Source organism: Zootoca vivipara, chromosome 1, assembly GCF_965207765.1.
Source record: "Zootoca vivipara chromosome 1, rZooViv2.hap1.1, whole genome shotgun sequence".
Taxonomy (NCBI): domain Eukaryota; kingdom Metazoa; phylum Chordata; class Lepidosauria; order Squamata; family Lacertidae; genus Zootoca; species Zootoca vivipara.
Window position 1 is genome coordinate 122,682,524 of NC_142582.1, and position 144,179 is coordinate 122,826,702.

Sequence of the window (144,179 nt, forward strand, 5' to 3'; positions counted from 1 at the left end):
ATTTTGAGAATGAGTTATAACAAAAAATTGTGTACAGTGGAACCTCATTTTACAAACACCCCGGTTTATGAATTTTCGGTTTACGAACGCCACGGACCCACCTGGAACGGATTAATTCACTTTCCATTACTTTCAATGGGAAAGTTCACTTCAGTTTATGAATGCTTCAGTTTATGAACAGACTTCCGGAACCAATTGTGTTCATAAACCGAGGTACCACTGTATTGATGGGAAAGTGATTATACTATTTAAAGAAATTCCTACTAGATTTTTGAGAAAAAGAGATGTTTATAAACAATTGGTTGGACTTCTGAAGAAAAATGGGATCTAACATAAATGGGAATTTTATCTTGGAATGTGAACGGACTTAATAATAGAATTTAAAGGAATAAAATTGAACACATTTTGACCAAATGGAATTTGGATATAATTTGTTTACAAGAAACACATGTTGCAAGGAAACACAAATGGGTATTGATTAATAAAAGATTGGGGGGAGACTTTATAACCTCAGATGTAAATAAAAACATGGTGTTGTTTTGTACATAAAGGAGAAATACAATCCCAAATTGATTTTCAAAGACGAAGAAGAGTGTTGATAGTCCAAATGGTGCTGCAGGGTGAAAAATTGATTATTGTTGGAATTTATGCACCTAACGATAAAAAGGCAGGATTTTATAAGAAACGTGATGAGAGACTACTTGATTTTATGGACCAGAAGATAAATCTAATGGGGGATCTCAATGGAGTTGTCATGCCGGAAATTGATAGATCAATAAAGAGAAAAGAAAAGACATAAAAGAAGGTAAGTTACTGAAATCATTTTTTGATTTAGTGGACAATCTTGAATTAAATGGTGTTTGGAGACTTAGAAACGCTACAACAAAACAGTTCACATTTTCTCTGAATCAAATCAAAGTTTGGGAAGAATAGATTATAATAGATTAACTCCAGGGAGTTAATTCCAAGAGTATCCAAAGCTGAGATTCTCCCAAGGACATTAGCAGATCATAATTCGTTATATATTCATTATATATGGAGTTAAAAGGAAAAGAACAATCATCCTTTAAATGGAGAATGAATGAAAGTCTGATGATAAAAAAGTGGAAAAAGCAAAAGAGAGAATAACAAATTATTACAAGAGGAACATAAATAATACTCACATGGAAAGAGCAACGGGGCCCCATTTCGCTATGGGAGAGATACCTCGTTTCTCTTCAGTGAGCTGCGTTCTTCCCCATAGGGACAAACAACTCACTTCTCTCAAGGAAATAACAGCACACCCTTCTCTCATGGGGAGAGCTGCCCCCTTTTCTTATTAGGGAAGTAGCCTCATCCTCTCACAGAGAGCAGCCTCATCCTTAATGGAGGGAGGAGCCTCCTCCTCTCATTCATTCATTACTTGGGATGAGAGTATGGATGGGAATATCCATATTCTCATGGGAAGACCAGACGCGATGGGATTGGGAAGGGAGCTGCATCCTGCACTCATGGGAATTGCAGCTCCCGTCTCTCAAGTCATTTCTCTCATGGGAATAAGAGCTCACGCATCTTTCATGGGGAGAACTGCCTCCGTAGCATCCTCTTATGGGATGAGTAGCCTTTAACCTCTCATGGGGAGAGGTTCCCCCTTCGTTAATAGGGGGGGCATCCTCCTCTCGTGGGAGGGGCTATTCATTCTTTACTGGAGAGAGAAATCCCATATTGTCATGGGAAGAGAAGCCCCAAAGGATGGGGGAGGGAGGTGCTTCCTTCACTCATGAGAAGAGAAGGTCCCATCTCTCATGGGAAGAGCAACCCCTTCTGTAATGGCGCCCTATTTCTCTGTGGGATACTTACCTCTTTTTTCTTGGGTGAGTTTCTGACTTCCCCTCAGGGAAAGGAAAGTCACCTCTCTCATGGAAATAACAGCTCAACCTTCTCTCATGGGGAGAGCTACCTCCTTCTCTTATGAGGGGAGTAGTCTCATCCTCTCAAGGGAAGACCAGCAACCATGGGATTGGGAGGGAGCTGCTTCCTTCAATATTTAGAAGAGCAGCTCCCATCTCTCATGGGAAGAGCAACCCCTTCTGTAATGGGTCACTATTTCTCTGTGGGATACTTACCTCTTTTTTCTTGGGTGAGTTTCTGACTTCCCCTCAGGGAAAGGAAAGTCACCTCTCTCATGGAAATAACAGCTCAACCTTCTCTCATGGGGAGAGCTACCTCCTTCTCTTATGAGGGGAGTAGTCTCATCCTCACATGGGAAGACCAGCAACCATGGGATTGGGAGGGAGCTGGTTCCTTCACTATTTAGAAGAGCAGCTCCCATCTCTCATGGGAAGAGTACCCCCTTCTGTAATTTGTCCCTATTTCTCTGTGGGATACTTACCTCTTTTTTCATGGATTAGTTTCTAACTTCCCTCAAGGGAAAAAAAAGTCACTTCTCTCATGCAAAAAACAGCTCAACCCTCTATCATTGGGAGAACTACCTCCTTCTCTTATGAGTGGAGTAGTCTCATCCTCTCAAGGGAAGGCCAGCAACTATGGGATTGGGGAGGGAGCTGCTTCCTTCAATATTTAGAAGAGCAGCTCCCACCTCTAATGGGAAGAGCAACCCCTTCTGTAATGGGGCCCTATTTCTCTGAGGGATACTTACCTCTTTTTTCATGGGTTAGTTTCTAACTTCCCCCAAGGGAAAGAAAAGTCACCTCTCTCAAGGAAATAACAGCTCAACCTTCTCTCTTGGGGAGAGCTACTTCCTTCTCTTATGAGGGGAGTAGTCTCATCTTCTCATGGGAAGACCAGCAACCAGGGGATTGGGAAGGGAGCTGCTTCCATCACTCATTAGAAGAGCAGCTCCCATCTCTCATGGGAAGAGGAACCCATTCTGTAATGGGGCCCTATTTCTCTGTGGGATACTTACCTCTTTTTTCTTGGGTGAGTTTCTGAGTTCCCCTAAGGGAAAGGAAATTCACCTCTCTCATGGAAATAACAGCTCAGCCTTCTCTCATGGGGAGAGCTACCTCCTTCTCTAATGAGGGGAGTAGTCTAATCCTCTCAAGGGAAGACCAGCAACAATGGGATTGGGGAGGGAGCTGCTTCCTTCACTATTTAGAAGAGCAGCTCCCATCTTTCATGGGAAGAGTACCCCCTTCTGTAATTTGTCCCTATTTCTCTGTGGGATACTTACCTCTTTTTCATGGATTAGTTTCTAACTTCCCCCAAGGGAAAGAAAAGTCACCTCTCTCAAGGAAATAACAGCTCAACCTTCTCTCTTGGGGAGAGCTACCTCCTTCTTTTATGAGGGGAGTAGTCTCATCTTCTCATGGGAAGACCAGCAACCAGGGGATTGGGGAGGGAGCTGCTTCCATCACTCATTAGAAGAGCAGCTCCCATCTCTCATGGGAAGAGGAACCCCTTCTGTAATGGGGCCCTATTTCTCTGTGGAATACTTACCTCGTTTACTTGGGTGAGTTTCTGACTTCCCCTCAGGGGAAGGAAAGTCACTTCTCTCGTGCAAAAAACAGCTCAACCCTCTCTCATTGGGAGAGCTACCTCCCTCTCTTATGAGGGAACTAGTCTCATCCTCTCATGGGAAGTCCAGCAACCATGGGATTGGGGAGGGAGCTGCTTCCTTCACTCATTACAAGAGCAGCTCCCATCTCTGATGAGAAGAGCAACCCCTTCTGTAATGGGGCCCTATTTCTCTGTGGGATACTTACCTCTTTTTTCTTGGGTGAGTTTCTGATTTCCCCTCAGGGGAAGGAAAGTCACTTCTCTCGTGCAAAAAACAGCTCAACCCTCTCTCATTGGGAGAGCTACCTCCCTCTCTTATGAGGGGAGTAGTCTCATCCTCTCAAGGCAAGACCAGGAACCATGGGATTGGGGAGGGAGCTGCTTCCTTCACTATTTAGAAGAGCAGCTCCCATCTCTCATGGGAAGAGTAACCCCTTCTGTAATGGGGCCCTATTTCTCTGTGGGATACTTACCTCTTTTTTCTTGGGTGAGTTTCTTAGTTCCCCTAAGGGAAAGAAAAGTCACCTCTCTCATTGAAATAACAGCTCAACCTTCTCTCATGGGGAGAGCTACCACCTTCTCTTATGAGGGGAGAAGTATCATCCTCTCCTGGGAATACCAGCAACCATGGGATTCAGAGGGAGCTGCTTCCTTCACTATTTAGAAGAGCAGCTCCCATCTCTCATGGGAAGGGCAACCCCTTCTGTAATGGGGCCCTATTTCTCTGTGGGATGCTTACCTCTTTTTTCTAGGGTGAGTTTCTGACTTCCCCTAAGGGAAAGGAAAGTCACCTCTCTCATGGAAATAACAGCTCAACGTTCTCTCATGGGGAGAGCTACCTCTTTCTCTCATGTTGGGAGTAGTCTCATCCTCTCCTGGGAAAACCAGCAACCATGGGATTGGGGAGGGAGCTGCTTCGTTCACTATTTAGAAGAGCAGCTCCCATCTCTCATGGGAAGAGCAACCCCTTTTGTAATGGGGCCCTATTTCTCTGTGGGATACTTACCTCTTTTTTCTTGGGTGAGTTTCTGACTTCCCCTCAGGGGAAGGAAAGTCACCTCTCTCATGGAAATAACAGCTCAACCTTCTCTCATGGGGAGAGCTACCTCCTTCTCTTATGAGGGGAGAAGTATCATCCTCTCAAGGGAAGACCAGCAACAATGGGATTGGGGAGGGAGCTGCTTCCATCACTATTTAGAAGAGTAGCTCCCATCTCTCATGGGAAGAGTACCCCCTTCTGTAATGGGGCCCTATTTCTCTGTGGGATACTTTCCTCTTTTTTCATGGATTAGTTTCTAACTTCCCTCAAGGGAAAGAAAAGTCACTTTTCTCATGCAAAAAACAGCTCAACCCTCTATCATTGGGAGAACTACCTCCTTCTCTTATGAGTGGATTAGTCTCATCCTCTCAAGGGAAGGCCAGCAACTATGGGATTGGGGAGGGAGCTGCTTCCTTCAATATTTAGAAGAGCAGCTCCCATCTCTAATGGGAAGAGCAACCCCTTCTGTAATGGGGCCCTATTTCTCTTTGGGATACTTACCTCTTTTTTCATGGGTTAGTTTCTAACTTCCCCCAAGGGAAAGAAAAGTCACCTCTCTCAAGGAAATAACAGCTCAACCTTCTCTCTTGGGGAGAGCTACCTCCTTCTCTTATGAGGGGAGTAGTCTCATCTTCTCATGGGAAGACCAGCAACCAGGGGATTGGGGAGGGAGCTGCTTCAATCACTCATTAGAAGAGCAGCTCCCATCTCTCATGGGAAGAGGAACCCCTTCTGTAATGGGGCCCTATTTCTCTGTGGGATACTTACCTCGTTTTTCTTGGGTGAGTTTCTGACTTCCCCTCAGGGAAAGTCACCTCTCTCATGGAAATAACAGCTCAACCTTCTCTCATGGGGAGAGCTACCTCCTTCTCTTATGGGGGGAGTAGTCTCATCCTCTCAAGGCAAGACCAGCAACCATGGAATTGAGAGGGAGCTGCTTCCTTCACTATTTAGAAGAGCAGCTCCCATCTCTCATGGGAAGAGTAACCCCTTCTGTAATGGGGCCCTATTTCTCTGTGGGATACTTACCTCTTTTTTCTTGGGTGAGTTTCTTAGTTCCCCTAAGGGAAAGGAAATTCACCTCTCTCATGGAAATAACAGCTCAGCCTTCTCTCATGGGGAGAGCTACCTCCTTCTCTTATGAGGGGAGTAGTCTCATCCTCTCAAGGGAAGACCAGCAACCATGGAATTGGGAGGGAGCTGCTTCCTTCACTATTTAGAAGAGCAGCTCCCATCTCTCACGGGAAGAGCAACCCCTTCTGTAATGGGGCACTATTTCTCTGTAGGATACTTACCTCTTTTTTCTAGGGTGAGTTTCTGACTTCCCCTCAGGGGAAGGAAAGTCACCTCTCTCATTGAAATAACAGCTCAACCTTCTCTCATGGGGAGAGCTACCACCTTCTCTTATGAGGGGAGAAGTATCATCCTCTCCTGGGAATACCAGCAACCATGGGATTCAGAGGGAGCTGCTTCCTTCACTATTTAGAAGAGCAGCTCCCATCTCTCATGGGAAGGGCAACCCCTTCTGTAATGGGGCCCTATTTCTCTGTGGGATGCTTACCTCTTTTTCATGGGTTAGTTTCTGACTTCCCCTAAGGGAAAGGAAAGTCACCTCTCTCATGGAAATAACAGCTCAACGTTCTCTCATGGGGAGAGCTACCTCTTTCTCTCATGTTGGGAGTAGTCTCATCCTCTCCTGGGAAAACCAGCAACCATGGGATTGGGGAGGGAGCTGCTTCGTTCACTATTTAGAAGAGCAGCTCCCATCTCTCATGGGAAGAGCAACCCCTTTTGTAATGGGGCCCTATTTCTCTGTGGGATACTTACCTCTTTTTTCTTGGGTGAGTTTCTGACTTCCCCTCAGGGGAAGGAAAGTCACCTCTCTCATGGAAATAACAGCTCAACCTTCTCTCATGGGGAGAGCTACCTCCTTCTCTTATGAGGGGAGAAGTATCATCCTCTCAAGGGAAGACCAGCAACAATGGGATTGGGGAGGGAGCTGCTTCCATCACTATTTAGAAGAGTAGCTCCCATCTCTCATGGGAAGAGTACCCCCTTCTGTAATGGGGCCCTATTTCTCTGTGGGATACTTTCCTCTTTTTTCATGGATTAGTTTCTAACTTCCCTCAAGGGAAAGAAAAGTCACTTTTCTCATGCAAAAAACAGCTCAACCCTCTATCATTGGGAGAACTACCTCCTTCTCTTATGAGTGGATTAGTCTCATCCTCTCAAGGGAAGGCCAGCAACTATGGGATTGGGGAGGGAGCTGCTTCCTTCAATATTTAGAAGAGCAGCTCCCATCTCTAATGGGAAGAGCAACCCCTTCTGTAATGGGGCCCTATTTCTCTTTGGGATACTTACCTCTTTTTTCATGGGTTAGTTTCTAACTTCCCCCAAGGGAAAGAAAAGTCACCTCTCTCAAGGAAATAACAGCTCAACCTTCTCTCTTGGGGAGAGCTACCTCCTTCTCTTATGAGGGGAGTAGTCTCATCTTCTCATGGGAAGACCAGCAACCAGGGGATTGGGGAGGGAGCTGCTTCAATCACTCATTAGAAGAGCAGCTCCCATCTCTCATGGGAAGAGGAACCCCTTCTGTAATGGGGCCCTATTTCTCTGTGGGATACTTACCTCGTTTTTCTTGGGTGAGTTTCTGACTTCCCCTCAGGGAAAGTCACCTCTCTCATGGAAATAACAGCTCAACCTTCTCTCATGGGGAGAGCTACCTCCTTCTCTTATGGGGGGAGTAGTCTCATCTTCTCATGGGAAGACCAGCAACCAGGGGATTGGGGAGGGAGCTGCTTCAATCACTCATTAGAAGAGCAGCTCCCATCTCTCATGGGAAGAGGAACCCCTTCTGTAATGGGGCCCTATTTCTCTGTGGGATACTTACCTCGTTTTTCTTGGGTGAGTTTCTGACTTCCCCTCAGGGAAAGTCACCTCTCTCATGGAAATAACAGCTCAACCTTCTCTCATGGGGAGAGCTACCTCCTTCTCTTATGGGGGGAGTAGTCTCATCCTCTCAAGGGAAGACCAGCAACCATGGGATTGGGAGGGAGCTGCTTCCTTCACGATTTAGAAGAGCAGCTCCCATCTCTCATGGGAAGAGCAACCCCTTCTGTAATCGGGCCCTATTCCTCTGTGGGATACTTACCTCTTTTTTCATGGGTTAGTTTCTAACTTCCCCCAAGGGAAAGAAAAGTCACCTCTCTCATGGAAATGACAGCTCAACCTTCTCTCATGGGGAGAGCTACCACCTTCTCTTATGAGGGAACTAGTCTCATCCTCTCATGGGAAGACCAGCAACCATGGGATTGGGGAGGGAGCTGCTTCCTTCACTCATTACAAGAGCAGCTCCCATCTCTGATGAGAAGAGCAACCCCTTCTGTAATGGGGCCCTATTTCTCTGTGGGAGACTTACCTCTTTTTTCTTGGGTGAGTTTCTGACTTCCCCTCAGGGGAAGGAAAGTCACCTCTCTCATGGAAATAACATCTCAACCTTCTCTCATGGGGAGACCTACCTCCTTCTCTTATGAGGGGAGTAGTCTCATCCTCTCAAGGGAAGACCAGCAACCATGGGATTGGGAGGGAGCTGCTTCCTTCAATATTTAGAACAGCAGCTCCCATCTCTCATGGGAAGAGCAACCCGTTCTGTAATGGGGCCCTATTTCTCTGTGGGATACTTACCTCTATTTTCTTGGGTGAGTTTCTGACTTCCCCTCAGGGGAAGGAAAGTCACCTCTCTCATGGAAATAACAGCTCAACCTTCTCTCATGGGGAGAGCTACCTCCTTCTCTTATGAGGTGAGTAGTCTCATCCTCTCAAGGGAAGACCAGCAACCATGGGATTGCGGAGGGAGCTGCTTCCTTCACTATTTTGAAGAGCAGCTCCCATCTCTCATGGAAAGAGCAACCCCTTCTGTAATGGGGCCCTATTTCTCTGTGGGATGCTTACCTCTTTTGTCATGGATTAGTTTCTAACTTCCCTCAAGGGAAAGAAAAGTCACTTCTCTCATGCAAAAAATAGCTCAACCCTCTCTCATTGGGAGAGCTACCTCCTTCTCTTATGAGTGGGGTAGTCTCATCCTCACAAGCGGAGACCAGCAACTATGGGATTGCGGAGGGAGCTGCTTCCTTCACTATTTTGAAGAGCAGCTCCCATCTCTCATGGGAAGATTACCCCCTTCTGTAATTTGTCCCTATTTCTCTGTGGGATACTTACCTCTTTTTTCATGGATTAGTTTCTAACTTCCCTCAAGGGAAAGAAAAGTCACTTCTCTGATGCAAAAAACAGCTCAACCCTCTATCATTGGGAGAACTACCTCCTTCTCTTATGAGTGGAGTAGTCTCATCCTCTCAAGGGAAGGCCAGCAACTATGGGATTGGGGAGGGAGCTGCTTCCTTCAATATTTAGAAGAGCAGCTCCCATCTCTCATGGGAAGAGCAACCCCTTCTGTAATGGGGCCCTATTTCTCTGTGGGATACTTACCTCTTTTTTCATGGATTAGTTTCTAACTTCCCTCAAGGGAAAGAAAAGTCACTCCTCTCATGCAAAAAACAGCTCAGCCCTCTGTCATGGGGAGAGCTACCTCCTTCTCTTATGAGGGGAGTAGTCTCATTTCCTCATGGGAAGACCAGCAACCATGGAATTGGGGAGGGAGCTGCTTCCTTCACTCAATAGAAGAGCAGCTCCCATCTCTCATGGGAAGAGCAACCCCTTTTGTAATGGGGCCCTATTTCTCTGTGGGATACTTACCTCTTTTTTCATGGGTTAGTTTCTAACTTCCCCCAAGGGGAAGAAAAGTCACTTCTCTCGTGCTAAAAACAGCTCAACCCTCTCTCATTGGGAGAGCTACCTCCCTATCTTATGAGGAATGTAGTCTCATCCTCTCATGGGAAGACCAGCAACCATCGGATTGGGGAGGGAGCTGCTTCCTTCACTCATTAGAATAGCAGCTCCCATCTCTCAAGGGAAGAGCAAAACCTTCTGTAATGGGGCCCTATTTCTCAGTGGGATACTTACCTCTTTTTTCTTGGGTGAGTTTCTGAGTTCCCCTAAGGGAAAGGAAATTCACCTCTCTCATGGAAATAACAGCTCAGCCTTCTCTCATGGGGAGAGCTACCTCCTTCTCTTATGAGGGGAGTAGTCTCATCCTCTCAAGGGAAGACCAGCAACCATGGAATTGGGAGGGAGCTGCTTCCTTCACTATTTAGAAGAGCAGCTCCCATCTCTCATGGGAAGAGCAACCCCTTCTGTAATGGGTCACTATTTCTCTGTAGGATACTTACCTCTTTTTTCATGGGTTAGTTTCTAACTTCCCTCAAGGGAAAGAAAAGTCACTTCTCTCATGCAAAAAACAGCTCAACCCTCTATCATTGGGAGAACTACCTCCTTCTCTTATGAGTGGAGTAGTCTCATCCCCTCAAGGGAAGGCCAGCAACTATGGGTTTGGGGAGGGAGCTGCTTCCTTCAATATTTAGAAGAGCAGCTCCCATCTCTAATGGGAAGAGCAACCCCTTCTGTAATGGGGCCCTATTTCTCTGTGGGATACTTACCTCTTTTTTCATGGGTTAGTTTCTAACTTCCCCCAAGGGAAAGAAAAGTCACCTCTCTCAAGGAAATAACAGCTCAACCTTCTCTCTTGGGGAGAGCTACCTCCTTCTCTTATGAGGGGAGTAGTCTCATCTTCTCATGGGAAGACCAGCAACCAGGGGATTGGGGAGGTAGCTGCTTCCTTCACTCATTAGAAGAGCAGCTCCCATCTCTCATGGGAAGAGGAACCCCTTCTGTAATGGGGCCCTATTTCTCTGTGGGATACTTACCTCGTTTTTCTTGGGTGAGTTTCTGACTTCCCCTCAGGGAAAGTCACCTCTCTCATGGAAATAACAGCTCAACCTTCTCTCATGGGGAGAGCTACCTCCTTCTCTTATGGGGGGAGTAGTCTCATCCTCTCAAGGGAAGACCAGCAACCATGGGATTGGGAGGGAGCTGCTTCCTTCACGATTTAGAAGAGCAGCTCCCATCTCTCATGGTAAGAGCAACGCCTTCTGTAATGGGGCCCTATTCCTCTGTGGGATACTTACCTCTTTTTTCATGGGTTAGTTTCTAACTTCCCCCCAGGGAAAGAAAAGTCACTTCTCTCGTGCAAAAAACAGCTCAACCCTCTCTCATTGGGAAAGCTACCTCCCTCTCTTATGAGGGAACTAGTCTCATCCTCTCATGGGAAGTCCAGCAACCATGGGATTGGGGAGGGAGCTGCTTCCTTCACTCATTAGAAGAGCAGCTCCCATCTCTGATGAGAAGAGCAACCCCTTCTGTAATGGGGCCCTATTTCTCTGTGGGATACTTACCTCTTTTTTCTTGGGTGAGTTTCTGACTTCCCCTCAGGGGAAGGAAAGTCACTTCTCTCGTGCAAAAAACAGCTCAACCCTCTCTCATTGGGAGAGCTACCTCCCTCTCTCATGAGGGGAGTAGTCTCTTCCTCTCAAGGCAAGACCAGGAACCATGGGATTGGGGAGGGAGCTGCTTCCTTCAATATTTAGAAGAGCAGCTCCCATCTCTCATGGGAAGAGCAACCCCTTCTGTAATGGGGCAATATTTCTCTGTGGGATACTTACCTCTTTTTTCTTGGGTGAGTTTCTTAGTTCCCCTAAGGGAAAGGAAATTCACCTCTCTCATGGAAATAACAGCTCAGCCTTCTCTCATGGGGAGAGCTACCTCCTTCTCTTATGAGGGGAGTAGTCTCATCCTCTCAAGGGAAGACCAGCAACCATGGAATTGGGAGGGAGCTGCTTCCTTCACTATTTAGAAGAGCAGCTCCCATCTCTCACGGGAAGAGCAACCCGTTCTGTAATGGGGCACTATTTCTCTGTAGGATACTTACCTCTTTTTTCTAGGGTGAGTTTCTGACTTTCCCTCAGGGAAAGGAAAGTCACCTCTCTCATGGAAATAGCAGCTCAACCTTTTCTCATGGGGAAAGCTACCTCCTTCTCTTATGAGGGGAGTAGTCTCATCCTCACATGGGAAGACCAGCAACAATGGGATTGGGGAGGGAGCTGCTTCCTTCACGATTTAGAAGAGCAGCTCCCATCTATCATGGGAAGAGTACCCCCTTCTGTAATTTGTCCCTATTTCTCTGTGGGATACTTACCTCTTTTTTCATGGGTTAGTTTCTAACTTACCCCAAGGGAAAGAAAAGTCACTTCTCTCATGCAAAAAACAGCTCAACCCTCTCTCTTGGAGAGAGCTACCTCCCTCTCTTATGAGGGAAGTAGTCTCATCCTCTCCTGGGAAGACCAGCAACCATGGGATTGGGTAGGGAGCTGCTTCCTTCACTCATTAGAAGAGCTGCTCCCATCTCTCAAGGGAAGAACAAACCCTTCTGTAATGGGGCCCTATTTCTCTCTGGGATACTTACCTCTTTTTTCTTGGATGAGTTTCTGACTTCCCCTAAGGGAAAGGAAAGTCACCTCTCTCATGGAAATAACAGCTAAACGTTCTCTCATGGGGAGAGCTACCTCCTTCTCTTATGAGGGGAGTAGTCTCATCCTCTCATGGGAAGACCAGCAACCATGGGATTGGAGAGGGAGCTGCTTCCTTCACTCATTACAAGAGCAGCTCCCATCTCTGTTGAGAAGAGCAACCCCTTTTGTAATGGGGCCCTATTTCTCTCTGGGATGCTTACCTCTTTATTCTTGGGTGAGTTTCTGACTTCCCCTCAGGGGAAGGAAAGTCACCTCTCTCATAGAAATAACAGCTCAACCTTCTCTCATGGGGTGAGCTACCTCCTTGTCTTATGGGGGGAGTCGTCTCATCCTCTCATGGGAAGACCAGCAACCATGGGATTGGGAGGGAGCTGCTTCCTTCACGATTTAGAAGAGCAGCTCCCATCTCTCATGGGAAGAGCAACGCCTTCTGTAATGGGGCCCTATTCCTCTGTGGGATACTTACCTCTTTTTTCATGGGTTAGTTTCTAACTTCCCCCAAGGGAAAGAAAAGTCGCCTCTCTCATGGAAATAACAGCTCAACCTTCTCTCTTGGGGAGAGCTACCTCCTTCTCTTATGAGGGGAGTAGTCTCATCCTCTCATGGGAAGACCAGCAACAATGGGATTGCGAGGGAGCTGCTTCCTTCACTATTCAGAAGAGCAGCTCCCATCTCTCATGGGAAGAGCAACCCCTTCTGTAATGGGACCCTATTTCTCTGTGGGATACTTACCTCTTCTTTCATGGGTTAGTTTATGACTTCCCCTCAGGGAAAGGAAAGTCACTTCTCTCATGGAAATAACAGCTCAACGTTCTCTCATGGGGAGAGCTACTTCCCTCTCTTATGAGGGAAGTAGTCCCATCCTCTCCTGGGAAGACCAGCAACCATGGGATTGTGTAGGGAGCTGCTTCCTTCACTCAGGGCACTATTTCTCTGTAGGATACTTACCTCTCTTTTCTTGGGTGTGTTTCTGTCTGCTCCCCAGTGACAAGCAAGTCACTTCTTTCATGTAAATCAAAGCTCATCCTTCTCTCATAGGGAGAGCTACCTCCATCTCTTATGAGGGGAGTAGACTCATTCTCTCAAGGGAAGACCAGCAACCATGGGATTGGGGAGGGAGCTGCTTCCTTCACTCATTAGAAGAGCAGCTCCCATCTCTCATGGGAAGAGCAACCCCTTCTGTAATGGGGCCCTATTTCTCTGTGGGATCCTTACCCCTTTTTTCTTGGGTTACTTTCTGACTTCCCCTTAGGTAAAAGAAAGTCACTTTTCTCATTGAAATAACAGCTCAACCTTCTCTCATGGGGAGAATTAGCTCCTTTTCTTATGATGGGAGCAGTCTCATCTTCTCATGGGAAGACCAGTAACCATGGGATTGGGGAGGGAGCTATTTCCTTCACTATTTAGAAGACCAGCTCCCATCTCTCATGGGAAGAGCAACCCCTTCTGTAATGGGGCCCTATTTCTCTCTGGGATACTTACCTCTTTTTTCATGGGTTAGTTTCTGACTTCCTCTAAGGGAAAGGAAAGTCACCTCTCTCATGGAAATAACAGCTCAATGTTCTCTCATGGGGAGAGCTACCTCGTTTTCTTATGATGGGAGTAGTCTCATCCTCTCATGGGAAGACCAGCAACCATGGGATTGTGGAGGGAGCTCCTTCCTTCACTCATTCGATGAGCAGCTCCCATCTCCCATCGGAAGAACAACCCCTTCTGTTACAGGGCACTATTTCTCTGTGGGGTACTTACCTCTTTTTTCTTGGGTGAGTTTCTGACTTCCCTCAAGGGAAAGAAAAGTCACCTCTCTCATGGACATAACAGCTCAACCTTCTCTCATGGGGAGAAAGAGGCTGGGTTCCCGCCAGCAGGGGGCTTTAAATTGCCAAGCCCCACCCCGGCGACCTTATTGGTCGGCCCGGGGATGACGCAGGCGGAAACCCTCCACTGCGCAGGGGCTGAGCTCACAGCTCCTGCACGATGGTTCAGTTGGGCATTGGAAATTTGCATAACAACAAGATGAAGGAGGGGGCAGGTTATGTCATCAACTGCCCAAATTGGAGAAGTAACCTGTCAAAGGATTTCCAGGGGCGGGGCTTGGTACAGAGCCTGGAGACGCCAGGGCCGTAAGGCACGCCCCTACGGTGGTCACAGGAGGAGTTCCGGTAGTTGTACATCACTTACTGGTGATTAACTTCTCATGGACTTCAACACACGGGTTGGAGTCTGGTATAGTCTGCTAGGTTCCAACGCCTAAGCCAATACTGCTCAACATCCGTAATCAATAAAGTTGTGGCCTTAACCACCCAATTTATAATTTAATTCTTGTGTCTGTTTTTTTTTTATTTCTGGGAAGGAGGGACATTGTCACACAAGACCAGGAACCATGGGTTCTTGGGTGAGTTTCTGACTTCCCCTTAGGGAACGGAAAGTCACTTTCTCATTGAAATAACAGCTCAAGCTTCTCTTATTGAGAGAGCTACCTCCTTCTCTTATGAGTGGAGTAGTCTCATCCTCTCATGGGAAGACCAGCAACCATGAAATTGGGGAGGGAGCTGCTTCTTTCACTTATGAGAACAGCAGCACCCATCTCTCATGGGAAGAGCAAGTCCTTCTGTAATGGGGCCCTATTTCTCTGTGGGAGACTTACCTCTTTTTTCTTGGGTGAGTTTCTGTCTTCCCCCTAGGTAAAAGCCAATCACTTCTCTCATTGGAATAAGAGCTTACCCTTCTCTCATGTGGAGAGCTGCGTCCTTCACTTATGCGGGGAATTGCCTCATGCTGTCATGGGAGACCCGCAACCATGGGATTGGGGAGGGAGCTGCTTCCTTCACTCATGAGAGGAGCAGCTCCCTTTTTTTCATGGGAGTTTCAGCTCGCTGGTAAGAGCAGCTTCTTTTCTTTTTCTTAATGGGAGTTTTGCTGCTTTCTTTCCTGGATGAGCTGCTGTGTTTCCTCCTCTCTTGGGTATAACAAGCTTTTTTCTATCATTGGTGGATGTGCGCACTGCCGGCAAACCGCGAAGATGCCACGGAGCGAGGTTCTTTACCAGGCGGCTTGGGAGTTGCCATTGCCCTGCCGCCCCATAAAAAAGCCTTGCTCCACATCTTGCTTGCTCACATTCTCAGCATGCGTGCGCGGAGACAAGGCGCAGGCCAGGGAGGGGTGCACCGAGTGTCACCCCCCTTCAGGGTGGCACCTGGGTTGGCCCGCCCCCATGGTATTGCCTTGCTACGCCTCTGGGAGCCGCCGCCTACTCTCAAAGGAGGAACTATTTCTACTATCATTTCCAGGTTATTCCAGGTAATTCCCACCCCACTCCTTCAACTGTTTCTCAAAAGGCTTGGTTTCCAGGGCCTTGATCATCTTGGTTGCAGTACTCTATACACTTTTTAGCATTTCAGTCTCCTTCTAAAATTGTAACATCCAGAATTGTACACCAGACCTCTTGATGTTGCCTAGAATTGGATCAACAGGCCACAGGTCTAGCTGAGCCACCTTGGGCTTGACCCAGTTGCCAAGGGCTATTTTGGTGCTCTGCTCCAATTGTCTCTCTGGGGGGCTTGGGGGGGGGCTCTTGCCTCCTGCTCCTAACCCCATGTGGAAGCAGCAGCCTGTGGTTCTTCTTGAACATGCACTGATAGAAGCGAATGGTCAGGACGCCCAGGAACCGCAGGTGAGAGACTGTTCTGCACAAACAGGGCAGAAAGGAGGGCAATGTCAGGAAAAGGGTAAAAGTGCCAACCCCAGCAGGGTCTGGAAAAGGAGCTAACATGTGTGTGTGTGTGTGTGTGTGTGTGTGTGTGTGTGTGTGTTGTTGTGGTGGTGGTGGTGGTGGTGGTGGTGGTGTGTGTGTTTTAAGTATTGGGTTCTGCCTTCCCAGGTCTATCTGGGATGGCAGTTCAATTCTTGGTACCACAATTTAAGAAAGATATTGATAAACTGGCTTTACCTGACTTTACCTTCTGTAGAATCCACCCACATTGTACCAGCGGGGAGCCGAGGTGTGCCTGGTTCCTCCACACTGGGTGCTGAGCCTACGGGATGCTGCAGGGCGTCATAGTGAATTGAGCACAATGGAGGACAAGAGATGGGGGGCACTGTTGAATGTTGGCCTTGCACAGGGTGCTGCTGAAATGGGGTTAGACCAAGGTCTGCCTCTGAGGGGAGGCAGAAGTCCTCCCTGCTGGCTTTCAGCTGAACCAACTGAAGGAGTCTGTGCTGCCAACGGATCTCAGGATCAGTTTAAAGCAAGCATCTGGTTGCTGGGGAAACAGAGATTTCCACAGGATTCTGCATCTATTTGTGAAGTCAGAAACCTGGCCAAGGACTGGCCAACAGACTCTGGGCTCCAGGACTGCTCTGTCTCCTAGGCCAGTGTTTCCCACCCTTGAGTTGCCAGCTGTTTTTGGACTACAACTCCCATCATCCCTAGCTAACAAGACCAGTGGTCTGGGATGATGAGAATTGTAGTCCGAAAACAACTGGAGACCCAAGGTTGGGAAACACTGTCCTAGGCCCTTGTCACCCCTTGAAGGGAGATTGAGCCACAGGCTCCCAAACCAACAATGGGGGTGGAATATGAAAGGGAGAGGCATGGGAACAAGCAGCAAGGAGAGCATGGTTTAAATGCCATTTTACAATAAATAAAATCTCCTGCCCATCCTCCTTAGAAGGATGCTCAGTAATGGTGAGGAATGAGGAACTGAGCTTTTTAGGGGAGTGCGGGACAAGCCCTTGTCTTAGCAGATCCCTGCTGCACACTTCTTCATCCTGCTGTTCTCCAGATGTTAAACCAAACAGAATGAACAAAGGGACGGGAAGGTTGCAGCATTTTAGTTGAAAGAAAAGGTGAGGAAAAGGCAACATGACAGACCTTTGAAAAATGATGCACAGCATGGAGAAAGTGCATAGAGAAAAGTCTTTCTCCCATTTTCGTGACACCAAAAGCTGAATTTTTGAAGATACATAAAAGAGAAAAGAAAGTTCTTCTTTGGGCAGTGCATAGTTAAACAGTGGAACTCTCTCCCTCAGGTGGCCGTGACGGCCAACAACTTGGATGGCTTTGAAAAGGGATTAGAAAAGTTCAAGGAGGCTATGGAGAGCTACTTCCCACCATGACTATGTTGTTCCTCCATATTTGGAGGCCACAATGCTTTTGGATACTAGTTGCTGGAAACCAAAGGAGAGGGGGAGAGCTATTGTACTGGGATCCTGCTCGGGCTTCCATGCTTGGCCACTGTAAAAACAGGAAATTGGAGATGGGCCACTGGCCTGATTCAGTGGGCTGCCATCATTACCCCAGAACTTTGGGCATACTCCATTATTCTCCTATATTGAAGGAAGTAGATAGTCTTCGGCTATAGATAAGATCATCACATACCTACCCCCGCAAGAACAGCTCCCAAACAGGTTGAGCAGCGGGCAAGGCATACTCATCCTTGCAGGGACAACATTCCTTACAAAGTAAAGTGCACGAGTGTGTTAAGTTTGTCTTAAGCAAGAACTGAATCTCATTTCTCCCCACTTCATTAAGTTCAAATTCAGGCAAAATATTCTCTCATATTAAAGAAAGGAGTTGGGTTGGAGGAGACCATGGGGTGGGGGGCATCTAATTAATCCTGCCAAGCAGGAAACACCATCAGAGTATTCTTGACGTGGCTGTTAAGCATGGAGACCTTTAAAGGAAAGCCTCCACATTACTTGCTGGCAAATACCACTGCCAAACAGCTCTCATTGTAAGGGGGGGGGGTTCTTCCTGATGCCTGGGTGGAATATTCTTTTAGTATAAATCCATTGATTTGTGTCTACTTCTTTGGAGTAGCAGGGGGCAGCCCTTCACCCTCCTCTATATGGCATCCCCTCAACCTTCTCTTTTCCAGGCTGAGCGTGCCCAGCCCCCCCCCCCCCCCCGAGATGTTCCTCAAAAAGGCACTCCTTAAAGATAGGAAAGGAATGCTAGTCAGGCTACATTTCTGGGGGCTCCAGGCCATGTCTCTCCCATGGACAATATATGAGCTTGTAAAATAATATAATAAGGAAATACTTTGCCCCATCATCTTGCTTAATGGGAATTTACAAGACCCCCGCTGTGGGGGGCCTCCGGCTTGCACAACGCAAGGCTGGAATGTACCAACGTGGCAGTCCAAGGCTGGAATATTTCAACGTGGCAGTCCAGGACGGAGGGGTTGGACTGCCCCACCCCACGCCACAGGAACAAGGGTTTATAATGTAGCTACAAATTCTGCACAGTGTGCTGCAGTGAATAATCACGCATCACCTTTTGCTCTGCTTGCATTGCAAAATAAAAAGCTCTTTTCTCTGAAAAACCCAGTGTCATTTGACTCCTTTCCTCCTCTACGGTGGCCATGCTGAACTAGGCTCAGGCTGGCAGCCTACAAACCCTCCAGAGCAGGAGAGCAAGCTTGCTCCATCTTCCATGTGACAGCCCTTGAGATATTTGAAGATGGCTATCATATCTCGTCCCAGTCTCCTATTTTCCAGGCCCAACTGCCTCAACCATTCCTTATAGGACTTGGTTTCCAGATCCTTGATCATCTGGGTTGCCCTCATCTGCACACATTCCAGCTTTTTGTTATTTTTCTTATATTTGTGTAGCTGGGGTAGAACCTTACATTTATCCATATTGAAATTTATTTTATTAGTTTTGGCCCAGTTCACCAATCTGTTAAGGTCATCTTAACATATGTGATATAGCTTTATTTCGATTGGGAAAAGACACAGGAGAAGTATCAACACATTCTACCAATGGTGTGACAGGGTTGGTCTGCAAGCTCCAAACCTGAAACATTATTACAAGGTATTTCGGTTGCAGCATGTTACACAGATCACTAGAGACACAAAACGCCTTTTTTGGGTACAGCTTGAATAAACTTTATAACCCACAATCAAGGCGCTGCCACTTCTGAACCCACCATGGCCATTAATTTGGAAAATTAGCCACCCTTTCCTTTTCTTTAGTATAATGTTATGGGGAAAGCGCAGTTCTAGACATGGCTGCATCCCCAATCCATTCCTCCTTTGTGGGTATATATTTTCCTTTCCAATTTTTGTGTGAGAAGTAACCTTGTTGCAGCAAGGGACGCGGGTGGCGCTGTGGTCTAAACCACAGAGCCTAGGGCTTGCCATCAGAAGGTTGGCGGTTCAAATCCCCGTGATGGGGTGAGCTCCTGTTGCTCGGTCCCAGCTCCTGCCTACCTAGCAGTTCGAAAGCACGCCAGTGCAAGTAGATAAATAGGTATCGCTCCGGCGGGGAGGTAAATGGCGTTTCTGTCTGCTGCTCTGGTTCGCCAGAAGTGGTTTAGTCATGTTGGGCACATGTCCCAGAAAAACTTTCTGAGGACAAACGCCGGTTCCCTTGGCCAGTAAAGTGAGATGAGCGCCGCAGCTCCAGAGTTGTTTGCGACTGGACTTAACTGTCAGGGGTACCTTTACCTTTACCTTTAACCTTGCTGCGGCAGTCGTGTATAAAAATAATGTTTTCCTGTCTTGTGGTATTTCTTTATCTATTATACTCAGTAGATATACCTTTGTTTTTTCTCTCTAAAGTAACTGAGCATCTTTTTTATTTCCTCATGAATTATACCCCTTTTAAAAACTTTTCTACAACCCCACCATAGATGTATCAGGGTGCCCTCTGCCTCCTCGCATTTCCAGCATTAATTGGAGTTTGATTTGTATATTTTGGCAAGTTTTAATGGGTCATATGCCATCTGTAAAACATTTTCATTATATTTTCTTTTATAGTGTAGCATGCAGTAAATTTTATATCTTTCTCTAACAGCCTTTCTCACCGCTCCAATTGTATTACATACCCGATGTCCTGCCCCCATTTAATCTGTACTTCTTTTACTTGTTCATCCTTTAAACTCCATTCCAATAATAAATCATACTTTTGATAATAATTTTTATTACTTCCTAATAATTTTTTTGTAATAACGAATCTTCTTTTCAAAATCCTCATTTTTTTATCCGAGTTAAAGATGTTGCTTAATTGATGATATTGGAACCAGTCTGTGATATAATGCCTTATTTCCACGAATGTTTTCAACTTTGTTTGTCCCTGTTTCTTCCCTAATAATTGACTGTATGTCCCCCAAATTCCTGTCATATTTAGTTTTTTTTAACTGAAAAGGCCTCTAGTGGTGATAGCCATTGTGGTGTGTACGGTTCTAACAATGATGGATAAGCAGTCCAAACCTTATACAGTACACCTCTGATTATATGATTTGTAAAACCTTTATGGACTTTAATTTTATTGTAGCCCAGATAGGCATGCCACCCATATCTATTGTCAAAACTTGCTATATCCAAAATATATTATTTATCTAACACAATCCAATCTTTAATCCAAATTATACACTCTGCTTCATAATACATTTTTAGATTTGGAAGGGTGAAACCTCCTCTCTCTGTCCTATCTGTCATTAGTTTATATTTGACTAGTGGTTTTCAGCCCGTTTAATAACGGGCGCTAGAATCCTGGGGTTCGGAGAAGCGCTTGCGCAGCGCTTCTCCGAACCCTGGGACCTGTCCTTGCTGTCGGTGGCAGGGGGACAGGAACAGAGGAGGAGAAAGCGCTGCTTTCTCCTCCTCCGTTCCTCTCCCGCAGCCGCCGACAGCAAGGAGACATCCCAGGGTTCGGAGAAGTGCTTGCGCAGCGCTTCTCCGAACCCTGGGACCTGTCATTGCTGTTGGCGGCAGGGGGACAGGAACGGAGGAGGAGAAAGCGCTCCCGCAGCCGCCGACAGCAAGACCTCCTCCCAGGGGACCTGTCATTGCTGACCCTGGGACCTGTCATTGCTGTCGGCAGCAGGGGGACAGGAACGGAGGAGGAGAAAGCGCTGCTTTCTCCTCCTCCGTTCCTCTCCCGCAGCCGCCGACAGCAAGGAGACCTCCCAGGGTTCGGAGAAGCGCTTGCGCAGCGCTTCTCCGAACCCTGGGACCCGTCCTTGCTGTCGGCGGCAGGGGAACAGGAACGGAGGAGCGCTTTCTCCTTCCTTCCTCTCCCCCAGCCGCCGACAGGAAGGACGCGCGCACTCTCCCCCCCCGCCTCCTCCAACCGCCGCTCCTCAAGGGCCAGGGAGGGTTGTGAGGAGGCCTTCGCCGGCCTCCACCCTCGCTTCCCTGACGTGCCCTGCAGTGAGGCGGTGTCCGGCGGGAGCGGCGGTTGGAGGAGGCAGAGGGGGGGGAGAGTGCGCGCGGGCAGTCTCTGCTGTCCAATCCCTGTGTCTCTGGGGTACATGCGCAGTACCTCAGGGACACACGGGACAACTGGACGCAGGGACATCTTGGACATTATTATATAGGATGTGGGGCTTTTTTCCTTGCCAGATAAATATTGTCAAAAATTTCCTCCATTCCTTGAAGCAATCATATTTTGTTATTATTGGAATCATTTGAAATAGGAAGAGAAACTTTGGAAGTATATTCATTTTTAATACAGAGATTCTTCCCCATAGTGATAATTTCAATCTTGACCAGATTCTAGGTCTTTTAAAAATTTATTTCCAAATCTTTTTATAATTGTCTTCATATAAATTAATATTTTTCATTGTAATTTCAATACCCAGATATTTTGCTTTTTCAACTATCTCTATACCTGTTCCCCCCCCCTTTAATTCTATTTTCTCTTGGTTCTGTATATTTTTAATCATTAATTTTGGTTTTACTTTTATTGAGTTTGAAACCTGAAACTTCACCAAATTCTGTTATTTTTTCTAAAGCTATGGGAATGATCATTAATGGATCTTCTAATGTTAGTATCAAATCATCAGCAAAAGTGTTATTCCTTTGATTTCTTCCTTTTTCCTGATTACTGAATTTAGTATTTCCAGTGTTAATATAAATAATAAAGGGGATAAGGGGCAGCCTTGTCTTGTTCCTTTTTCAATCGAAATGTGTTCTGTCTTTTCATTATTGATTATTAAATTTGCTTCGTAGATGGCTTTTATTCCCTTGGTGAAGCATTCTCCCATTTATAACAGGTCTATCACCTTTCTTAAGAATTTCCAAGAAAGATTATCAAAGGCCTTCTCGGCATCAAGCAACATGAAGGCAGCTTTTTATGAGGTCTCCAGTCTAGATATTCTATCAGGTCAATAATAATAATAATAATAATAATAATAATAATAATAATAATAATAATTTATTTGTAACCCGGAGCTGGGCTCAGGGCGGCTAACATCATAAAACTAACAAAATATACAAAGAACATAAGAACATTAAAACAGGCAATCAAGTAATTAAAACACATCTTAAAATTAGTTCAGAGCAAATTAAAATCTGGACAGATGGCAGTCCATGGGTAAAATTGAGAGTGGTTAATATTCTCCGGAGACAACTGTTACCACTGGTCTTGTTGCCCTCATATTGTTTGTCATATGGCTGTCAGGGAGAAACCCCACCTGGTCTTTGTTAATTCTTACTTTTAAGACCAATTTTGATCTATTTGCTAAAATACCTGTATAAATCTTGTAATTGTTATTTAGAAATGAAATTGGTCGGTAGTTGCTGACCATTTCTCTGGAAGACCCGTTTGTGGATTGAAACAATGTTTGCTTCTTCCCATGTATGTGGAATTTTCCCTTGTTGTATTATATCATTCATGAGTTTTTGGAGTGTTGGTCCTAGGACATCTTCCAGTTTCTTGTAACATATTATGGGGAGCCCATCAACATGCAAGTTCTTTTATTAATTTGGATTCTATGTCTTCGTTTTGCGTTCCTGATATGTCTCTGACGCGCAGCATAAGTTCTCTGTGGTGCATCTCGAGTATGGCTATTTGATCTAATGTTTCTTCTTGCAGTTTTTAAAACTCCATCATTTCATCTGTTTAATTACTCATCAGAATCTTTTTCTGGTTTGCAAATTCCATTGAATCTGTTTCTTTTTTCTTTTTTTTAACATTGTCTCATTTTAACTTGAAGGTTCTCGGAACTGTCTCTCAGTGGAGGTTTGATCTCTACTGTAGCAGTCATCTCAACAAGTGCATCCTGAATTATTTCACACACATAGTGGTACTTTGATGTGCTGGTTCTTGTGTGGAACTTCTCACTCTGCAATAACTTCAGGCAAATCTGTTTATCTTCCATTAGGCCATTGGTTTTCAACCAGTATGCCATGGCACCCTGGGCTGACTTGATGGATGTTCAGGGGAGCCCTGGAGAACTGTCCTTTCATTAACTTGCAGCCCATTCTCTCTCTCTCTCTCTGGCGAACATTCAGGGGAGTCGGCAGCTTTAACTTGCAGCCCACTATCTTCCTGAAATAAAACAGCAACAAAAAAGTGAGGAGACACTTTTGAATGACTATTTTCTTAAAATCCACCCCCCCCCAAAAAAAAAAAACCTCCCCAGCTTCAGTACCTTAAGAGCTCCTTGGTTTTAAGCAGAGGGCTTGAAAAATGTTTCTCATATTATAAGACACGTCTTATATTTATTTTTTCCTCCAAAAAACACACTATGGCTTATTTTCAAGGGATGTCTTATTTTTTTCCTCCTCCTCCTGCCGCGGCCAGCATTGCTGCTGTGCCTATCACTATGTCTTATTTTCGGGGTATGGCTTATATTCCTTGAATGCTTAAAAATCCTGCTATGGCTTATTTTATGGGTATGTCTTAAAATATGAGAAACAGGGTAGATTGAATGATATATGCTCAGAAATGGAAAGAGGGAACAATACCAACAAAGGATGAATGGCAGATGAGATTGGTGGAATATATAGAATTAGCTAACTCAACACTCAACTAATAAAATAAGACATTGGTTTTCAACCAGTGTGCCGTGGCACCCTGGGGTGACGAGTGATGTTCAGGGGAGCCCCAGTGACTGTCCTTTCATTAACTGCAGCCCATACCTTTCGGCATTCTCTCTCTCTTTCTCTCCAGGGAACATTTGGGGGGCAGGCAGTTTTAACCTGTAGCCCATTATCTTCCTGAAATAAAACAAAAAGTGGAAAAACACTTTTGTATGACTGTTTATCTACTTAAAATCCCCCCCCCACAAAATCCCCCCCAAAATCCTCCCCAGCTTCAGTAACTTAACAGTTCTTTGATTTTAAACAGAGGGCTTTAAAAATGCAAGAAACAGTAATGTAGCTTGATGGTGAGTATGCCTGAATGCATGTGTACTCTATGAGGAGGAATTTTAAAATAACCACAAAAGTGATGAGTGCCTCTCTCCTTTTATGCCCAACATCCCCCCCTTCTTATCTACCCCTCCCCAGGAAAACTTCCCTCCTCCTTAACAGTCACCCAACTTTATGGGGACAACGAGAATGTTGCAAGAAATAACCATGTCTGATGTGTGTTTCTCATAAATAAAATAAAATAATAAAATAATTTTAGCAGCAATGTTGTTTATAGATACTGAAAAGGCCTTTGACAATGGCTCTTGGGAATTCATGAAAAAAGTCCTAGAAAAAAATGAATTTTGGAGAAAAATTTATAAAAGAAATTCAAGCAATATATTCAGACCAAAAAGCGAAACTAATTGTAGATCAGGTGGTAACAGAATAATGTAAAATTAAGAAGGGAACAAGACAGGGGTGTCCGTTATCACCTCTCTTATTTATTTTAGTCCTAGAAGTCCTGGCAAGGAACATAAGGACAGATGAAAATATCACAGGAATCAATGAAGGGAAAAAAAATCATTTAAACTCAAAGTATATGCGGATGACCTGGTAATTACAGTGGCAAATCCAAATAATATCTCCCGAAAGTATTAGAAAAAATGCAGAAGTTTGGGCAAATTGCAGCTTTTAAATTAAATAAAAACAAATCCAAGTTATTGGCTAAAAATTGAATATAATCAGAAAAGAAAGAACTACCTCAAATTACAGAAATAGAGATTCATTAAAAAGTGAAATATTTGGGAATTTGGCTCACAACCAGGAATATTAACATTTATAAAGATAATTACGAAAACACTGGAATGAAATGAAAAGGAATCTTGAAATATGGGGTAGAATGAATTTATCATTACTATGAAAAATTGCAGCAATTAAAATGAACATATTGCCAAAAATGTTGTTTCTATGTAAAAAGCGTGGGAAGTTTAACAACATTGTAAATCTAATGCACTAAAAATGTAAGACATATTAAAGAATGCAGAAGATATTATGTAAAAACAAACTAGAAAAGGAAGTTGAGGGAAGTCGTAGAGGGGAGGGGGATTTTTGGAAATTGTATTTCTTTTCTTTTCTTTATATGATGTGATAAATTGATGTATTAAAATATAAAACATAATAAAAAATAAAATAATTTTAAAAAATGAAATAAAAAAGGACTGAAAGAAACTTTCCCTTATCTTTCTTTATACTTGGGCAACTAGCCAACTGGGCAACTAGCCAGGAGCCACTGACAACATCCTGACAACACCTCAATCTCGGCTATTTTGTCAGAATCTGTGGAACATAAAACTACACAAGTTACCGTACTTTTCCGTGTATAAGAATAATACAACCTTTTTTTTACCCAAAATTAAATTATAAAATGGGGGGGGGGTTGTCTTATACATGGGTAGTGCCTTTGAGGGGGTGCAATTGGTTGTTGCAGTGAGCAGGAGAGTGTAAGTGGTGATTGGATGGGTGATTGGTGACTGCAGCAATGACCCCTGTTTATTGGCTAGCGCTGCTGTCAATCGGGAGTGACTAGCAGGAAGGTCCCCTGTTTATTGGCTAGCACTGCTGTCAATCGGGAGTGACTAGCAGCAATGTCCACTGTTTATTGGCGGGCGCTGCTGCCAATCGGGAGTGACTTGCGGCAATGTCTGCTGTTTATTGGCTGGCACTGGGTCATTCGGGAGTGACTTGCAGCTGCTTTTGCTGATCGGGTAGGTGATAGGCTGCTTTAGTGACATGCGTGATTGAAGGTTTTCTTCATTTTTAGTCCCCAAAAATAGGGGGTCGTCTTATACATGGGGGTGTCTTATAGACGGAAAAATACGGTAGTTTACAGCTGCTCCAAAAAAAATGGGACCATTTACATACATAAATACATACCTACCTGTTGATTTGTAGTCTTAATGTACCCTGAATGCTGTGGAAGTGGAACACCTCTGTTGGGTCTTGATAAGCATCTGGCATCTGGTTCTGGAACTGCACCGGCTTTGTCATCACCCTCAAGTGGAGGCATCTCATCATCGTTCTCCATCCCATCATGTCTGATGGAACTGCTACTTGGAGACTGGTTATCTGTTTCTTCTTGTTCATCTCTTGTAAGTGGCAGGACAGTAGAAGGCAGATCTGAACCACTACATATTTCTTCAGGAAAGTACATTAAGTCTTGTGTTTCTCCCTCTGACTGCTGAGAAGTTTCCTCTCTTGTCAGATTCACTGTGTTCATCAAAATGAACTACATGTCTTATATTGACTTTTCCTGTTTTCAAGTCCATAACTCCGCAACCCAGAAGAAAGTTGTATCATAATTTCTTTTTCTGCTCTGGAGTCTAGCTTGGGCTAGACTTTTGGGGGGGGGGCTAGACTCTTTGGGTACACAGGCATAAGCGTTACTGTCTAATACAGGTTACAGGTAGGTAGCCGTGTTGGTCTGGATCGAAGTAAAATAAAAAAATTCCTTCAGTAGCACCTTAAAGACCAACTAAGTTTTTATTTTGGTATGAGCTTTCGTGTGCATGCACACTTCTTCAGGTATGCGTGACAAGTTCTTCTGTTCCAAAGTTCAATGTAGCTGGTTACTGCATCTTCCCACCTGTGCTTGGGAAAGCCTGTACCAGTCAGCATGCATTGGGTCATCTTCATAAGAGACCTAAACTTTCTCTCTGCAACTGAGTTCTTGTTGTAGAGCGGGACAAATGCTCCTCATGTGTGCAATTCCTTTCTCTTCCAAAAGGGCTCTCATATTTTATGGACGAAACTCATCATTGTTGTCATCCACAAGTGCTGTGGGTTTCCTCTGGAACCATGGCAAGGTATTTTCCGAACATCTCCATGGTTCTGTGTTTCTCCTTGAGAAAATGCACAATGCCGTATCTTGGAAAATCACCGAGGATATTAAAATTTACTTATTTTTCCTTAGTGAGGGAACATTAAGTGAACCACACACATCAGCATAGACTTTATCAAGCACTCAGGTGTTACTCTGCTGAGTACACGGAGGGGGGGAAAGGGTTCAACACTTCTCAGCTTGATGCACCAAGGGCTACCTTCACCCCTCTTGCGAATTCCTTGCATTGCAACTCTTAAATGCCTTTGATGTCTCTGTGGTCAAGCCTTCTGTGCCAGAGTTCTAAATCTGCTTCATCGTTCTGGCTGATAAAGCACTGCAGACTGGAGTTAGATTAGACTCATATAGCTATGGTTTTCCCGGTATGGTTTTTCATGTATGGAAGTGAGAGCTGGACCATAAAGAAGGGTGATCGCTGAATAATTGATGCTTTTGACTTATGGTGCTGGAGGAGACTCTTGAGAGTCCCATGGACTGCAAGAAGATCAAACCTATCCATTCTGAAGGAAATCGGCCCTGAGTGCTCACTGGAAGGACAGATCCTGAAGCTGAGGCGCCAATATTTTGGCCACCTCATGAGAAGCGAAGACTCCCTGGAAAAGTCCCTGATGTTGGGAAAGATTGAGGGCACAAGGAGAAGGGGACGACAGAGGAGAAGATGGTTGGTCAGTGTTCTCCAACCTATGAAAATGAGTCTGACCAAACTGCAGGAGGCAGTGGAAGACAGGAGTGCCTGGTGTGCTCTGGTCCATGGGGTCACGAAGAGTCGGACATGACTAAACAACAACAACAACCAACAACAGTCTCATATACACCATTAAGTAGACTTGCTTCTGTATACAGTTCCCCACCTCTGGTCACCTGACACTTTCTGTTCTCAAACAATACATGGAAACCTTTTCTGTCCAAGGTTAGGAACATTGTCATCTGGCTGTTACAATCTTTGATTCAAGCCGCAAACTAAATAAATATTTCACAAATGTGGGATGAGATACTTTCTTGCAAATCCAAATGCACTTTCCAAATTTTGAAAGTAGCTGGGTTGGAGTAGCTGGTTCACCTTGCTTGGTTTGAATCATCCGGGCACCTCTGATATTATCGAAGATAACAGAGACTGCTGATTTATTTTGCTTTCCCCATATCTTTGAGGCGTCACTGTCACTGAGTTTTTCTTTCTTAACACATTCTAAAATGCCCAGTCTATCAAATCCAGCCAGTAGTCGTTTCCTCCAATGCATAAAATTGTTATGAGTTAGCTTAAGTGATTTGAAGCTTTCTTCCTCAGTTGGATTCTACACACACACACACACACACACACACACACACACACAGTGTGTTTGGAAAATTAAAATCAGAAAAAGTGCCAAAAATCCAAAATTCACAAAAGCAAGAAAATTAAAATGCCAAAATATAATTTCTAAGAGAGAGAGAGAGAGAGATTGGAAAATTAAAATAAAAAAGTGCCAAAAATTCAAAATTCACAAAAGCAAAAATTTTAAATGCCAAAATATAATAATATAGCTACAAAAAGGAAAAAAGGGAAAAACAAAAAACACTTTGTCTAGTTACTATGTTGCAACAGAAGGGGAGGAGTTAATCCCTTTACAATTAAAATGGCACCACCATGTGGTTACCAGGAAATAATATTTATCTACATTGGTTCGAGTCCTATCCTCCGGAACAAGAGAAAAAAAGCTTGTTCCATCTTCCATGTGACAGCCCTTGAGATATTTGAAGATGGCTTTTCTCCCCCTCCCCCTTTCCCCTGTCTTTCCTCTCTGGAATTTAAGAAGGTGGATTTAATTCCTTGTGGAGGTGGCATTTTTTTTGGGGGGGGGGTTGACTGACTTTTCTTTTTGGCATCGTCGAGTCCTATCCTCCGGAACAAGAGAAAACAAGCTTGTTCCATCTTCCATGTGACAGCCCTTGAGATATTTGAAGATGGCTTTTCTCCCCCCCCCCTCCCCCTGGTTTTCCTCCCTGGAATATAAGAAGATGAATTTAATTCCTTGTGGACTTGGCATCTCATTTTTTGAGGGGTTAGACTGATTTTTTTACTTTTCCCCCCTTTCTGTGTTGGAGGTATAGGACATTTGTCTGTTAAGCCAACAAGTAGCTGAAGTTTATGAGGGGTATCCTTTGGATTACAGTATTTTCCCAAATTGCTTCTTTTTTTCTTGTGTGTTTGAAAGTGACTGGAGCTTCTTTATTATTTTGATTTGGTGGGGGTTTGGATTTGATTTTTATCTGAACTCTGGATTTTATTGCCTTCCTTACCTTGTGGAATTACAATGACTTCCCCTTGAGACAAAGAAAACGAAAGTAAGTCTATTCAGACAACTGACGCCACAGTTGCAGTGCAGACGCCACTGGGTGGTTTATAATTGAATTGCACTTGGAAATTGAAACATCATATATTGTGACCCCTGGTGGTCAGAACTATATTATATTATTTTAAATTTGTTCAAATTGGTGTTCAGCATTTATAATGGCGGGGGGGGGGAAGGGGTGGCTACCCCATGGGAGAAATGACCCTCCAGACAAAAAGAAGGGAAAGAGGGGAAGGAAATTAAAGATTATGATAGTTTGATGGCGGAAATAAGGAAAGAATTTTAGCAGAATGAACAATACATAGAGATAAAATTACTAGAAGTCCAAGAGACATTGGATAAAAAATTTGAAGGAGTACTTGGAGAATTAACAGGCAAAGTTAAAGATTTATCAATAAGATCTAAGACACTGGAAGATTCAATGAAAAATCATAGAATCATAGAGTTGGAAGAGACCACAAGGGCCATCCAGTCCAACCCCCTGCCAAGTAGGAAACACCATCAAAGCATTCCTGACAGATGGCTGTCAAGCCTCTGCTTAAAGACCTCCAAAGAAGGAGAGTCCACCACACTCCTTGGCAGCAAAAATGAACACAGGAGCAACTAAAAGAGACAAAAAGGGAGACGGAACGGGTCAAAAGAGAGGAAACAGTTAAATATAACACAAGAAGATATGCTGGACAATATGGCTTTATTGGAGATGTGGCAGAAACAATTGAATTTGAAATTTAGAGGAATCCCAGAGGAAGCAAATGAAAATATAAGGGTCAAACAGATTAAGGAATTAACAATTTAAAGGAGCAAGTGGTGGGATATATAATTGTGAATGCAAAATAAAAAAATTCCTTCAGTAGCACCTTAAAGACCAACTAAGTTTTTATTTTGGTATGAGCTTTCGTGTGCATGCACACTTCTTCAATAAGTGGTGGGATATACAATTGTGAATGCATTTAGAATAAAGGTCAAATCAGTGAAAGTGAAAGCAAAGAAATTCCCAGGCGACTGTTTGGTTATGTTTAATTCGATGGATATAAGAAATGCAATTTTGAGAATGAGTTATAACAAAAATTTGTGTACAGTGGAACCTCGGTTTACAAACACCTCGGTTTATGAATTTCCGGTTTACTAACGCCGCGGACCCACCTGGAACGGATTAATTCACTTTCCATTACTTTCAATGGGAAAGTTCGCTTCAGTTTATGAATGCTTCAGTTGATGAATAGACTTCCGGAACCAATTGTGTTAATAAACCGAGGTACCACTGTATTGATGGGAAAGTGATTATAATATATAAAGAAATTCCTACTGGATTTTTGAGAAAAAGAGATGTTTATAAACAATTGGTTGGACTTCTGAAGAAAAATGGGATCTAACATGAATGGGAATTTTATCTTGGAATGTGAACGGACTTAATAATAGAATTTAAAGGAATAAAATTGAACACATTTTGACAAAATGGAATTTGGATATAATTTGTTTACAAGAAACACATGTTGCAAGGAAACACAAATGGGTATTGATTAATAAAAGATTGGGGGGAGACTTTATAACCTCAGATGTAAATAAAAACATGGTGTTGTTTTGTACATAAAGGAGAAATACAATCCCAAATTGATTTTCAAAGACGAAGAAGAGTGTTGATAGTCCAAATGATGCTGCAGGGTGAAAAATTGATTATTGTTGGAGTTTATGCACCTAATGATAAAAAGGCAGGATTTTATAAGAAACGTGATGAGAGACTACTTGATTTTATGGACCAGAAGATAAATCTAATGGGAGATCTCAATGGAGCTGTCATGCCGGAAATAGATAGATCAATAAAAAGAAAAGAAAAGACATAAAAGAAGGTAAGTTACTGAAATCATTTTTTGATTTAGTGGACAATCTTGAATTAAATGGTGTTGGGAGACTTAGAAACCCTACAACAAAACAGTTCACATTTTCTCTGAATCAAATCAAAGTTTGGGAAGAATAGATTATAATAGATTAACTCAAGGGAGTTAATTCCAAGAGTATCCAAAACTGAGATTCTCCCAGGGACATTAGCAGATCATAATTCGTTATATATTCATTATATATGGAGTTAAAAGGAACAGAACAATCATCCTTTAAATGGAGAATGAATGAAAGTCTGATGATAAAAAAGTGGAAAAAGCAAGAGACAATAACAGATTATTACAAGTGGAACATAAATAATACTCACATGGAAAGAGCAACCACATCTTTCATGGGGCCCCATTTCGCTATGGGAGAGATACCTCGTTTCTCTTCAGTGAGCCGCGTTCTTCCCCATAGGGACAAACAACTCACTTCTCTCAAGGAAATAACAGCACACCCTTCTCTCATGGGGAGAGCTGCCCCCTTTTCTTATTAGGGAAGTAGCCTCATCCTGTCACGGAGAGCAGCCTCATCCTTAATGGGAGGAGCAGCCTCCTCCTCTCATTCATTCATTACTTGGGAGAGAATATCCAAACTCTCATGGGAAGACCAGACGCCATGGGATTGGGGAGGGAGCTGCATCCTGCACTCATGGGAATTGCAGCTCCCGTCTCTCAAGTCATTTCTCTCATGGGAATAAGAGCTCACCCATCTCTCATGGGGAGAACTGCCTCCGTAGCATCCTCTTATGGGATGAGTAGCCTTTAACCTCTCATGGGGAGAGGTTCCCCCTTCGTTAATAGGGGGGCATCCTCCTCTCGTGGGAGGGGCTATTCACACATTAGAAGAGCAGCTCCCATCTCTCATGGGAAGAGCAAGCCCTTCTGTAATGGGGCCCTATTTCTCTGTGGGAGACTTACCTCTTTTTTCTAGGGTGAGTTTCTGACTTTCCCTCAGGGAAAGGAAAGTCACCTCTCTCATGGAAATAACAGCTCAACCTTCTCTCATGGGGAGACCTACCTCCTTCTATTATGAGGGGAGAAGTCTCATCCTCTCATGGGAAGACTAGCAACCATGGGATTGGGGAGGGAGCTGCTTCCTTCACTCATTACAAGAGCAGCTCCCATCTCTGTTGAGAAGAGCACCCCCTTCTGTAATGGGGCCCTATTTCTCTGTGGGATACTTACCTCTTTTTTCTTGGGTGAGTTTCTGACTTCCCCTCAGGGGAAGGAAAGTCACCTCTCTCATAGAAATAACAGCTCAACCTTCTCTCATGGGGTGAGCTACCTCCTTCTCTTATGGGGGGAGTAGTCTCATCCTCTCAAGAGAAGACCAGCAGCCATAGGATTGGGAGGGACCTGCATCCTTCACTATTTAGAAGAGCAGCTCCCATCTCTCATGGGAAGAGCAAGCCCTTCTGTAATGGGGCCCTATTTCTCTGTGGGATACTTACCTCTTTTTTCATGGGTTAGTTTCTTACTTCCCCCAAGTTAAAGAAAAGTCACCTTTCTCATGGAAATAACAGCTAAACCTTCTCTCATGGGGAGAGCTATCTCCTTCTCTTATGAGGGGAGTAGTCTCATCCTCTCAAGGGAAGACCAGCAACCATGGGATTGGGAAGGGAGCTGCTTCCGTCACTCATTAGAAGAACAGCAACCATCTCTCATGGGAAGCGCAACCCCTTCTGTAATGGGGCCCTATTTCTCTGTGGGATACTTACCTCTTTTTTAAAGGCTTAGTTTCTAACTTCCCCTGAGGGAAAGGAAAGTTACTTCTCTCATGAAAATAACAGATCAACCTTCTCTCATGGGGAGATCTATCTCCTTCTCTTATGAGGGGAGTAGTCTCATCCTCTCAAGGGAAGACCAGCAACCATGGGATTGGGGAGGGAGCTGCTTCCTTCACTCATTAGAAGAGCAGCAACCATCTCTCATGGGAAGCGCAACCCCTTCTGTAATGGGGCCCTATTTCTCTGTGGGATACTTACCTCTTTTTCATGGGTTAGTTTCTAACTTCCCCTCAGGGAAAGGAAAGTTACTTCTCTCATGGAAATAACAGCTCAACCTTCTCTCATGGGGAGAGCTACCTCCTTCTCTCATGAGGGGAGTAGTCTCATCCTCTCAAGGATGGGATTGGGGGGGGGAGCACCCATCTCTCATGGGAAGAGCAACCCCTTCTGTAATGGGGCCCAATTTCTCTGTGGGATACTTACCTCTTTTTCATGGGTTAGTTTCTAACTTCCCCCAAGGGAACGAAAAGTCACCTCTCTCATGGAAATAACAGCTCAACCTTCTCTCATGGGTAGATCTATCTCCTTCTCTTATGAGGGGAGCAGTCTCATCCTCTCAAGGGAAGACCAGCAACCATGGGATTGGGGAGGGAGCTGCTTCCTTCACTCATTAGAAGAGCAGCTTCCATCTCTCAAGGGAAGCGCAACCCCTTCTGTAATGGGGCCCTATTTCTCTGTGGGATACTTACCTCTTTTTCATGGGTTAGTTTCTAACTTACCCTCAGGGAAAGGAAAGTTACTTCTCTCATGGAAATAACAGCTCAACATTCTCTCATGGGGAGAGCTACCTCCTTCTCTCATGAGGGGAGTAGTCTCATACTCTCAAGGATGGGATTGGGGGGGGGAGCACCCATCTCTCATGGGAAGCGCAACCCCTTCTGTAATGGGGCCCTATTTCTCTGTGGGATACTTACCTCATTTTTCTTGGGTGAGTTTCTAACTTCCCCTCAGGGAAAGGAAAGTCACCTCTCTGATGGAAATAACAGCTCAACCTTCTCTCATGGGGAGAGCAACCTCCTTCTCTTATGAGGGGAGTAGTCTCATCCTCTCAATGGAAGACCAGCAACCATGGGAATGGGGAGGGAGCTGCTTCCTTCACTCATTAGAAGAGCAGCACCCATCTCTCATGGGAAGAGCAACCCCTTCTGTAATGGGGCCCAATTTCTCTGTGGGATACTTACCTCTTTTTTCATGGGTAAGTTTCTAACTTCCCCCAAGGTAAAGAAAAGTTACTTCTCTCATGCAAAAAAACAGCTCAAACCTCTCTCATTGGGAGAGCTACCTCCCTCTCTTATGAGGGAAGTAGTCTCATCCTCTCCTGGGAAGACCAGCAAACATGGGATTGGGGAGGGAGCTGCTTCCTTCACTCATTACAAGAGCAGCTCCCATCTCTGTTGAGAAGAGCACCCCCTTCTGTAATGGGGCCCTATTTCTCTGTGGGATACTTACCTCTTTTTTCTTGGGTGAGTTTCTCACTTCCCCTTAGGGAAAAGAAAGTCACTTTTCTCATTGAAATAACAGCTCAACCTTCTCTCATGGGGAGAGCTACCTTCTCTCATGAGGGGAGTAGTCTCATCCTCTCAAGGATGGGATTGGGGGGGGGAGCACCCATCTCTCATGGGATGTGCAACCCCTTCTGTAATGGGGCCCTATTTCTCTGTGGGATACTTACCTCATTTTTCTTGGGTGAGTTTCTGACTTCCCCCAAGGGAACGAAAAGTCACCTCTCTCATGGAAATAACAGCTCAACCTTCTCTCATGGGGAGAGCTACCTTCTTCTCTCATGAGGGGAGTAGTCTCATCCTCTCAAGGATGGGATTGGGGGGGGGAGTACCCATCTCTCATGGGAAGAGCAACCCCTTCTGTAATGGGGCCCTATTTCTCTGTGGGATACTTACCTCATTTTTCTTGGGTGAGTTTCTGACTTCCCCTCAGGGAAAGGAAAGTCACCTCTCTCATGGAAATAACAGCTCAACCTTCTCTCATGGGGAGAGCTACCTCCTTCTCTTATGGGGGGAGTAGTCTCATCCTCTCAAGAGAAGACCAGCAGCCATAGGATTGGGAGGGACCTGCATCCTTCACTATTTAGAAGAGCAGCTCCCATCTCTCATGGGAAGAGCAAGCCCTTCTGTAATGGGGCCCTATTTCTCTGTGGGATACTTACCTCTTTTTTCATGGGTTAGTTTCTTACTTCCCCCAAGTTAAAGAAAAGTCACCTTTCTCATGGAAATAACAGCTAAACCTTCTCTCATGGGGAGAGCTATCTCCTTCTCTTATGAGGGGAGTAGTCTCATCCTCTCAAGGGAAGACCAGCAACCATGGGATTGGGAAGGGAGCTGCTTCCGTCACTCATTAGAAGAACAGCAACCATCTCTCATGGGAAGCGCAACCCCTTCTGTAATGGGGCCCTATTTCTCTGTGGGATACTTACCTCTTTTTTAAAGGCTTAGTTTCTAACTTCCCCTGAGGGAAAGGAAAGTTACTTCTCTCATGAAAATAACAGATCAACCTTCTCTCATGGGGAGATCTATCTCCTTCTCTTATGAGGGGAGTAGTCTCATCCTCTCAAGGGAAGACCAGCAACCATGGGATTGGGGAGGGAGCTGCTTCCTTCACTCATTAGAAGAGCAGCAACCATCTCTCATGGGAAGCGCAACCCCTTCTGTAATGGGGCCCTATTTCTCTGTGGGATACTTACCTCTTTTTCATGGGTTAGTTTCTAACTTCCCCTCAGGGAAAGGAAAGTTACTTCTCTCATGGAAATAACAGCTCAACCTTCTCTCATGGGGAGAGCTACCTCCTTCTCTCATGAGGGGAGTAGTCTCATCCTCTCAAGGATGGGATTGGGGGGGGGAGCACCCATCTCTCATGGGAAGAGCAACCCCTTCTGTAATGGGGCCCAATTTCTCTGTGGGATACTTACCTCTTTTTCATGGGTTAGTTTCTAACTTCCCCCAAGGGAACGAAAAGTCACCTCTCTCATGGAAATAACAGCTCAACCTTCTCTCATGGGTAGATCTATCTCCTTCTCTTATGAGGGGAGCAGTCTCATCCTCTCAAGGGAAGACCAGCAACCATGGGATTGGGGAGGGAGCTGCTTCCTTCACTCATTAGAAGAGCAGCTTCCATCTCTCAAGGGAAGCGCAACCCCTTCTGTAATGGGGCCCTATTTCTCTGTGGGATACTTACCTCTTTTTCATGGGTTAGTTTCTAACTTACCCTCAGGGAAAGGAAAGTTACTTCTCTCATGGAAATAACAGCTCAACATTCTCTCATGGGGAGAGCTACCTCCTTCTCTCATGAGGGGAGTAGTCTCATACTCTCAAGGATGGGATTGGGGGGGGGAGCACCCATCTCTCATGGGAAGCGCAACCCCTTCTGTAATGGGGCCCTATTTCTCTGTGGGATACTTACCTCATTTTTCTTGGGTGAGTTTCTAACTTCCCCTCAGGGAAAGGAAAGTCACCTCTCTGATGGAAATAACAGCTCAACCTTCTCTCATGGGGAGAGCAACCTCCTTCTCTTATGAGGGGAGTAGTCTCATCCTCTCAATGGAAGACCAGCAACCATGGGAATGGGGAGGGAGCTGCTTCCTTCACTCATTAGAAGAGCAGCACCCATCTCTCATGGGAAGAGCAACCCCTTCTGTAATGGGGCCCAATTTCTCTGTGGGATACTTACCTCTTTTTTCATGGGTAAGTTTCTAACTTCCCCCAAGGTAAAGAAAAGTTACTTCTCTCATGCAAAAAAACAGCTCAAACCTCTCTCATTGGGAGAGCTACCTCCCTCTCTTATGAGGGAAGTAGTCTCATCCTCTCCTGGGAAGACCAGCAAACATGGGATTGGGGAGGGAGCTGCTTCCTTCACTCATTACAAGAGCAGCTCCCATCTCTGTTGAGAAGAGCACCCCCTTCTGTAATGGGGCCCTATTTCTCTGTGGGATACTTACCTCTTTTTTCTTGGGTGAGTTTCTCACTTCCCCTTAGGGAAAAGAAAGTCACTTTTCTCATTGAAATAACAGCTCAACCTTCTCTCATGGGGAGAGCTACCTTCTCTCATGAGGGGAGTAGTCTCATCCTCTCAAGGATGGGATTGGGGGGGGGAGCACCCATCTCTCATGGGATGTGCAACCCCTTCTGTAATGGGGCCCTATTTCTCTGTGGGATACTTACCTCATTTTTCTTGGGTGAGTTTCTGACTTCCCCCAAGGGAACGAAAAGTCACCTCTCTCATGGAAATAACAGCTCAACCTTCTCTCATGGGGAGAGCTACCTTCTTCTCTCATGAGGGGAGTAGTCTCATCCTCTCAAGGATGGGATTGGGGGGGGGAGTACCCATCTCTCATGGGAAGAGCAACCCCTTCTGTAATGGGGCCCTATTTCTCTGTGGGATACTTACCTCATTTTTCTTGGGTGAGTTTCTGACTTCCCCTCAGGGAAAGGAAAGTCACCTCTCTCATGGAAATAACAGCTCAACCTTCTCTCATGGGGAGAGCTACCTCCTTCTCTTATTAGGGGAGTAGTCTCATCCTCTCAAGGGAAGACCAGCAACCATGGGAATGGGGAGGGAGCTGCTTCCTTCACTCATTAGAAGAGCAGCACCCATCTCTCATGGGAAGAGCAACCCCTTCTGTAATGGGGCCCTATTTCTCTGTGGGATACTTTCCTCTTTTTTCATGGGTTAGTTTTTAACTTCCCCCAAGGTAAAGAAAAGTCACTTATCTCATGCAAAAAACAGCTCAAACCTCTCTCATTGGGAGAGCTACCTCCCTCTCTTATGAGGGAAGTAGTCTCATCCTCTCATGGGAAGACTACCAACCATGGGATTGGGGAGGGAGCTGCTTCCTTCACTCATTAGAAGAGCAGTTCCCATCTCTCATGGGAAGAGCAACCCCTTCTGTAATGGGGCCCTATTTCTCTGTGGGATACTTACCTCTTTTTCATGGGTTACTTTCTAACTTACCATCAGGGAAAGGAAAGTTACTTCTCTCATGGAAATAAAAACTCAACCTTCTCTCATGGGGAGAGCTACCTCCTTCTCTCATGAGGGGAGTAGTCTCATCCTCTCAAGGATGGGATTGGGGGGGGAGCACCCATCTCTCATGGGAAGAGCAACCCCTTCTGTAATGGGGCCCTATTTCTCTGTGGGATACTTACCTCTTTTTTCTTGGGTGAGTTTCTGACTTCCCCCAAGGGAAAGGAAAGTCACCTCTCTCATGGAAATAACAGCTCAACGTTCTCTCATGGGGAGAGCTACCTCCTTCTCTTATGAGGGGAGTAGTCTCATCCTCGCAAGGGAAGACCAGCAACCATGGGATTGGGGAGGGAGCTGCTTCCTTCACTCATTAGAAGAGCAGCAACCATCTCTCATGGGAAGCGCAACCGCTTCTGTAATGGGGCCCTATTTCTCTGTGGGATACTTTCCTCTTTTTTCATGGGTTAGTTTTTAACTTTCCCTCAGGTAAAGAAAAGTCACTTATCTCATGCAAAAAAACAGCTCAAACCTCTCTCATTGGGAGAGCTACCTCCCTCTCTTATGGGGGAAGTAGTGTCATCCTCTCATGGGAAGACTAGCAACCATGGGATTGGGGAGGGAGCTGCTTCCTTCACTCATTAGAAGAGCAGTTCCCATCTCTCATGGGAAGAGCAACCCCTTCTGTAATGGGGCCCTATTTCTCTGTGGGATACTTACCTCTTTTTTCTTGGGTGAGTTTCTGACTTCCCCTTAGGGAAAAGAATGTCACTTTTCTCATTGAAATAACAGCTCAACCTTCTCTCATGGGGAGAGCTAGCTCCTTTTCTTATGATGGGAGTAGTCCCATCTTCTCATGGGAAGACCAGTAACCATGGGATTGGGGAGGGAGCTGCTTCCTTCTCTCATTAGAAGAGCAGCTCCCATCTCTCAAGGGAAGAGCAAACCCTTCTGTAATGGGGCCCTATTTCTCGGTGGGATACTTACCTCTTTTTTCATGGGTTAGTTTCTAACTTCCCCCAAGGGAGCGAAAAGTCACCTCTCTCATGGAAATAACAGCTCAACCTTCTCTCATGGGGAGAGCTACCTCCTTCTCTCATGAGGGGAGTAGTCGCATCCTCTCCAGGATGGGATTGGGGGGGGGAGCACCCATATCTCATGGGAAGAGCAACCCCTTCTGTAATGGGGCCCTATTTCTCTGTGGGATACTTACCTCTTTTTTCTTGTGTGACTTTCTGACTTCCCCTCAGGGAAAGGAAAGTCACCTCTCTCATGGAAATAACAGCTCAACCTTCTCTCATGGGGAGAGCTACCTCCTTCTCTTATGAGGGGAGTAGTCTCATCCTCTCAAGGGAAGACCAGCAACCGTGGGATTGGGGAGGGAGCTGCTTCCTTCACTATTTGAAGAGCAGCTCCCATCTCTCATCGGAAGAGCAACCCATCAGTAATGGGGCCCAATTTCTCTGTGGGATACTTACCTCTTTTTCATGGGTTAGTTTCTAACTTCCCCGAGGGGAAAGAAAAGTCACCTCTCTCATGGAAATAACAGCTCAACCTTCTCTCATGGGGAGAGCTACCTCCTTCTATTATGAGGGGAGTAGTCTCATCCTCTCAAGGGAAGACCAGCAACCATGGGATTGGGGAGGGATCTGCTTCCTTCACTCATTAGAAGAGCAGCTCCCATCTCTCAAGGGAACAGCAAACCCTTCTGTAATGGGGCCCAATTTCTCTGTGGGATAATTACCTCTTTTTTCATGGGTTAGTTTCTAACTTCCCCCAAGGTAAAGAAAAGTCACTTCTCTCATGCAACAAAACAGCTCAAACCTCTCTCATTGGGAGAGCTAACTCCCTCTCTTATGAGGGAAGTAGTCTCATCCTCTCATGGGAAGACTAGCAACCATGGGATTGGGGAGGGAGCTGCTTCCTTCACTCATTAGGAGAGCAGCAACCATCTCTCATGGGAAGCGCAACCCCTTCTGTAATGGGGCCCTATTTCTCTGTGGGATACTTACCTCTTTTTCATGGGTTAGTTTCTAACTTCCCCCAAGGGAACAAAAAGTCACCTCTCTCATGGAAATAACAGCTCAACCTTCTCTCATGGGTAGATCTATCTCCTTCTCTTATGAGGGGAGCAGTCTCATCCTCTCAAGGGAAGACCAGCAACCATGGGATTGGGGAGGGAGCTGCTTCCTTCACTCATTAGAAGAGCAGCAACCATCTCTCATGGGAAGCGCAACCCCTTCTGTAATGGGGCCCTATTTCTCTGTGGGATACTTACCTCTTTTTCATGGGTTAGTTTCTAACTTACCCTCAGGGAAAGGAAAGTTACTTCTCTCATGGAAATAACAGCTCAACATTCTCTCATGGCGAGAGCTACCTCCTTCTCTCATGAGGGGAGTAGTCTCATCCTCTCAAGGATGGGATTGGGGGGGGAGCACCCATCTCTCATGGGAAGCGCAACTCCTTCTGTAATGGGGCCCTATTTCTCTGTGGGATACTTACCTCATTTTTCTTGGGTGAGTTTCTGACTTCCCCTCAGGGAAAGGAAAGTCACCTCTCTCATGGAAATAACAGCTCAACCTTCTCTCATGGGGAGAGCTACCTCCTTCTCTTATGAGGGGAGAAGTCTCATCCTCTCAAGGGAAGACCAGCAACCATGGGATTGCGGAGGGAGCTGCTTCCTTCACTCATTAGAAGAGCAGCACCCATCTCTCATGGGAAGAGCAACCCCTTCTGTAATGGGGCCCAATTTCTCTGTGGGATACTTACCTCTTTTTTCATGGATAAGTTTCTAACTTCCCCCAAGGTAAAGAAAAGTTACTTCTCTCATGCAAAAAAACAGCTCAAACCTCTCTCATTGGGAGAGCTAACTCCCTCTCTTATGAGGGAAGTAGTCTCATCCTCTCATGGGAAGACTAGCAACCATGGGATTGGGGAGGGAGCTGCTTCCTTCACTCATTAGAAGAGCAGTTCCCATCTCTCATGGGAAGAGCAACCCCTTCTGTAATGGGGCCCTATTTCTCTGTGGGATACTTACCTCTTTTTTCTTGGGTGAGCTTCTAACTTCCCCCAAGGGAAAGAAAAGTCACTTCTCTCATGCAAAAAACAGCTCAACCCTCTCTCATTGGGAGAACTACCTCCCTCTCTTATGAGGGAAGAGGTCTCATCCTCTCATGGGAAGACCAGCAACCATGGGATTGGGAAGGGAGCTGCTTCCTTCACTCATTAGAAGAGCAGCTCCCATCTCTCATGGGAAGAGCAACCCCTTCTGTAATGGGGCCCAATTTCTCTGTGGGATACTTACCTCTTTTTCATGGGTTAGTTTCTAACTTACCCTCAGGGAAAGGAAAGTTACTACTCTCATGGAAATAACAGCTCAACCTTCTCTCATGGGGAGAGCTACCTCCTTCTCTCATGAGGGGAGTAGTCTCATCCTCTCAAGGATGGGATTGGGGGGGGGGAGCACCCATCACTCATGGGAAGAGCAACCCCTTCTGTAATGGGGCCCTATTTCTCTGTGGGATACTTACCTCTTTTTTAATGGCTTAGTTTCTAACTTCCCCTCAGGGAAAGGAAAGTTTCTTCTCTCATGGAAATAAAAACTCAACCTTCTCTCATGGGGAGAGCTACCTCCTTCTCTCATGAGGGGAGTAGTCTCATCCTCTCAAGGATGGGATTGGGGGGGGGAGTACCCATCTCTCATGGGAAGAGCAACCCCTTCTGTAATGGGGCCCTATTTCTCTGTGGGATACTTACCTCATTTTTCTTGGGTGAGTTTCTGACTTCCCCTCAGGGAAAGGAAAGTCACCTCTCTCATGGAAATAACAGCTCAACCTTCTCTCATGGGGAGAGCTACCTCCTTCTCTTATTAGGGGAGTAGTCTCATCCTCTCAAGGGAAGACCAGCAACCATGGGAATGGGGAGGGAGCTGCTTCCTTCACTCATTAGAAGAGCAGCACCCATCTCTCATGGGAAGAGCAACCCCTTCTGTAATGGGACCCTATTTCTCTGTGGGATACTTTCCTCTTTTTTCATGGGTTAGTTTTTAACTTCCCCCAAGGTAAAGAAAAGTCACTTATCTCATGCAAAAAACAGCTCAAACCTCTCTCATTGGGAGAGCTACCTCCCTCTCTTATGAGGGAAGTAGTCTCATCCTCTCATGGGAAGACTACCAACCATGGGATTGGGGAGGGAGCTGCTTCCTTCACTCATTAGAAGAGCAGCAACCATCTCTCATGGGAAGCGCAACCCCTTCTGTAATGGGACCCTATTTCTCTGTGGGATACTTACCTCTTTTTTAATGGCTTAGTTTCTAACTTCCCCTCAGGGAAAGGAAAGTTACTTCTCTCATGGAAATAAAAACTCAACCTTCTCTCATGGGGAGAGCTACCTCCTTCTCTCATGAGGGGAGTAGTCTCATCCTCTCAAGGATGGGATTGGGGGGGGAGCACCCATCTCTCATGGGATGTGCAACCCCTTCTGTAATGGGGCCCTATTTCTCTGTGGGATACTTACCTCATTTTTCTTGGGTGAGTTTCTGACTTCCCCCAAGGGAACGAAAAGTCACCTCTCTCATGGAAATAACAGCTCAACCTTCTCTCATGGGGAGAGCTACCTTCTTCTCTCATGAGGGGAGTAGTCTCATCCTCTCAAGGATGGGATTGGGGGGGGGAGTACCCATCTCTCATGGGAAGAGCAACCCCTTCTGTAATGGGGCCCTATTTCTCTGTGGGATACTTACCTCATTTTTCTTGGGTGAGTTTCTGACTTCCCCTCAGGGAAAGGAAAGTCACCTCTCTCATGGAAATAACAGCTCAACCTTCTCTCATGGGGAGAGCTACCTCCTTCTCTTATTAGGGGAGTAGTCTCATCCTCTCAAGGGAAGACCAGCAACCATGGGAATGGGGAGGGAGCTGCTTCCTTCACTCATTAGAAGAGCAGCACCCATCTCTCATGGGAAGAGCAACCCCTTCTGTAATGGGGCCCTATTTCTCTGTGGGATACTTTCCTCTTTTTTCATGGGTTAGTTTTTAACTTCCCCCAAGGTAAAGAAAAGTCACTTATCTCATGCAAAAAACAGCTCAAACCTCTCTCATTGGGAGAGCTACCTCCCTCTCTTATGAGGGAAGTAGTCTCATCCTCTCATGGGAAGACTACCAACCATGGGATTGGGGAGGGAGCTGCTTCCTTCACTCATTAGAAGAGCAGTTCCCATCTCTCATGGGAAGAGCAACCCCTTCTGTAATGGGGCCCTATTTCTCTGTGGGATACTTACCTCTTTTTTCTTGGGTGAGTTTCTGACTTCCCCTTAGGGAAAAGAAAGTCACTTTTCTCATTGAAATAACAGCTCAACCTTCTCTCATGGGGAGAGCTAGCTCCTTTTCTTATGATGGGAGTAGTCCCATCTTCTCATGGGAAGACCAGTAACCATGGGATTGGGGAGGGAGCTGCTTCCTTCACTCATTAGAAGAGCAGCTCCCATCTCTCAAGGGAAGAGCAAACCCTTCTGTAATGGGGCCCTATTTCTCGGTGGGATACTTACCTCTTTTTTCATGGGTTAGTTTCTAACTTCCCCCAAGGGAGCGAAAAGTCACCTCTCTCATGGAAATAACAGCTCAACCTTCTCTCATGGGGAGAGCTACCTCCTTCTCTTATGAGGGGAGTAGTCTCATCCTCTCAAGGGAAGACCAGCAACCATAGGATTGGGGAGGGAGCTGCTTCCTTCACTATTTGAAGAGCAGCTCCCATCTCTCAAGGGAAGAGCAACCCATCTGTAATGGGGCCCAATTTCTCTGTGGGATACTTACCTCTTTTTCATGGGTTAGTTTCTAACTTCCCCGAGGGGAAAGAAAAGTCACCTCTCTCATGGAAATAACAGCTCAACCTTCTCTCATGGGGAGAGCTACCTCCTTCTCTTATGAGGGGAGTAGTCTCATCCTCTCAAGGGAAGACCAGCAACCATGGGATTGGGGAGGGAGCTGCTTCCTTCACTCATTAGAAGAGCAGCTCCCATCTCTCAAGGGAAGAGCAAACCCTTCTGTAATGGGGCCCAATTTCTCTGTGGGATCCTTACCTCTTTTTCATGGGTTAGTTTCTAACTTCCCCGCAGGGAAAGGAAAGTTACTTCTCTCATGGAAATAACAGCTCAACCTTCTCTCATGGGGAGAGCTACCTCCTTCTCTCATGAGGGGAGTAGTCTCATCCTCTCAAGGATGGGATTGGGGGGGAGCACCCATCACTCATGGGAAGAGCAACCCCTTCTGTAATGGGGCCCTATTTCTCTGTGGGATACTTACCTCTTTTTTCTTGGGTGAGTTTCTGACTTCCCCCAAGGGAAAGGAAAGTCACCTCTCTCATGGAAATAACAACTCAACGTTCTCTCATGGGGAGAGCTACCTCCTTCTCTTATGAGGGGAGTAGTCTCATCCTCTCAAGTGAAGACCAGCAACCATGGGATTGGGTAGGGAGCTGCTTCCTTCACTCATTAGAAGAGCAGCAACCATCTCTCATGGGAAGCGCAACCCCTTCTGTAATGGGGCCCTATTTCTCTGTGCGATACTTACCTCTTTTTTAATGGCTTAGTTTCTAACTTCCCCTCAGGGAAAGGAAAGTTACTTCTCTCATGGAAATAAAAACTCAAACTTCTCTCATGGGGAGAGCTAGCTTCTCTCATGAGGGGAGTAGTCTCATCCTCTCAAGGATGGGATTGGGGGGGGGGAGCACCCATCTCTCATGGGATGTGCAACCCCTTCTGTAATGGGGCCCTATTTCTCTGTGGGATACTTACCTCATTTTTCTTGGGTGAGTTTCTGACTTCCCCTCAGGGAAAGGAAAGTCACCTCTCTCATGGAAATAACAGCTCAACCTTCTCTCATGGGGAGAGCTACCTCCTTCTCTTATTAGGGGAGTAGTCTCATCCTCTCAAGGGAAGACCAGCAACCATGGGAATGGGGAGGGAGCTGCTTCCTTCACTCATTAGAAGAGCAGCACCCATCTCTCATGGGAAGAGCAACCCCTTCTGTAATGGGGCCCAATTTCTCTGTGGGATACTTTCCTCTTTTTTCATGGGTTAGTTTTTAACTTCCCCCAAGGTAAAGAAAAGTCACTTATCTCATGCAAAAAACAGCTCAAACCTCTCTCATTGGGAGAGCTACCTCCCTCTCTTATGAGGGAAGTAGTCTCATCCTCTCATGGGAAGACTAGCAACCATGGGATTGGGGAGGGAGCTGCTTCCTTCACTCATTAGAAGAGCAGTTCCCATCTCTCATGGGAAGAGCAACCCCTTCTATAATGGGGCCCTATTTCTCTGTGGGATACTTACCTCTTTTTTCTTGGGTGAGTTTCTGACTTCCCCTTAGGGAAAAGAAAGTCACTTTTCTCATTGAAATAACAGCTCAACCTTCTCTCATGGGGAGAGCTAGCTCCTTTTCTTATGATGGGAGTAGTCCCATCTTCTCATGGGAAGACCAGTAACCATGGGATTGGGGAGGGAGCTGCTTCCTTCACTCATTAGAAGAGCAGCTCCCATCTCTCAAGGGAAGAGCAAACCCTTCTGTAATGGGGCCCTATTTCTCGGTGGGATACTTACCTCTTTTTTCATGGGTTAGTTTCTAACTTCCCCCAAGGGAGCGATAAGTCACCTCTCTCATGGAAATAACAGCTCAACCTTCTCTCATGGGGAGAGCTACCTCCTTCTCTCATGAGGGGAGTAGTCTCATCCTCTCAAGGATGGGAGTGGGGGGGGAGCACCCATCACTCATGGGAAGAGCAACCCCTTCTGTAATGGGGCCCTATTTCTCTGTGGGATACTTACCTCTTTTTTCTTGGGTGAGTTTCTGACTTCCCCCAAGGGAAAGGAAAGTCACCTCTCTCATGGAAATAACAACTCAACGTTCTCTCATGGGGAGAGCTACCTCCTTCTCTTATGAGGGGAGTAATCTCATCTTCTCAAGTGAAGACCAGCAACCATGGGATTGGGGAGGGAGCTGCTTCCTTCACTCATTAGAAGAGCAGCAACCATCTCTCATGGGAAGCGCAACCCCTTCTGTAATGGGGCCCTATTTCTCTGTGCGATACTTACCTCTTTTTTAATGGCTTAGTTTCTAACTTCCCCTCAGGGAAAGGAAAGTTACTTCTCTCATGGAAATAAAAACTCAAACTTCTCTCATGGGGAGAGCTAGCTTCTCTCATGAGGGGAGTAGTCTCATCCTCTCAAGGATGGGATTGGGGGGGGGAGCACCCATCTCTCATGGGATGTGCAACCCCTTCTGTAATGGGGCCCTATTTCTCTGTGGGATACTTACCTCATTTTTCTTGGGTGAGTTTCTGACTTCCCCTCAGGGAAAGGAAAGTCACCTCTCTCATGGAAATAACAGCTCAACCTTCTCTCATGGGGAGAGCTACCTCCTTCTCTTATTAGGGGAGTAGTCTCATCCTCTCAAGGGAAGACCAGCAACCATGGGAATGGGGAGGGAGCTGCTTCCTTCACTCATTAGAAGAGCAGCACCCATCTCTCATGGGAAGAGCAACCCCTTCTGTAATGGGGCCCAATTTCTCTGTGGGATACTTTCCTCTTTTTTCATGGGTTAGTTTTTAACTTCCCCCAAGGTAAAGAAAAGTCACTTATCTCATGCAAAAAACAGCTCAAACCTCTCTCATTGGGAGAGCTACCTCCCTCTCTTATGAGGGAAGTAGTCTCATCCTCTCATGGGAAGACTAGCAGCCATGGGATTGGGGAGGGAGCTGCTTCCTTCACTCATTAGAAGAGCAGTTCCCATCTCTCATGGGAAGAGCAACCCCTTCTATAATGGGGCCCTATTTCTCTGTGGGATACTTACCTCTTTTTTCTTGGGTGAGTTTCTGACTTCCCCTTAGGGAAAAGAAAGTCACTTTTCTCATTGAAATAACAGCTCAACCTTCTCTCATGGGGAGAGCTAGCTCCTTTTCTTATGATGGGAGTAGTCCCATCTTCTCATGGGAAGACCAGTAACCATGGGATTGGGGAGGGAGCTGCTTCCTTCACTCATTAGAAGAGCAGCTCCCATCTCTCAAGGGAAGAGCAAACCCTTCTGTAATGGGGCCCTATTTCTCGGTGGGATACTTACCTCTTTTTTCATGGGTTAGTTTCTAACTTCCCCCAAGGGAGCGATAAGTCACCTCTCTCATGGAAATAACAGCTCAACCTTCTCTCATGGGGAGAGCTACCTCCTTCTCTTATGAGGGGAGTAGTCTCATCCTCTCAAGGGAAGAGCAGCAACCATAGGATTGGGGAGGGAGCTGCTTCCTTCACTATTTGAAGAGCAGCTCCCATCTCTCATCGGAAGAGCAACCCATCTGTAATGGGGCCCAATTTCTCTGTGGGATACTTACCTCTTTTTCATGGGTTAGTTTCTAACTTCCCCGAGGGGAAAGAAAAGTCACCTCTCTCATGGAAATAACAGCTCAACCTTCTCTCATGGGGAGAGCTACCTTCTTCTCTTATGAGGGGAGTAGTCTCATCCTCTCAAGGGAAGTCCAGCAACCATGGGATTGGGGAGGGAGCTGCTTCCTTCACTCATTAGAAGAGCAGCTTCCATCTCTCAAGGGAAGAGCAAACCCTTCTGTAATGGGGCCCAATTTCTCTGTGGGATCCTTACCTCTTTTTCATGGGTTAGTTTCTAACTTCTCCTCAGGGAAAGGAAAGTTACTTCTCTCATGGAAATAACAGCTCAACCTTCTCTCATGGGGAGAGCAAACCCTTCTGTAATGGGGCCCTATTTCTCGGTGGGATACTTACCTCTTTTTTCTTGGGTGAGTTTCTAACTTCCCCCAAGGGAACGAAAAGTCACCTCTCTCATGGAAATGACAGCTCAACCTTCTCTCATGGGGAGAGCTACCTCCTTCTCTCATGAGGGGCGTAGTCTCATCCTCTCAACGATGGGATTGGGGGGGGGAGCACCCATCTCTCATGGGAAGAGCAACCCCTTCTGTAATGGGGCCCTATTTCTCGGTGGGATACTTACCTCTTTTTTCATGGGTTAGTTTCTAACTTCCCCCAAGGGAACGAAAAATCACCTCTCTCATAGAAATAACAGCTCAACCTTCTCTCATTGGGAGATTTATCTCCTTCTCTTATGAGGGGAGCAGTCTCATCCTCTCAAGGGAAGACCAGCAACTATGGGATTGGGGAGGGAGCTGCTTCCTTCACTCATTAGAAGAGCAGCAACCATCTCTCATGGGAAGCGCAACCCCTTCTGTAATGGGGCCCTATTTCTCTGTGGGATACTTACCTCTTTTTCATGGGTTAGTTTCTAACTTACCCTCAGGGAAAGGAAAGTTACTTCTCTCATGGAAATGACAGCTCAACCTTCTCTCATGGGGAGAGCTACCTCCTTCTCTCATGAGGGGAGTAGTCTCATCCTCTCAAGGATGGGATTGGGGGGGGGAGTACCCATCTCTCATGGGAAGAGCAACCCCTCCTGTAATCGGGCCCTATTTCTCTGTGGGATGCTTACCTCTTTTTTCTTGGGTGAGTTTCTGACTTCCCCCAAGGGAAAGGAAAGTCACCTCTCTCATGGAAATAACAGCTCAACGTTCTCTCATGGGGAGAGCTACCTCCTTCTCTTATGAGGGGAGTAGTCTCATCCTCTCAAGGGAAGACCAGCAACCATGGGATTAGGGAGGGAGCTGCTTCCTTCACTCATTAGAAGAGCAGCAACCATCTCTCATGGGAAGCGCAACCCCTTCTGTAATGGGGCCCTATTTCTCTGTGGGATACTTACCTCTTTTTTAATGGCTTAGTTTCTAACTTCCTCCAAGGGAACGAAAAGTCACCTCTCTCATGGAAATAACAGCTCAACCTTCTCTCATGGGGAGAGCTACCTTCTTCTCTCATGAGGGGAGTAGTCTCATCCTCTCAAGGATGGGATTGGGGGGGGGAGTACCCATCTCTCATGGGAAGAGCAACCCCTTCTGTAATGGGGCCCTATTTCTCTGTGGGATACTTACCTCATTTTTCTTGGGTGAGTTTCTGACTTCCCCTCAGGGAAAGGAAAGTCACCTCTCTCATGGAAATAACAGCTCAACCTTCTCTCATGGGGAGAGCTACCTCCTTCTCTTATGAGGGGAGTAGTCTCATCCTCTCAAGGGAAGACCAGCAACAATGGGATTGGGGAGGGAGCTGCTTCCTTCACTCATTAGAAGAGCAGTAACCATCTCTCATGGGAAGCGCAACCCCTTCTGTAATGGGGCCCTATTTCTCTGTGGGATACTTACCTCTTTTTTAATGGCTTAGTTTCTAACTTCCCCTCAGGGAAAGGAAAGTTACTTCTCTCATGGAAATAACAGCTCAACCTTCTCTCATGGGGAGAGCTACCTCCTTCTCTCATTAGGGGAGTAGTCTCATCCTCTCAAGGATGGGATTGGGGGGGGGCACCCATCTCTCATGGGAAGCGTAACCCCTTCTGTAATGGGGCCCTATTTCTCTGTGGGATACTTACCTCTTTTTTCTTGGGTGAGTTTCTGACTTCCCCCAAGGGAAAGGAAAGTCACCTCTCTCATGGAAATAACAGCTCAACGTTCTCTCATGGGGAGAGCTACCTCCTTCTCTTATGAGGGGAGTAGTCTCATCCTCTCAAGGGAAGACCAGCAACCATGGGATTGGGGAGGGAGCTGCTTCCTTCACTCATTAGAAGAGCAGCAACCATCTCTCATGGGAAGCGCAACCCCTTCTGTAATGGGGCCCTATTTCTCTGTGGGATACTTACCTCTTTTTTAATGGCTTAGTTTCTAACTTCCCCCAAGGGAACGAAAAGTCACCTCTCTCATGGAAATAACAGCTCAACCTTCTCTCATGGGGAGAGCTACCTCCTTCTCATGAGGGGAGTAGACCTATTGTCTCAAAGAAAGAGCAACCCCCATGGCATTGGGAGGGAGCTGCTTCCTTCACTCATGAGAAGAGCAACTCCCATCTCTCATGGGAAGAGCAAAACTTTCTGTAATGGGGACCTATTTCTCTGTGGGAGACTTACCTCTTTTTTCTTGGTTGAGTTTCTGTCTTCCCCCCAGGTATAAGCCAATCACTTCTCTCATTAGAATAAGAGCTTACCCTTCTCTCATGGGGAGAGCTGCGTCCTTCACTTATGCGGGGAATCGCCTCATCCTCTCATGGGAAGACCCGCAACCATGGGATTGGGAAGGGAGCAGCTTCCTTCACTCATGAGAGGAGCAGCTCCCTTTTTTCATGGGAGTTTCAGCTCCCCAGTAAGAGCAGCTCCTTTTCTTTTTCTTAATGGGAGTGTTGCTGCTTTCTTTCCTGGTTGAGCTGCTATTTGTCCTCCTCTCTTGGTTATAACAAGCTTTTTTCTATCATTGGTGGATGTGCGCACTGCCGGCAAACCACGAAGATGCCGCAGAGCGAGGTTCTTTATCAGGTGGCTTGGGAGGCGCCATTGCCCTGCCGCCCCATAAAAAGACTTGCTCCCCAGCTTGCTCGCTCACCTTCTCAGCGTTCGTGCGTGGAGACAAGGCACAGGCCAGGGAGGGGTGTGTCGAGTGTCACCCCCCCTTCAGGGTGGCACCCGGGTTGGCCTGCCCCCATGGTACCCCCTTGCTACGCCCCTGGGAGCCGCCTCCTCCTCTCAAAGGAGGAACCATTTCTACTATCATTTCCAGGTTATTCCAGGTAATTTCCACCCAACTCCTTCAACTGTTTCTCAAAAGGCTTGGTTTCCAGGGCCTTGATCATCTTGGTTGAAGTACTTTATACACTTTTCAGCATTTCAGTCTTCTTCTAAAATTGTAACATCCATTATTGTACACCAGACCTCTTGATATTGCCTAGAATTGGATCAGCCTTTTTTGCTGCTACATTCAGCTGTTTACTTCCATTATCTTGATATTGTTGTCTATTAAATTGCTAAATCCTTTTGAAATGTACTACCTGGAAACCAAGTGTCCCCTAACTTATATTTATGCAGCTGTTTCTTTCTTTCATTTGTCCCAATTGAAATTCATTTTGTTAGTTTTGGCTTAGTTCTCCAATCTGTTGTGGTAATCTTGAATCCTGATTCTGTCTTCTGAGGAATTAGCTACCCATCTAATTCTTCCACAGGGGGACTACTATTTTCTTGTTCTTCCTTTTTCTTTTGAACATAGCCAAAGAAAGTTTCATTATTATTATTCACCTCTTGCAAGCCTCAACTCATTCCGAAGTTTCTCCCTGCAACTTATGGCTTCTTGTTTAACCTCTTGCTTCATGATTTCCCCCTTTCTTCCATTTCTCATACATGCCTTTCTTACACCTCATTTCTTCTATTAGTTCCTTATGAAGCAACACTGTTTTCTTTAGCCACTTTTCTTTCCTGTTGGAATTTTCATCAATATTTCACATTTAAGAAACTCCCGTCCATTTTGGACTCTCTCCTCTTTGAGTATTTCTGTCCATGCAATCTCAACCAGTAGCTCCTCAAACATTTTGAAATTGCCCTTCTTAAAGTCCAGAGGGCATGTATTTTCCTTGCCTCTGTATCATGAACCCCAAGAGGACATGTTCACTTTCTCCCATGGTTCCCAATACTTTCAACTCACCATTCAGTGCCTTCTGTGGTAAGGACCAGGTCCAAGATCGGTGATCTTGCTGCTGCTGTTTCCACCACTTGGGAAATAAAATTTTCAATGCAGAAATGGAGGAATCTGTTGGATCTTACATTCTTGGCAGAGTTTGAGTTCCAACAGAAGTCTCACATGACAACTATAGCTCTTCTTTTTGAAGGCTTGGTAAAAGGAAGGCTGTAGGAATCCCTGTCTTCATTCTGGCTTGGAGGTCTACAGCAGAAGCGCACTTGAAGGTCACTATTGCTTTCCATCTGCCTCCACCAACCTTGTAATAAACACTATTAAAAATTGAGATTTGTCTGTCGTGATTGTTTCTGAGTAGTCCATGATGGGTTTTTAGCAATCTGTTGTTGTTGGATTGTTGGGATCCCTCTGTCTCAAGACAGTAGACGGGTGTGTCAAGGGAAAGAATTGGACACTGCATCACTTGCTCTAACTGCAGAGACCAAAACAGGAGAGACATGTTTTATCGCAGGAGAGACAGATGAAGGTGCCTTAGTAATCACAGCATCTTTTTTCTAAGTGCTCACCGATCACAGTTTTAGAAGCTTTCCCATAATCACTGTCAGGTTCACTGGTTGGTAGTTACCTAGATCTTCCTTTCCCCCCTTTTTGAAGATGGGAACAACTTTTGCCTGCTTCCGTGCTGCATGGAACTCACCTGTTCTCCAAGGATTCTACAAGATTATAGACAAGACGCACTGAGATTACATCCACAAGCTTCTTTAGCACCCTTGGATGTAGTTCTTCAGACCCTGGAGACTAGGATTCATTTGAAGTAGCTTTTGAATTATGGTGATGCTTTTGAATTCTTGATGCTTTTGAATTATGGTGCTGGAGGAGACTCTTGAGAGTCCCATGGACTGCTAGAAGATCAAACCTATCCATTCTTAAGGAAATCAGCCCTGAGTGCTCCCTGGAAGGACAGATCGTGAAGCTGAGGCTCCAAAACTTTGGCCACCTCATGAGAAGAATCCTTGGAAAAGACCCTGATGTTGGGAAAGATTGAGGGCACTAGGAGAAGAGGACAACTGAGGACAAGATGGTTGGACAGTGTTCTCGAAGCTACGAACATGAGTTTGACCAAACTGCGGGAGGCAGTGCAAGACAGGAGTGCCTGGCGTGCTATGGTCCGTGGGGTCATGAAGAGTCGGACACGACTAAACGACTAAACAACAACAAAGGTGTTCCCTTACAACCTCTTTTCTTATCTTGGGTTGTAGATCCCTCCTCACATTATTATTTTCTTGCCAGGCTGGACATTGCTTTCCTTTTGGGATAAGATGAAGGCAAAGTAGGTTTTGAACAGTTTCACCTTTTCTCTGTCACCCAATAGCATTTCTATGTCTTCTCCATGCAGAGGACTTACCACATACTTGCTTGTTCTTCCTCTTGTTTCAAAGATAGCTGAAGAAACCTTTTAAAATAATTTTTAACCTTTCATACAAGAATGGGCTTATTCTGTGCTTTGGCCCTCCTGACCTTCTCCCTGCAACTGATGGCTACACATTTCCGCTTTCTTCCATTTCTCATTTATGCCCTTCTTAAATCTCAGCTCATCTGTAAGTTCCTTATGCAGCCACACTGGTTTCTGTAGGTGCCTATCACTTTTCTTTCTTGCTGGAATTGTTTGCATTTGGGCCTTCAATATTTCCCCCTTAAGAAGCTCCCATCCATCTTTGACTCCCTTCTCAATGAATATTCTCAACCATAGGATCTTGCCCATTAGCTCCTTCAGCTTTTTGAAATTGTCCTTCTTAAAGTCCAGTGCATAGCTGATGACACTCTGCTTTCTGCTCTCTTTTTGGTTGAAGTCAGAGGCAAAGTAGTTGTTGAGCAGTTCTGCCTTTTCTCTGTCACCCAATAGCATTTCTCCATCTTCTCCACATAGAAGACCTGCTGCTTGCTTGTTCTTCGTCTTGCTTCAAACATGGAACAATAAACCCATTTTTATTATTTATTACTGCTTGCCGGACTTAATTCTCAGCTTTAACACACCTGAGCATCTCCCTGCAGCTGGTGGCTTTCCCTCTTTCTTCCATTTCTCATACATGCCCTTCTTAGATCTTAGTTCTTCTTTAAGAATAGAATCATAGAATAGACTAGAATAAATCTTTGTTGTCATTGTCCCCTTGCGGGAACAACGAAATTTCTTGGTTTCTGTATCAACTCAGAAAAGACACTCCACATGAATTAAAATGCTAATAAGCACAATACAATACAATACAGAACAATAAACAAATAAATAAAATGACTTCAAAGTCCAGAATTTCCATTTAAGGCCAAAATTGCTCTAGGAAAGAAACTATTCTTGAGACGGCTCATTCTCACCTTCATTGTTCTGTATCTCGGTCCCAATGGCAGGAGCTCAAAGAAACGATGACCAGGATGTGATGAATCTCTTGATATGTCTAGTGCCTTTCTATGGCACCTGACGGTATAGATATGTTCTAATGTAGAGAGAGAACAACCAATGATACTCTCTAATGTTTTGATAATTCTACGCAACACTGTCCTATTCCGACAAGTGCAGCTTCCATACCACACACATAAGCCATAAGTGAGCACGCTCTCAAAGACACAGTGATATAAAGCAAGCAGCAACTTTTGTGGAAGGTGATTTTTTTCTTAAAATTCTCAAAAAATGCAGTCTATGCTGGGCCTTCTTCACAATCCCTCCTTATGTAGCCACACTAATTTCTTTAGATGCCTCCCACTTTTCTTTCCTGTTGCCGTCAATATTTCACATTTTAAAAACTCCAATCCATCTCCCTTCTCTTTGAATATTTCTGACCGTGCAAGTAAACCTTAGTTCCTTAAGGTTTTTTAAATCGGCCTTCTTAAAGTCCAGAGGGCATGTCTGACTACACTCTGCTTTCCCTTTCCTCTGTATCATGAAAGGCAAAAGGACATTATTGCTTCCCCCAGAAGGTGTTGAGCAGTTCTGCCTTTCCTCTGCCACCCAATAGCATTTCTCCATCTTCTCCAAGCTGAGGACTTGCTTGTTCTTCCTCTTACTTCAAACATAGGGAAAGAAAGCTTTACTCTTCTTTTAATCTGTCTTGCCAGCATGACCTCATTCTGAGCTTTGGCCCATCTGACCATCTCCTTGCAATTGATGGCTCCCCCCCCCCAATTTCTTAGACATGCCCTTCTTACATCTTAGTTCCTTATGCAGCCAGATCGGTTTCTTTCGATGTCTCCCACCTTTCTTTCCTGTTGGAATTGTCTGCCTTTGTGCCAGCAAAATTTGTGCCATTCAAGAACTCCCATCCATCTTAGACACCCCCCCTTTTTAAAAATATTTCTGACTGTGTAATCTCACCCTGTAGTTCCTTAATCTTCTTGAAATAAGCCTTCTTAAAGTCTAGAGGGCATGCCCAACTACTCTTCCTCCCAAGTATCTTGATGCTTACAACTCATCAAACAGTTCCTTTGTGTTGGTGAGGACCAATCCAAGAGAGACAATTCCCTTGCTGCTGCTTCCAGCTTCTCAGAAATGAAATTGTTGGTGAGGCAATGGAGAAATCTGTTGAACCTTACATTCAATAAACTGCCCATAACCTGAAGCTCACTCCAGATAGGTCCGAGGTTAGTGGGTGGTTTCTTAGACTGGACGGTTGGGAGGTTGCCTGCTCTTGGTGAAATTACACTTCCTCTGATGGAAAAAAAAGCCCTGCATAGTACCAAGGCTCACCACGTTATTTTGGCACCTGAAGCTGAAAATCCCACTTTAAATCTTCATCTTTAGATGAACACTTTTAGCAATTCTGTTCTTTTATTTATTGGATTTCATGTTTTATAATTATGTTTATATTTTTATTCTACTGTAAATTGATTTAGGGTGCCTTTTGAATGTTGTGAAATGATACAGAAATATAATAAACAAAACTAAAACTAAGCTTTGCCCTGCCTCAGGCTTGATCTAAATCAGAAAATGGTACACCTGCTATCAGTAAAAAAACTAAAGTATAATTCGGACTTCCGCCCGATCGCGAGGCAATGGCAGGCGCTGTTCTCCTCAGCTGAGGAGGACGGGTGCCTTCAAGGCAAGGGAAAATTGCTACAGCACAGAAACCCCCCCAGGAAAAAAAACACCTAATTGTGCGTTTAGGGGGCATGGATCCGGCAGATGCCAGGAGCGTGCTCCCCCCTCCATCAGACGCCTAAATTCTGGGCACTGAGAGAGCAGGGGGAAGAAGCATTGCGGAACAAAGCTATCTCGGAGGCACGAAGCTGCGGCCTTGCCAGCATCAGCGATTGGTTCTTTCTAAATTTGGAACTAAAAAGGACTGTGCTGTGAGTACCGGGGGGGGGGGGGATCTGAACAGCTAAATTAACAAAAATCGGGCCACGGGAAGGGGTGGAAAAGAGGAAATCAGCCCCTGATTATTGTGGGACAGAAAAGGCAATAATATTGTCCTGAGCCCAAAGTTGCATTTGAATTTAAAAAGCCAAGAACTGCCCAAAAGGGAAAATTGTTGCTACTTACTTTGGAGGAGAGCCCTCTAAGCCAGTGTTTCCCAACCTTGTGCCTCCAGCTGTTTTCGGACTACAATTCCCATCATTCCTGACCACTGGTCTTGCTAGCTAGGGATGATGGGAATTGTAGTCTCAAAACATCTGGAGGCACAAGGTTGGGAAACACTGCTCTAAGCGGCAGGCGAAAGGCTATTGAGATTCATTCTAAAGGAATGTACTTTTGATTTTGAATTCCTGAATTGCCAAGAGCTCTACTGAATATAAGGACTGGATATAAAGGTTGCGATGATCAGAAAGAACTGAACAGCGGGAGTGAGAGCCCAACTGTCCAGTCGCAATTGGAGGAGAAAACCCAACAAGAAGGACTGGGGGAGGGTGAGAGCACCCCAGTGCATTTAGAATAAATTGAGTGGTACAGAAGGAGTGAGAGTCCATCTGTGCACGAAACACTAGTTGAGAAAAAACAGTATGAATTGAAAAATATCTCCTCTCGACAGATGAAGACATCGGACCAAGGAGTCAAGATGACCACAGAAAACAGAAAAGGGGTGCTTAGAATTACAGGATTGAAGAAAGCTCCATGTTTGTTTTGCCACAGAAACTGCTTTCATCACCTTTCCTAACAACTCCCTACACTCTTAAAAAACTACCATTCCCAGGATTCTTAGGGGGAAGCCCTGACAGTTGAAAGTGGTCTGAGCAATGGCCTTGATACTGGCTATTTTCATTGTGTGTGTTTGGATCCAGGTAGCTAAGATTAAAGTAATCTGGTCTTCCTCAACCTGGTGCTCTCCAGATGTTGTTGGACTACAAATCCCAGCAGCCAGTGTGCCCAAAGTTCTGGGGTAATGATGGGAGCTAAGAGCATAAGATGTGCCCATTGAATCAGGCCAGTGGCCCATCTAGTCCAACATCCTGCTCTTGCAGCCCTTAAGGAGGACGGGCAGGAGATTTTATTCATTGTAAAAGAGCATTTAAACCATGCTCTCCTAGCTGCTTGGTTTAAATGCTCTTTTACAATAAATAAAATCTCCTGCCCGCCCTCCTTAAGGGCTGCAAGAGCAGGATGCTGGACTAGATGGGCCACTGGCCTTTCCTGTTAGGAAAGGTGATGAGAGCAGTTTCTGTGGCAAAACAGAAATGGAACTAGAAAATTAATGGGGATGCAATGGAGGCAGCCTTCACTACCACCAGGCAAGCTCAATTATGAGCCCTCACCAGTATTTGGCTGCATTCACTTACCTTCCACTTACCTTCTCTGATGAAAACAGAGTCATCCAGTGCTATTCTTCTAGAAAAAGGGGTGCCAGAACTCAGCCTGAACACCTCCCTCGTTCTCTGAGAGGGTCTGGAACTGAGTTCTGGTGAGTTCCAGCTAGAAAAAAAGCCCCAGGGGAAGCCTCCCTCCCCTCCCTCCAACATTTCTCCAATGATAATAGCCCTTGGCAACTGGGTCAAGCCCAAGGTGGCTCAGCTAGACCTGTGGCCTGTTGTCCCAGGAGCTCACAAGCAGCATGACAGGAGGCCCAGTGCAGCGCCCCTCCAGGAAGAGGTCTTGTTCAGAGACATTTGCTGCCTTTGGTTTTTTTTTGGGGGGGGGTATGAAGGGGCTTGGACTGAAGCACAAGGAGGATTCTTGAAGGACAGCCTTCAGAAAGGGATTCCCTCCTCTGTGGGTGGCCTGCTTGTTCCTAGGGTCATCAGCTGCAGCAGAAAAATCATTTGGCTCCTGCCAGCACTAACTGCCTCCCATGCTCAGGCATCTCACACAAATGTGGCACATTTACATACTCCAGTGTCTAGGGTGCAGAAACAAATTGGGAGGGGACTTGAATGCAAGTGGGGGAAATATCCAGCTCAATGCATACACTATTGTCTTGGGACAGTCACGGATTTACAGAAGCCGTCCCGGTTTCTCGTTTGATACCAGAATGTCCTGCTTCTTCAGAAAAATTTCGGAGGGAATGTTGATATGTCCCTCTGGGGGACTTTGGGGGGGGGACTCTTGCCTCCTGCTCCTAACCCCATGTGGAAGCAGCAGCCTGTGCAATTTACAGCACACGGACCTGGTCTGGGTGGACTCTGGTGGAGCAAAGGAAGTGTACTTACTGTGGTTTTTCTCAAACATGCACTGATAAAAGAGAACGGTCAGGACGCCCAGGAACCGCAGGTGAGAGACTGTTCTGCACAAACAGGGCAGAAAAGGGGGGAATGTCAGGAAAGGGGTAAAAGTGCCAACCCCAGCAGGGTCTGGAAAAGGAGCTAATGTGTGTGTGTGTGTGTGTTTTGGTGGTGGTGGTGGTGGTGTGTGTGTGTGTGTTTTAAGTATTGGTTTCTCCACACTGGGCGCTGAGCCTACGGGATGCTGCAGGGCATCATAGTGAATTGAGCACAATGGAGGACAAGAGATTGGGGGGGGGGGCACTGTTGAATGTTGGCCTTGCACAGGGTGCTGCTGAAATGGGGTTAGACCAAGGTCTGCCTCTGAGGGGAGGCAGAAGTCCTCCCTGCTGGCTTTCAGCTGAACCAACTAAAGGAGTCTGTGCTGCCAACGGATCTCAGGATCAGTTTAAAGCAAGCATCTGGTTGCTGGGGAAACAGAGAATTCCACAGGATTCTGCATCTATTTGTGAAGTCAGAAACCTGGCCAAGGACTGGCCAACAGACTCTGGGCTCCAGGACTGCTCTGTCTCCTAGGCCAGGGTTTCCCACCCTTGAGTTGCCAGCTGTTTTTGGACTACAACTCCCATCATCCCTAGCTAACAAGACCAGTGGTCAGGGATGATGAGAATTGTAGTCCGAAAACAACTGGAGACCCAAGGTTGGGAAACACTGTCCTAGGCCCTTGTCACCCCTTGAAGGGAGATTGAGCCACAGGCTCCCAAACCAACAATGGGGGGTGGAATATGAAAGGGAGAGGCATGGGAACAAGCAGCAAGGAGAGCATGGTTTAAATGCCCTTTTACAATAAAAAAAACCTCCTGCCCATCCTCCTTAGAAGGATGCTCAGTAATGGTGAGCAATGAGGAACTGAGCTTTTTAGGGGAGTGCGGGACAAGCCCTTGTCTTAGCAGATCCCTGCTGCACACTTCTTCATCCTGCTGCTCTCCAGATGTTAAACCAAACAGAATGAGCAAAGGGACGGGAAGGTTGCAGCATTTTAGTTGAAAGAAAAGGTGAGGAAAAGGCAACATGACAGACCTTTGAAAAATGATGCACAGTGTGGAGAAAGTCTTTCTCCCATTTTCGTGACACCAAAAGCTGAATTTTTGAAGATGCACGAAAGAGAAAAGAAAGTTCTTCTTTGGGCAGTGCATAGTTAAACAGTGGAACTCTCTCCCTCAAGTGGCCGTGACGGCCAACAACTTGGATGGCTTTGAAAAGGGATTTTAAAAGTTCATGGAGGTATGGAGGGCTACTTCCCACCATGACTATGTTGTTCCTCCATATTTGGAGGCCACAATGCTTTTAAAAAGCAGTTTCTGTGCCAACACTGGGCCTAAACCCTGATTGAAATGGAACTAGAAATTCAATGGGGATGAAATGAAGGCAACAAAGCATGCCTTCAATGCAGCCTTCACTACCATCGGGTAAGCCCAATGATGAGCCCTCACTAGTGTTTGGTTGCAGTCACTTACCCTCCAACATTTCTCTGATGAAAACAGAGACATCCAGAGCTATTCTTCTAGAAAAAGAGGTGCCGGAACTCAGCCAGAACACCTCCCTCGTTCTCCCTCCCTCTTTCTTTTTTTTAAGAGTTTAAAATAAACTTTATTGGAATTCAAATTAAAATACATTCACAAACACACTAAAGAAACAATAATACAGAAATAATAACATACAAAATCATATAATAATAATAATAATAATAATAATAATAATAATAATGCCATACAGCTTCAAATATAAATAATCATAATCATAATCGAAAAGAAATCACAGACAAACAAAAAAGAAAACAAAAATCATACATTCAGATATTCATTCGTATCCAAAATCAAAATAATCAAAATACATTTCAGCTATATTCCTAATTTCCTATTTACCTTACACCTTTATTTATTCCCCTATATTGAAGGAAGTAGATAGCCTTCGGCTATAGATAAGATCATCACATACCTACCCCCACAAGAACAGCTCCCAAACAGGTTGAGCAGCGGGCAAGGCATACTCATCCTTGCAGGGACAACATTCCTTACAAAGTAAAGTGCACGAGTGTGTTAAGTTTGTCTTAAGCAAGAACTGAATCTCATTTCTCCCCACTTCATTAAGTTCAAATTCAGGCAAAATATTCTCTCATATTAAAGAAAAGAGTTGGGTTGGATGAGACCATGGGGTGGGGGGCATCTAATTAAACCTGGCAAGCAGGAAACACCATCAGAGTATTCTTGACGTGGCTGTTAAGCATGGAGACCTTTAAAGGAAAGCCTCCACATTACTTGCTGGCAAATTCCACTGCCAAACAGCTCTCATTGTAAGGGGGGGGGTTCTTCCTGATGCCTGGGTGGAATATTCTTTTAGTATAAATCCATTGATTTGTGTCTACTTCTTTGGAGTAGCGGAGGGCAGCCCTTCACCATCCTCTATATGGCATCCCCTCAACCTTCTCTTTTCCAGGCTGAGCATGCCCAGGCCCCCCCTGAGCTGTTCCTCAAAAAGGCACTCCTTAAAGATAGGAAAGGAATGCTAGTCAGGCTACATTTCTGGGGGCTCCAGGCCATGTCTCTCCCATGGACAATATATGAGCTTGTAAAATAATATAATAAGGAAATACTTTGCCCCATCATCTTGCTTAATGGGAATTTACAAGACCCCCGCTGTGGGGGGCCTCCGGCTTGCCCAACACAAGGCTGGAATGTACCAACGTGGCGGTCCAAGGCTGGAATATTTCAACGTGGCAGTCCAGGATGGAGGGGTTGGACTGCCCTGCCCCACCCCACGCCACAGGAACAAGGGTTTATAATGTAGCTACAAATTCTGCACAGTGTGCTGCAGTGAATAATCACGCATCACCTTTTGCTCTGCTTGCATTGCAAATTAAAAAGCTCTTTTCTCTAAAAAACCCAGTGTCATTTGACTCCTTTCCTCCTCTACGGTTGCCATGCTGAACTAGGCTCAGGCTGGCAGCCTACAAACACTCCAGAGCAGGAGAAAAACAAGCTTGCTCCATCTTCCATGTGACAGCCCTTGAGATATTTGAAGATGGCTATCATATCTCCTCCCAGTCTCCTATTTTCCAGGCCCAACTGCCTCAACCATTCCTTATAAGACTTGGTTTCCAGATCCTTGATCTTCTTGGTTGCCCTCATCTGCAAACATTCCAGCTTTTTGTTATTTTTCTTATATTTGTGTAGCTGGGGTAGAACCTTACATTTATCCGTATTGAAATTTATTTTATTAGTTTTGGCCCAGTTCACCAATCTGTTAAGGTCATCTTAACATATGTGATATAACTTTATTTCGATTGGGAAAAGACACAGGAGAAGTATCAACACATTCTACCAATGGTGTGACAGGGTTGGTCTGCAAGCTCCAAACCTGAAACATTATTACAAGGTATTTCGGTTGCAGTATGTTACACAGATCACTAGAGACACAAAACGCCTTTTTTGGGGTACAGCTTGAATAAACTTCATAACCCACAATCAAGGTGCTGCCACTTCTGAACCCACCATGGCCATTAATTTGGAAAATTAGCCACCCTTTCCTTTTCTTTAGTATAATGTTATGGGGAAAGCGCAGTTCTAGACTTGGCTGCATCCCCAATCCATTCCTCCTTTGTGGGTATATATTTTCCTTTCCAATTTTTGTGTGAGAAGTAACCTTGTTGCAGCAAGGGACGCGGGTGGCGCTGTGGTCTAAACCACAGAGCCTAGGGCTTGCCATCAGAAGGTTGGCGGTTCAAATCCCCGTGATGGGGTGAGCTCCTGTTGCTCGGTCCCAGCTCCTGCCTACCTAGCAGTTCGAAAGCACGCCAGTGCAAGTAGATAAATAGGTATCGCTCCGGCGGGGAGGTAAATGGCGTTTCTGTCTGCTGCTCTGGTTCGCCAGAAGTGGCTTAGTCATGTTGGCCACATGACCCAGAAAAACTTTCTGCAGCCAACCGCCGGTTCCCTTGGCCAGTAAAGTGAGATGAGCGCCACAGCCCCAGAGTTGTTTGCGACTGGACTTAACTGTCAGGGGTACCTTTACCTTTACCTTTAACCTTGCTGCGGCAGTCGTGTATAAAAATAATGTTTTCCTGTCTTGTGGTATTTCTTTACCTATTATACTCAGTAGATATACCTTTGTTTTTTCTCTCTAAAGTAACTGAGCATCTTTTTTTATTTCCTCATGAATTATACCCCTTTTAAAAACTTTTCTACAGCCCCACCATAGATGTATCAGGGTGCCCTCTGCCTCCTCGCATTTCCAGCATAAATTGGAGTTTGATTTGTATATTTTGGCAAGTTTTACTGGGTCACATGCCATCTGTAAAACATTTTCATTATATTTTCTTTTATAGTGTAGCATGCAGTAAATTTTATATCTTTCTCTAACAGCCTTTCTCACCGCTCCAATTGTATTACATACCCGATGTCCTGCCCCCATTTAATCTGTACTTCTTTTACTTGTTCATCCTTTAAACTCCATTCCAATAATAAATCATACTTTTGATAATAATTTTTATTACTTCCTAATAAATTTTTTTGTAATAACGAATCTTCTTTTCAAAATCCTCATTTTTTTATCCAAGTTAAAGATGTTGCTTAATAGATGATATTGGAACCAGTCTGTGATATAATGCCTTATTTCCACGAATGTTTTCAACTTTGTTTGTCCCTGTTTCTTCCCTAATAATTGACTGTATGTCCCCCAAATTCCTGTCATCTTTAGTTTTTTTAACTGAAAAGGCCTCTAGTGGTGATAGCCATTGTGGTGTGTACGGTTCTAACAATGATGGATAAGCAGTCCAAACCTTATACAGTACACCTCTGATTATATGATTTGTAAAACCTTTATGGACTTTAATTTTATTGTAGCCCAGATAGGCATGCCACCCATATCTATTGTCAAAACTTGCTATATCCAAAATATATTATTTATCTAACACAATCCAATCTTTAATCCAAATTATACACTCTGCTTCATAATACATTTTTAGATTTGGAACGGTGAAACCTCCTCTCTCTGTCCTATCTGTCATTAGTTTATATTTGATGTGTGGCTTTTTTCTTTGCCAGATAAATATTGTCAAAATTTTCCTCCATTCCTTGAAGCAATCATATTTTGTTATCATCGGAGTCATTTGAAATAGGAAGAGAAACTTTGGAAGTATATTCATTTTTAATGCAGAGATTCTTCCCCATAGTGATAATTTCAATCTTGACCAGATTCTAGGTCTTTTAAAAATTTATTTCCAAATCTTTTTATAATTGTCTTCATATAAATTAATATTTTTCATTGTAATTTCAATACCCAGATATTTTGCTTTTTCAACTATCTCTATACCTGTTTCCCCCCCCCTTTAATTCTATTTTCTCTTGGTTCTGTATATTTTTAATCATTAATTTTGGTTTTACTTTTATTGAGTTTGAAACCTGAAACTTCACCAAATTCTGTTATTTTTTCTAAAGCTTTGGGAATGCTCATTAATGGATCTTCTAATGTTAGTATCAAATCATCAGCAAAAGTGTTATTCCTTTGATTTCTTCCTTTTTCCTGATTACTGAATTTAGTATTTCCAGTGTTAATATAAATAATAAAGGGGATAAGGGGCAGCCTTGTCTTGTTCCTTTTTCAATCGAAATGTGTTCTGTCTTTTCATTATTGATTATTAAATTTGCTTCGTAGATGGCTTTTATTCCCTTGGTGAAGCATTCTCCCATTTATAACAGGTCTATCACCTTTCTTAAGAATTTCCAAGAAAGATTATCAAAGGCCTTCTCGGCATCAAGCAACATGAAGGCAGCTTTTTATGAGGTCTCCAGTCTAGATATTCTATCAGGTCAATAATAATAATAATAATAATAATAATAATTTATTTGTACCCCGGAGCTGGGCTCAGGGCGGCTAACATCATAAAACTAACAAAATATACAAAGAACATAAGAACATTAAAACAGGCAATCAAGTAATTAAAATACATCTTAAAATTAGTTCAGAGCAAATTAAAATCTGGACAGATGGCAGTCCATGGGTAAAATTGAGAGTGGTTAATATTCTCCGGAGACAACTGTTACCACTGGTCTTGTTGCCCTCATATTGTTTGTCATATGGCTGTCAGGGAGAAACCCCACCTGGTCTTTGTTAATTCTTACTTTTAAGACCAATTTTGATCTATTTGCTAAAATACCTGTATAAATCTTGTAATTGTTATTTAGAAATGAAATTGGTCGGTAGTTGCTGACCATTTCTCTGGATGACCCATTTGTGGATTGAAACAATGTTTGCTTCTTCCCATGTATGTGGAATTTTCCCTTGTTGTATTATATCATTCATGAGTTTTTGGAGTGTTGGTGCTAGGACATCTTCCAGTTTCTTGTAACATATTATGGGGAGCCCATCAACATGCAAGTTCTTTTATTAATTTGGATTCTATGTCTTTGTTTTGCGTTTCTGATATGTCTCTGACGCGCAGCATAAGTTCTCTGTGGTGCATCTCGAGTATGGCTATTTGATCTAATGTTTCTTCTTGCACTTTTTAAAACTCCATCATTTCATCTGTTAAATTGCTCATCAAAATCTTTTTCTGGTCTGCAAATTCCATTGAATCTGTTTCTTTTTTCTTTTTTTAACATTGTCTCATTTTAACTTGAAGGTTCTCGGAACTGTCTCTCAGTGGAGGTTTGATCTCTACTGTAGCATTCATCTCAACAAGTGCATCCTGAATTATTTCACACACATAGTGGTACTTTGATGTGCTGGTTCTTGTGTGGAACTTCTCACTCTGCAATAACTTCAGGCAAATCTGTTTATCTTCCATTAGGCCATTGGTTTTCAACCAGTATGCCATGGCACCCCGGGCTGACTTGATGGATGTTCAGGGGAGCCCTGGGAAACTGTCCTTTCATTAACTTGCAGCCCATTCTCTCTCTCTCTCTTTCTCTCTGGCGGACATTCAGGGGAGTCAGCAGCTTTAACTTGCAGCCCACTATCTTCCTGAAATAAAACAGCAACGAAAATGTGAGGAGACACTTTTGTATGAATGTTTATTTTCTTAAAATCCACCCCCCCAACCCTCCCCAGCTTCAGTAGCTTAAGAGTTCCTTGGTTTTAAGCAGAGGGCTTGAAAAATGCAAGACAATAGCAAAGTAGCTTCATGGTGTGCATGCCTGGATGTGTGTGTGCTTTATCAGGAGTATTTTAAAAAAAAAACCCTGAAAGGGGGAAAGTTATTTCTCTATGCAAGTATAATAGATTGAACGATATATGCTCAGAAATGGAAAGAGGGAACAATACCAACAAAGGATGAATGGCAGATGAGATTGGTGGAATATATAGAATTAGCTAACTCAACACTCAACTAATAAAATCAGACATTGGTTTTCAACCAATGTGCTGTGGCATCCTGGGGTGACTTGAGTGATGTTCAGGGGAGCCCCAGTGACTGTCCTTTCATTATCTTGCAGCCCATACCTTTCGGCATTCTCTCTCTCTTTCTCTCCAGGGAACATTTGGGGAGCAGGCAGTTTAAACCTGTAGCCCATTATCTTCCTGAAATAAAACAAAAAAGTGGAAAAACACTTTTGTATGACTGTTTATCTACTTAACCCCCCCCCCACAAAATCCCACAAAAAATCCTCCCCAGCTTCAGTAACTTAACAGTTCTTTGATTTTAAACACAGGGCTTGAAAAATGCAAGAAACAGTAAAGTAGCTTGATGGTGAGTATGCCTGAATGCATGTGTACTCTATGAGGAGGAATTTAAAAATAACCACAAAAGTGATGAGTGCCTCTCTCCTTTTATGCCCAACATCCCCCCTTCTTATCTACCCCTCCCCAGGGCAACTTCCCTCCTCCTTAACAGTCACCCAACTTTATGGGGACAACGAGAATGTTGCAAGAAATAACCATGTCTGCTGTGTGTTCCTCATTAATAAAATAAAATAATAAAATAATTTTAGCAGCAATGTTGTTTATAGATACTGAAAAGGCCTTTGACAATGGCTGTTGGGAATTCATGAAAAAAAGTCCTAGAAAAAATGAATTTTGGAGAAAAATTTATAAAAGGAATTCAAGCAATATATTCAGACCAAAAGGCGAAACTAATTGTAAATCAGGTGGTAACAGAAGAATGTAAAATTCAGAAGGGAACAAGACAGGGGTGTCTGTTATCACCTCTCTTAAATATTTTAGTCCTAGAAGTCCTGGCAAGGAACATAAGGGCAGATGAAAATATCACAGGAATCAAGGAAGGGGGGGGGAATCATTTAAACTGAAAGCATATGCAGATGACCTGGTAATTACAGTGGCAGATCCAAATAATATCTCCCGAAAGTATTAGAAAAAATGCAGAAGTTTGGGCAAATTGCAGCTTTTAAACTAAATAAAAACAAGTCCAAGTTATTAGCTAAAAATTGAATATAATCAGAAAAGAAAGAACTACCTCAAATTACAGAAATAGAGATTTATAAAAAAGTGAAATATTTGGGAATTTGGCTCACAACCAGGAATATTAACATTTATTAAGATAATTACGAAAACACTGGAATGAAATGAAAAGGAATCTTGAAATATGGGGTAGAATGAATTTATCATTACTATGACAAATTGCAGCAATTAAAATGAACATATTGCCAAAAATGTTGTTTCTATGTAAAAAGCGTGGGAAGGTTAACAACATTGTAAATCTAATGCACTAAAAATGTAAGACATATTAAAGAATGCAGAAGATATTATGTAAAAACAAACTAGAAAAGGAAGTTGAGGGAAGTCGTAGAGGGGAGGGGGATTATTGGAAATTGTATTTCTTTTCTTTTCTTTATATGATGTGATAAATTGATGTATTAAAATATAAAACCTAATAAAAAATAAAATAATTTTAAAAAATGAAATAAAAAAGGACTGAAAGAAACTTTCCCTTATCTTTCTTTATACTTGGGCAACTAGCCAACTAGGCAACTAGCCAGGAGCCACTGACAGCATCCTGACAACACCTCAATCTCGGCTACCTTGTCAGAATCTGTGGAACATAAAACTACACAAGTTACCGTACTTTTCCGTGTATGAGAATAAGACAACCTTTTTTTTTACCCAAAATTAAATTATAAAATGGGGGGGGTTGTCTTATACATGGGTAGTGCCTTTGAGGGGGTGCAATTGGTTGTTGCAGTGAGCAGGAGAGTGTAAGTGGTGATTGGATGGGTGATTGGTGACTGCAGCAATGTCCCCTGTTTATTGGCTAGCGCTGCTGTCAATCAGGAGTGACTAGCAGGAAGGTCCCCTGTTTATTGGCTAGCGCTGCTGTCAATCGGGAGTGACTAGCAGCAATGTCCACTGTTTATTGGCGGGCGCTGCTGCCAATCGGGAGTGATTTGCGGCAATGTCTGCTGTTTATTGGCTGGCACTGCGTCAATCGGAAGTGACTTGCGGCTGCTTTTGCTGATCGGGTAGGTGATAGGCTGCTTTAGCGACATGCGCGATTGAAAGTGGCGCTTTGGAGGGTGAGTGATTATTGCTAACTGCCTCCCAAAGTCAACTCTGGGCAATCTCCCCCCGTTTTCTTCATTTTTAGTCCCCAAAAATAGGGGGTCGTCTCATACATGGGGGTGCCTTATAGACGGAAAAATACGGTAGTTTACAGCTGCTCCAAAAAAATGGGACCATTTACATACATAAAGACATACCTACCTGTTGATTTGTAGTCTTTAATGTACCCTGAATGTTGTGGAAGTAGAACACCTCTGTTGGGTCTTGATAAGCATCTGGCATCTGGTTCTGGAACTGCAACGGCTTTGTCATCACCCTCAAGTGGAGGCATCTCATCATCGTTCTCCATCCCATCATGTCTGATGGCACTGCTACTTGGAGACTGGTTATCTGTTTCTTCTTGTTCATCTCTTGTACTACATATTTCTTCAGGAAAGTACATTATGTCTTGTGTTTCTCCCTCTGACTGCTGATAAGTTTCCTCTCTTGTCAGATTCACTGTGTTCATCAAAATGAACTACATGTCTTACATTGACTTTTCCTGTTTTCAAGTCCATAACTCCGCAACCCAGAAGAAAGTTGTACCATAATTTCTTTTTCTGCTCTGGAGTCTAGCTTGGGCTAGACCTTTTGGGGGGCTAGACTTTTTGGGTACACAGGCATAAGCGTTACTGTCTAATACAGGTATGCGTGACAAGTTAGGTACTCTTCTGTTCCAAAGTTCAATGTAGCTGTTTACTGCATCTTCCCACCCGTGCTTGGGAAAGCCTGTACCAGTCAGCATGCATTGGGTCATCTTCATAAGAGACCTAAACTTTCTCTCTGCAACTGAGTTCTAGTTGTAGAACGGGACAAATGCTCCTCATGTGTGCAATTCCTTCCTCTTCCAAAAGGGCTCTCATATTTTATGGACGAAACTCATCATTGTTGTCATCCACAAGTGCTGTGGGTTTCCTCTGGAACCATGGCAAGGTATTTTCCAAACATCTCCATGGTTCTGTGTTTCTCCTTGAGAAAATGCACAATGCCGTATCTTGGAAAATCACCGAGGATATTAAAATTTACTTATTTTTCCTTAGTAAGGGAACATTAAGTGAACCACACACATCAGCATAGACTTTATCAAGCACTCAGGTGTTACTCTGCTGAGTACACGGAGGGGGGGGGAGGGTTCAACACTTCTCAGCTTGATGCACCAAGGCCTACCTTCATCCCTCTTGCGAATTCCTTGCATTGCAACTCTTAAATGCCTTTGATGTCTCTGTGGTCAAGCCTTCTGTGCCAAAGTTCTAAATCTGCTTCATCGTTCTGGCTGATAAAGCACTGCAGACTGGAGTTATGAAAGATTAGACTCATATAGCTATGGTTTTCCCAGTAGTCATGTATGGAAGTGAGAGCTGGACCATAAAGAAGGCTGATCGCTGAATAATTGATGCTTTTGACTTATGGTGCTGGAGGAGACTCTTGAGAGTCCCATGGACTGCAAGAAGATCAAACCTATCCATTCTGAAGGAAATCGGCCCTGAGTGCTCACTGGAAGGACAGATCCTGAAGCTGAGGCTCCAATATTTTGGCCACCTCATGAGAAGCGAAGACTCCCTGGAAAAGTCCCTGATGTTGGCAAAGATTGAGGGCACAAGGAGAAGGGGACGACAGAGGAGAAGATGGTTGGTCAGTGTTCTCGAAGCTATGAACATGAGTCTGACCAAACTGCAGGAGGCAGTGGAAGACAGGAGTGCCTGGTGTGCTCTGGTCCATGGGGTCACGAAGAGTCGGACATGACTGAACGACTAAACAACAACAACAACCAACAACAGTCTCATATACACCATTAAGTAGACTTGCTTCTGTATACAGTTCCCCACCTCTGGTCACCTGACACTTTCTGTTCTCAAACAATACATGGAAACCTTTTCTGTCCAAGGTTAGGAACATTGTCATCTGGCTGTTACAATCTTTGATTCAAATAAATATTTCACAAATGTGGGATGAGATACTTTCTTGCAAATCCAAATGCGCTTTCCAAATTTTGAAAGTAGCTGGGTTGGAGTAGCTGGTTCACCTTGCTTGGTTTGAATCATCCGGGCACCTCTGATATTATCGAAGATAACAGAGACTGCTGATTTATTTTGCTTTCCCCATATCTTTGAGGCATCATTGTCACTGAGTTTTTCTTTCTTAACACATTCTAAAATGCCCAGTCTATCAAATCCAGCCAGTAGTCGTCTAGTCGTCTCCTCCAATGCATAAAATTGTTCTGAGTTAGTTTAGTGATTTGAAGCTTTCTTCCTCAGTTGGATTCTACACACACACACACACACACACACTGTGTTTGGAAAATTAAAATCAGAAAAAGTGCCAAAAATCCAAAATTCACAAAAGCAAGAAAATTAAAATGCCAAAATATAGTTTCTAAGAGAGCGAGAGAGAGATTGGAAAATTAAAATCAGAAAAAGTGCCAAAAATTCAAAATTCACAAAAGCAAAAATTTTAAATGCCAAAATATAATAATATAGCTACAAAAAGGAAAAAAAGGAAAAAAACAAAAAACACTGTCTAGTTACTATGTTGCAACAGAAGGGGAGGAGTTAATCCCTTTACAATTAAAATGGCACCACCATGTGGTTACCAGGAAATAATATTTATCTACATTGGTTCGAGTCCAATCCTCCGGAACAAGAGAAAAAAAGCTTGTTCCATCTTCCATGTGACAGCCCTTGAGATATTTGAAGATCGCTTTTCTTCCCCCCCCCCCTTACCCCTGGTTTTCCTCCCTGGAATATAAGATGAATTTAATTCCTTGTGGACTTGGCATCTCATTTTTTGAGGGGTTAGACTGACTTTTTTACTTTTTTCCCCTTTCTGTGTTGGAGGTATAGGACATTTGTGGATTAAGCCAACAAGTAGCTGAAGTTTATGAGGGGTATCCTTTGGATTACAGTATTTTCCCAAATTGCTTCTTTTTTTCTTGTGTGTTTGAAAGTGACTGGAGCTTCATTATTATTTTGATTTGGTTGGTGTTTGGATTTGATTTTTATCTGAACTCTGGATTTCATTGCCTTCCTTACCTTGTGGAATTACAATGACTTCCCCTTGAGACAAAGAAAACGAAAGTAAGTCTATTCAGACAATTGACGCCACAGTTGCAGTGCAGACGCCACTGGGTGGTTTATAATTGAATTGCACTTGGAAATTGAAACATCAGATATTGTGACCCCTGGTGGTCAGAACTATATTATATTATTTTAAATTTGTTCAAATTGGTGTCCAGCATTTATAATGGCGGGGGGAAAAGGGGTGGCTACCCCATGGGAGAGATGACCCTCCAGACAAAAAGAAGGGAAAGAGGGGAAGGAAATTAAAGATTATGATAGTTTGATGGCGGAAATAAGGAAAGAATTTTAGGAGAATGAACAATACATGGAGATAAAATTATTAGAAGTTCAAGAGACATTGGATAAAAAATTCGAAGGAGTACTTGGAGAATTAACAGGCAAAGTTAAAGATTTATCAATAAGATCTAAGACACTGGAAGATTCAATGAAAAATCATAGAATCATAGAGTTGGAAGAGACCACAAGGGCCATCCAGTCCAACCCCCTGCCAAGTAGGAAACACCATCAAAGCATTCCTGACAGATGGCTGTCAAGCCTCTGCTTAAAGACCTCCAAAGGAGGAGAGTCCACCACACTCCTTGGCAGCAAAAATGAACACAGGAGGAACTAAAAGAGACAAAAAGGGAGATGGAACGGGTCAAAGGAGAAGAAACAGTTAAATATAACACAAGAAGATACGCTGGACAATATGGCTTTATTGGAGATGTGGCAGAAACAATTGAATTTGAAATTTAGAGGAATCCCAGAGGAAGCAAATGAAAATATAAGGGCCAAACTGATTAAGGAATTAACAATTTAAAGGAGCAAGTGGTGGGATATACAATTGTGAATGCATTTAGAATAAAGGTCAAATCAGTGAAAGTGAAAGCAAAGAAATTCCCAGGCGACTGTTTGGTTATGTTTAATTCGATGGATATAAGAAATGCAATTTTGAGAATGAGTTATAACAAAAATTTGTGTACAGTGGAACCTCGGTTTACAAACACCTCGGTTTATGAATTTCCGGTTTACGAACACCGCGGACCCACCTGGAACGGATTAATTCACTTTCCACTACTTTCAATGGGAAAGTTCGCTTCAGTTTATGAATGCTTCAGTTTATGAACAGACTTCCGGAACCAATTGTGTTCATAAACCGAGGTACCACTGTATTGATGGGAAAGTGATTATACTATTTAAAGAAATTCCTACTACATTTTTGAGAAAAAGAGATGTTTATAAACAATTGGTTGGACTTCTGAAGAAAAATGGGATCTAACATAAATGGGAATTTTATCTTGGAATGTGAACGGACTTAATAATAGAATTTAAAGGAATAAAATTGAACACATTTTGACCAAATGGAATTTGGATATAATTTGTTTACAAGAAACACATGTTGCAAGGAAACACAAATGGGTATTGATTAATAAAAGATTGGGGGGAGACTTTATAACCTCAGGTGTAAATAAAAACATGGTGTTGTTTTGTACATAAAGGAGAAATACAATCCCAAATTGATTTTCAAAGACGAAGAAGAGTGTTGATAGTCCAAATGAAGCTGCAGGGTGAAAAATTGATTATTGTTGGAGTTTATGCACCTAACGATAAAAAGGCAGGATTTTATAAGAAACGTGATGAGAGACTACTTGATTTTATGGACCAGAAGATAAATCTAATGGGAGATCTCAATGGAGTTGTCATGCCGGAAATAGATAGATCAATAAAAAGAAAAGAAAAGACATAAAAGAAGGTAAGTTACTGAAATCATTTTTTGATTTAGTGGACAATCTTGAATTAAATGGTGTTTGGAGACTTAGAAACGCTACAACAAAACAGTTCACATTTTCTCTGAATCAAATCAAAGTTTGGGAAGAATAGATTATAATAGATTAACTCCAGGGAGTTAATTCCAAGAGTATCCAAAGCTGAGATTCTCCCAAGGACATTAGCGGATCATAATTCGTTATATATTCATTATATATGGAGTTAAAAGGAAAAGAACAATCATCCTTTAAATGGAGAATGAATGAAAGTCTGATGATAAAAAAGTGGAAAAAGCAAAAGAGACAATAACAAATTATTACAAGAGGAACATAAATAATACTCACATGGAAAGAGCAACGGGGCCCCATTTCGCTATGGGAGAGATACCTCGTTTCTCTTCAGTGAGCTGCGTTCTTCCCCATAGGGACAAACAACTCACTTCTCTCAAGGAAATAACAGCACACCCTTCTCTCATGGGGAGAGCTGCCCCCTTTTCTTATTAGGGAAGTAGTCAAATCCTCTCAAGGGAAGACCAGCAACCATGGGATTGGGGAGGGAGCTGCTTCCTTCACTCATTAGAAGAGCAGCAACCATCTCTCATGGGAAGCGCAACCCCTTCTGTAATGGGGCCCTATTTCTCTGTGGGATACTTACCTCTTTTTTAATGGCTTAGTTTCTAACTTCCCCTCAGGGAAAGGAAAGTTTCTTCTCTCATGGAAATAAAAACTCAACCTTCTCTCATGGGGAGAGCTACCTTCTCTCATGAGGGGAGTAGTCTCATCCTCTCAAGGATGGGATTGGGGGGGGGAGTACCCATCTCTCATGGGAAGAGCAACCCCTTCTGTAATGGGGCCCTATTTCTCTGTGGGATACTTACCTCATTTTTCTTGGGTGAGTTTCTGATTTCCCCTCAGGGAAAGGAAAGTCACCTCTCTCATGGAAATAACAGCTCAACGTTCTCTCATGGGGGGAGCTACCTCCTTCTCTAATGAGGGGAGTAGTCTCATCCTCTCAAGGGAAGACCAGCAACCATGGGATTGGGGAGGGAGCTGCTCCCATTTCTCATGGGAAGAGAAGCTCCCATCTCTCATGGGAAGAGCAACCCCTTCTGTAATGGGGCCCTATTTCTCTGTGGGATACTTACCTCTTTTTTCATGGGTTAGTTTGTAACTTCCCTCAAGGGAAAGAAAATTCACCTCTCTCATGGAAATAACAGCTCAACCTTCTCTCATGGGGAGAGCTGCCTCCTTCTCTTATGAGAGGAGTAGTCTCATCCTCTCAAGGGAAGACCAGCAACCATGGGATTGGGGAGGGAGCTGCTCCCATCTCTCATGGGAAGAGCAGCTCCCATCTCTCATGGGAAGAGCAACCCCTTCTGTAACGGGGCACTATTTCTCTGTGGGATACTTACCTCTTTTCTTGGGTGAGTTTCTGACTTCCCCTTAGGGAAAGGAAAGTCACCTCTCTCATGGAAATAACAACTCAACCTTCTCTCATGGGGAGACCTACCGCCTTCTCTTATGAGGGGAGTAGTCTCATCCTCTCAAGGGCAGACCAGCAACCCTGGGATTGTGGAGGGAGCTCCGTCCTTCACTCATTAGAAGAGCAGCTCCCATCTCTCATGGGAAGAGCAACCCCTTCTGTAATGGTTCCCTATTTCTCTGTGGGATACTTACCTCTTTTTTCATGGGTTAGTTTCTAACTTCCCCTCAGGGAAAGGAAAGTCACTTCTCTCATGCAAAAAACAGCTCAACCCTCTCTCAATGGGAGAGCTACCTCCATCTCTTATGAGGGAAGTAGTCTCATCCTCTCATGGGAAGACCAGCAACCATGGGATTGTGGAGGGAGCTGCTTCCTTCACTCATTAGAAGAGCAGCTCCCATCTTTCATGGGAAGAGCAATCCCTTCTGTAATGGGGCCCTATTTCTCTGTGGGATACTTACCTCTTTTTTCATGGGTTAGTTTGTAACTTCCCTCAAGGGAAAGAAAAGTCACCTCTCTCATGGAAATAAGAGCTCAACCTTCTCTCATGGGGATAGCTACCTCCATCTCTTATGAGGGGAGTAGTCTCATCCGCTCAAGGGAAGACCAGCAACCATGGGATTGGGGAGGGAGCTGCTTCCTTCACTCATTCAATGAGCAGCTCCCATCTCCCATCGGAAGAGCAACCCCTTCTGTAATGGGGCAATATTTCTCTGTGGGATACTTACCTCTTTTTTCATGGGTTAGTTTCTAACTTCCCCCAAGGGAAAGAAAAGTCACCTCTCTCATGGAAATAACAGCTCAACCTCCTCTCATGAGGAGAGATATCTCCTTCTCTGATGAGGGGAGTAGTCTCATCCTCTCAAGGGAAGACCAGCAACCATGGGATTGGGAGGGAGCTGCTTCCTTCACTCAGTAGAAGAGCAGCTCCCATCTCTCATGGGGAGAGCAACCCCTTCTGTAATGGGGCACTATTTCTCTGTGGGATACTTACCTCTTTTCTTGGGTGAGTTTCTGACTTCCCCTTAGGGAAAGGAAAGTCACCTCTCTCATGGAAATAACAGCTCAACCTTCTCTCATGGGGAGAGCTACCTCCTTCTCTTATGACGGGAGTAGTCTCATCCTCTCAAGGGAAGACCAGCAACCATGGGATTGGGGAGGGAGCTGCTCCCATCTCTCATGGGAAGTGCAACCCCTTCTGTAATGGGGCCCTATTTCTCTGTGGGATACTTACCTCTTTTTTCATGGGTTAGTTTCTAACTTCCCTCAAGGAAAATAAAAGTCACCTCTCTCATGGAAATAACAGCTCAACCTTCTCTCATGGGGGGAGCTGCCTCCTTCTCTTATGAGAGGAGTAGACTCATCCTCTCAAGGGAAGACCAGCAACCATGGGATTGGGGAGGGAGCTGCTTCCTTCACTCAGTAGAAGAGCAGCTCCCATCTCTCATGGGGAGAGCAACCCCTTCTGTAATGGGGCACTATTTCTCTGTGGGATACTTACCTCTTTTCTTGGGTGAGTTTCTGACTTCCCCTTAGGGAAAGGAAAGTCACCTCTCTCATGGAAATAACAGCTCAACCTTCTCTCATGGGGAGAGCTACCTCCTTCTCTTATGACGGGAGTAGTCTCATCCTCTCAAGGGAAGACCAGCAACCATGGGATTGGGGAGGGAGCTGCTTCCTTCACTCAGTAGAAGAGCAGCTCCCATCTCTCATGGGGAGAGCAACCCCTTCTGTAATGGGGCACTATTTCTCTGTGGGATACTTACCTCTTTTCTTGGGTGAGTTTCTGACTTCCCCTTAGGGAAAGGAAAGTCACCTCTCTCATGGAAATAACAGCTCAACCTTCTCTCATGGGGAGAGCTACCTCCTTCTCTTATGACGGGAGTAGTCTCATCCTCTCAAGGGAAGACCAGCAACCATGGGATTGGGGAGGGAGCTGCTCCCATCTCTCATGGGAAGTGCAACCCCTTCTGTAATGGGGCCCTATTTCTCTGTGGGATACTTACCTCTTTTTTCATGGGTTAGTTTCTAACTTCCCTCAAGGAAAATAAAAGTCACCTCTCTCATGGAAATAACAGCTCAACCTTCTCTCATGGGGGGAGCTGCCTCCTTCTCTTTTGAGAGGAGTAGACTCATCCTCTCAAGGGAAGACCAGCAACCATGGGTTTGGGGAGGGAGCTGCTTCCTTCAGTATTTAGAAGAGAAGCTCCCATCTCCCATCGGAAAAGCAACCCCTTCTGTAATGGGGCACTATTTCTCTGTGGGATACTTACCTCTTTTCTTGGGTGAGTTTCTGACTTCCCCTTAGGGAAAGGAAAGTCACCTCTCTCATAGAAATAACAGCTCAACCTTCTCTCAATGGGAGAGCTACCTCCCTCTCTTATGAGGGAAGTAGTCTCATCCTCTCATGGGAAGACCAGCAACCATGGGATTGTGGAGGGAGCTGCTTCCTTCACTCATTAGAAGAGCAGCTCCCATCTTTCATGGGAAGAGCAATCCCTTCTGTAATGGGGCCCTATTTCTCTGTGGGATACTTACCTCTTTTTTCATGGGTTAGTTTGTAACTTCCCTCAAGGGAAAGAAAAGTCACCTCTCTCATGGAAATAACAGCTCAACCTTCTCTCATGGGGAGAGCTGCCTCCTTCTCTTATGAGAGGAGTAGTCTCATCCTCTCAAGGGAAGACCAGCAACCATGGGATTGGGGAGGGAGCTGTTTCTTTCACTATTTAGAAGAGCAGCTCCCATCGGAAGAGCAACCCCTTCTTTAACAGGGCACTATTTCTCTGTGGGATACTTACCTCTTTTATCTTGGGTGAGTTTCTAACTTCCCCTCAGGGAAAGGAAAGTCACCTCTCTCATGGAAATAAGAGCTCAACCTTCTCTCATGGGGATAGCTACCTCCATCTCTTATGAGGGGAGTAGTCTCATCCGCTCAAGGGAAGACCAGCAACCATGGGATTGGGGAGGGAGCTGCTTCCTTCACTCATTCAATGAGCAGCTCCCATCTCCCATCGGAAGAGCAACCCCTTCTGTAATGGGGCAATATTTCTCTGTGGGATACTTACCTCTTTTTTCATGGGTTAGTTTCTAACTTCCCCCAAGGGAAAGAAAAGTCACCTCTCTCATGGAAATAACAGCTCAACCTCCTCTCATGAGGAGAGATATCTCCTTCTCTGATGAGGGGAGTAGTCCCATCCTCTCAAGGGAAGACCAGCAACCATGGGATTGGGGAGGGAGCTGCTTCCTTCACTCAGTAGAAGAGCAGCTCCCATCTCTCATGGGGAGAGCAACCCCTTCTGTAATGGGGCACTATTTCTCTGTGGGATACTTACCTCTTTTCTTGGGTGAGTTTCTGACTTCCCCTTAGGGAAAGGAAAGTCACCTCTCTCATGGAAATAACAGCTCAACCTTCTCTCATGGGGAGAGCTACCTCCTTCTCTTATGACGGGAGTAGTCTCATCCTCTCAAGGGAAGACCAGCAACCATGGGATTGGGGAGGGAGCTGCTCCCATCTCTCATGGGAAGTGCAACCCCTTCTGTAATGGGGCCCTATTTCTCTGTGGGATACTTACCTCTTTTTTCATGGGTTAGTTTCTAACTTCCCTCAAGGAAAATAAAAGTCACCTCTCTCATGGAAATAACAGCTCAACCTTCTCTCATGGGGGGAGCTGCCTCCTTCTCTTTTGAGAGGAGTAGACTCATCCTCTCAAGGGAAGACCAGCAACCATGGGTTTGGGGAGGGAGCTGCTTCCTTCAGTATTTAGAAGAGAAGCTCCCATCTCCCATCGGAAAAGCAACCCCTTCTGTAATGGGGCACTATTTCTCTGTGGGATACTTACCTCTTTTCTTGGGTGAGTTTCTGACTTCCCCTTAGGGAAAGGAAAGTCACCTCTCTCATGGAAATAACAGCTCAAGCTTCTCTCATGGGGAGACCTACCGCCTTCTCTTATGAGGGGAATAGTCTCATCCTCTCAAGGGAAGACCAACGACCATGGGAGTGGGGGGAGCTTTTTCCTTCACTCATTAGAAGAGCAGCTCCCATATCTCATGGGAAGAGCAACCTCTTCTGCAATGGGGCCCTATTTCTCTGTGGGATACTTACCTCTTTTTTCATGGGTTAGTTTCTAACTTCCCTCAAGGGAAAGGAAAGTCACCTCTCTCATGGAAATAACAGCTCAACCTTCTCTCATGGGGAGAGCTACCTCCTTCTCTTATGACGGGAGTAGTCCCATCCTCTCAAGGGAAGACCAGCAACCATGGGATTGGGGAGGGAGCTGCTTCCTTCACTCAGTAGAAGAGCAGCTCCCATCTCTCATGGGGAGAGCAACCCCTTCTGTAATGGGGCACTATTTCTCTGTGGGATACTTACCTCTTTTCTTGGGTGAGTTTCTGACTTCCCCTTAGGGAAAGGAAAGTCACCTCTCTCATGGAAATAACAGCTCAACCTTCTCTCATGGGGAGAGCTACCTCCTTCTCTTATGACGGGAGTAGTCTCATCCTCTCAAGGGAAGACCAGCAACCATGGGATTGGGGAGGGAGCTGCTCCCATCTCTCATGGGAAGTGCAACCCCTTCTGTAATGGGGCCCTATTTCTCTGTGGGATACTTACCTCTTTTTTCATGGGTTAGTTTCTAACTTCCCTCAAGGAAAATAAAAGTCACCTCTCTCATGGAAATAACAGCTCAACCTTCTCTCATGGGGGGAGCTGCCTCCTTCTCTTTTGAGAGGAGTAGACTCATCCTCTCAAGGGAAGACCAGCAACCATGGGTTTGGGGAGGGAGCTGCTTCCTTCAGTATTTAGAAGAGAAGCTCCCATCTCCCATCGGAAAAGCAACCCCTTCTGTAATGGGGCACTATTTCTCTGTGGGATACTTACCTCTTTTCTTGGGTGAGTTTCTGACTTCCCCTTAGGGAAAGGAAAGTCACCTCTCTCATGGAAATAACAGCTCAACCTTCTCTCAATGGGAGAGCTACCTCCCTCTCTTATGAGGGAAGTAGTCTCATCCTCTCATGGGAAGACCAGCAACCATGGGATTGTGGAGGGAGCTGCTTCCTTCACTCATTAGAAGAGCAGCTCCCATCTTTCATGGGAAGAGCAATCCCTTCTGTAATGGGGCCCTATTTCTCTGTGGGATACTTACCTCTTTTTTCATGGGTTAGTTTGTAACTTCCCTCAAGGGAAAGAAAAGTCACCTCTCTCATGGAAATAACAGCTCAACCTTCTCTCATGGGGAGAGCTGCCTCCTTCTCTTATGAGAGGAGTAGTCTCATCCTCTCAAGGGAAGACCAGCAACCATGGGATTGGGGAGGGAGCTGTTTCTTTCACTATTTAGAAGAGCAGCTCCCATCGGAAGAGCAACCCCTTCTTTAACAGGGCACTATTTCTCTGTGGGATACTTACCTCTTTTATCTTGGGTGAGTTTCTAACTTCCCCTCAGGGAAAGGAAAGTCACCTCTCTCATGGAAATAAGAGCTCAACCTTCTCTCATGGGGATAGCTACCTCCATCTCTTATGAGAGGAGTAGTCCCATCCGCTCAAGGGAAGACCAGCAACCATGGGATTGGGGAGGGAGCTGCTTCCTTCACTCAGTAGAAGAGCAGCTCCCATCTCTCATGGGGAGAGCAACCCCTTCTGTAATGGGGCACTATTTCTCTGTGGGATACTTACCTCTTTTCTTGGGTGAGTTTCTGACTTCCCCTTAGGGAAAGGAAAGTCACCTCTCTCATGGAAATAACAGCTCAACCTTCTCTCATGGGGAGAGCTACCTCCTTCTCTTATGACGGGAGTAGTCTCATCCTCTCAAGGGAAGACCAGCAACCATGGGATTGGGGAGGGAGCTGCTCCCATCTCTCATGGGAAGTGCAACCCCTTCTGTAATGGGGCCCTATTTCTCTGTGGGATACTTACCTCTTTTTTCATGGGTTAGTTTCTAACTTCCCTCAAGGAAAATAAAAGTCACCTCTCTCATGGAAATAACAGCTCAACCTTCTCTCATGGGGGGAGCTGCCTCCTTCTCTTTTGAGAGGAGTAGACTCATCCTCTCAAGGGAAGACCAGCAACCATGGGTTTGGGGAGGGAGCTGCTTCCTTCAGTATTTAGAAGAGAAGCTCCCATCTCCCATCGGAAAAGCAACCCCTTCTGTAATGGGGCACTATTTCTCTGTGGGATACTTACCTCTTTTCTTGGGTGAGTTTCTGACTTCCCCTTAGGGAAAGGAAAGTCACCTCTCTCATGGAAATAACAGCTCAAGCTTCTCTCATGGGGAGACCTACCGCCTTCTCTTATGAGGGGAATAGTCTCATCCTCTCAAGGGAAGACCAACGACCATGGGAGTGGGGGGAGCTTTTTCCTTCACTCATTAGAAGAGCAGCTCCCATATCTCATGGGAAGAGCAACCTCTTCTGCAATGGGGCCCTATTTCTCTGTGGGATACTTACCTCTTTTTTCATGGGTTAGTTTCTAACTTCCCTCAAGGGAAAGGAAAGTCACCTCTCTCATGGAAATAACAGCTCAACCTTCTCTCATGGGGAGAGCTACCTCCTTCTCTTATGACGGGAGTAGTCCCATCCTCTCAAGGGAAGACCAGCAACCATGGGATTGGGGAGGGAGCTGCTTCCTTCACTCAGTAGAAGAGCAGCTCCCATCTCTCATGGGGAGAGCAACCCCTTCTGTAATGGGGCACTATTTCTCTGTGGGATACTTACCTCTTTTCTTGGGTGAGTTTCTGACTTCCCCTTAGGGAAAGGAAAGTCACCTCTCTCATGGAAATAACAGCTCAACCTTCTCTCATGGGGAGAGCTACCTCCTTCTCTTATGACGGGAGTAGTCTCATCCTCTCAAGGGAAGACCAGCAACCATGGGATTGGGGAGGGAGCTGCTCCCATCTCTCATGGGAAGTGCAACCCCTTCTGTAATGGGGCCCTATTTCTCTGTGGGATACTTACCTCTTTTTTCATGGGTTAGTTTCTAACTTCCCTCAAGGAAAATAAAAGTCACCTCTCTCATGGAAATAACAGCTCAACCTTCTCTCATGGGGGGAGCTGCCTCCTTCTCTTTTGAGAGGAGTAGACTCATCCTCTCAAGGGAAGACCAGCAACCATGGGTTTGGGGAGGGAGCTGCTTCCTTCAGTATTTAGAAGAGAAGCTCCCATCTCCCATCGGAAAAGCAACCCCTTCTGTAATGGGGCACTATTTCTCTGTGGGATACTTACCTCTTTTCTTGGGTGAGTTTCTGACTTCCCCTTAGGGAAAGGAAAGTCACCTCTCTCATGGAAATAACAGCTCAACCTTCTCTCAATGGGAGAGCTACCTCCCTCTCTTATGAGGGAAGTAGTCTCATCCTCTCATGGGAAGACCAGCAACCATGGGATTGTGGAGGGAGCTGCTTCCTTCACTCATTAGAAGAGCAGCTCCCATCTTTCATGGGAAGAGCAATCCCTTCTGTAATGGGGCCCTATTTCTCTGTGGGATACTTACCTCTTTTTTCATGGGTTAGTTTGTAACTTCCCTCAAGGGAAAGAAAAGTCACCTCTCTCATGGAAATAACAGCTCAACCTTCTCTCATGGGGAGAGCTGCCTCCTTCTCTTATGAGAGGAGTAGTCTCATCCTCTCAAGGGAAGACCAGCAACCATGGGATTGGGGAGGGAGCTGTTTCTTTCACTATTTAGAAGAGCAGCTCCCATCGGAAGAGCAACCCCTTCTTTAACAGGGCACTATTTCTCTGTGGGATACTTACCTCTTTTATCTTGGGTGAGTTTCTAACTTCCCCTCAGGGAAAGAAAAGTCACCTCTCTCATGGAAATAACAGCTCAACCTTCTCTCATGGGGAGAGCTGCCTCCTTCTCTTATGAGAGGAGTAGTCTCATCCGCTCAAGGGAAGACCAGCAACCATGGGATTGGGGAGGGAGCTGCTTCCTTCACTCATTCAATGAGCAGCTCCCATCTCCCATCGGAAGAGCAACCCCTTCTGTAATGGGGCAATATTTCTCTGTGGGATACTTACCTCTTTTTTCATGGGTTAGTTTCTAACTTCCCCCAAGGGAAAGAAAAGTCACCTCTCTCATGGAAATAACAGCTCAACCTCCTCTCATGAGGAGAGATATCTCCTTCTCTGATGAGGGGAGTAGTCCCATCCTCTCAAGGGAAGACCAGCAACCATGGGATTGGGGAGGGAGCTGCTTCCTTCACTCAGTAGAAGAGCAGCTCCCATCTCTCATGGGGAGAGCAACCCCTTCTGTAATGGGGCACTATTTCTCTGTGGGATACTTACCTCTTTTCTTGGGTGAGTTTCTGACTTCCCCTTAGGGAAAGGAAAGTCACCTCTCTCATGGAAATAACAGCTCAACCTTCTCTCATGGGGAGAGCTACCTCCTTCTCTTATGACGGGAGTAGTCTCATCCTCTCAAGGGAAGACCAGCAACCATGGGATTGGGGAGGGAGCTGCTCCCATCTCTCATGGGAAGTGCAACCCCTTCTGTAATGGGGCCCTATTTCTCTGTGGGATACTTACCTCTTTTTTCATGGGTTAGTTTCTAACTTCCCTCAAGGAAAATAAAAGTCACCTCTCTCATGGAAATAACAGCTCAACCTTCTCTCATGGGGGGAGCTGCCTCCGTCTCTTTTGAGAGGAGTAGACTCATCCTCTCAAGGGAAGACCAGCAACCATGGGTTTGGGGAGGGAGCTGCTTCCTTCAGTATTTAGAAGAGAAGCTCCCATCTCCCATCGGAAAAGCAACCCCTTCTGTAATGGGGCACTATTTCTCTGTGGGATACTTACCTCTTTTCTTGGGTGAGTTTCTGACTTCCCCTTAGGGAAAGGAAAGTCACCTCTCTCATGGAAATAACAGCTCAAGCTTCTCTCATGGGGAGACCTACCGCCTTCTCTTATGAGGGGAATAGTCTCATCCTCTCAAGGGAAGACCAACGACCATGGGAGTGGGGGGAGCTTTTTCCTTCACTCATTAGAAGAGCAGCTCCCATATCTCATGGGAAGAGCAACCTCTTCTGCAATGGGGCCCTATTTCTCTGTGGGATACTTACCTCTTTTTTCATGGGTTAGTTTCTAACTTCCCTCAAGGGAAAGAAAAGTCACCTCTCTCATGGAAATAACAGCTCAACCTTCTCTCATGAGGAGAGCTACATCCTTCTCTTATGAGGCGAGTAGTCTCATCCTCTCAAGGGAAGACCAGCAACCATGGGATTGCGGAGGGAGCTGCTTCCTTCACTCATTACAAGAGCAGCTCCCATCTCTCACGGGAAGAGCAACCCCTTCTTTAATGGGGCCCTATTTCTCTGTGGGATACTTACCTCTGTTTTCTTGGGTGAGTTTCTGACTATCCCTCAGGGAAAGGAAAGTCTCTTTTCTCATGGAAATAACAGCTCAACCTTCTCTCATGGGGAGAGCTACCTCCTTCTCTGAAGAGGGGAGTAGTCCCATCCTCTCAAGGGAAGACCAGCAACCATGGGATTGGGGAGGGAGCTGCTTCCTTCACTCAGTAGAAGAGCAGCTCCCATCTCTCATGGGGAGAGCAACCCCTTCGGTAATGGGGCACTATTTCTCTGTGGGATACTTACCTCTTTTCTTGGGTGAGTTTCTGACTTCCCCTTAGGGAAAGGAAAGTCACCTCTCTCATGGAAATAACAGCTCAACTTTCTCTCATGGGGAGAGCTACTTCCTTCTCTTATTAGGGGAGTAGTCTCATCCTCTCAAGGGAAGACCAGCAACCATGGGATTGGGGAGGGAGCTGCTTCCTTCACTCAGTAGAAGAGCAGCTCCCATCTCTCATGGGAAGAGCAACCTCTTCTGCAATGGGGCACTATTTCTCTGTGGGATACTTACCTCTTTTTTCATGGGTTAGCTTGTAACTTCCCTCAAGGGAAAGACAAGTCACCTCTCTCATGGAAATAACAGCTCAAACTTCTCTCATGGGGAGAGCTACCTCCTTCTCTTATGACGGGAGTAGTCTCATCCTCTCAAGGGAAGACCAGCAACCATGGGATTGGGGAGGGAGCTGCTCCCATCTCTCATGGGAAGTGCAACCCCTTCTGTAATGGGGCCCTATTTCTCTGTGGGATACTTACCTCTTTTTTCATGGGTTAGTTTCTAACTTCCCTCAAGCAAAATAAAAGTCACCTCTCTCATGGAAATAACAGCCAACCTTCTCTCATGGTGGGAGCTGCCTCCTCTTTTGAGAGGAGTAGACTCATCCTCTCAAGGGAAGACCAGCAACCATGGGTTTGGGGAGGGAGCTGCTTCCTTCAGTATTTAGAAGAGAAGCTCCCATCTCCCATCGGAAAAGCAACCCCTTCTGTAATGCGGCACTATTTCTCTGTGGGATACTTACCTCTTTTTTCTTGGGTGAGTTTCTGACTTCCCCTCAGGGAAAGGAAAGTCACCTCTCTCATGGAAATAACATCTCAACCTTCTCCCATGGGGAGAGCTACCTGCTTCTCTCATGAGGGGAGTAGTCTCATCCTCTCAAGGGAAGACCAGCAACCATGGGATTGGGGAGGGAGCTGCTTCCTTCACTCATTACAAGAGCAGCTCCCTTATCTCATGGGGAGACCAACACCTTCTGTAATGGGGCACTATTTCTCTGTGGGATACTTACCTCTTTTCTTGGGTGAGTTTCTGACTTCCCCTTAGGGAAAGGAAAGTCACCTCTCTCATGGAAATAACAGCTCAACCTTCACACATGGGGAGACCTACCGCCTTCTCTTATGAGGGGAGTAGTCTCATCCTCTCAAGGGAAGACCAGCGACCATGGGAGTGGGGGGAGCTTTTTCCTTCACTCATTAGAAGAGCAGCTCACATCTCTCATGGGACAAGCAACCCCTTCTGTAATGGGGCCCTATTTCTCTGTCGGATACCTACCTCTTTTTTCTTGGATGAGTTTCTGACTTCCCCTCAGGGAAAGGAAAGACACTTCTCACATGCAAAAAACAGCTCAACCCTCTCTCATTGGGAGAGCTACCTCCCTCTCTTATGAGGGAAGTAGTCTCATCCTCTCATGGGAAGACCAGCAACCATGGGATTGTGGAGGGAGCTGCTTCCTTCACTCATTAGAAGAGCAGCTCCCATCTCTCATGGGAAGAGCAACCCCTTCTGTAATGGGGCCCTATTTCTCTGTGGGATACTTACCTCTTTTTTCTTGGGTGAGTTTCTGACTTTCCCTCAGGGAAAGAAAAGTCACCTCTCTCATGCAAATAACAGCTCAACCTTCTCTCATGGGGAGAGCTACCTCCTTCTCTTATGGGGGACTAGTCTCATCCTCTCAAGGGAAGACCAGCAACCATGGGATTGTGGAGGGAGCTGCTTCCTTTACTATTTAGAATACCAGCTCCCATCTCTAATGGGAAGAGCAACCCCTTCTGTAATGGGGCCCTATTCCTCTGTGGGATACTTCCCTCTTTTTGCATGGGTTAGTTTCTAACTTCCCCCAAGGGAAAGAAAAGTCACCTCTCTCATTGAAATAACAGCTAAACCTTCTCTCATTGGGAGAGCTATCTCCTCTTATGAGCAGAGTAGTCTCATCCTCTCAAGGGAAGACCAGCAACCATGGGATTGGGGAGGGAGCTGCTTCCTTCACTATTTAGAAGAGCAGCTCCCATCTCTAATGGGAAGAACAACCCCTTCTGTAATGGGGCCTATTTCTCTGTGGGATACTTACCTCTTTTTTCATGGGTTAGTTTCTATCTTCCCCCAAGGGAAAGAAAAGTCTCCTCTCTCATGGAAATAACAGCTCAACCTCCTCTCATGGGGAGAGATATCTCCTTCTCTTATGAGGGGAGTAGTCACATCCTCTCAAGGGAAGACCAGCAACCATGGGATTGGGGAGGGAGCTGCTTCCTTCACTCATTACAAGAGCAGCTCCCATCTCTCATGGGAAGAGCAACCCCTTCTGTAATGGGGCAATATTTATCTGTGGGATACTTACCTCTTTTCTTGGGTGAGTTTCTGACTTCCCCTTAGGGAGAGGAAAGTCACCTCTCTCATGGAAATAAAAGCTCAACCTTCTCTCATGGGGAGACCTACCGCCTTCTCTTATGAGGGGAGTAGTCTCATCCTCTCAAGGGAAGACCAGCAACCATGGGATTGGGGAGGGAGCTGCTCCCATCTCTCATGGGAAGAGCAACCTCTTCTGCAATGGGGCCCTGTTTCTCTGTGGGATACTTACCTCTTTTTTCATGGGATAGTTTGTAACTTCCCTCAAGGGAAAGAAAAGTCACCTCTCTCATGGAAATAACAGCTCAACCTTCTCTCATGGGGAGAGCTACCTCCTTCTCTTATGAGGGGAGTAGTCTCATCCTCTCAAGGGAAGACCAGCAACCATGGGATTGGGGAGGGAGCTGCTCCCATCTATCATGGGAAGAGCAGCTCCCATCTCTCATGGGAAGAGCAACACTTTCTGTAATCGGGCCCTATTTCTCTGAGCGATACTTACCTCTTTTTTCATGGGTTAGTTTCTAACTTCCCCTTAGGGAAAGGAAAGTCACCTCTCTCATGGAAATAACAGCTCAACCTTCTCTCATGGGGAGACCTACCGCCTTCTCTTATGAGGGGAGTAGTCTCATCCTCTCAAGGGAAGACCAGCGACCATGGGAGTGGGGGGAGCTTTTTCCTTCACTCATTAGAAGAGCAGCTTCCATCTCTCATGGGAAGAGCAATACTTTCTGTAATGGGGCCCTATTTCTCTGAGCGATACTTACCTCTTTTTTCATGGGTTAGTTTCTAACTTCCCTCAAGGGAAAGAAAAGTCACCTCTCTCATGGAAATAACAGCTCAACCTTCTCTCATGGGGAGACCTACCGCCTTCTCTTATGAGGGGAGTAGTCTCATCCTCTCAAGGGAAGACCAGCGACCATGGGAGTGGCGGGAGCTTTTTCCTTCACTCATTAGAAGAGCAGCTCACATCTCTCATGGGACAAGCAACCCCTTCTGTAATGGGGCCCTATTTCTCTGTGGGATACTTACCTCTTTTTTCATGGGTTAGTTTCTAACTTCCCCCAAGGGAAAGAAAAGTCACCTCTCTCATGGAAATAACAGCTAAACCTTCTCTCATTGGGAGAGCTATCTCCTCTTATGAGCAGAGTAGTCTCATCCTCTCAAGGGAAGACCAGCAACCATGGGATTGGGGAGGGAGCTGCTTCCTTTACTATTTAGAATACCAGCTCCCATCTCTCATGGGAAGAGCAACCCCCTCTGTAATGGGGTCCTATTTCTCTGTGGGATACTTACCTCTTTTTTCTTGGGTGAGTTTCTAACTTCCCCCGAGGGAAAGAAAAGTCACTTCTCTCATGCAAAAAACAGTGACAAGCAAGTCACTTCTTTCATGTAAATCAAAGCTCACCCTTCTCTCAGGTGGAGAGCTACCTCCTTCTCTAATGAGGGGAGTAGGCTCATTCTCCCATGGGAAGACCAGGAACCATGGGATTGGGGAGGGAGCTGCTTCTTTCACTCATAAGAAGAACAGCAGACATCTCTCATGGGAAGAGCAACCCCTTCTGCAATGGGGCCTTATTTCTCTGTGGGATACTTACCTCTTTTTTCTTGGGTGAGTTTCTGACTTAACCTCAGGGAAAGGAAAGTCACTTCTCTCATGGAAATAACAGTTCAACCTTCTCTCATGGGGAGAGCTACCTACTTCTCTTATGAGAGGAGTAGTCTCATCCTCTCAAGGGAAGACCAGCAACCATGGGATTGGGAGGGAGCTGCTTCCTTCAATATTTAGAAGAGCAGCTCCCATCTCTCATGGGAAGAGCAACCCCTTCTGTAATGGGTCACTATTTCTCTGTGGGATACTTACCTCTTTTTTCTTGGGTGAGTTTCTGACTTAACCTCAGGGAAAGGAAAGTCACTTCTCTCATGGAAATAACAGTTCAACCTTCTCTCATGGGGAGAGCTACCTACTTCTCTTATGAGAGGAGTAGTCTCATCCTCTCAAGGGAAGACCAGCAACCATGGGATTGGGGAGGGAGCTGCTTCCTTCACTATTTAGAAGAGCAGCTCCCATCTCCCATCGTAAGAGCAACCCCTTCTGTAACAGGGCACTATTTCTCTGTGGGATACTTACCACTTTTTTCTTGGGTGAGTTTCTGACTTCCCCTCAGGGAAAGGAAAGTCACCTCTCTCATGGAAATAACAGCTCAACCTTCTCTCATGGGGGGAGCTGCCTCCTTCTCTTTTGAGAGGAGTAGACTCATCCTCTCAAGGGAAGACCAGCAACCATGGGTTTGGGGAGGGAGCTGCTTCCTTCAGTATTTAGAAGAGAAGCTCCCATCTCCCATCGGGAAAGCAACCCCTTCTGTAATGCGGCACTATTTCTCTGTGGGATACTTACCTCTTTTTTCATGGGTTAGTTTCTAACTTCCCTCAAGGAAAATAAAAGTCACCTCTCTCATGGAAATAACAGCTCAACCTTCTCTCATGGGGAGAGCTACCTCCTTCTCTTATGAGGGGAGTAGTCTCATCCTCTCAAGGGAAGACCAGCAACCATGGGATTGGGGAGGGAGCTGCTTCCTTCACTCATTAGAAGAGCAGCACCCATCTCTCATGGGAAGAGCCACCCCTTTTGTAATGGGGCCCTATTTTTCTGTGGGATACTTACCTCTTTTTTCTTGGGTGAGGTTCTGACTTTCCCTCAGGGAAAGGAAAGTCACCTCTCTCATGGAAATAACAGCTCAACCTTCTCTCATGGGGAGAGCTACCTCCTTCTCTTATGAGGGGAGTAGTCTCATCCTCTCAAGGGAAGACCAGCAACCATGGGATTGGGGAGGGAGCTGCTTCCTTCACTATTTAGAAGAGCAGCTCCCATCTCTCATGGGAAGAGCAACCCGTTCTGTAATGGGACCCTATTTCTCTGTGGGATACTTACCTCTTTTCTCGGGTGAGTTTCTGACTTCCCCTTAGAGAAAGGAAAATCACCTCTCTCATGGAAATAACAGCTCAACCTTCTCTCATGGGGAGAGCTACCTCCTTCTCTTATAAGGGGAGCAGTCTCATCCTCTCAAGGGAAGACCAACAACCATGGGATTGGGGAGGGAGCTGCTTCCTTCACTATTTAGAAGAGCAGCTCCCATCTCTAATGGGAAGAGCAACCCCCTCTGTAATGGGGCCCTATTTCTCTGTGGGATACTTACCTCTTTTTTCTTGGGTGAGTTTCTAACTTCCCCCGAGGGAAAGAAAAGTCACTTCTCTCATGCAAAAAACAGTGACAAGCAAGTCACTTCTTTCATGTAAATCAAAGCTCACCCTTCTCTCAGGTGGAGAGCTACCTCCTTCTCTAATGAGGGGAGTAGACTCATTCTCCCATGGGAAGACCAGGAACCATGGGATTGGGGAGGGAGCTGCTTCTTTCACTCATAAGAAGAACAGCAGACATCTCTCATGGGAAGAGCAACCCCTTCTGCAATGGGGCCTTATTTCTCAGTGGGAGACTTACCTCTTTTTTCTAGGGTTTGTTTCTGACTTTCCCTCAGGGAAAGGAAAGTCACTTCTCTCATGGAAATAACAGTTCAACCTTCTCTCATGGGGAGAGCTACCTACTTTTCTTATGAGAGGAGTAGTCTCATCCTCTCAAGGGAAGACCAGCAACCATGGGATTGGGGAGGGAGCTGCTTCCTTCACTATTTAGAAGAGCAGCTCCCATCTCCCATCGTAAGAGCAACCCCTTCTGTAACAGGGCACTATTTCTCTGTGGGATACTTACCACTTTTTTCTTGGGTGAGTTTCTGACTTCCCCTCAGGGAAAGGAAAGTCACCTCTCTCATGGAAATAACAGCTCAGCCTTCTCTCATGGGGAGAGCTACCTCCTTCTCTTATGAGGGAAGTAGTATCATCCTCTCAAGGGAAGACCAGCAACCATGGGATTGGGGAGGGAGCTGCTCCCATCTCTCATGGGAAGAGCAGCTCCCATCTCTCATTGGAAGAGCAACCCCTTCTGTAATGGGTCCCTATTTCTCTGTGGGATACTTACCTCTTTTTTCATGGGTTAGTTTGTAACTTCCCTCAAGGGAAAGAAAAGTCAACTCTCTCATGGAAATAACAGCCGAACTTTCTCTCATGGGGAGAGCTACCTCCTTCTCTTATGAGGGGAGTAGTCTCGTCGTCTCAAGGGAAGACCAGCAACCATGGGATTGGGGAGGGAGCTGCCTCCTTCACTATTTCAAAGAGCAGCTCCCATCTCTCATGGGAAGAGCAACCCCTTCTGTAAAGGGGCCCTATTTCTCTGTGGGAGTTGTTGTTGTTGTTTAGTCGTTTAGTCGTGTCCGACTCTTCGTGACCCCATGGACCATAGCACGCCAGGCACTCCTGTCTTGCACTGCCTCCCGCAATTTGGTCAAACTCATGTTCGTAGCTTCGAGAACACTGTCCAACCATCTTGTCCTCTGTCGTCCCCTTCTCCTAGTGCCCTCAATCTTTCCCAACATCAGGGTCTTTTCCAAGGATTCTTCTCTTCTCATGAGGTGGCCAAAGTATTGGAGCCTGAGCTTCACGATCTGTCCTTCCAGGGAGCACTCAGGGCTGATTTCCTTAAGAATGGATAGGTTTGATCTTCTTGCAGTCCATGGGACTCTCAAGAGTCTCCTCCAGCACCATAATTCAAAAGCATCAATTCTTCGGCGATCAGCCTTCTTTATGGTCCAGCTCTCACTTCCATACATCACTACTGGGAAAACCATAGCTTTAACTATACGGACCTTTGTCGGCAAGGTGATGTCTTTGCTTTTTAAGATGCTGTCTAGGTTTGTCATTGCTTTTCTCCCAAGAAGCAGGCGTCTTTTAATTTCGTGACTGCTGTCACCATCTGCAGTGATCAAGGAGCCCAAGAAAGTAAAATCTCTCACTGCCTCCATTTCTTCCCCTTCTATTTGCCAGGTGGTGATGGGACCAGTGGCCATGATCTTGGTTTTTTTGATGTTGAGCTTCAGAGCATATTTTGCGCTCTCCTCTTTCACCCTCATTAAAAGGTTCTTTAATTCCTCCTCGCTTTCTGCCATCAAGGTTGTGTCATCTGCATATCTGAGGTTGTTGATATTTCTTCCGGCAATCTTAATTCCGGCTTGGGATTCATCTAGTCCAGCCTTTCGCATGATGAATTCTGCATATAAGTTAAATAAGCAGGGAGACAATATACAACCTTGTCGTACTCCTTTCCCAATTTTGAACCAATCAGTTGTTCCATATCCAGTTCTAACTGTAGCTTCTTGTCCCACATAGAGATTTCTCAGGAGACAGATGAGGTGATCAGGCACTCCCATTTCTTTAAGAACTTGCCATAGTTTGCTGTGGTCGACACAGTCAAAGGCTTTTGCATAGTCAATGAAGCAGAAGTAGACGTTTTTCTGGAACTCTCTAGCTTTCTCCATAATCCAGCGCATGTTTGCTATTTGGTCTCTGGTTCCTCTGCCCTTTCGAAATCCAGCTTGCACTTCTGGGAGTTCTCGGTCCACATACTGCCTAAGCCTGCCTTGTAGAATTTTAAGCATAACCTTGCTAGCGTGTGAAATGAGCGCAATTGTGCGGTAGTTGGAGCATTCTTTGGCACTGCCCTTCTTTGGAATTGGGATGTAGACTGATCTTCTCCAATCCTCTGGCCATTGCTGAGTTTTCCAAACTTGCTGGCATATTGGGTGTAGCACCTTAACAGCATCATCTTTTAAAATTTTAAATAGTTCAGCTGGAATATCATCACTTCCACTGGCCTTGTTATTAGCAGTGCTTTCTAAGGCCCATTTGACTTCACTCTCCAAGATGTCTGGCTCAAGGTCAGCAACCACACTACCTGGGGTGTACGAGACCTCCATATCTTTCTGGTATAATTCCTCTGTGTATTCTTGCCACCTCTTCTTGATGTCTTCTGCTTCTGTTAGGTCCTTACCACTTTTGTCCTTGATTATGGTAATCTTTGTACGAAATGTTCCTTTCATATCTCCAATTTTCTTGAACAGATCTCTGGTTTTCCCCATTCTATTGTTTTCCTCTATTTCTTTGCATTGCTCATTTAAGAAGACCCTCTTGTCTCTCCTTGCTGTTTTTTGGAAATCTGCATTCAGTTTCCTGTATCTTTCCCTATCTCCCTTGCATTTTGCTTGCCTCCTCTCCTCCGCTATTTGTAAGGCCTCGTTGGACAGCCATTTTGCTTTCTTGCATTTCCTTTTCCTTGGGATGGTTTTCGTTGCTGCCTCCTGTATAATGTTACGAGCCTCCATCCATAGTTCTTCAGGCATTCTGTCCACCAAATCTAAATCCTTAAACCTGTTCCCCACTTCCACTGTGTATTCATAAGGGATTTGATTCAGATTGTATCTTACTGGCCCAGTGGTTTTTCCTACTTTCTTCAGTTTAAGCTGGAATTTTGCTATAAGAAGCTGATGATCTGAGTTACAGTCAGCTCCAGGTCTTGTTTTTGCTGACTGTATAGAGCTTCTCCATCTTTGGCTGCAGAGAATATAATCAATCTGATTTCGATGCTGCCCATTTGGTGATATCCATGTGTAGAGTCGTCTCTTGTGTTGTTGGAAGAGAGTGTTTGTGATGACCAGCTTGTTCTCTTGACAGAACTCTATTAGCCTTTGCCCTGCTTCATTTTGAACTCCCAGGTCAAACTTGCCAGTTGTTCCTTTTATCTCTTGATTCCCTACTTTAGCATTCCAATCCCCTGTAATGAGAAGAACATCCTTCTTTGGTGTCATTTCTAGAAGGTGTTGTAGGTCTTCATAGAATTGGTCAATTTCACTTTCTTCAGCACCGGTAGTTGGTGCATAAACTTGGATTACTGTGATGTTAAAAGGTCTGCCTTGGATTCGTATCGAGATCATTCTGTCATTTTTGAGATTGCATCCCATTACAGCTTTTGCCACTCTTTTGTTGACTATGAGGGCCACTCCATTTCTACTACGGGATTCTTGCCCACAGTAGTAGATATGATAGTCATCCGAACTGAATTCGCCCATTCCCTTCCATTTTAGTTCACTGATGCCCAGGATGTCGATATTTATTCTTGTCATCTCATTTTTGACCACATCCAGCTTACCTCCATTCATGGTTCTTACATTCCAGGTTCCTATGCAATATTTTTCTTTACAGCATCGGACTTTCCTTTCGCTCTGTGGGAGACTTACCTCTTTTTTCTTGAGTGAGTTTCTGACTTCCCCTTAAGGAAAGGAAAGTCTCTTTTCTCATTGAAATAACAGCTCAACCTTCTCTCATGGGGAGAGCTAGCTCCTTCTCTTATGAGGGGAGTAGTCTCATCCTCTCAAGGGAAGACCAGCAACCATGGGATTGGGGAGGGAACTGCTTCCTTCACTATTTCGAAGAGCAGCTCCCATCTCTCATGGGAAGAGCACCCCCTTCTGTAATGGGGCCCTATTTTTCTGTGGGATACTTACCTCTTTTTTCACGGGTTAGTTTCTAACTTCCCCCAAGGGAAAGGAAAGTCACCTCTCTCATGGAAATAACAGCTCAACCTTCTCTCATGGGGAGAGCTACCTCCTCTTATGAGGGGAGTAGTCTCATCCTCTCAAGGGAAGACCAGCAACCATGGGATTGGGGAGGGAGCTGCTTCCTTCACTATTTAGAAGAGCAGCTCCCATCTCTAATGGGAAGAGCAACCCCTTCTGTAATGGGGCCCTATTCCTCTGTGGGATACTTCCCTCTTTTTGCATGGGTTAGTTTCTAACTTCCCCCAAGGGAAAGAAAAGTCACCTCTCTCATGGAAATAACAGCTAAACCTTCTCTCATTGGGAGAGCTATCTCCTCTTATGAGCAGAGTAGTCTCATCCTCTCAAGGGAAGACCAGCAACCATGGGATTGGGGAGGGAGCTGCTTCCTTTACTATTTAGAATACCAGCTCCCATCTCTCATGGGAAGAGCAACCCCCTCTGTAATGGGGCCCTATTTCTCTGTGGGATACTTACCTCTTTTTTCTTGGGTGAGTTTCTAACTTCCCCCGAGGGAAAGAAAAGTCACTTCTCTCATGCAAAAAACAGTGACAAGCAAGTCACTTCTTTCATGTAAATCAAAGCTCACCCTTCTCTCAGGTGGAGAGCTACCTCCTTCTCTAATGAGGGGAGTAGACTCATTCTCCCATGGGAAGACCAGGAACCATGGGATTGGGGAGGGAGCTGCTTCTTTCACTCATAAGAAGAACAGCAGACATCTCTCATGGGAAGAGCAACCCCTTCTGTAATGGGGGCCTATTTCTCTGTGGGAGACTTACCTCTTTTTTCTTGGGTTAGTTTCTGACTTCCCCTCAGGGAAAGGAAAGTCACTTCTCTCATGCAAATAACACCTCAACCTTCTCTCATGGGGAGAGTTTCCTCCCTCTCTTATGAGGGGAGTAGTCTCGTCCTCTCAAGGGAAGACAAGCAACCATGAGATTGGGGAGGGAGCTGCTTCTTTCACTCATGAGAAGAGCAGCATAAGGGAACAGAGAACTGAGGGGTCGGAGCTGCACTAGCGGCTGGATCAGGCTAAAGGTCTTAAAGGGGGGGGTTACTTAAGGAGTCCTCTTTAGGCTAATGGGCTTAATCAGGGGACTAGATAGGGGGGTAACAGGTCCCAGCAGGAATCTTCCCCGCGAATGCAGGTAGCTCACCAACCACGTGGGAAGAGGACTCCTGATGACGGTGTTTCTTAAAGCGTTGCGGGGAGGCAGCCAGCTCAGATCCAGAAACTGGAGGAATGGTGCCAGCAAGACTGCCTGGTTGGCCCGACGCGACTGGCATTCCGTTCCGCTGCGGCTCCGAAGGGTTGCACAGATGTCAGAAGGGGTTGCGACGCTGGGCTGTAGCTGGAGGGGTTGAAGATCCTGGCGCACGCAGCAGGAACATGCGGCCCTCAGACAACTGTCCCCAAAGCTAAATGTGCGGTTGCAGCTCGGCTCCACCGATGTCTCCTTGCAGCGATCTCCTTGCAGCGATCTCCTACGCGGTAAAAATGCCCTGCAAATAAAAGACCTACCAAGGGAAGAGACCTAACAGGAGAACAAAGTCAAGGAGAGAAATGGCCCGGAATAGGAATGGAGGTATCGGCTAAAGGTAAGGCTAAAAGGAAGTAAAAGGCTAAAAGGAATTGTTCGCTCCGGCGAACAGGGATGAAAGAGGCTGCGTTCCCGCCTGCAGGGGGCTTTAAATAGCCAAGCCCCTCCCCGGCGACCTTATTGGTCGGCCCGGGGATGACGCAGGCGGGAACCCTCCACTGCGCAGGGGCTGAGCTCACAGCTCCTGCACGATGGTTCAGTCGGGCGTTGGAAATTTGCATAACAACAAGATGAAGGCGGGGGCAGGTTATGTCATCAACTGCCCAAATTGGAGAAGTAATCTGTTAAAGGATTTCCAGGGGCGGGGCTTAGTCCAGAGCCTGGAGGCGCCAGGGCCGTAAGGCACGCCCCTACGGTGGTCACAGGAGGAGTTCCAGTAGATGTACATCACTGCACTCCTTACTGGTGATTAACTTCTCATGGACTTCAACACACGGGTTGGAGTCGGGTATAGTCTGCTAGGTTCCAACGCCTAAGCCAATACCGCTCAACATCCGTAATCAATAAAGTTGTGGCCTTAACCACCCAATTTATGATTTAATTCTTGTGTCTGGTGTTTTTATTTCTGGGAAGGAGGGACATTGTCACACAAGACCAGGGACCATGGGATTGGGGAGGGAGCTGCTTCCTTCACTCATGAGAAGAGCAACCCCTTCTGTAATGGGGCCCTATTTCTCTGTGGGAGACTTACCTCTTTTTTCTTGGGTGAGTTTATGACTTCCCCTCAGGGAAAGGAAAGTCACCTCTCTCATGGAAATAACAGCTCAACCTTCTCTCATGGGGAGAGCTACCTCCTTCTCTTATGAGGGGAGTAGTCTCATCCTCTCATGGGAAGACCAGCAACCATGGAATTGGGGAGGGAGCTGCTTCTTTCACTTATCAGAACAGCAGCACCCATCTCTCATGGAAGGATCAACCCCTTCTGTAATGGGGCCCGATTTCTTTGTGAGAATCTTACCTCTCTTTTTTGGGGGGTGAGTTTCTGTCTTCTCCCCAGTGACAAGCAAGTCACTTCTGTTATGGAAGTAAAAGCTCAACCTTCTCTCATGGGGAGAGCTACCTCCTTTTCTTATGAGTGGAGTAGTCTCATCCTCTCATGGGAAGACCAGCAACCATAGAATTGGGGAGGGAGCTGCTTCTTTCACTTATGAGAACAGCAGCACCCATCTCCCATGGGTCTCACCCATCTCTCCCCCCTTCTGTAATGGGGCCCTTTTTCTCTGTGGGAGACTTACCTCTTTTTTTCTTGGGTGAGTTTCTGTCTTCCCCCCAGGTAAAAGCCAATCACTTCTCTCATTGGAATAAGAGCTTACCCTTCTCTCATGGGGAGAGCTGCGTCCTTCACTTATGCGGGGAATCGCCTCATGCTGTCATGGGAAGACCCGCAACCATGGGATTGGGGAGGGAGCTGCTTCCTTCACTCATGAGAGGAGCAGCTCCCTTTTTTCATGGGAGTTTCAGCTCGCTGGTAAGAGCAGCTACTTTTCTTTTTCTTAATGGGAGTTTTGCCGCTTTCTTTTCTGGTTGAGCTGCTCCTCTCTTGGGTATAACAAGCTTTTTTCTATCATTGGTGGATGTGCGCACTGCCGGCAAACCGCAAAGATGCCGTGGAGCGAGGTTCTTTACCAGGCGGCTTGGGAGGCGCCATTGCCCTGCCGCCCCATAAAAAAGCCTTGCTCTACATCTTGCTCGCTCACATTCTCAGCATGCGTGCGCGGAGACAAGGCGCAGGCCAGGGAGGGGTGCGCCGAGTGTCACCCCCCTTTCAGGGTGGCACCTGGGTTGGCCCGCCCCCCCATGGTACCGCCTTGCTACACCCCTGGGAGCCGCCTCCTCCTCTCAAAGGAGGAACTCTTTCTACTATCATTTCCAGGGTACTCCAGGTAATTCCCACCCCACTCCTTCAACTGTTTCTCAAAAGGCTTGGTTTCCAGGGCCTTGATCATCTTGGTTGCAGTACTCTATACACTTTTCAGCATTTCAGTCTCCTTCTAAAATTGTAACATCCAGAATTGTACACCAGACCTGTTGATGTTGCCTAGAATTGGATCAACAGGCCACAGGTCTAGCTGAGCCACCTTGGGCTTGACCCAGTTGCCAAGGGCTATTGTGGTGCTCTGCTCCAATTGTCTCTCTGGGGGGCTTGGGGGGGGGGCTCTTGCCTCCTGCTCCTAACCCCATGTGGAAGCAGCAGCCTGTGCCAGCTACAGCACACCGACCTGGTCTGGGTGGACTCTGAGCAAAGGAAGTGGACTTACTGTGGTTCTTCTTGAACATGCACTGATAGAAGCGAATGGTCAGGACGCCCAGGAACCGCAGGTGAGAGACTGTTCTGCACAAACAGGGCAGAAAGGAGGGCAATGTCAGGAAAAGGGTAAAAGTGCCAACCCCAGCAGGGTCTGGAAAAGGAGCTAACGTGTGTGTGTGTGTGCGTGTGTGTGTGCGTGTGTGTGTGTGTTGTGGTGGTGTTGTGTGTTTGTGTGTGTTTTAAGTATTGGGTTCTGCCTTTCCAGGTCTACCTGGGATGGCAGTTCAATTCTTGGTACCACAATTTAAGAAAATATTGATAAACTGGCTTTACCTGACTTTACCTTCTGTAGAATCCACCCACATTGTACCAGCGGGGAGTCGAGGTGGATTTTGGGCAGTGTGCCTGGTTCCTCCACACTGGGCGCTGAGCCTACGGGATGCTGCAGGGCGTCATAATGAATTGAGCACAATGGAGGACAAGAGATTGGGGGGGGGCACTGTTGAATGTTGGCCTTGCACAGGGTGCTGCTGAAATGGGGTTAGACCAAGGTCTGCCTCTGAGGGGAGGCAGAAGTCCTCCCTGCTGGCTTTCAGCTGAACCAACTGAAGGAGTCTGTGCTGCCAATGGATCTCAGGATCAGTTTAAAGCAAGCATCTGAGTTGCTGGGGAAACAGAGAATTCCACAGGATTCTGCATCTATTTGTGAAGTCAGAGCCTGGCCAAGGACTGGCCAACAGACTCTGGGCTCCAGGACTGCTCTGTCTCCTAGGCCAGTGTTTCCCACCCTTGAGTTGCCAGCTGTTTTTGGACTACAACTCCCATCATCCCTAGCTAACAAGACCAGTGGTCAGGGATGATGAGAATTGTAGTCCGAAAACAACTGGAGACCCAAGGTTGGGAAACACTGTCCTAGGCCCTTGTCACCCCTTGAAGGGAGATTGAGCCACAGGCTCCCAAACCAACAATGGGGGGTGGAATATGAAAGGGAGAGGCATAGGAAACAAGCAGCAAGGAGAGCATGGTTTAAATGCCCTTTTACAATAAAAAAACCTCCTGCCCATCCTCCTTAGAAGGATGCTCAGTAATGGTGAGCAATGAGGAACTGAGCTTTTTAGGGGAGTGCGGGAAAAGCCCTTGTCTTAGCAGATCCCTGCTGCACACTTCTTCATCCTGCTGCTCTCCAGATGTTAAACCAAACAGAATGAGCAAAGGGACGGGAAGGTTGCAGCATTTTAGTTGAAAGAAAAGGCGAGGAAGAGGCAACATGACAGACCTTTGAAAAATGATGCACAGTGTGGAGAAAGTCTTTCTCCCATTTTCGTGACACCAAAAGCTGAATTTTTGAAGATATACGAAAGAGAAAAGAAAGTTCTTCTTTGGGCAGTGCATAGTTAAACAGTGGAACTCTCTCCCTCAGGTGGCCATGACGGCCAACAACTTGGATGGCTTTGAAAAGGGATTAGCAAAGTTCATGGAGGCTATGGAGAGCTACTTCCCACCATGACTATGTTGTTCCTCCATATTTGGAGGCCACAATGCTTTTGAATACTAGTTGCTGGAAACCAAAGGAGAGGGGGATAGCTATTGTGCTGGGATCCTGCTTGGGCTTCCCATTAGGGCATGTGCTTGGCCACTGTAAAAACAGGAAATTGGAGATGGGCCACTGGCCTGATTCAGTGGGCTGCCATCATTACCCCAGAACTTTGGGCATACTGGCTGCTGGGATTTGTTGTCTGACAACATCTGGAGGGCACCAGGTTGAAGAAGACCAGATTACATTAATCCCAGCTACCTGGATCCAAACACACACACAGACACAATGAAAATGGCCAGTATCAAGTATCAAGGTCATTGCTCAGACCACTTTCAACTGCCATGGCTTCCCCCAAAGAATCCTGGGAATAGTGGTTTGTTAAGAGCGCAGGGAGTTTTTGGAAAGGTGACAAAAGCAGTTTCTCTGCCAAGACTGACTGGGCCTAAACCCTGATTGAAATGGAACTATAAATTCAATGGGGATGAAATGAAGGCAGCAAAGCATGCCTTCAATGCAGCCTTCACTACATCGGGTAAGCTCAATGATGAGCCCTCACTAGTGTTTGGTTGCAGTCACTTACCCTCCAACATTTCTCTGATGGAAACAGAGACATCCAGAGCTATTCTTCTAGAAATAGAAGTGCCGGAACTCAGCCAGAACACCTCCCTCGTTCTCTCTCTCTCTCTCTCTCTTTCTCTCTCTCTCTCTCAGTTTAAAATAAACTTTATTGGAATTCAAATTAAAATACATTCACAAACACACTAAAGAAACAATAATACAGAAATAATAACATACAAAATCATATAATAATAATAATAATAATAATAATAATAATAATAATAATAATAATGCCATACAGCTTCAAATATAAATAATCATAATCATAATCAAAAAGAAATCACAGACAAACAAAAAAGAAAACAAAAATCATACATTCAGATATTCATTCGTATCCAAAATCAAAATAATCAAAATACATTTCAGCTATATTCCTAATTTCCTATTTACCTTACACCTTTATTTATTCCCCTATATTGAAGGAAGTAGATAGCCTTCGGCTATAGATAAGATCATCACATAATAATAATAATAATAATATTATTATTATTTATACCCCGCCCATCTGGCCGGGTTCCCCCAGCCACTCTGGGCGGCTTCCAACAAAACAGAAATTCTAAAATACAGAAATCCATCAAACATTAAAATACAGAGATCCATCAAACATTAAAAGCTTCCCTAAACAGGGCTGCCTTGCGATGCCTTCTAAAGGTCTGGTAATTGTTGTTCTCTTTGACCTCTAGTGGGAGGGCATTCCACAGGGTGGGAGCCACTACCGAGAAGGCCCTCTGCCTGGTTCCCTGTAACTTGGCTTCTCGTAGTGAGGGAACTGCCAGAAGGCCCTCGGAGCTGGACCTCAGTGTCCGGGCAGAACGATGGGGGTGGAGACGCTCCTTCAGGTATACCGGACCAAGGCCATTTAGGGCTTTAAAGGTCAACACCAACACTTTGAATTGTGCTCGGAAACGTACTGGGAGCCAATGTAGGAACAGCTCCCAAACAGGTTGAGCAGCGGGCAAGGCATACTCATCCTTGCAGGGACAACATTCCTTACAAAGTAAAGTGCACGAGTGTGTTAAGTTTGTCTTAAGCAAGAACTGAATCTCATTTCTCCCCACTTCATTAAGTTCAAATTCAGGCAAAATATTCTCTCATATTAAAGAAAGGAGTTGGGTTGGAGGAGACCATGGGGTGGGGGCATCTAATTAATCCTGCCAAGCAGGAAACACCATCAGAGTATTCTTGACGTGGCTGTTAAGCATGGAGACCTTTAAAGGAAAGCCTCCACATTACTTGCTGGCAAATTCCACTGCCAAACAGCTCTCATTGTAAGGGGGGGGGGTTCTTCCTGATGCCTGGGTGGAATATTCTTTTAGTATAAATCCATTGATTTGTGTCTACTTCTTTGGAGTAGCGGAGGGCAGCCCTTCACCCTCCTCTATATGGCATCCCCTCAACCTTCTCTTTTCCAGGCTGAGCATGCCCATTCCCCCCCCCCTGAGCTGTTCCTTAAAAAAGGCACTCCTTAAAGATAGGAAAGGAATGCTAGTCAGGCTACATTTCTGGGGGCTCCAGGCCATGTCTCTCCCATGGACAATATATGAGCTTGTTAAATAATATAATAAGAAAATACTTTGCCCCATCATCTTGCTTAATGGGAATTTACAAGACCCCCGATGTGGGGGGCCTCCGGCTTGCCCAACGCAAGGCTGGAATGTACCAACGTGGTGGTCCAAGGCTGGAATATTTCAACGTGGCAGTCCAGGACGGAGGGGTTGGACTGCCCTGCCCCACCCCACGCCACAGGAACAAGGGTTTATAATGTAGCTACAAATTCTGCACAGTGTGCTGCAGTGAATAATCACGCATCACCTTTTGCTCTGCTTGCATTGCAAAATAAAAAGCTCTTTTCTCTGAAAAACCCAGTGTCATTTGACTCCTTTCCTCCTCTACGGTGGCCATGCTGAACTAGGCTCAGGCTGGCAGCCTACAAACCCTCCAGAGCAGGAGAAAAACAAGCTTGCTCCATCTTCCATGTGACAGCCCTTGAGATATTTGAAGATGGCTATCATATCTCCTTCCAGTCTCCTATTTTCCAGGCCCAACTGCCTCAACCATTCCTTATAAGGCTTGGTTTCCAGATCCTTGATCATCTTGGTTGCCCTCATCTGCACACATTCCAGCTTTTTGTTATTTTTCTTATATTTGTGTAGCTGGGGTAGAACCTTACATTTATCCGTATTGAAATTTATTTTATTAGTTTTGGCCCAGTTCACCAATCTATTAAGGTCATCTTAACATACGTGATATAGCTTTATTTTGCTTGGGAAAAGACACAGGAGAAGTATCAACACATTCTACCAATGGTGTGACAGGGTTGGTCTGCAAGCTCCAAACCTGAAACATTATTACAAGGTATTTCGGTTGCAGCATGTTACACAGATCACTAGAGACACAAAACGCCTTTTTTGGGTACAGCTTGAATAAACTTCATAACCCACAATCAAGGTGCTGCCACTTCTGAACCCACCATGGCCGTTAATTTGGAAAATTAGCCACCCTTTCCTTTTCTTTAGTATAATGTTATGGGGAAAGCGCAGTTCTAGACTTGGCTGCATCCCCAATCCATTCCTCCTTTGTGGGTATATATTTTCCTTTCCAATTTTTGTGTGAGAAGTAACCTTGTTGCAGCAAGGGACGCGGGTGGCGCTGTGGTCTAAACCACAGAGCCTAGGGCTTGCCATCAGAAGGTTGGCGGTTCAAATCCCCGTGATGGGGTGAGCTCCTGTTGCTCGGTCCCAGCTCCTGCCTACCTAGCAGTTCGAAAGCACGCCAGTGCAAGTAGATAAATAGGTATCGCTCCGGCGGGGAGATAAATGGCGTTTCTGTCTGCTGCTCTGGTTCGCCAGAAGTGGCTTAGTCATGTTGGCCACATGATCCAGAAAAACTTTCTGCGGACAAATGCCGGTTCCCTTGGCCAGTAAAGTGAGATGAGCGCCACAGCCCCAGAGTTGTTTGCGACTGGACTTAACTGTCAGGGGTACCTTTACCTTTAACCTTGCTGCGGCAGTCGTGTATAAAAATAATGTTTTCCTGTCTTGCGGTATTTCTTTACCTACTATACTCAGAAGATATACCTTTGTTTTTTCTCTCTAAAGTAACTGAGCATCTTTTTTTATTTCCTCATGAATTATACCCCCTTTAAAAACTTTTCTACAGCCCCACCATAGATGTATCAGGGTGCCCTCTGCCTCCTCGCATTTCCAGCATAAATTGGAGTTTGATTTGTATATTTTGGCAAGTTTTACTGCGTCACATGCCATCTGTAAAACATTTTCATTATATTTTCTTTTATAGTGTAGCATGCAGTAAATTTTATATCTTTCTCTAACATCCTTTCTCACCGCTCCAATTGTATTACATACCCGATGTCCTGCCCCCATTTAATCTGTACTTCTTTTACTTGTTCATCCTTTAAACTCCATTCCAATAATAAATCATACTTTTGATAATAATTTTTATTACTTCCTAATAAATTTTTTTGTAATAACGAATCTTCTTTTCAAAATCCTCATTTTTTTATCCGAGTTAAAGATGTTGCTTAATTGATGATATTGGAACCAGTCTGTGATATAATGCCTTATTTCCACGAATGTTTTCAACTTTGTTTGTCCCTGTTTCTTCCCTAATAATTGACTGTATGTCCCCCAAATTCCTGTTATATTTAGTATTTTTTAAAAAACTGAAAAGGCCTCTAGTGGTGATAGCCATTGTGGTGTGTACGGTTCTAACAATGATGGATAAGCAGTCCAAACCTTATACAGTACACCTCTGATTATATGATTTGTAAAACCTTTATGGACTTTAATTTTATTGTAGCCCAGATAGGCGTGCCACCCATATCTATTGTCAAAACTTGCTATATCCAAAATATATTATTTATCTAACACAATCCAATCTTTAATCCAAATTATACACTCTGCTTCATAATACATTTTTAGATTTGGAAGGGTGAAACCTCCTCTCTCTGTCCTATCTGTCATTAGTTTATATTTGATGTGGGGCTTTTTTCCTTGCCAGATAAATATTGTCAAAAATTTCCTCCATTCCTTGAAGCAATCATATTTTGTTATTATCGGAATCATTTGAAATAGGAAGAGAAACTTTGGAAGTATATTCATTTTTAATACAGAGATTTTCCCCCATAGTGATAATTTCAATCTTGACCAGATTCTAGGTCTTTTAAAAATTTCTTTCCAAATCTTTTTATAATTGTCTTCATATAAATTAATATTTTTCATTGTAATTTCAATACCCGGATGTGAGGGACAGGGGATATCGCGAAGTCCCTCCCCTCCTGAGTTCAAGCCCGTCCCCGAGCAAAGGGGAAAGCAGGGAGAGTTCCGATTCCAGTGGGGAAGCAGGAAGTCGTGTCCGAGGCTCAGGCAAGGTAGAGGAGCCAGGGTCCCAGGTGGGACAGGAAGGGGCAAGTAAGGGGGGAAGACCCATCCCCCCAACTCCAGAATTACGCAGGAAGAGGAGGGGCAAGAGGATGGGTCTGCCAAAGCTTTTGTGTTGGAGAAAGACGCGCCAAAAGCCATTAGGAGGTTCTGAAACCGACTGACAACATCGCTCCGTGTAAATAGCAATGACTTGAGCACTGTAAATACGCAGCACCAATAAAAGAATAAAATGCAGAGCTGCGTAGCGTCGTTACTCTGAAGTAGTCCACTCCGGCCACTGTGACAGCAACCTCCTAATCATTTTTGGGCTACTTTGGAGTTGCCGGGATGAGCGTGTCAGAGGCGGAGAAGTGGCGGCAGATCGCTGAGCAAGCCCAGCTAGAACTGCAACAGCTGTCGCTGCAGGCGCAGGGAGAATTGAAGGCAGCTAAAGAGGAGACTAAGAAGGTCCAGGACGACCGGCTACAACTTGCGGAACAGGTGAGAGAGCTCCAGGAAAAAGAGCAGCATTTAAGGGCGGTGGCGGTAGACCTCCAAAACAAGCTGGATGCAGAGAAAAACAAGGCGGGAGGGGCACCCCAAGTCCAAGTGCTGCCAGGAAGGAGAGCCGGGACCCTAGTAAGCAAGTTCAATGGAGACCCGAAGGAGTTTCAGGGCTTTGAGACTGAGATTGTGTATGCTCTTGAGCTGCACCACGATGAGTTCCCTGATGATGAGCACAGAGTAGCGTTTATTGTGGAGCACCTTACAGGGGCGGCCAGGGAGTGGCTAAGACCGTTAATTGCAACAAGGAATCCTTGCATGAAGAATGTCAAACTATTTCTAGAAGGTTTGAAAACGATGTATTCGTCCGATAGTCATATGGACCAGACTAAGGAGGAACTTCATAATTTACGCCAAGGAAATATGACAGTTCGCGCGTATTGGGCGAAATTCACCATGCTGGTGCACAGATTGGGGTGGGATCTGGAGTCTGCCCCAATGCAAGCGGCGTTTTACTTGGGGTTGCATGAGGAGGTGAAGGATGAGCTCTCGAGAGGTCCAAAGCCCAGTAATATGGATCAACTGAGCAAAGCGGCTCTGGCGGTGGGGGTGAGGCAGGAATCCAGATGGAGCGACAAGCAAGCAACGCGCGCAAAGCGGGCTTGGTTCCCACGGTCGCAGGAGAAGCCACTCCCTCAACAACCCTTTCAAGCCACGCCTGGGGCCAGTCAGGACCAGGAACCCATGCAGATTGATAGCGCGCGCGCGCGGGCTTTTCAAACCCCAGCGGCGCCAAGACGCAAGGAGGGAAGGGGTGGGAATTGCTTTCTCTGCAACTCCCCCCAGCATCTCGTCAGAGACTGCCCACATCGCAGGGAGTGGCAAGGAAAGGCGGGAACGGTTGTGCCCTCCCCCACTGACGCAGCACCACAGCAGGGAAACGGGAAAGCCTGGCTGCAGGAGACAAGGGGCGGCAGCCAGGCACAGTCAGCAGACAACAGCCCCAGCCCACCCACCCGCACAGAGAGGAGCAGAGCCAGCCCACCCCTCCCAGAGCAGGAGTGGTTCTAGAAGTGACGCTCACGCTCCCAAATGGCTATCCATTGACGGTCCTCGCCCTAATTGACAGTGGTGCCTCAGCCAACTTCTTCTCGAGAAACTTTGCAGAAGAGCACCAGATCCAGCTTCTGCAGCTGGATTTTCCTCTGCACGTGGCAACCATTGACGGCAGAGAGCTGCTGGGAGGGGCCATCACTCATCAAACCCCCCCCATGAGAATGACGGTTGGAAGGCACTCAGAGACACTGGCATTCAACGTCACCACCATCTCAGACCCCCCAATCGTTTTGGGCATGAGCTGGCTGGCGCGCCACGACCCCTCCATAAGTTGGCATCAGAGATGCATCACTTTTGGATCGGACTTTTGCCTGGAACATTGCATGCAGCACCAACCAGGGGAGGGGCCTCCGATAGCCACGGTGGCCACCATGCACGTCAAAGGGGGTGAGGCGATACCCAAACCATACTGGGACCTGCAGGAGGTCTTCAGTGAAGCGGAGTCCGACCACCTGCCCCCACACAGGCCTTTTGACTGCCAGATCAACCTGGTGCCTGGGGCAACTATACCCCCAGCCAAGCTGTACGCCATGTCAGACCAGGAACTGGAGGATCTGCGCGCTTTTATCGACAAGAACCTCAAGCGGGGGTTCATCAGAGAAAGCAAGGCAGCAGGGGGCAGCCCGGTCTTCTGGGTGGACAAGAAAGACACGCAACAGCGCCGTCTTGTGGTGGATTTTAGACGGCTGAATTCGGTGACAGAGCCAGTGGCTTTCCCCATGCCCAGAGTGGATGATCTCCTGACAGCGGCACGCAGAGGCAAGATTTTCACCAAGCTAGACCTGAGGGGGGCGTACAACTTGATCAGGATCCGGGAAGGCGATGAGTGGAAAACCACGATGTTCACGCCTCTGGGCTCTTTTGAATATCTGGTGATGCCCTTCGGGTTGCAAGGGGGCTCAGCATGCTTCCAGGCCTTCATGCACCACGTCCTGGGGTCCCTACTCTTCAGGAAATGCTTGGTCTTTCTGGATGACATCCTTATTTACTCCAACGACCCAGTGCAGCACGTGAAGGACGTCAGGGAGGTGTTACAGCGCCTGAAGGAGAACCACCTGTATGTGAAGCTGGAGAAGTGCAAGTTTCACACCAAGGAGGTGGACTTCCTGGGCTACAAGCTGTCAGACAAGGGGCTGGCAATGGACAAGGACAAGGTGCAGACCATCCTGGACTGGCACAGCCCCAGGACGCGCAAAGATGCCCAACGCCTACTAGGCTTTGCCAACTTCTACAGGAAGTTCATCAAGAACTTCTCTCGAGTTACGGCTCCCATCACTGACTGCCTGAGAGGCAAGCAGAAGTTCAGGTGGACACCAGAGGCGCAAGCAGCGTTCGAAAGCCTCAAGAGGGTGTTCGCCTCAGACCAGAACCTGTTCCACGTGGTTCAGGACGCGCCCCTACGCATTGAAACAGATGCTTCTGATAAGGCTGTGGGCGCCATTTTGTTGCAACTGGACGCCAACAGAGAGTGGAGACCCTGTGCCTTCTTCTCCAGGAAGTTGACCCAGCCCGAGCGAAACTACACAGTTTTTGATCGGGAACTTCTTGCGATCCACGCGGCGTTCCAGCACTGGAGACACTTCCTGGTGGGCGCCAAGCACCCCATCCAGGTGTGCACAGACCACAAGAACCTGGAGTTCTGGAGAACTGCCAGGGTGCTCAACCAGCGGCAGATACGGTGGGCGGAGTTCTTCTCGAACTTCAACTTCTCCATACACTACATCCCAGGAGAGCAGAATGTCAGGGCGGATGCCCTCTCCCGCAAGCCAGAGTACATGGAGGAGGAGGCGCCACCAGCCCCAAGGCACATTTTCCCCCCGTCGGCATGGTCCTGCGGAGCAGCAGTGGTGAGCGAGGCAGAACTCACAGCACTGACGGCAGCGGATGAATTTGCCAACCGCATCTTCAGAGAACTGAGAGGGGGGAGGGAGCAGGCAAAAGACTTTGCAGAACGCAGAGGGCTGCTTTTCTACAAGGGTGCGCTGTACCTACCCACCACCCAGCTTCGACGTACGGTCCTCAAGCAGATGCACGACAACCCTACAGCGGGGCATTTTGGAAGGGACAAGACCACTCACCTAGTCATGAGACACTTCTGGTGGCCAGGGGTGAGGGAAGATGTTCGAGACTATGTAAGGGGCTGTACCACCTGCCAGCGGGCGAAGGTGGTCAGAGCAGCGCCACCAGGGTTGCTGGAGCCCTTAGCCACACCACACAGGCCGTGGGAAGTGGTGTCCATGGACTTCATCACAGATCTGCCTTCGTCCAGGGGTAAGACTGCAGTGTTGGTGGTGGTGGACCTCATGTCCAAAATGTGTCACTTTATACCGTGTGCCAGGGCAGTCTCGGCAGAAGAGACAGCCAAACTGTTTGTTGATCACATTTTCAGACTGCATGGATTACCTTTAAGGGTTATTTCGGATCGTGGCCGCCAATTTGTTTCCAGGTTCTGGCGGCGGCTCATGAACCTCCTGCAGGTGGAGGTCAGCTTGTCGACGGCTAGACACCCGCAGACCAACGGACAAGCGGAGAGGGTCAACGCCATTCTGCAGCAGTACCTGAGATGCTACGTCAGCCAGCGGCAAACGGACTGGGTGGATCGCTTGCCACTAGCAGAATTTGCCTACAACAATGCAGTGCACGTCTCCACAGGGGTGTCGCCCTTTAAGGCCAATTACGGGCGCGACCTCAGATCTTTCCCAGAGAGGGAGAGGGAGGAGGTGGAGGAGGGCCCACAGGCTGAGGATTGGGCAGAGGAACTGGAGACGGTGCACCAGCAGCTCAGAGAACACTTGGAGAGGGCCAAGGAAGCGTACAAAAAGGGGGCAGATCGCCACAGGCGACAAGGGGAGGTCATCAGGGTGGGGGACAAGGTGTGGTTGTCCTCGGAGGGCCTTCCCACCAGGGGGAGGTGCAAAAAGCTGGCACCCAAATGGCTGGGCCCCTTCACGGTCACGCAACAGGTCAACCCGGTGGCATACAGGCTGGCACTGCCAGAGGACATGAGGGTGCATCCAGTGTTTCATAGATCGCTGCTGTCGCCGTACAGGGAAAGCAGCAGGCTCAGAGACAGCGAACAAACCCCCGAGGGAGGGGGGGAGAGGGAAAGCAGGGAGCAACTCAATGAGGCCACGGCCATCCTGGATTCAAGGTGGGGGGTGGGGGGCCTGGAGTACCTCATGGCATGGGAGGATGCTCCACCGTCCCAGAATGAATGGGTTCCCGCCACTCAGATACAGGAGGAATTCTTGGTGGAAGAATTTCACGCCCTCTTTCCCCACAGACCCAAGCCCTGGCACATGGAAAGGGAGGGGGAGGAGGAGGAGGCACGGGAGAACAGCTCACCATGGCGCTGGGAAGCGGAGTTTGAGGAACCAGAGGATGAGGTATGGGTGTCGCCAAGATCCACCCAGTCAGAGGAAGGAGCAGATTGGCAAAACATTTTTACCCCCACCAGCTCTGACGCCACGGACTTTTTGGGATTCCCGTCCTCCCAGGCGGAAGGGGGGGGCTCGCAGGACTGGGGGGAGGTGTTCACACCAACGGGCTCGGAGAGCACCGAGTTTTTAGGCTTCCAGTCGTCACCGACACATGGGGGGGGCCTGGGGAGGGGTGAAGGAGAGCTTGGGAGGGGGGTGGATGTGAGGGACAGGGGATATCGCGAAGTCCCTCCCCTCCTGAGTTCAAGCCCGTCCCCGAGCAAAGGGGAAAGCAGGGAGAGTTCCGATTCCAGTGGGGAAGCAGGAAGTCGTGTCCGAGGCTCAGGCAAGGTAGAGGAGCCAGGGTCCCAGGTGGGACAGGAAGGGGCAAGTAAGGGGGGAAGACCCATCCCCCCAACTCCAGAATTACGCAGGAAGAGGAGGGGCAAGAGGATGGGTCTGCCAAAGCTTTTGTGTTGGAGAAAGACGCGCCAAAAGCCATTAGGAGGTTCTGAAACCGACTGACAACATCGCTCCGTGTAAATAGCAATGACTTGAGCACTGTAAATACGCAGCACCAATAAAAGAATAAAATGCAGAGCTGCGTAGCGTCGTTACTCTGAAGTAGTCCACTCCGGCCACTGTGACACCAGATATTTTGCTTTTTCAACTATCTCTATACCTGTTTCCCCCCTCCCTTTAATTCTATTTTCTCTTGGTTCTGTATATTTTTAATCATTAATTTTGGTTTTACTTTTATTGAGTTTGAACCCTGAAACTTCACCAAATTCTGTTATTTTTTCTAAAGCTTTGGGAATGCTCATTAATGGATTTTCTAATGTTAGTATCAAATCATCAGCAAAAGTGTTATTCATTTGATTTCTTCCTTTTTCCTGATTACTGAATTTAGTATTTCCAGTGTTAATATAAATAATAAAGGGGATAAGGGGCAGCCTTCTCTTGTTCCTTTTTCAATCAAAATGTAGATGTGATGAGTGTATCTGTCTATATGTAGATGTGATGAGTGTATCTGTTTTGTATTCTTATTTGTTCTGTAAATCTGTGAGGATAAGTTTAGACGAAATATTGTAAGAATAAGGTTTTTCTTGCCCTTCTTCTTCTTCTTCTTCTTCTTCTTCTTCTTCTTCTTCTTCTTCTTCTTCTTCTTCTTTTATCGATCTTCTTTATTGTATTGCTGATTTATTTATTTTCTTCCCTCCCTTATTATTCTCCCCCACCTTATTCCTTTTTATACGTAAGTGTGTATCTGTTGCTTTGCTGATTTTAAACAATAAAAACTATTTTAAAAACAAAAACAAAATGTGTTCTGTCTTTTCATTATTGATTATTAAATTTGCTTCGTAGATGGCTTTTATTCCCTTGGTGAAGCATTCTCCCATTTATAACAGGTCTATCACCTTTCTTAAGAATTTCCAAGAAAGATTATCAAAGGCCTTCTCGGCATCAAGCAACATGAAGGCAGCTTTTTATGAGGTCTCCAGTCTAGATATTCTATCAGGTCAATAATAATAATAATAATAATAATAATAATAATAATAATAATTTATTTGTACCCCGGAGCTGGGCTCAGGGCGGCTAACATCATAAAACTAACAAAATATACAAAGAACATAAGAACATTAAAACAGGCAATCAAGTAATTAAAATACATCTTAAAATTAGTTCAGAGCAAATTAAAATCTGGACAGATGGCAGTCCATGGGTAAAATTGAGAGTGGTTAATATTCTCCGGAGACAACTGTTACCACTGGTCTTGTTGCCCTCATATTGTTTGTCATATGGCTGTCAGGGAGAAACACCACCTGGTCTTTGTTAATTCTTACTTTTAAGACCAATTTTGATCTATTTGCTAAAATACCTGTATAAATCTTGTAATTGTTATTTAGAAATGAAATTGGGAGGTAGTTGCTGACCATTTCTCTGGATGACCCGTTTGTGGATTGAAACAATGTTTGCTTCTTCCCATGTATGTGGAATTTTCCCTTGTTGTATTATATCATTCATGAGTTTTTGGAGTGTTGGTGCTAGGACATCTTCCAGTTTCTTGTAACATATTATGGGGAGCCCATCAACATGCAAGTTCTTTTATTAATTTGGATTCTATGTCTTTGTTTTGCGTTTCTGATATGTCTCTGACGCGCAGCATAAGTTCTCTGTGGTGCATCTCGAGTATGGCTATTTGATCTAATGTTTCTTCTTGCACTTTTTAAAACTCCATCATTTCATCTGTTAAATTGCTCATCAAAATCTTTTTCTGGTCTGCAAATTCCATTGAATCTGTTTTTTTTTTTGTTTTTTTTAACATTGTCTCATTTTAACTTGAAGGTTCTCGGAACTGTCTCTCAGTGGAGGTTTGATCTCTACTGTAGCAGTCATCTCAACAAGTGCATCCTGAATTATTTCACACACATAGTGGTACTTTGATGTGCTGGTTCTTGTGTGGAACTTCTCACTCTGCAATAACTTCAGGCAAATCTGTTTATCTTCCATTAGGCCATTGGTTTTCAACCAGTATGCCATGGCACCCCGGGCTGACTTGATGGATGTTCAGGGGAGCCCTGGGAAACTGTCCTTTCATTAACTTGCAGCCCATTCTCTCTCTCTCTCTTTCTCTCTGGCGAACATTCAGGGGAGTCGGCAGCTTTAACTTGCAGCCCACTATCTTCCTGAAATAAAACAGCAACAAAAATGTGAGGAGACACTTTTGTATGAACGTTTATTTTCTTAAAATCCACCCGCCCAACCCTCCCCAGCTTCAGTAGCTTAAGAGTTCCTTGGTTTTAAGCAGAGGGCTTGAAAAATGCAAGACAATAGCAAAGTAGCTTCATGGTGTGCCTCCCTGGATGTGTGTGTGCTTTATCAGGAGTATTTTTTTTAAAAAAAAACCCTGAAAGGGGGAAAGTTATTTCTCTATGCAAGTATAATAGATTGAACGATATATGCTCAGAAATGGAAAGAGGGAACAATACCAACAAAGGATGAATGGCAGATGAGATTGGTGGAATATATAGAATTAGCTAACTCAACACTCAACTAATAAAATCAGACATTGGTTTTCAACCAATGTGCTATTGCACCCTGGGGTGACTTGAGTGATGTTCAGGGGAGCCCCAGTGACTGTCCTTTCATTATCTTGCAGCCCATACCTTTCGGCATTCTCTCTCTCTTTCTCTCCAGGGAACATTTTGAGAGCAGGCAGTTTTAACCTGTAGCCCATTATCTTCCTGAAATAAAACAAAAAAGTGGAAAAACACTTTTGTATGACTGTTTATCTACTTAAACCCCCCCCCCACAAAATCCCACAAAAAATCCTCCCCAGCTTCAGTAACTTAACAGTTCTTTGATTTTAAACAGAGGGCTTGAAAAATGCAAGAAACAGTAAAGTAGCTTGATGGTGAGTATGCCTGAATGCATGTGTACTCTATGAGGAGGAATTTAAAAATAACCACAAAAGTGATGAGTGCCTCTCTCCTTTTATGCCCAACATCCCCCCTTCTTATCTACCCCTCCCCAGGGCAACTTCCCTCCTCCTTAACAGTCACCCAACTTTATGGGGACAATGAGAATGTTGCAAGAAATAACCATGTCTGCTATGTGTTCCTCATAAATAAAATAAAATAAAATAATAATTTTAGCAGCAATGTTGTTTATAGATACTGAAAAGGCCTTTGACAATGTCTCTTGGGAATTCATGAAAAAAGTCCTAGAAAAAAATGAATTTTGGAGAAAAAATTATAAAAGGAATTCAAGCAATATATTCAGACCAAAAAGCGAAACTAATTGTAAATCAGGTGGTAACAGAAGAATGTAAAATTCAGAAGGGAACAAGACAGGGGTGTCTGTTATCACCTCTCTTAAATATTTTAGTCCTAGAAGTCCTGGCAAGGAACATAAGGGCAGATGAAAATATCACAGGAATCAAGGAAGGGGGGGGGAATCATTTAAACTGAAAGCATATGCAGATGACCTGGTAATTACAGTGGCAAATCCAAATAATATCTCCCGAAAGTATTAGAAAAAATGCAGAAGTTTGGGCAAATTGCAGCTTTTAAATTAAATAAAAACAAGTACAAGTTATTAGCTAAAAATTGAATATAATCAGTAAAGAAAGAACTACCTCAAATTACAGAAATAGAGATTCATAAAAAAGTGAAATATTTGGGAATTTGGCTCACAACCAGGAATATTAACATTCATAAAGATAATTACGAAAACACTGGAATGAAATGAAAAGGAATCTTGAAATATGGGGTAGAATGAATTTATCATTACTATGAAAAATTGCCGCAATTAAAATGAACATATTGCCAAAAATGTTGTTTCTATGTAAAAAGCGTGGGAAGGTTAACAACATTGTAAATCTAATGCACTAAAAATGTAAGACATATTAAAGAATGCAGAAGATATTATGTAAAAACAAACTAGAAAAGGAAGTTGAGGGAAGTCGTAGAGGGGAGGGGGATTTTTGGAAATTGTATTTCTTTTCTTTTATTTATATGATGTGATAAATTGATGTATTAAAATATAAAACCTAATAAAAATAAAATAATTTTAAAAAATGAAATAAAAAAGGACTGAAAGAAACTTTCCCTTATCTTTCTTTATACTTGGGCAACTAGCCAACTAGGCAACTAGGCAGGAGCCACTGACAGCATCCTGACAACACCTCAATCTCGGCTATTTTGTCAGAATCTGTGGAACATAAAACTACACAAGTTACCGTACTTTTCCGAGTATAAGAATAAGACAACCTTTTTTTTACCCAAAATTAAATTATAAAATTGGGGGGGGGGTGTTGTCTTATACATGGGTAGTGCCTTTGAGGGGGTGCAATTTGTTGTTGCAGTGAGCATGAGAGTGTAAGTGGTGATTGGATGGGTGATTGGTGACTGCAGCAATGTCCCCTGTTTATTGGCTAGCGCTGCTGTCAATCGGGAGTGACTAGCAGCAAGGTCCCCTGTTTATTGGCTAGCGCTGCTGTCAATCGGGAGTGACTAGCAGCAATGTCCGCTGTTTATTGGCGGGCGCTGCTGCCAATTGGGAGTGACTTGCGGCAATGTCCGCTGTTTATTGGCTGGCACTGCGTCAATCGGGAGTGACTTGCAGCTGCTTTTGCTGATTGGGTAGGTGATAGGCTGCTTTAGCGACATGCACGATTGAAAGTGGCGCTTTGGAGGGTGAATGATTATTGCTAACTGCCTCCCAAAGTCAACTCTGGGCATTCTTCATTTTTAGTCCCCAAAAATAGGGGGTCATCTTATAGACGGAAAAATACGGTAGTTTACAGCTGCTCCAAAAAAATGGGACCATTTACATACATAAAGATATACCTACCTGTTGATTTGTAGTCTTTAATGTACCCTTAATGTTGTGGAAGTGGAACACCTCTGTTGGGATCTTGTTCTGGAACTGCACTGGCTTTCTCATCACCCTCAAGTGGAGGCATCTCATCATCGTTCTCCATCCCATCATGTCTGATGGCACTGCTACTTGGAGACTGGTTATCTGTTTCTTCTTGTTCATCTCTTGTAAGTGGCAGGACAGTAGAAGGCAGATCTGAACCACCACATATTTCTTCAGGAAAGTACATTAAGTCTTGTGTTTCTCCCTCTGACTGCTGAGAAGTTTCCTCTCTTGTCAGATTTACAGTGTTCATCAAAATGAACTACATGTCTTACATTGTCTTTTCCTGTTTTCAAGTCCATAACTCCGCAACCCAGAAGAAAGTTCTACCATAATTTCTTTTTCTGCTCTGGAGTCTAGCTTGGGCTAGACTTTTTTGGGGGGGCTAGACTCTTTGGGTACACAGGCATAAGCGTTACTGTCTAATACAGGTATGCGCGACAAGTTCTTCTGTTCCAAAGTTCAATGTAGCTGGTTACTGCATCTCCCCACCTGTGCTTGGGAAAGCCTGTACCAGTCAGCATGCATTGGGTCATCTTCATAAGAGACCTAAACTTTCTCTCTGCAACTGAGTTCTTGTTCTAGAGCGGGACAAATAAATGCTCCTCATGTGTGCAATTCCTTCCTCTTCCAAAAGGGCTCTCATATTTCATGGACGAAACTCATCATTGTTGTCATCCACAAGTGATGTGGGTTTCCTCTGGAACCATGGCAAGGTATTTTCCGAACATCTCCATGGTTCTGTGTTTCTCCTTGAGAAAATGCACAATGCCGTATCTTGGAAAATCACCGAGGATATTAAAATTTACTTATTTTTCCTTAGTGAGGGAACATTAAGTGAACCACACACATCAGCATAGACTTTATCAAGCACTCAGGTGTTACTCTGTTGAGTACACGGGGGGGGGGGGGAAGGGTTCAACACTTCTCAGCTTGATGCACCAAGGGCTACCTTCATCCCTCTTGCAAATTCCTTGCATTGCAACTCTTAAATGCCTTTGATGTCTCTGTGGTCAAGCCTTCTGTGCCAAAGTTCTAAATCTGCTTCATCGTTCTGGCTGATAAAGCACTGCAGACTGGAGTTATGAAAGATTAGACTCATATAGCTATGGTTTTCCCAGTAGTCATGTATGGAAGTGAGAGCTGGACCATAAAGAAGGCTGATCGCTGAATAATTGATGCTTTTGACTTATGGTGCTGGAGGAGACTCTTGAGAGTCCCATGGACTGCAAGAAGATCAAACCTATCCATTCTGAAGGAAATCGGCCCTGAGTGCTCACTGGAAGGACAGATCCTGAAGCTGAGGCTCCAATATTTTGGCCACCTCATGAGAAGCGAAGACTCCCTGGAAAAGTCCCTGATGTTGGGAAAGATTGAGGGCACAAGGAGACGGGGACGACAGAGGAGAAGATGGTTGGTCAGTGTTCTCGAAGCTATGAACATGAGTCTGACCAAACTGCAGGAGGCAGTGGAAGACAGGAGTGCCTGGTCTGCTCTGGTCCATGGGGTCACGAAGAGTCGGACATGACTAAACGACTAAACAACAACAACAACCAACAGTCTCATATACACCATTAAGTAGACTTGCTTCTGTATACAATTCCCCACCTCTGGTCACCTGACACTTTCTGTTCTCAAACAATACATGGAAACCTTTTCTGTCCAAGGTTAGGAACATTGTCACCTGGCTGTTACAATCTTTGATTCAAGCCGCGAACTAAATAAATATTTCACAAATGTGGGATGAGATACTTTCTTGCAAATCCAAATGCACTTTCCAAATTTTGAAAGTAGCTGGGTTGGAGTAGCTGGTTCACCTTGCTTGGTTTGAATCATCCGGGCACCTCTGATATTATCGAAGATAACAAAGACTGCTGATTTATTTTGCTTTCCCCATATCTTTGAGGCGTCATTGTCACTGGGCTTTTCTTTCTTAACACATTCTAAAATGCCCAGTCTATCAAATCCAGCCAGTAGTCATCTAGTCGTCTCCTCCAATGCATAAAATTGTTATGAGTTAGCTTAAGTGATTTGAAGCTTTCTTCCTCAGTTGGATTCTACACACACACACACACACACACACACACACACACACAGTGTGTTTGGAAAATTAAAATCAGAAAAAGTGCCAAAAATCCAAAATTCACAAAAGCAAGAAAATTAAAATGCCAAAATATAGTTTCTAAGAGAGCGAGAGAGAGATTGGAAAATTAAAATCAGAAAAAGTGCCAAAAATTCAAAATTCACAAAAGCAAAAATTTTGAATGCCAAAATATAATAATATAGCTACAAAAAGGAAAAAAGGGAAAAACAAAAAACACTGTCTAGTTACTATGTTGCAACAGAAGGGGAGGAGTTAATCCCTTTACAATTAAAATGGCACCACCATGTGGTTACCAGGAAATAATATTTATCTACATTGGTTTGAGTCCTATCCTCCGGAACAAGAGAAAAAAAGCTTGTTCCATCTTCCATGTGACAGCCCTTGAGATATTTAAAGATGGCTCCCCTCTTTCCCCTGCTTTTCCTCTCTGGAATTTAAGAAGATGGATTTAGTTCCTTGTGGAGGTGGCATTTTTTGGCGGGGGGGGGGGTTGACTGACTTTTCTTTTTGGTATCGTCGAGTCCTATCTCCTGGAACAAGAGAAAAAAAGCTTGTTCCATCTTCCATGTGACAGCCCTTGAGATATTTGGAGATCGCTTTTCTTCCCCCCCCCCCCTTACCCCTGGTTTTCCTCCCTGGAATATAAGATGAATTTAATTCCTTGTGGACTTGGCATCTCATTTTTTGAGGGGTTAGACTGACTTTTTTACTTTTTTCCCCTTTCTGTGTTGGAGGTATAGGACATTTGTGGATTAAGCCAACAAGTAGTTGAAGTTTATGAGGGGTATCCTTTGGATTACAGTATTTTCCCAAATTGCTTCTTTTTTTCTTGTGTGTTTGAATGTGACTGGAGCTTCATTATTATTTTGATTTGGTTGGTGTTTGGATTTGATTTTTATCTGAACTCTGGATTTCATTGCCTTCCTTACCTTGTGGAATTACAATGACTTCCCCTTGAGACAAAGAAAACGAAAGTAAGTCTATTCAGACAATTGACGCCACAGTTGCAGTGCAGACGCCACTGGGTGGTTTATAATTGAATTGCACTTGGAAATTGAAACATCAGATATTGTGACCCCTGGTGGTTAGAACTATATTATATTATTTTAAATTTGTTCAAATTGGTGTCCAGCATTTATAATGGCGGGGGGGAAAGGGGTGGCTACCCCATGGGAGAGATGACCCTCCAGACAAAAAGAAGGGAAAGAGTGGAAGGAAATTAAAGATTATGATAGTTTGATGGCGGAAATAAGGAAAGAATTTTAGGAGAATGAACAATACATGGAGATAAAATTATTAGAAGTTCAAGAGACATTGGATAAAAAATTCGAAGGAGTACTTGGAGAATTAACAGGCAAAGTTAAAGATTTATCAATAAGATCTAAGACACTGGAAGATTCAATGAAAAATCATAGAGTTGGAAGAGACCACAAGGGCCATCCAGTCCAACCCCCTGCCAAGTAGGAAACACCATCAAAGCATTCCTGACAGATGGCTGTCAAGCCTCTGCTTAAAGACCTCCAAAGAAGGAGAGTCCACCACACTCCTTGGCAGCAAAAATGAACACAGGAGGAACTAAAAGAGACAAAAAGGGAGACGGAACGGGTCAAAGGAGAGGAAACAGTTAAATATAACACAAGAAGATATGCTGGACAATATGGCTTTATTGGAGATGTGGCAGAAACAATTGAATTTGAAATTTAGAGGAATCCCAGAGGAAGCAAATGAAAATATGAGGGCCAAACTGATTAAGGAATTAACAATTTAAAGGAGCAAGTGGTGGGATATACAATTGTGAATGCATTTAGAATAAAGGTCAAATCAGTGAAAGTGAAAGCAAAGAAATTCCCAGGCGACTGTTTGGTTATGTTTAATTCGATGGATATAAGAAATGCAATTTTGAGAATGAGTTATAACAAAAATTTGTGTACAGTGGAACCTCAGTTTACAAACACCTCGGTTTATGAATTTTCGGTTTACAAACGCCGCGGACCCACCTGGAACGGATTAATTCACTTTCCATTACTTTCAATGGGAAAGTTCGCCTTAGTTTATGAATGCTTCAGTTTATGAACAGACTTCCGGAACCAATTGTGTTCATAAACTGAGGTACCACTGTATTGATGGGAAAGTGATTATAATATTTAAAGAAATTCCTACTAGATTTTTGAGAAAAAGAGATGTTTATAAACAATTGGTTGGACTTCTGAAGAAAAATGGGATCTAACATAAATGGGAATTTTATCTTGGAATGTGAACGGACTTAATAATAGAATTTAAAGGTATAAAATTGAACACATTTTGACAAAATGGAATTTGGATATAATTTGTTTACAAGAAACACGTTGCAAGGAAACACAAATGGGTATTGATTAATAAAAGATTGGGGGGAGACTTCATAACCTCAGATGTAAATAAAAACATGGTGTTGTTTTGTACATAAAGGAGAAATACAATCCCAAATTGATTTTCAAAGACGAAGAAGAGTGTTGATAGTCCAAATGATGCTGCAGGGTGAAAAATTGATTATTGTTGGAGTTTATGCACCTAACGATAAAAAGGCAGGATTTTATAAGAAACGTGATGAGAGACTACTTGATTTTATGGACCAGAAGATAAATCTAATGGAAGATCTCAATGGAGTTGTCATGCTGGAAATAGATAGATCAATAAAAAGAAAAGAAAAGACATAAAAGAAGGTAAGTTACTGAAATCATTTTTTGATTTAGTGGACAATCTTGAATTAAATGGTGTTTGGAGACTTAGAAACCCTACAACAAAACAGTTCACATTTTCTCTGAATCAAATCAAAGTTTGGGAAGAATAGATTATAACAGATTAACTCCAGGGAGTTAATTCCAAGAGTATCCAAAGATGAGATTCTCCCAAGGACATTAGCGGATCATAATTTGTTATATATTCATTATATATGGAGTTAAAAGGAAAAGAACAATCATCCTTTAAATGGAGAATGAATGAAAGTCTGATGATAAAAAAGTGGAAAAAGCAAAAGAGACAATAACAGATTATTACAAGTGCAACATAAATAATACTCACATGGAAAGAGCAACCCCATCTTTCATGGGGCCCCATTTCGTTATGGGAGAGATACCTCGTTTCTCTTCAGTGAGCTGCGTTCTTCCCCATAGAGACAAACAACTCACTTCTCTCAAGGAAATAACAGCACACCCTTCTCTCATGGGGAGAGCTTCCCCCCTTTTCTTATTAGGGAAGTAGCCTCATCCTCTCACGGAGAACAGCCTCATCCTTAATGGGAGGAGCAGCCTCCTCCTCTCATTCATTCATTACTTGGGAGAGAATATCCAAACTCTCATGGGAAGACCAGACGCCATGGGATTGGGGAGGGAGCTGCATCCTGCACTCATGGGAATTGCAGCTCCCGTCTCTCAAGTCATTTCTCTCATGGGAATAAGAGCTCACCCATCTCTCATGGGGAGAACTGCCTCCGTAGCATCCTCTTATGGGATGAGTAGTCTCATCCTCTCAAGGGAAGACCAGCAACCATGGGATTGTGGAGGGAGCTCCTTCCTTCACTCATTAGAAGAGCAGCTCCCATCTCTCATGGGAAGAGCAACCCCTTCTGTAATGGGTCCCTATTTCTCTGTGGGATACTTACCTCTTTTTTCATGGGTTAGTTTCTAACTTCCCTCAAGGGAAAGAAAAGTCACTTCTCTCATGCAAAAAACAGTTCAACCCTCTCTCATTTGGAGAGCTAACTCCCTCTCTTATGAGGGAAGTAGTCTCATCCACTCATGGGAAGACTAGCAACCATGGGATTGGGGAGGGAGCTGCTTCCTTCACTCATTAGAAGAGCAGTTCCCATCTCTCATGGGAAGAGCAACCCCTTCTCTAATGGGGCCCTATTTCTCTGTGGGATACTTACCTCTTTTTTCTTGGGTGAGTTTCTGACTTCCCCTTAGGGAAAAGAAAGTCACTTTTCTCATTGAAATAAAAGCTCAACCTTCTCTCATGGGGAGAGAAAACTACTTTTCTTATGATGGGAGTAGTCTCATCTTCTCATGGGAAGACCAGTAACCATGGGATTGGGGAGGGAGCTGCTTCCTTCACTCATTAGAAGAGCAGCTCCCATCTCTCATGGGAAGAGCAACCCCTTCTGCAATGGGACCCTATTTCTCTGTGGGATACTTACCTCTTTTTTTCTTTGGTGAGTTTCTGACTTTCCCTCAGGGAAAGGAAAGTCACCTCTCTCGTGCAAATAACAGCTCAACCTTCTCTCATGGGGAGAGATATCTCCTTCTCTTATGAGGGGAGTAGTCTCATCCTCTCAAGGGAAGACCAGCAACCATGGGATTGTGGAGGGAGCTGCTTCCTTCACTATTTAGAAGAGCAGCTCCCATCTCTCATGGGAAGAGCAACCCCTTCTGTAATGGGGCCTATTTCTCTGTGGGATACTTACCTTTTTTTCATGGGTTAGTTTCTAACTTCCCCCAAGGGAAAGAAAAGTCACCTCTCTCATGGAAGTAACAACTCAACATTCTCTCATAGGGAGAGATATCTCCTTCTCTTATGAGGGGAATAGTCTCATCCTCTCAAGGGAAGACCAGCAACCATGGGATTGGGGAGGGAGCTGCTTCCTTCACTTATTAGAAGAGCAGCTCCCATCTCTCATGGGAAGAGCACCCCCTTCTGTAATGGGGCCCTATTTCTCTGTGGGATACTTACCTCTCTTTTCTTGGGTGAGTTTCTGACTTCCCCTTAGGGAAATGAAAGTCACCTCTCTCATGGAAATAACAGCTCAACCTTCTCTCATGGGGAGAGCTAGCTACTTTTCTTATGATGGGAGTAGGCTCTTCTCCTCATGGGAAGACCAGCAACCATGGGATTGTGGAGGGAGCTGCTTCCTTCACTATTTAGAAGACCAGCTCCCATCTCTCATGGGAAGAGCACCCCCTTCTGTAATGGGGCCCTATTTCTCTGTGGGAAAGTTACCTATTTTTTCTTGGGTGAGTTTCTGACTTCCCCTTAGGGAAAAGAAAGTCACTTTTCTCATTGAAATAACAGCTCAACCTTCTCTCATGGTGAGAGCTACCTACTTTTCTTATGATGGGAGTAGTCTCATCTGCTCATGGGAAGACCAGTAACCATGGGATTGTGGAGGGAGCCGCTTCCTTCACTATTTAGAAGACCAGCTCCCATCTCTCATGGGAAGAGCACCCCCTTCTGTAATGGGGCCCTATTTCTCTGTGGGATACTTACCTCTTTTTTCTTGGGTGAGTTTCTGATTTCCCCTTAGGGAAATGAAAGTCACCTCTCTCATGGAAATAACAGCTCAACCTTCTCTCATGGGGAGAGCTAGCTACTTTTCTTATGATGGGAATAGTCTCATCTTCTCATGGGAAGACCAGCAACCATGGGATTGTGGAGGGAGCCGCTTCCTTCACTATTTAGAAGACCAGCTCCCATCTCTCATGGGAAGAGCACCCCCTTCTGTAATGGGGCCCTATTTCTCTGAGGGATACTTACCTCTTTTTTCATGGGTTAGTTTCTAACTTCCCTCAAGGGAAAGAAAAGTCACTTTTCTCATGCAAAAAACAGTTCAAACCTCTCTCATTGGGAGAGCTACCTCCCTCTCTTATGAGGGAAGTAGTCTCATCCTCTCATGAGAAGACTAGTAACCATGGGATTGGGGAGGGAGCTGCTTCCTTCACTATTTAGAAGAGCAGCGCCCATCTCTCATGGGAAGAGCAACCCCTTCTGTAATGGGGCCCTATTTCTCTGTGGGATACTTACCTCTTTTTTCTTGGGTGAGTTTCTGACTTCCCCTTAGGGAAAGGATGTCACCTCTCTCATGGAAATAACAGCTCAACTTTCTCATGGGGAGAGCTAGCTACTTTTCTTATGAGGGGAGTAGTCTCATCTTCTCATGGGAAGACCAGCAACCATGGGATTGCGGAGGGAGCTGCTTCCTTCAGTATTTGGAAGAGCAGCTCCCATCTCTCATGGGAAGAGCACCCCCTTCTGTAATGGGGCCCTATTTCTCTATGGGATACTTAACTCTTTTTTCTTGGGAGAGTTTCTAACTTCCCCTAAGGGAAAGGAAAGTCACTTCTCTCATGCAAAAAAGAGCTCAACCCTCTCTCATTGGGAGAGCTACCTCCCTCTCTTATGAGGGAAGTAGTCTCATCCTCTCATGGGAAGACCAGCAACCATGGGATTGGGGAGGGAGCTGCTTCCTTCACTCATTAGAAGAGCAGCTCCCATCTCTCATGGGAAGAGCAACCCCTTCTGTAATGGGGCCTATTTCTCTGTGGGATACTTACCTTTTTTTCATGGGTTAGTTTCTAACTTCCCCCAAGGGAAAGAAAAGTCACCTCTCTCATGGAAATAACAACTCAACATTCTCTCATGGGGAGAGATATCTCCTTCTCTTATGAGGGGAGTAGTCTCATCCTCTCAAGGGAAGACCAGCAACCATGGGATTGGGAGGGAGCTGCTTCCTTCAATATTTAGAAGAGCAGCTCCCATCTCTCATGGGAAGAGCACCCCCTTCTGTAATGGGGCCCTATTTCTCTGTGGGATACTTATCTCTTTTTTCTTGGGTGAGTTTCTGACACTTCCTTAGGGAAATGAAAATCACCTCTCTCATGGAAATAACAGCTCAACCTTCTCACATGGGGAGAGCTAGCTACTTATGATGGGAGTAGTCTCATCTTCTCATGGGAAGACCAGCAACCATGGGATTGTGGAGGGAGCTGCTTCCTTCACCATTTAGGAGACCAGCTCCCATCTCTCATGGGAAGAGCACCCCCTTCTGTAATGGGGCCCTATTTCTCTGAGGGATACTTACCTCTTTTTTCATGGGTTAGTTTCTAACTTACCTCAAGGGAAAGTAAAGTCACTTTTCTCATGCAAAAAACAGTTCAACCCTCTCTCATTGGGAGAGCTACCTCCCTCTCTTATGAGGGAAGTAGTCTCATCCTCTCATGAGAAGACTAGCAACCATGGGATTGGGGAGGGAGCTGCTTCCTTCACTATTTAGAAGAGCAGCTCCCATCTCTCATGGGAAGAGCAACCCCTTCTGTAATGGGGCCCTATTTCTCTGTGGGATACTTACCTCTTTTTTCTTGGGTGAGTTTCTGACTTCCCCTTAGGGAAAGGATGTCACCTCTCTCATGGAAATAACAGCTCAACTTTCTCAAGGGGGGAGCTAGCTACTTTTCTTATGATGGGAGTAGTCTCATCTTCTCATGGGAAGATCAGCAACCATGGGCTTGCGGAGGGAGCTGCTTCCTTCACTATTTGGAAGAGCAGCTCCCATCTCTCATGGGAAGAGCACCCCCTTCTGTAATGGGGCCCTATTTCTCTGTGGGATACTTAACTCTTTTTTCTTGGGAGAGTTTCTAACTTCCCCTAAGGGAAAGGAAAGTCACTTCTCTCATGCAAAAAAGAGCTCAACCCTCTCTCATTGGGAGAGCTACCTCCCTCTCTTATGAGGGAAGTAGTCTCATCCTCTCATGGGAAGACCAGCAACCATGGGATTGGGGAGGGAGCTGCTTCCTTCACTCATTAGAAGAGCAGCTCCCATCTCTCATGGGAAGAGCAACCCCTTCTGCAATGGGGCCCTATTTCTCTATGGGATACTTACCTCTTTTTTCTTGGGTGAGTTTCTGACTTTCCCTCAGGGAAAGGAAAGTCACCTCTCTCATGCAAATAACAGCTCAACCTTCTCTCATGGGGAGAGCTACCTCCTTCTCTTATGAGGGGAGTAGTCTCATCCTCTCAAGGGTAGACCAGCAACCATGGGATTGGGGAGGGAGCTGCTTCCTTCACTATTTGGAAGAGCAGCTCCCATCTCTCATGGGAAGAGCACCCCCTTCTGTAATGGGGCCCTATTTCTCTGTGGGATACTTAACTCTTTTTTCTTGGGAGAGTTTCTAACTTCCCCTAAGGGAAAGGAAAGTCACTTCTCTCATGCAAAAAAGAGCTCAACCCTCTCTCATTGGGAGAGCTACCTCCCTCTCTTATGAGGGAAGTAGTCTCATCTTCTCATGGGAAGACCAGCAACCATGGGATTGGGGAGGGAGCTGCTTCCTTCACTCATTAGAAGAGCAGCTCCCATCTCTCATGGGAAGAGCAACTCCTTCTGCAATGGGGCCCTATTTCTCTATGGGATACTTACCTCTTTTTTCTTGGGTGAGTTTCTGACTTTCCCTCAGGGAAAGGAAAGTCACCTCTCTCATGCAAATAACAGCTCAACCTTCTCTCATGGGGAGAGCTACCTCCTTCTCTTATGAGGGGAGTAGTCTCATCCTCTCAAGGGAAGACCAACAACCATGGGATTGTGGAGGGAGCTGCTTCCTTCACTATTTAGAAGAGCAGCTCCCATCTCTCATGGGAAGAGCAACCCCTTCTGTAATGGGGCCTATTTCTCTGTGGGATACTTACCTTTTTTCATGGGTTAGTTTCTAACTTCCCCCAAGGGAAAGAAAAGTCACCTCTCTCATGGAAATAACAATTCAACATTCTCTCATGGGGAGAGCTAGCTACTTATGATGGGAGTAGTCTCATCTTCTCATGGGAAGACCAGCAACCATGGGATTGTGGAGGGAGCTGCTTCCTTCACCATTTAGGAGACCAGCTCCCATCTCTCATGGGAAGAGCACCCCCTTCTGTAATGGGGCCCTATTTCTCTGTGGGATACTTACCTCTTTTTTCTTGGGTGAGTTTCTGACTTCCCCTTAGGGAAATGAAAGTCACCTCTCTCATGGAAATAACAGCTCAACCCTCTCTCATTGGGAGAGCTACTTCCCTCCTCTTATGAGGGAAGTAGTCTCATCCTCTCATGGGAAGACCAGCAACCATGGGATTGGGGAGGGAGCTGCTTCCTTCACTCATTAGAAGAGCAGCTCCCATCTCTCATGGGAAGAGCAACCCCTTCTGTTATGGGGCCTATTTCTCTGTGGGATACTTACCTCTTTTTTCATGGGTTAGTTTCTAACTTCCCCCAAGGGAAAGAAAAGTCACCTCTCTCATGGAAATAACAACTCAACATTCTCTCATGGGGAGAGATATCTCCTTCTCTTATGAGGGGAGTAGTCTCATCCTCTCAACGGAAGATCAGCAACCATGGGATTGGGGAGGGAGCTGTTTCCTTCACTCATTAGAAGAGCAGCTCCCATCTCTCACGGGAAGAGCAACCCCTTCTATAATGTGGCAATATTTCTCTGTGGGATACTTACCTCTTTTTTCTTGGGTGAGTTTCTGACTTCCCCTTAGGGAAATGAAAGTCACCTCTCTCATGGAAATAACAGCTCAACCTTCTCTTATGGGGAGAGCTAGCTACTTTTCTTATAATGGGAGTAGTCTCATCTTCTCATGGGAAGACCAGCAACCATGGGATTGTGGAGGGAGCTGCTTCCTTCACTATTTAGAAGAGCAGCTCCCATCTCTCATGGGAAGAGCAACCCCTTCTGTAATGGGGCCTATTTCTCTGTGGGATACTTACCTTTTTTTCATGGGTTAGTTTCTAACTTCCCCCAATGGAAAGAAAAGTCACCTCTCTCATGGAAATAACAACTCAACATTCTCTCATGGGGAGAGATATCTCCTTCTCTTATGAGGGGAGTAGTCTCATCCTCTCAACGGAAGATCAGCAACCATGGGATTGGGGAGGGAGCTGTTTCCTTCACTCATTAGAAGAGCAGCTCCCATCTCTCACGGGAAGAGCAACCCCTTCTATAATGTGGCAATATTTCTCTGTGGGATACTTACCTCTTTTTTCTTGGGTGAGTTTCTGACTTCCCCTTAGGGAAATGAAAGTCACCTCTCTCATGGAAATAACAGCTCAACCTTCTCTTATGGGGAGAGCTAGCTACTTTTCTTATAATGGGAGTAGTCTCATCTTCTCATGGGAAGACCAGCAACCATGGGATTGTGGAGGGAGCTGCTTCCTTCACTATTTAGAAGAGCAGCTCCCATCTCTCATGGGAAGAGCACCCCCTTCTGTAATGGGGCCCTATTTCTCTGTGGGATACTTACCTCTTTTTTCTTGGGTGAGTTTCTGATTTCCCCTTAGGGAAATGAAAGTCACCTCTCTCATGGAAATAACAGCTCAACCTTCTCTCATGGGGAGAGCTAGCTATGGGAATAGTCTCATCTTCTCATGGGAAGACCAGCAACCATGGGATTGTGGAGGGAGCCGCTTCCTTCACTATTTAGAAGACCAGCTCCCATCTCTCATGGGAAGAGCACCCCCTTCTGTAATGGGGCCCTATTTCTCTGAGGGATACTTACCTCTTTTTTCATGGGTTAGTTTCTAACTTCCCTCAAGGGAAAGAAAAGTCACTTTTCTCATGCAAAAAACAGTTCAAACCTCTCTCATTGGGAGAGCTACCTCCCTCTCTTATGAGGGAAGTAGTCTCATCCTCTCATGAGAAGACTAGTAACCATGGGATTGGGGAGGGAGCTGCTTCCTTCACTATTTAGAAGAGCAGCGCCCATCTCTCATGGGAAGAGCAACCCCTTCTGTAATGGGGCCCTATTTCTCTGTGGGATACTTACCTCTTTTTTCTTGGGTGAGTTTCTGACTTCCCCTTAGGGAAAGGATGTCACCTCTCTCATGGAAATAACAGCTCAACTTTCTCATGGGGAGAGCTAGCTACTTTTCTTATGAGGGGAGTAGTCTCATCTTCTCATGGGAAGACCAGCAACCATGGGATTGCGGAGGGAGCTGCTTCCTTCACTATTTGGAAGAGCAGCTCCCATCTCTCATGGGAAGAGCACCCCCTTCTGTAATGGGGCCCTATTTCTCTATGGGATACTTAACTCTTTTTTCTTGGGAGAGTTTCTAACTTCCCCTAAGGGAAAGGAAAGTCACTTCTCTCATGCAAAAAAGAGCTCAACCCTCTCTCATTGGGAGAGCTACCTCCCTCTCTTATGAGGGAAGTAGTCTCATCCTCTCATGAGAAGACTAGTAACCATGGGATTGGGGAGGGAGCTGCTTCCTTCACTCATTAGAAGAGCAGCTCCCATCTCTCATGGGAAGAGCAACCCCTTCTGTTATGGGGCCTATTTCTCTGTGGGATACTTACCTCTTTTTTCATGGGTTAGTTTCTAACTTCCCCCAAGGGAAAGGAAAGTCACCTCTCTCATGCAAATAACAGCTCAACCTTCTCTCATGGGGAGAGCTACCTCCTTCTCTTATGAGGGGAGTAGTCTCATCCTCTCAAGGGAAGACCAGCAACCATGGGATTGGGGAGGGAGCTGCTTCCTTCACTTATTAGAAGAGCAGCTCCCATCTCTCATGGGAAGAGCACCCCCTTCTGTAATGGGGCCCTATTTCTCTGTGGGATACTTACCTCTTTTTTCTTGGGTGAGTTTCTGACTTCCCCTTAGGGAAATGAAAGTCACCTCTCTCATGGAAATAACAGCTCAACCCTCTCTCATTGGGAGAGCTACTTCCCTCCTCTTATGAGGGAAGTAGTCTCATCCTCTCATGAGAAGACTAGTAACCATGGGATTGGGGAGGGAGCTGCTTCCTTCACTCATTAGAAGAGCAGCTCCCATCTCTCATGGGAAGAGCAACCCCTTCTGTTATGGGGCCTATTTCTCTGTGGGATACTTACCTCTTTTTTCATGGGTTAGTTTCTAACTTCCCCCAAGGGAAAGAAAAGTCACCTCTCTCATGGAAATAACAACTCAACATTCTCTCATGGGGAGAGATATCTCCTTCTCTTATGAGGGGAGTAGTCTCATCCTCTCAACGGAAGATCAGCAACCATGGGATTGGGGAGGGAGCTGTTTCCTTCACTCATTAGAAGAGCAGCTCCCATCTCTCACGGGAAGAGCAACCCCTTCTGTAATGTGGCAATATTTCTCTGTGGGATACTTACCTCTTTTTTCTTGGGTGAGTTTTTGACTTCCCCTTAGGGAAATGAAAGTCACCTCTCTCATGGAAATAACAGCTCAACCTTCTCTTATGGGGAGAGCTAGCTACTTTTCTTATAATGGGAGTAGTCTCATCTTCTCATGGGAAGACCAGCAACCATGGGATTGTGGAGGGAGCTGCTTCCTTCACTATTTAGAAGACCAGATCCCATCTCTCATGGGAAGAGCAAGCCCTTCTGTAATGGGGCCCTAATTCTCTGTGGGATACTTACCTCTTTTTTCTCGGGTGAGTATCTAACTTCCTCTAAGGGAAAGGAAAGTCACTTCTCTCATGCAAAAAACAGCTCAACCCTCTCTCAATGGGAGAGCTACCTCCCTCTCTTATGAGGGAAGTAGTCTCATCCTCTCATGGGAAGACCAGAAACCATGGGATTGGGGAGGGACCTGCTTCCTTCACTCATTAGAAGAGCAGCTCCCATCTCTCATGGGAAGAGCAACCCCTTCTGTTATGGGGCCTATTTCTCTGTGGGATACTTACCTCTTTTTTCATGGGTTAGTTTCTAACTTCCCCCAAGGGAAAGAAAAGTCACCTCTCTCATGGAAATAACAACTCAACATTCTCTCATGGGGAGAGATATCTCCTTCTCTTATGAGGGGAGTAGTCTCATCCTCTCAACGGAAGACCAGCAACCATGGGATTGGGGAGGGAGCTGCTTCCTTCACTCATTGGAAGAGCAGCTCCCATCTCTCACGGGAAGAGCAACCCCTTCTGTAATGTGGCAATATTTCTCTGTGGGATACTTACCTCTTTTTTCTTGGGTGAGTTTCTGACTTCCCCTTAGGGAAAGGAAAGTCACCTCTCTCATGGAAATAACAGCTCAACCTTCTCTCATGGGGAGAGCTACCGCCTTCTCTTATGAGGGGAGTAGTCTCATCCTCTCATGGGAAGACCAGCAACCATGGGATTGGGGAGGGAGCTGCTTCCTTCACTCATTAGAAGAGCAGCTCCCATCTCTCATGGGAAGAGCAACCCCTTCTGTTATGGGGCCTATTTCTCTGTGGGATACTTACCTCTTTTTTCATGGGTTAGTTTCTAACTTCCCCCAAGGGAAAGAAAAGTCACCTCTCTCATGGAAATAACAACTCAACATTCTCTCATGGGGAGAGATATCTCCTTCTCTTATGAGGGGAGTAGTCTCATCCTCTCAACGGAAGACCAGCAACCATGGGATTGGGGAGGGAGCTGCTTCCTTCACTCATTAGAAGAGCAGCTCCCATCTCTCACGGGAAGAGCAACCCCTTCTGTAATGTGGCAATATTTCTCTGTGGGATACTTACCTCTTTTTTCTTGGGTGAGTTTCTGACTTCCCCTTAGGGAAAGGAAAGTCACCTCTCTCATGGAAATAACAGCTCAACCTTCTCTCATGGGGAGAGCTACCGACTTCTCTTATGAGGGGAATAGTCTCATCCTCTCAAGGGAAGACCAGCGACCATGGGATTGGGGGGAGCTTTTTCCTTCACTAATTAAAAGAGCAGCTCCCATCTCTCATGGGAAGAGCAACCCCTTCTGTAACAGGGCACTATTTCTCTGTAGGATACTTACCTCTCTTTTCTTGGGTGAGTTTCTGACTTCCCCTCAGGGAAAGGAAAGTCACCTCTCTCATGGAAATAACAGCTCAACCCTCTCTCATTGGGAGAGCTACCTCCCTCTCTTATGAGGGAAGTAGTCTCATCCTCTCATGGGAAGACCAGCAACAATGGGATAGGGGAGGGAGCTGCTTCCTTCACTCATTAGAAGAGCAGCTCCCATCTCTCATGGGAAGAGCAACCCCTTCTGCAATGGGGCCCTATTCCTCTATGGAACACTTACCTCTTTTTTCTTGGGTGAGTTTCTGACTTTCCCTCAGGGAAAGGAAAGTCACCTCTCTCATGCAAATAACAGCTCAACCTTCTCTCATGGGGAGAGCTACCTCCTTCTCTTATGAGGGGAGTAGTCTCCTCCTCTCAAGGGAAGACCAGCAACCATGGGATTGGGGAGGGAGCTGCTTCCTTCACTATTTAGAAGACCAGCTCCCATCTCTCATGGGAAGAGCAACCCTTTCTGTAATGGGGCCCTATTTCTATGTGGGATACTTACCTCTTTTTTCTTGGGTGAGATTCTGACTTCCCCTCAGGGAAAGGAAAGTCACCTCTCTCATGGAAATAACAGCTCAACCTTCTCTCATGGGGAGAGCTACCTCCTTCTCTTATGAGGGGAGTAGTCTCATCCTCTCAAGGGAGGACCAGCAAGCATGGGATTGGGGAGGGAGCTGTTTCCTTCACTCATTAGAAGAGCAGCTTCCATCTCTCATGGGAAGAGCAGCCCCTTCTGTAATGGGGGCCTATTTCTCTGTGGGAGACTTACCTCTTTTTTATTTGGTTTGTTTCTGATTTCCCTCAGGGAAAGGAAAGGTACTTCTCTCATCGAAAGAACAGCTCAACCTTCTCTCATGGGGAGAGCTACCTCCTTCTCTTATGAGGGGAGTAGTCTCGTCCTCTCAAGGGAAGACCAGCAACCATGGGATTGGGGAGGGAGCTGCTTCCTTCACTCATTAGAAGAGCGGCTCCCATATCTCATGGGAAGAGCAACCCCTTCTGTAATGGGGCACTATTTCTCTGTGGGATACTTACCTCTTTTTTCCTGGGTGAATTTCTGACTTCCCCTCAGGGGAAGGAAAGTCACCTCTCTCATGGAAATAACAGCTCGACCTTCTCTCATGGGGGGAGCTACCTCCTTCTCTTATAAGGGGAGTAGTCTCATCCTCTTAAGGGAAGACCAGCAACAATGGGATTGGGGAGCTGCTTCCTTCACTATTTAGAAGAGCAGCTCCCATCTCTCATGGGAAGGGCAACCCCTTCTGTAATGGGGCCCTATTTCTCTGTGGGATACTTACCTCTTTTTTCATGGGTTAGTTTCTAACTTCCCTCAAGGGAAAGAAAAGTCACCTCTCTCATGGAAATAACAGCTCAACCTTCTCTCATGGGGAGACCTACCTCCTTCTCTTTTGAGGGGAGTAGTCTCATCCTCTCAAGGGAAGACCAGCAACTATGGGATTGGGGAGGGAGCTGCTTCCTTCACTCATTAGAAGAGCAGCTCCCATCTCTCATGGGATGAGCAACCCCTTCTGTAATGGGGCCCTATTTCTCTGTGGGATGCTTACCTCTTTTTTCATGGGTTAGTTTCTAACTTCCCTCAAGGGAAAGAAAAGTCACCTCTCTCATGGAAATAACAGCCGAACTTTCTCTCATGGGGAGAGTTACCTCCTTCTCTTATGAGGGGAGTAGTCTCATCCTCTCAAGGGAAGACCAGCAACCATGGAATTGGGAGGGAGCTACTTCCTTCACTATTTAGAAGACCAGCTCCCATCTCTCATGGGAAGAGAAGCTCAACCTTCTCTCATGGGGATAGCTACCTCCTTCTCTTATGAGAGGAGTAGTCTCATCCTCTCAAGGGAAGACCAGCAACCATGGGATTGGGGAGGGAGCTCCTTCCTTCACTCATTAGAGGAGCAGCTCCCATCTCTCATGGGAAGAGCAACCCCTTCTATAATTGGGCACTATTTCTCTGTGGGATACTTACCTCTTTTTCTTGGGTGAGTTTCTAACTTCCCCTCAGTGAAAGGAAAGTCACCTCTCTCATGGAAATAACAGCTCAACCTTCTCTCATGGGGAGAGCTACCTCCTTCTCTTATGAGGGGAGTAGTCTCATCCTCTCAAGGGAAGACCAGCAACCATGGGATTGCGGAGGGAGCTGCTTCCTTAACTCATTAGAGGAGCAGCTCCCATCTCTCATGGGAAGAGCAACCCCTTCTGTAATGGGGCCCTATTTCTCTGTGGGAGACTTACCTCTTTTTTTGGGGTGAGTTTCTGACTTCCCCTTAGGGAAAAGAAAGTCACTTTTCTCATTGAAATAACAGCTCAATCTTCTCTCATGGGGAGAGCTAGCTCATTTTCTTATGATGGGAGTAGTCTCATCTTCTCATGGGAAGACCAGTAACCATGGGATTGGGGAGGGAGCTGCTTCCTTTACTATTTAGAATACCAGCTCCCATCTCTCATGGGAAGAGCAACCCATTTTGTAATGGTGCCCTATTTCCCTGTGGGATACTTACCTCTTTTTTCTTGGGTGAGTTTCTAACTTCCCCCAAGGGAAACAAAATTCACTTCTCTCGTGCAAAAAACAGCTCAACCCTATCTCATTGGGAGAGCTACCTCCTTCTCTTATGAGGGGAGTAGTCTCATCCTCTCAAGGGAAGACCAGCAACTATGGGATTGGGGAGGGAGCTGCTTCCTTCATTCAATAGAAGAGCAGCTCCCATCTCTCATGGGAAGAGCACAACCCCTTCTGTAATGGGGCCCTATTTTTCTGTGGGAGAATTACCTGTTTTTTCTTGGGTGAGTTTCTGACTTCCCCCCAGGGAAAGGAAAGTCACCTCTCTCATGGAAATAACAGCTCAACATTCTCTCATGGGGAGAGCTACCTCCTTCTCTTATGAGGGGAGTAGTCTCATCCTCTCATGGGAAAACCAGCAACCATGGGATTGGGGAGAGAGCTGCTTCCTTCACTCATTCGATCAGCAGTTCCCATCTCCCACCAGAAGAGCAACCCCTTCTGTAATGGGGCACTATTTCTATGTTGGATACTTACCTCTTTTTTCTTGGGTGAGTTTCTGACTTAACCTCAGGGAAAGGAAAGTCACCTCTCTCATGGAAATAACAGCTCAACCTTCTCTCATGGCGAGAGCTACCTCCTTCTCTTATGAGGGGAGTAGTCTCATCCTCTCAAGGGAAGACCAGCAACCATGGGATTGTGGAGGGAGCTGCTTCCTTCACTCATTAGAAGAGCAGCTCCCATCTCTCATGGGAAGAGCACCCCCTTCTGTAATGGGGCCCTATTTCTCTGAGGGATACTTACCTCTTTTTTCATGGGTTAGTTTCTAACTTCCCCCAAGGGAAAGAAAAGTCACTTCTCTCATGCAAAAAACAGCTCAACCCTCTCTCATGCGGAGAGCTAACTCCCTCTCTTAGGAGGGAAGTAGTCTCATCCTCTCATGGGAAGACCAGCAACCATGGGATTGGGGAGGGAGCTGCTTCCTTCACTCATTAGAAAAGCAGCTCCCATCTCTCATGGGAAGAGCAACCCCTTCTTTAATGGGGACCTATTTCTCTGTGGTATACTTACCTCTTTTTTCTTGGGTGAGTTTCTGACTTCCCCTCAGGGAAAGGAAAGTCACCTCTCTCATGGAAATAACAGCTCAACGTTCTCTCATGGGGAGAGCTACCTCCATCTCTTATGAGGGGAGTAGTCTCATCCTCTTAAGGGAAGACCAGCAAACATGGGATTGGGGAGGGAGCTTCTTCCTTCACTATTCAGAAGAGCAGCTCCCATCTTTCAGGGCAAGAGCAACCCCTTCTGTAATGGGGCCCTATAACTCTGTGGGATACTTACCTCTTTTTTCATGGGTTAGTTTCTAACTTCCCCCAAGGGAAAGAAAAGTCACCTCTCTCATGGAAATAACAGCTCAACCTTCTCTCATGGGGAGAGCTACCTCCTTCTCTTATGAGGGGAGTAGTCTCATCCTCTCAAGGGAAGACCAGCAACCATGGAATTGGGGAGGGAGCTGCTTCCTTCACTCATTAGAAGAGCAGCTCCCATCTCTCATGGGAAGAGCAACCCCTTCTGTAATGGGGCCCTATTTCTCTGTGGGAGACTTACCTCTTTTTTCTTGGGTGAGTTTCTGACTTCCCCCCAGGGAAAGGAAAGTCACCTCTCTCATGGAAATAACAGCTCAACCTTCTCTCATGGGGAGAGCTACCTCCTTCTCTTATGAGGGGAGTAGTCTCATCCTCTCAAGGGAAGACCAGCAACCATGGGATTGCGGAGGGAGCTGCTTCCTTCACTATTTGGAAGAGCAGCTCCCATCTCTCATGGGAAGAGCAACCCCTTCTGTATTGGGGCCCTATTTCTCTGTGGGATACTTACCTCTTTTTTCATGGGTTAGTTTCTAACTTCCCTCAAGGGAAAGAAAAGTCACCTCTCTCATGGAAATAACAGCTCAACCTTCTCTCATGGGGAGACCTACCTCCTTCTCTTTTGAGGGGAGTAGTCTCATCCTCTCAAGGGAAGACCAGCAACAATGGGATTGGGGAGGGAGCTGCTTCCTTCACTCATGAGAAGAGCAACTCCCATCTCTCATGGGAAGAGCAAAACTTTCTGTAATGGGGACCTATTTCTCTGTGGGAGACTTACCTCTTTTTTCTTGGTTGAGTTTCTGTCTTCCCCCCAGGTATAAGCCAATCACTTCTCTCATTAGAATAAGAGCTTACCCTTCTCTCATGGGGAGAGCTGCGTCCTTCACTTATGCGGGGAATCGCCTCATCCTCTCATGGGAAGACCCGCAACCATGGGATCGGGGAGGGAGCACTCATGAGAGCAGCAGCTCCCTTTTTTCATGGGTGTTTCAGCTCCCCAGTAAGAGCAGCTCCTTTTCTTTTTCTTAATGGGTGTGTTGCTGCTTTCTTTCCTGGTTGAGCTGCTATTTGTCCTCCTCTCTTGGTTATAACAAACTTTTTTCTATCATTGGTGGATGTGCGCACTGCCGGCAAACCACGAAGATGCCGCGGAGCGAGGTTCTTTATCAGGTGGCTTGGGAGGCGCCATTGCCCTGCCGCCCCATAAAAAGACTTGCTCCCCAGCTTGCTCACTCACCTTCTCAGCGTGCGTGCGCGGAGACAAGGCGCAGGCCAGGGAGGGGTGTGCCGAGTGTCACCCCCCTTCAGGGTGGCACCCGGGTTGGCCTGCCCCCATCGTACCCCCTTGCTACGCCCCTGGGAGCCGCCTCCTCCTCTCAAAGGAGGAACTATTTCTACTATCATTTCCAGGTTATTCCAGGTAATTCCCACCCAACTCCTTCAACTGTTTCTCAAAAGGCTTGGTTTCCAGGGCCTTGATCATCTTGGTTGCAGTACTCTATACACTTTTTAGCATTTCAGTCTCCTTCTAAAATTGTAACATCCATTATTGTACACCAGACCTGTTGATATTGCCTAGAATTGGATCAGCCTTTTTTTCTGCTACATTCAGCTGTTTACTTCCATTATCTTGATATTGTTGTCTATTAAATTGCTAAATCCTTTTGAAATGTACTACCTGGAAACCAGGTGTTCCCTAACTTATATTTATGCAGCTGTTTCTTTCTTTCATTTGTCCCAATTGAAATTCATTTTGTTAGTTTTGGCTTAGTTCTCCAATCTGTTGTAGTAATCTTGAATCCTGATTCTGTCTTCTGAGGAATTAGCTACCCATCTAATTCTTCCACAAGGGGGACTACTATTTTCTTGTTCTTCCTTTTTCTTTTGAACATAGCCCAAGAAAGTTTCATTATTATTATTCACCTCTCTTGCAAGCCTCAACTCATTCCGAAGTTTCTCCCTGCAACTGCTGGCTTCTTGTTTAACCTCTTGCTTCATGATTTCCCCTTTCTTCCATTTCTCATACATGCCTTTCTTACACCTCATTTCTTCTATTAGTTCCTTATGAAGCAACACTGTTTTCTTTAGCCACTTTTCTTTCCTGTTGGAATTTTCATCAATATTTCACATTTAAGAAACTCCCGTCCATTTTGGACTCTCTCCTCTTTGAGTATTTCTGTCCATGCAATCTCAACCAGTAGCTCCTCAAACATTTTTAAACTGCCCTTCTTAAAGTCCAGAGGGCATGTATTTTCCTTGCCTCTGTATCATGAACCCCAAGAGGACATGTTCACTTTCTCCCATGGTTCCCAATACTTTCAACTCACCATTCAGTGCCTTCTGTGGTAAGGACCAGGTCCAAGATCGGTGATCTTGCCGCTGCTGTTTCCACCACTTGGGAAATAAAATTTTCAATGCAGAAATGGAGGAATCTGTTGGATCTTACATTCTTGGCAGAGTTTGAGTTCCAACAGAAGTCTCACATGACAACTATAGCTCTTCTTTTTGAAGGCTTGGTAAAAGGAAGGCTGTAGGAATCCCTGTCTTCATTCTGGCTTGGAGGTCTACAGCAGAAGCGCACTTGAAGGTCACTATTGCTTTCCATCTGCCTCCACCAACCTTGTAATAAACACTATTAAAAAATTGAGATTTGTCTGTCATGATTGTTTCTGAGTAGTCCATGATGGGTTTTTAGCAATCTGTTGTTGTTGGATTGTTGTGATCCCTCTGTCTCAAGACAGTAGATGGGTGTGCCAAGGGAAAGAATTGGACACTGCATCACTTGCTCTAACTGCAGAGACCAAAACAGAAGAGACATGTTTTATCGCAGGAGAGACAGATGAAGGTGCCTTAGTAATCACAGCATCTTTTTTCTAAGTGCTCACCGATCACAGTTTTAGAAGCTTTCCCATAATCACTGTCAGGTTCACTGGTTGGGAGTTACCTAGATCTTCATTTCCCCCCTTTTTGAAGATGGGAACAACTTTTGCCTGCTTCCGTGCTGCATGGAACTCACCTGTTCTCCAAGGATTCTACAAGATTATAGACAAGACGCACTGAGATTACATCCACGAGCTTCTTTAGCACCCTTGGATGTAGTTCTTCAGACCCTGGAGACTAGGATTCATTTGAAGTAGCTTTTGAATTATGGTGATGCTTTTGAATTTTTGATGCTTTTGAATTATGGTGCTGGAGGAGACTCTTGAGAGTCCCATGGACTGCTAGAAGATCAAACCTATCCATTCTTAAGGAAATCAGCCCTGAGTGCTCCCTGGAAGGACAGATCGTGAAGCTGAGGCTCCAAAACTTTGGCCACCTCATGAGAAGAATCCTTGGAAAAGACCCTGATGTTGGGAAAGATTGAGGGCACTAGGAGAAGAGGACAACTGAGGACAAGATGGTTGGACAGTGTTCTCGAAGCTACGAACATGAGTTTGACCAAACTGCGGGAGGCAGTGCAAGACAGGAGTGCCTGGCGTGCTATGGTCCGTGGGGTCATGAAGAGTCGGACACGACTAAACGACTAAACAACAACAAAGGTGTTCCCTTACAACCTCTTTTCTTATCTTGGGTTGTAGATCCCTCCTCACATTATTATTTACTTGCCAGGCTGGACATTGCTTTCCTTTTGGGATAAGATGAAGGCAAAGTAGGTTTTGAACAGTTTCACCTTTTCTCTGTCACCCAATAGCATTTCTATGTCTTCTCCATGCAGAGGACTTGCCACATACTTGCTTGTTCTTCCTCTTGTTTCAAAGATAGCTGAAGAAACCTTTTAAAATAATTTTTAACCTTTCATACAAGAATGGGCTTATTCTGTGCTTTGGCCCTCCTGACCTTCTCCCTGCAACTGATGGCTACACATTTCCCCTTTCTTCCATTTCTCATTTATGCCCTTCTTAAATCTCAGCTCATCTGCATTTGGGCCTTCAATATTTCCCCCTTAAGAAGCTCCCATCCATCTTTGACTCCCTTCTCAATGAATATTCTCAACCATAGGATCTTGCCCATTAGCTCCTTCAGCTTTTTGAAATTGTCCTTCTTAAAGTCCAGTGCATAGCTGATGACACTCTGCTTTCTGCTCTCTTTTTGGTTGAAGTCAGAGGCAAAGAAGTTGTTGAGCAGTTCTGCCTTTTCTCTGTCACCCAATAGCATTTCTCCATCTTCTCCACATAGAAGACCTGCTGCTTGCTTGTTCTTCGTCTTGCTTCAAACATGGAACAATAAACCCATTTTTATTATTTATTACTGCTTGCCGGACCTTATTCTCAGCTTTAACACACCTGAGCATCTTCCTGCAGCTGGTGGCTTTCCCTCTTTCTTCCATTTCTCATACATGCCCTTCTTAGATCTTAGTTCTTCTTTAAGAATAGAATCATAGAATAGACTAGAATAAATCTTTATTGTCATTGTCCCCTTGCGGGAACAACGAAATTTCTTGGTTTCTGTATCAACTCAGAAAAGACACTCCACATGAATTAAAATGCTAATAAGCACAATACAATACAATACAATACAATACAGAACAATAAACAAATAAATAAAATGACTTCAAAGTCCAGAATTTCCATTTAAGGCCAAAATTGCTCTAGGAAAGAAACTATTCTTGAGACGGCTCGTTCTCACCTTCATTGTTCTGTATCTCAGTCCCAATGGCAGGAGCTCAAAGAAACGATGACCAGGATGTGATGAATCTCTTGATATGTCTAGTGCCTTTCTATGGCACCTGACGGTATAGATATGTTCTAATGTAGAGAGAGAACAACCAATGATACTCTCTAATGTTTTGATAATTCTACGCAACACTGTCCTATTCCGACAAGTGGAGCTTCCATACCACACACATAAGCCATAAGTGAGCACGCTCTCAAAGACACAGTGATATAAAGCAAGCAGCAACTTTTGTGGAAGGTGATTTTTTCTTAAAATTCTCAAAAAATGCAGTCTATGCTGGGCCTTCTTCACAATCCCTCCTTATGCAGCCACACTAATTTCTTTAGATGCCTCCCACTTTTCTTTCCTGTTGCCGTCAATATTTCACATTTTAAAAACTCCAATCCATCTCCCTTCTCTTTGAATATTTCTGACCGTGCAAGTAAACCTTAGTTCCTTAAGGTTTTTTAAATCGGCCTTCTTAAAGTCCAGAGGACATGTCTGACTACACTCTGCTTTCCCTTTCCTCTGTATCATGAAAGGCAAAAGGACATTATCGCTTCCCCCAGATGGTGTTGAGCAGTTCTGCCTTTCCTCTGCCACCCAATAGCATTTCTCCATCTTCTCCAAGCTGAGGACTTGCTTGTTCTTCCTCTTACTTCAAACATAGGGAAAGAAAGCTTTACTCTTCTTTTAATCTGTCTTGCCAGCATGACCTCATTCTGAGCTTTGGCCCATCTGACCATCTCCTTGCAATTGATGGCTCCCCCCCCCCAATTTCTTAGACATGCCCTTCTTACATCTTAGTTCCTTATGCAGCCAGACCGGTTTCTTTCGATGTCTCCCACCTTTCTTTCCTGTTGGAATTGTCTGCCTTTGTGCCAGCAAAATTTGTGCCATTCAAGAACTCCCATCCATCTTAGACACCCCCCCTTTTAAAAAATATTTCTGACTGTGTAATCTCACCCTGTAGTTCCTTAATCTTCTTGAAATAAGCCTTCTTAAAGTCTAGAGGGCATGCCCAACTACTCTTCCTCCCAAGTCTCTTGATGCTTACAACTCATCAAACAGTTCCTTTGTGTTGGTGAGGACCAATCCAAGAGAGACAATTCCCTTGCTGCTGCTTCCAGCTTCTCAGAAATGAAATTGTTGGTGAGGCAATGGAGAAATCTGTTGAACCTTACATTCAATAAACTGCCCATAACCTGAAGCTCACTCCAGATAGGTCCGAGGTTAGTGGGTGGTTTCTTAGACTGGACGGTTGGGAGGTTGCCTGCTCTTGGTGAAATTACACTTCCTCTGATGGAAAAAAAAGCCCTGCATAGTACCAAGGCTCACCACGTTATTTTGGCACCTGAAGCTGAAAATTCCACTTTAAATCTTCATCTTTAGATGAACACTTTAGCAATTCTGTTCTTTTATTTATTGGATTTCATGTTTTATAATTATGTTTATATTTTTATTCTACTGTAAATTGATTTAGGGTGCCTTTTGAATGTTGTGAAATGATACAGAAATATAATAAACAAAACTAAAACTAAGCTTTGCCCTGCCTCAGGCTTGATCTAAATCAGAAAATGGTACACCTGCTATCAGTAAAAAAACTAAAGTATAATTCGGACTTCCGCCCGATCGCGAGGCAATGGCAGGCGCTGTTCTCCTCAGCTGAGGAGGACGGGTGCCTTCAAGGCAAGGGGAAATTGTTACAGCACAGAAACCCTCCCCCCCAGGAAAAAAAACACCTAATTGTGCGTTTAGGGGGCATGGATCCGGCAGATGCCAGGAGCGGGCTCCCCCCTCCATCAGACGCCTAAATTCTGGGCGCTGAGAGAGCAGGGGGAAGAAGCATTGCGGAAAAAAGCTATCTCGGAGGCACGAAGCTGCGGCCTTGCCAGCATCAGCGATTGGTTCTTTCTAAATTTGGAACTAAAAAGGACTGTGCTGTGAGTACCGGGGGGGGGGGGAATCTGAACAGCTAAATTAACAAAAATCGGGCCACGGGAAGGGGTGGAAAAGAGGAAATCAGCCCCTGATTATTGTGGGACAGAAAAGGCAATAATATTGTCCTGAGCCCAAAGTTGCATTTGAATTTAAGAAGCCAAGAACTGCCCAAAAGGGAAAATTGTTGCTACTTACTTTGGAGGAGAGCCCTCTAAGCCAGTGTTTCCCAACCTTGTGCCTCCAGCTGTTTTCGGACTACAATTCCCATCATTCCTGACCACTGGTCTTGCTAGCTAGGGATGATGGGAATTGTAGTCTCAAAACATCTGGAGGCACAAGGTTGGGAAACACTGCTCTAAGCGGCAGGCGAAAGGCTATTGAGATTCATTCTAAAGGAATGTACTTTTGATTTTGAATTCCTGAATTGCCAAGAGCTCTACTGAATATAAGGACTGGATATATAAGGGAATTGGATTGGATCTTGGTGAAGAAAATAAAGAAAAAAGGATATATTGTTTGAAAATGGAGTATTATTTTTGACTTGCTTTTTCGGATGAGTTATGGCCACCATTTCCTGTTCTGCGAACACTGACTGTCCTTGGAGAAGAAAACCAGATAGCCAAAACATGTCGGCCTTTATGCAGTTTGTGCTGGCACAGCTATTGGAAATTAAAAATGACTCGGTACAGTGCAATCTGGAGATTAGAAAAATCAAAGGTTGCGATGATCAGAAAGAACTGAACAGCGGGAGTGAGAGCCCAACTGTCCAGTCGCAATTGGAGGAGAAAACCCAACAAGAAGGACTGGGGGAGGGTGAGAGCACCCCAGTGCATTTAGAAGAAATTGAGTGGTACAGAAGGAGTGAGAGTCCATCTGTGCACGAAACACTAGTTGAGAAAAACAGTATGAATTGAAAAATATCTCCTCTCGACAGATGAAGACATCGGACCAAGGAGTCAAGATGACCACAGAAAACAGAAAAGGGGTGCTTAGAATTACAGGATTGAAGAAAGTTCCATGTTTGTTTTGCCACAGAAACTGCTTTCATCACCTTTCCTAACAACTCCCTGCATTCTTAAAAAACTACCATTCCCAGGATTCTTAGGGGGAAGCCCTGACAGTTGAAAGTGGTCTGAGCAATGGCCTTGATACTGGCTATTTTCATTGTGTGTGTTTGGATCCAGGTAGCTAGGATTAAAGTAATCTGGTCTTCCTCAACCTGGTGCTCTCCAGATGTTGTTGGACTACAAATCCCAGCAGCCAGTGTGCCCAAAGTTCTGGGGTAATGATGGGAGCTAAGAGCATAAGATGTGCCCATTGAATCAGGCCAGTGGCCCATCTAGTCCAACATCCTGCTCTTGCAGCCCTTAAGGAGGACGGGCAGGAGATTTTATTTATTGTAAAAGAGCATTTAAACCATGCTCTCCTAGCTGCTTGTTCCCATGCCTCTCCCTTTCATACCCCCCCCCCCAAATGTTGGTTCAGAAGCCTGTGGCTCAATCTCCCTTCAAGGGGTGACAAGGGCCTGGGAGAAAGAGAGCAGTCCTGGAGCCTAGTATGGAGGAACCGGGCACACTGCCCAAAAACCGCCTCTGCTCCCCGTTGCACAATGTGGGACTCAGCATGACAGTAGTCCCAGTGCAGCGCCCCTCCAGGAAGAGGTCTTGTTCAGAGACATTTGCTGCCTTTGGGGTTTTTTTTGGGGGGGGGGAATTAAGGGGCTTGGACTGAAGCACAAGGAGGATTCTTAAAGGACAGCCTGCAGAAAGGGATTCCCTCCTCTGTGGGTGGCCTGCTTGCTCCCGGGGGCATCAGCTGCAGCACAAACATCATTTGGCTCCTGCCGGCACTAACTGCCTCCCATGCTCAGGCATCTCACACAAATGTGCCACATTTACATACTCCAGAGTCTAGGGTGCAGAAACAAATTGGGAGGTGACTTGAATGCAAGTGGGGGAAATATCCAGCTCCCTTTCTGCAGGCTGTCCTGGTTGTTGACTCCCTGCTAGCTCTTATCAGCCAAGAGGCACAAGGGTCCAGAATGCAAGTGGTTGCCCTGACTGGGCACTAGGTCCACATCATTGAGCCTTGCTAACTAAAACTCATCCAGCATAATAGGACCAGGGAGGGCTTTGGACACCTCTTGAGTTGCATCTGTAAAACTTCTTTTCAACCCTCTCTACCACCAGGTAAGCTCAGTGATGAGCCCCTGGCATAGGGCTTCAACATGTCTCCACCCCTTCCCCTAACTTCACCTTCTGTGGAATCCACCAAAACACTCCCACATTGTGCAACGGGGGAGCAGAGGTGGATTTTGGGCAGTGTGCCCGGTTCCTCCATACTGGGCTCCAGGACTACTCTCTTTCTCCCAGGCCCTTGTCATCCCTTGAAGGGAGATTGAGCCACAGGCTTCTGAACCAACATTTGGGGGGGGGGGGAGTATGAAAGGGAGAGGCAGGGGGGAAAGCAGCTAGGAGAGCATGGTTTAAATGCTCTTTTACAATAAATAAAATCTCCTGCCCGCCCTCCTTAAGGGCTGCAAGAGCAGGATGCTGGACTAGATGGGCCACTGGCCTTTCCTGTTAGGAAAGGTGATGAGAGCAGTTTCTGTGGCAAAACAGAAATGGAACTAGAAAATTAATGGGGATGCAATGGAGGCAGCCTTCACTACCACCAGGCAAGCTCAATTATGAGCCCTCACCAGTATTTGGCTGCATTCACTTACCTTCCACTTACCTTCTCTGATGAAAACAGAGTCATCCAGTGCTATTCTTCTAGAAAAAGGGGTGCCAGAACTCAGCCTGAACACCTCCCTCGTTCTCTGAGAGGGTCTGGAACTGAGTTCTGGTGAGTTCCAGCTAGAAAAAAAGCCCCAGGGGAAGCCTCCCTCCCCTCCCTCCAACATTTCTCCAATGATAATAGCCCTTGGCAACTGGGTCAAGCCCAAGGTGGCTCAGCTAGACCTGTGGCCTGTTGTCCCAGGAGCTCACAAGCAGCATGACAGGAGGCCCAGTGCAGCGCCCCTCCAGGAAGAGGTCTTGTTCAGAGACATTTGCTGCCTTTGGTTTTTTTGGGGGGGGGTATGAAGGGGCTTGGACTGAAGCACAAGGAGGATTCTTGAAGGACAGCCTTCAGAAAGGGATTCCCTCCTCTGTGGGTGGCCTGCTTGTTCCTAGGGTCATCAGCTGCAGCAGAAAAATCATTTGGCTCCTGCCAGCACTAACTGCCTCCCATGCTCAGGCATCTCACACAAATGTGGCACATTTACATACTCCAGTGTCTAGGGTGCAGAAACAAATTGGGAGGGGACTTGAATGCAAGTGGGGGAAATATCCAGCTCAATGCATACACTATTGTCTTGGGACAGTCACGGATTTACAGAAGCCGTCCCGGTTTCTCGTTTGATACCAGAATGTCCTGCTTCTTCAGAAAAATTTCGGAGGGAATGTTGATATGTCCCTCTGGGGGACTTGGGGGGGGGACTCTTGCCTCCTGCTCCTAACCCCATGTGGAAGCAGCAGCCTGTGCAATTTACAGCACACGGACCTGGTCTGGGTGGACTCTGGTGGAGCAAAGGAAGTGTACTTACTGTGGTTTTTCTCGAACATGCACTGATAGAAGAGAACGGTCAGGACGCCCAGGAACCGCAGGTGAGAGACTGTTCTGCACAAACAGGGCAGAAAAGGGGGGAATGTCAGGAAAGGGGTAAAAGTGCCAACCCCAGCAGGGTCTGGAAAAGGAGCTAACGTGTGTGTGTGTGTGTGTTTTGGTGGTGGTGGTGGTGGTGTGTGT